Below are 144179 nucleotides of genomic sequence, written 5' to 3' on the forward strand. Positions count from 1 at the left end.
TCAGGGTGATCAAACCATTGTTATGTTTTGTCCATGTCCTTCTCAGAACCAGAGTCTGATAGCTCTCCTTCCGCAGCAGAGGAGGAAGTGTCTTGAGTCAGAGGACGAATACCTTTGGGGCTTTTTTTTAGCCTTTTTTGTTTGGATTTTTTTGCATGTTTTGCAAGCCTGGCTATGCCATGAGATGGGTCTTTTGTGGCTAGTCTTGTGCAAGGTCTGGAGCCTTTTGGAAATTTCTCCCTTGGAGTCCTCTCCCATAGGCTCCCACTCCTCCCAGGATGGAGGATGGGGACTCACTGCCACAGTTTCCTGACTCAAGCTGGAAGGAGGGGTGGGAGGGGCTTTGGGCCAGGACCAGGTGCCCTGCTAGGGACTTACCCTTATGGTCCTGAATTGCCCCAGGACTATCACCATAGGCCGGCTGACTGAGGTCCTCCTCATCCTTAGAGCTTCACCCAGTTTGGCTCTGTTTCATGGTCAGGCTTTCCTGTGGTGGAGTCACAGCTTGTTGGGGGCTAGAGGTCGCAATGTGCCTGTTTGACTAAAATCTCCATGCCCTGGCAGCACGAGGGTCAGCTGGTTGAGAACAGACAGGGCATAATTTGCCTTCTGTGGATCCTGTTAAAAATTTCTTGCAGAGGGAACACTATTCGGGCTTAGCCCCGCTCTGCCATCCCTAAAAGAGGGCCGAGGAGCTCATCAGGGAGGCGCCACAGCACTGCTGAATACCCAGTACAGGAGGAGGAGAAAACGAAGCTACTTGTTTCTACCTGAAAATTAAAAAGGGCAATGGAAAGGTTGGGAGCAGAGAATGGTGACTGAGAGCTGCTGCAGAGGTGGAAGATCTGGCGGCAAGCTGGAGAAAATGGGCAGGGCCAGCATGGGCTGTGCTGCAGCCTTGAATTGCCTCTGGAAGTGCAAACAGGAGGTGAAGGGCACATGTGTAGCAGAATTGTGGGAGATGCTGGGCTGCAGAAAAGGATTGTACATTGGCATAAATGCTAGGGCCAATGCCCAAAATCACTTTACTAAGCCACACGACATCCCCTGCAGAGTACACACTAAGGAGGAGAGAAAAATGGATTTCAATGGTTTAAAATGGTATCCTTTGTATTTCTTCTTTAAACTGAAGACCTCGATTACCTGAGAGTCAGGCCCATCACTAAAACGGGCTTCTCATCATGCACGGTATGGTCATTAATTCTGCATTTAAATACAAAAAGGACAAGCCAGAGGATTAAGTGTGAGAGCACTGGAATTTTTATTTGTTACCTCTAGGTACCGTGAGTTTGACATTACTAGGCAAGACCAGTGAATGAGCAGCAATACATTCCATTCATACCTGTGTTTCCAAAGCACCAAAAATGGAGCTAGATTTACTATTTAATCCTATAATCAATACTCTAGCTTGGACGTGCTGCCTCCTGTTTTGTCCCTAATTTAGCAGTACGTTATTATGCAGTTAGGGGTGTGAGGAAAGAGTCATCATGTAGTACCACTTTTACATCATCATAGGACTACAACATGCACATTCTACTGTGTGGCCCAAGCAACAAGAATACAAGTAGAACATTTATGGGTGCAGACTTGTTTCTGACAGATTTATGTTAACACCACCTATGGATTTTAGAAACCTTATTGGACAGGTACCTACAGCAGTTCATCAATTTGTGTGGGAACATTACATGCATGCACAAGTGATACAGTGGAAAACATAGCAGGAGCGGCAGCAGGACAGAGGACAAAGGTGAAATCCATGATGGGATGCTGTATGGAAACTGGAGACCTTCCTCAGCTTTCTACTGCGAGTCTCTGCTCTGTTAGTGAGGCTTGCTGGGCAACAGTTTTGTTCTCATGGCTGCGGAGTTTTGATACAACTTCTAGAAATGCCAGGTTCTGCACTTCCTTGTGAAGGGGTTCTGGAAAACAGAAGCAAGAAGGTTTCACACTCTGCAGTCTCAGACCATGTCTCTATGCACATACCTAAATTTTCTTGGGCTGCTAATGAGACACTCTTTCCTTACGTTCTACTCTTGTACTCGAAACTAATTGAGGTGATGGAGCTAATGGAGCCCACACATAAAGAGGAGGTACTCTCATGTTACAGAGCACAGAAAAGCCTGGGTGGTGGTCAGAGAGGTAACAGTGCCTATTTAGCAATAACCCAGAAAGGCAGCACCACTTTTGAGTGCAGTGATATCTACAGAAATAACTCTAGGGCCTAATTTTGTAATGTGTTGAGGATCCACAATTCCCATGGAATTCAGCTGGAGCGGTGGGGGCTCAGCCTTTATGAAATTCCACGCCCCAGATGCCTTTCAATATGGTTACCGGTAGACTAATGTATAGCCAGAACCTCTCACCTTGTTCCCTATACTGGTCTTGCAAAGCCAGTGACCTCATCTTCAGGGCTCACCATAAAGCTCATCTATTGAAAAACAGCGTGTGTGTGTGTGCGTCATGGTTCTTTACCTGACACTGCATCACTTGGTTATTGTTAATCGGCTTATTATAAGTGTGTTCATTTTCACTGATGTATTTACAAAACAAGTATCCGATGCATGGCCTGGTCCCTCTAAAATGGTGAGCATTTGTTTTCTTTTGCTTTAAGAAATTAGCATGGATTGCTTTGTACATTATTGGGTACATAACTTAGGGTGGGAAAAAAGTGATGCAAGCCCATAGCACTGACTTGAATTGTTTTTCAAGTACATCATGAGTTCTGTTGAAACAGCTGGAGGCTATATATTGTAGGCACTGCATTTTTGAAAAAATGTGCTTCGGACTTTATTTATATGCAGGGTAGGAAATTCTAGTAGACTCCAAATCAGCAACAAGATCCAAATATATTTCTGCTTCCCCAGGTGCTGCCAATTAAACTGAGCCCTGGGCTGCTCATGAGAAATATGAACCTCTGTTTCAAATTAGCTACATTTCACACAAAGGATATGTGCTCCTTTTCCTTGTAGCAAATTTTCTGTGACATTTGTTTCCTGTTCACCTGCTTTCAATTATCTTGCACGTTTTACCCCCCTACTGTGTGACAGCAGAGCCAGTGCTGTGCATCTGAGAACTTTTGTACACTGTGAACAATTTCAATTAAGCTGTTTTCACTTCTGGGGTTATTCTACGGTGTAAGCACTTTCTATCCTCCTACTTCCAGGATATTGCCATGTTTAAGCAGGTGTTACCAAATCAACTTTCAGCAACTTACTGAGTTACAATGGCAGAAAAGCTCTGTTTAGCCAGACTCTTAGGAGCCTCAGGGCCTTCATACATAGTGACTGTGTTAGGTTTGAATGCCCTGATTTTTTTTCTTATCCTTTAAGTTACACTGTTTACATTTCCTATTGTCATCATTCTCTCCTCTTTTAACACTCTGACTTCATTGCAACACCAGTTCCCAGCTGGCAAGAAATATTTATTTAACTGGTAATATGCAACTGCCAGCACAAAGACGTGAAATGTAATATCACTTCACTGTAACAAAGTATAGTGACAACAGCTTCCATCGTAGAAACCAATTATAATATCAATCCACTACTTCAGTGAGAGACACTTAGCCTCTATGGCCACTGCAGCTAAGAGTGTGCTTCCCAGCCTGGGGCGACAGATGTGCTAGCTCTGCTCAAGCTAAAGCACACTAAGAATAGCAGTGTGGATGTTGAGGCATGGGTAGCCACCCTAATATAAGCCTGTCCATCCCCCTCGGTCTGTATTTGGGTGGCTAGCCTGAGTGCCACCCATGCCATAAAATCCATGCTGCTATTTTTAGCACGCTAGCACATCTGTCTACCCGCGCTGGAGGGCAGTCTTGCAGGTGCAGTGTAGACATACCCTATCAAACCACAGGGCTTAGAAGCTACAGAGTTCTTAGCTGCAGATATTTTCTACGTGGATATTATTTTAAAATAACTTCAACAACCTCTTCACTCACTGGCAGAGAAAACATCAAAACTTACAAGCATAAATATTCAATCTATATAGAGATTGGTGACATAAAAGGGAAGGACTTGGTCGGGTGGAGAAGAAGATACATTTGCAGTTAATAGCAGGCTTGAAGTCCCAAAGTGGGGCACCCCTTTAAGTATAGTTAAGACTAAAACATCACGTTTCCTTATTTTAGAGCAGGCGAGAGCTGCAGAAACATAGTCACCTCTTCCTGGTGTTAAGAACCAGGGGAACGAAAAATGCAAACATGTGGCAAAAACTCTGGGGCATGCTGCATGAAACAACTAGCTCAAGGAATGCACAGACGCTAAAGGGGCAAGTCGAAGATCAACAAACAGGTAAAAGAAGCTCCTGAGAATTGCTCCCAAGACATTCATATTGAGAGGGACTCGGAGAACCACCAACACCAAATGGATTAAAAATGTTTGAGTTCAACACAATAGTGTGGATTTCATCACTAAAGCTGATGATAAGTGGGTCTATTATCGCTTCACTGAGTCTAAATTCTGCACTTTATATCCTGCCTTGTGCATATTGCTCTAAAGATCGCTCACCACCCCTAGAACCTTGCAGTAATATAGCAGGCATCATTAGCAAACACTGCAGTAAAAACTGAAGCCTTGTTTACACACATAAGTTGCACTCATTTAAATCAATTTAGTTAAACTGATGCAAACCCCTGTGTGGACACTTTTAAATCATTTTGCACCTGGCCCATACCAATATAGTTTAATTCAGTGTGCAATTTTGTGTGTAGAGAAGACCTGAGCTCCAGTTTTAATTTTAACCCCATTCTTTTTTATCTTTTTAGCTGCTTGTAAATTTCTCAAATTCTGTTTGGGATGAAGTTTGATCCCACCCTAAAATGCATTAGTTTTGGGAAACCTGAGTAAAATCAATTTTATCATTTTTTAATAGCGTGGGAATGAAATGTTCTCCCCAGATATTCCTACTTAAATTCTGTGTATCCCTTCCTCAAAAGGCTGACGGTTAAAATGCCAAACTTTGGCTCATTGCACAGTCCTCAAAACAATCCAAAGTTTGAAGGAAACTGGCTCAATAATTTTAAAGTTCTGAATGTTTAAAGGTGTCATGTTTACAAGGGATGTTAGAACAGGTTTTGTTCATCTTTACACAGTGCCCTAGAGTAAAGTGGCTCAGAAAGTTGACATGAGCAGTTAAGGCCTATAGAGCACAGCGCTTTCCCCAGGGAGGGAATACCCCCCCCCCCCCGCCCTCCAGCAAAGAGCTGTGACTCAGGCACCATTTTAAGTATTTTAGCAGTGCTTGTTTCTTTTATCAAACCTTTCATTTATTCTTTGTATTTTCTTTTTCCATTTTCTAGCATGTCTTGTTTTTTAATTTTTTCTTCTAATTTTTTTCTTTCCTTTTTTTTAAATTTAGAACAAAAATAAGGAGATTCATTGTGGGGGTGGGGTGGGGGAGAACCAACCCTAACTTTACTGTAGTGTTAAGAAAAACTAAGTGTGCAAATGATAGGAAACATGGAGTTAAAGGCAAATGCTAAGCTCCCTGCTATATACTTGTGTATATGCACAGATATGCCAAAGTGCTGAGTGCCCCTGAGGTCGCACTGAAGTCTGGAAATTAGGGAGAACTCAGCACCACGCAGGAGCTATCGTCTGAGTTATTACTATTACATATTATTTATCATGCAAAAAATATACTTTAATATTATCCAGCACTGAGTTGTGTTATAGCCTTCTGTACACATGGTAGAACTGATTTCCTTCTCTCTCAACACCAGGGCCGGCTCCAGGCACCAGCTTAGCAAGCAGGTGCTTGGGGTGGCCAATTCAAAGGGGAGGCAGTCCATCCGGTATCGGGGCGGGACATGCGGGTCTTCGGCGGAGGGTCCCTCATCCCCTCTTCCTCTTTGAGCTGCCGCCGAATTTCCGCCGAAGAGGAAGAGAGGGAGGACCCGCCGCCGAAGTGCCGCAGAAGAAGCGGCGTGGTTGAGCTGCCGCTGAAGTGCCGCCACTCGTCCTTTTTTTTTTTTTTTTTTTTTTTGCCGCTTGGGGCAGCAGAAAAGCTGGAGCCGGCCCTGCTCAACACTATAAATTAGGAGTGACTTCACCATAGTCGGTGGGGTTATGTCCATATACAATCAGTGTGAGTGGAGAACTGGGCCCAGTGTATGTAGTAGAGGCCCAGCATCCAAGCTGAAAAAAGAGAGTTTAGTTTTTAAAGGTGGGGGTGGGGGGGAGGGGAAAAGCAAGAAGCAGAATAAAGCAGCACCTTGTAAATACTCACCAGATCCCATGAGAGCACAGATCAACACCATGGAGTTGTATTTGATTTCTGGAGCACTCCTCTCATCTGAGAGCAGTCTGTGTAGAATCTGGACTAGTTTAGCATTTTCGAGATCCTTCTCAGCAGTGACTGCAATACAAATAAGTGAAAGTTGTAAATCCAAGAATATCATCTGTCAGTTTTGATGCACAGTGTTTAGCCACGTACTGACATATTTATCTCCTGCACTGTAAAAGTGGTGCTGTGAAGTCTTCAAGAGTTGCCTGATATGAAACGAATATATATATATATAGATATATATATATATAGATATATATATATATAGATATATATATATCTATATATAGATATAGATATATATATAGATATATATATATATGTTACAATGTTAAGTCCTTGTGAAATAGTTTTATATTAAACTAAAATCCTGATGGAAAATCCACTCTGCATTCTGAATACTGAGAAGCCAACCCCTGCTAGCCTTCCTCAGTCAATACTCGTGTTGACTAAATGCTTTCCAGATTTTTGAGGGAATAAAAACGGAGGGTGTGATCTTTGAAATCAAAAGGAACTGAGGGTGCTCAGCACCTATTCAGAATGCTCAATACTTAGTAGGATCAGGCCTTGAGTAAGGAATACACGATTTGGGCAAAGTTTTACAGGGACACTGTCAACTTAGTTTAGGCCCAAAATGTAATTGTTTGAAGACAAATGGGGAGGGAGTAAAAGACCAAAATGAATAAATATATTTAAAAAAAATTTTTTTCAATGTGATGAATTTATTTTTATATCTAATGCTTCTTTGCAGTGTTTTGGAAGCAGAACACAACAGCATTCTGCTAGTGCATGAGAACAAGAGATGAAACTGAACGCAAAAGTAAGTAATGTTGAACCATCTAGTTCTATTGTCCAAGATGAGGGAAGTACAAAGAGCAAGCAAGCAGGATAAATGGTGGAAAGGCAAATTAATTTTTTAAAATTCTTTCAACTTTAGCAAACTTTAAGGTGTTAGCAACACAGGACATGGCATTTAAAAATACATGATTTTTATATTGATATTATCAATCTATTTTTGTTGCTGAGAAATTTAATAAAATCGGTAATAGCCATTATCTGAGCAGCACCCACCATTTTACTAGCTTCCTCATGACTGCACCAGCAGCTAGCCGATGTCCTATCTTGGCAGTTCTCACTAAACTGGCTTAGGATGTCTACATTCAAGTGTAGCCAGAACTAGGTGCTATTAAAAACCTTTCCCTAGATTAGCCTCCTGACTAGGCTAGAACAGTTTTTTTAAATCACATGGTTGATAGTGTCTCCAGTCTGAAATGTAATTATAAATATGACATCCTAGGGTTCCATGTGTATCATCTCTGAGTCCCACAGCATCGTTATCATGTAAAAAGATGATTTTTCTAACTATTAGTCATTGCTAACTCTACCTAGGATCTGAAAGTCATTCTTGGGCCTTTCTAGTTCACACATCATCACCTGTAATAAAGATTCTGCAAGGCAAACTTGATCGGTACAACCCCGTTTTTGCCTGTATATGGATATGTTAACATAGATTCCCATGCTCATGAAAGCAAATATCTTGTCAAACTGGTAGATTTCTGCAGGATCCCATACAGCTCTACCCACAGAACTCACTTATGCTTGGATTTTCCAGCCCTAAGCCTCTCTTGAGCACAGACTAAAGGGAAAATAAGAAGAGCTAACCATCAAGATACTCACCTAATTCTAATGCTGCTATTAGTGCCAGAGCAACAAGAGCTTCGTTTTGCATTATTACATGTTCGCTAGTTGCCATGGTAGCTAAATGCTTGATGCCACCGCTCTGAACAATAGTCCTAATTACATCCTAAAATAAATAAGAATAACAGGACTGAAAAAAGTTTGCATTACACATTAACAGACTTGAATAATTTAGTTGTGATGTATGCTGTAAGTACATGTATTTACATTTACATAATACACGTGTGTTTGTGTGTATAGGCCAGTGGTTCTCAACAAGGGGTACGCGTACCCCTGGGGGTACGCAGAGGTCTTCCAAGGGGTACATCAACTCATCTAGATATTTACCTCGTTTTAAAACAGGCTACATAAAAAACACTAGCGAAGTCAGTACAAACTAAAATTTCATACAGACAACGACTTGTTTATACTGCTCTATATACTATACACTGGAATATTTATATTCCAGTTGATATATGGTCAAAATGAGAAAGTCAGCAATTTTTCAGTAATAGTGTCCTGTGCCACTTTTGTATTTTTATGCCTGATTTTGTAAGCAAGTAGTTTTTAAGTGAGGTATGCAAGACAAATCAGACTCCTGAAAGGAGTACAGTAGTCTGGAAAGGTTGAGAGCCACTGGTATATGTATTTATACATATTATAACACACATTATTGGGTAATTACATAATAATACACACTGATTAACCAAAAATTTGAATTAAGCAATAATTTGGTTAAGTCTGTTCCCCACCCCTCTTCCAGGTTATACTGGATGAGATTGCTATCGTGCTTTGCAGACCAATTCGCTCTAAAAGGGACTGCCCTCCAGCTAACCCTGAGCCCCATTTAAAATCAGCCAATCTGCAAAGACAACTAGCTTTCTTCTCATTATCCTGTGGTGTTGAAACCCAGCCTGTTTGAAGCTGTCCAGCATCCCTTTGCTGTGCTCGGGGTATGGAGATCCAGAAGGACTCTTTTGTAAGCTTGGCTTTCAATCCCCCATCATCCAAAATGCCTCTTGTTCTTGGATTTTGGGATGACCCCCCAGACCTTTAGAAAAGGGAGGTTGTTCTGTATTCCAACTTATTTAATAATGGAAATTGTAGACTAGGAAAATGTGAAAAACAAAGTACATAGTCAGAAAGTGAATAGTATTCTCTCGAAACTGGTAATAAATATGAGACCATAAGGAATAAAAGTTACAGAATACTGCTGTATTTCTTTTTGTTCTAAAGCCAGCATTACAATAATTTTCCTGTTGCCCAAGACCTAGGAAACAAAAATGTTAACTGGATTAAATGCTTTTAGATATTTAAAGGGACTCTGTCAATGTTTTTAGGTCCAAAATTTTACTTGTATTTGTAATAAAATGATGGATGAAGGCCTCTGAGTTCTTTATCTATTTGTTTTTGGTTATTTTTTTAAACAGTCTTTTTCATAGGACCTACAAACCTCACACTGTTAAGTGCTTCTCCTAGAGCGAACACCAATCAATTTACTTTCAAGCTTCTGAGATGTTGTTACAAATGAGAGTAAGGGGAGAAAAGAAACTGTTTAAATGAAATACTACATTGTGTGTCAGTTGTTCTTTCTTCTGAGTGTACATTGCGTCTGCAAAATGTGTCTAAAAATCAGATAACTCTGTAGGCTGCAGGGTAGCTGCACAGGCAAATGCATTTTTGTGCCTGTTTCGCAGGTGCAACTTAAGCACCAAGGTTTGAAAATGTAGCCTGCCTTTTAAATGAAAATTTGATTTGTTACTTCAGTCCTTTTAGTAAGATGATTAAGTGAAATGCAATGACAAGGAGATGCAATAAAATATATCTTTCTATGCTCCCCTTTCTAACTGCAGCCACAAGCCAAAGACCACAAACTGAGCCACATGCTTAGAATGATTTATGTTCTAGTGCTTGCATAGATTATTGCACTTAGATTTTGTGTGCAAGGAAACAAAAAATACAAGCATAAGCCTGGAACCTCAAAATCTCTTCAGATAATCATGTTGAAGCTTCACATTTCTCAACACAACAACTGCATGGAAACACTTGGGACTAGGTTAGTCTCTGAGCTTACTGCCTAAGAAATTCACCACCAAAAAGCTCTTCACTTAATTTTGAATTACCTAATGCACATAAATATATAAAATTATCTTTCTTTTACTTGCAACAAATCCCTTCTAATTAGACTCCTCTCTACTAAGTGCTGAGGATGTCCTGCAAAGCTCTGAGTGCCTTCAGCTTCAGTCACTGGGAATTGAGACAAAGAACCTCTCACCATAATTTTCTACAGAAGGGCCTAAGTGACTTGAAGCCCAAGTCCCATTTTCAAAAGTAACTCAGATACTTAGGGGCCTAAGTCTCTTTGAAAGTCAGTGGGGCCTAAACGTCTAAGTCACTGAGGCACTTTTGAAAATGTCACCTTATCTTTTGTAGGTGCATGAATTTAAAATATTAGTGAAAGTACAGTAAAGAGCCATGCAGCTATGCCAACATCCAAATCTAGAGGGCAGTGCAAGTATAAAATTAAAAAAGAGTAAACTCATTTTTCCACTGTGTTGGACAGTCTTTGAGCTTCTAAAAGCTTCTTCACTCTGTGATTTTTGCTAAATTCTATGTCTAATACAACATTAGCTGTTCCATGCCAGTGTTAGTATCTTTGCTTTAAGTTTTTGAATGCAGTCGCTCTGCCACAGACTCCTAAAAACTCACATCTCTGCTCCCATGGTTTCTTAAAATAGCAGCAGAATTCACCACATGCACATGTGACTTGCAGACAGCAAGAAAGAAAGGTATTCAGAATTCTGGGGAAAATTAATATTGACTAATTTTAGAGGCTGAACACAAACCATAGGATGGGCAGGAGAAATATGAGAATACCCTTTGCATAGGAACTGACCGTGTAAAAGGGTAACTACCCATAGATCCCACTGACTTAAATGGGAGCTGAGTAATCTCAGCATCATGCAGGATCAGGCCCACAATGCACCTCTGTTTCTGCTTTGCAGTGCCATGAATCAGGTCATTCTTAACTTGTGAACATATTTCTCAAGTAGCATTTCCCAATATCAGGCTTGATCCTGCAGTGCATACTTATACAACTCATCACACTGAATCAATGGGTAAAATACAGGCCTGGCATAAGGAGGAACTACTCCCAGTGGTTGCAACAGGAGTCACACCTGCTAATTCCAGAGCTTTGTGTGGTCCAATATGACTACACAGATAAGCAAGGACTGCAGGTTCTGGTCTTTCATGTATTTTGTATAAACTCTGTGTAGTGTAGCTAACATGATGAGGCGTGTGCTAGAAGTGCATTGACAGACAGCTAGTAGTATCTTTATACCTTGAGTATACACAAGTAGACCTTTGTAAGAAAATGTTTATAATTGAACAACCCTTTGAAAGCTTGAAACTGATAAAGAATAGCATTGAAAGTTTTGAAACACTTTTTATAATAATGGGCCAAAATTCTTTCTCTTTTACACAGGTGTAAATCTGGAGTAGAGTCATTGATAGTGAATGGAGTTACTGTGGATCTACACTAGTGTAATTCAGAGCAAAATTTACCCCTCTGGCATTTATAAGTTACAGTATAAATATAGGTAGGTCAAAATTTGGGCCTACTAATCTAGACTGTGTCCCTTTAACAGGCTTCATATTTATGAAACAAAATGTTTTTTTAATCAAATAATTAGCATTTATATTCAACTTGGTGCTAATGTCTGATTGACAGGCCCCCCGGAGCCAGAAGTCCCATGTTGTCACACAGTAGAGGTAAGCACAGGAATTAGCCATGCAGTTTCCTTTTCACTCTGTCCCACCCACTTGGCTCAATCCTAACTAGATGGATCATTTCTAGGAGATGACAGGTAAGTCTCCATGTCCAATTAATCTTTGGCCTTTCTTCTGAGAATACCAACAAAGCTGCTTAATGCCTCTCCAATAGAAACTGGAGACAGGTCACTGGCTTATTTCAAACAGTCATCAGAAGGGGACTTTTAAATCAACATGGGTCCGTATGGGATTCATATAGATGACCTGGAGGTTGTCAATCTCCATTTGTCAATCTTCTGAGACATCCAGTCACATTACAAAATATGGCCATAATTCTGCAAGCTAATCTGCTTGGGTGGACTCTCCTTGATGTAACTGGGGCTCACAACAGGCACAGACTCCATTCATGCCGATCTCATTGCAGGGGGGTCAAGGTCTGTATTTCTAAACTGAAAATAGAGCATGGCATGACTTTCTTTTAAAGACTCTCCTCATGAACTGGATTTTTTCACCAGTAACTTACTTTTGATTTGCTATGTCGTATAAGTGCAGAAAGCAGTCTGTTTGACTCCCCCATCACACCTGCATGATCCTTGGCTTCACACCATTCCACCAACCGTTCAACCAATTTCACATTCTTTCCCAGCTGTTCAGCAGCTTCTGCTACATATGACACAAGCCAAAATAAAACAAGGTTGTCATTTTCCAGCATGTGTCAGAAATGTATGCATGAAAGTTTTTAAGAGGAAGAAAAATCGTAAAGAAGAATCTTGTTACTCTCTGCTAATAGACGGAAAGTCCCAGTTTGCATCGGTGAGCAAAACTGGTAAAAAAATCGGGGTGGGAGGGAATTGCATAAAAAATTTCACAACATATTTTCCTGGTACATTTTTTTTTTTTCCTTTTTCCTGGATGAAATTTTAAAATTTGAAACATTTTGACCATTGAGGTTTGTGGAATATTGAATATGAGAGACAATAAAGGTGACAAAAAAATCACATTCCCAGTAAGCCAATTCATAGATCTATAGATTTTTAAGGCCAGAGTGACCATTGTGATCATTTATCTGACCTCCTGCATAAAACAGGTCCTAGGACTTTCCTGAACTAATTCTTTCTTCAAATCCAATAGCTGTGACTGAACTAGAGCAGCTCTTTTTAGAAAAACATCCAATCTTGATTTAAAAATTTCCTGTGATGGTGAATTCAAGACAATCATCGGTAAGTTGTTCCAATGGCTAATTTCCCTCACTGTTAAAAATGTGCAGCTTTATTTCCAGTCTGAAGTTGCATAGCTTCAAATTCCAGCCATTGGATCTTGTTGTCTACTGGAATGAAGAATCCTCTTTTATCAGATTTCTGTTCCACATGTAGGTACTTATAAGCTGTGATCAAGTCACCCTTTAACCTTCTCACTGCCAAGATAAATAGATTGAGCTCCTTGAATCTTTCTCTCTAAGGCATATTTTCCCATCCCTTAATCATTCTTGTGGCTCTTCTCTGCCCCCACTCCAATTTTTCAACATTCTTCTGGAAATATGGACACTAGAACTGGACGCAGTATTCCATTAGTGGTCACACAAATGCCAAATACAAAGGTAATATAGCCTCTCCTCTCCTACTTGATATTCTCAGTATATAGAGCGCTGCATCACTCCTTTGAGGGGAACAAGTGAAAATAAAGATAGTTACCACTGGCTTTGTTCTGAAGATGATAGGGCCGTGCCCCTCCTTCACTGGAAGGAAAAAAAGGAGCAACAGAACTGGCAACTGTCCTATCTCCCCTCAGCACAGAACACAATAGCCATCTTTACCTTCACAACTGTCACCTCGATGACTGTTCTCATGAAACACAAGTACAGAGGAAGTGGGGCTGCCTCTGAAGGGACGGTGGGATTGGTCTAATGGCTTCCATGTTCTATTCATCTCTGCCATCTAGTTTCTTCACTCCTGCAACATTTAACAAGGTCTGGGGAACAGTGGAGAACCTGGTCCCTCAACAGCATCAGTGGGAGCAGGAGCCAGCTAGAAGAGAGATGGGGAAGCACGTTATGTGCCCTTGTACTGTCTTAGGATGGTACTGAGTACCACGGTTGGGTTCAGAGGTGATGTAGCACTGTCCCATTGACTCACAAAGCAGTTTGATGTCCCTCTTTAATGACCTGATTTCCAGAGCTTGCCAATCTGTGCTGCAGCGAGGAGCAAATCAGTAAGTCTGCACTCAGTGCAGAATTGTACTTTACCATTGTGCAGATTAGTAAGGCTGTCCTATACGTTAGTTATAGATTTGCTGTGGTATATTCATAAATATACCACTATATCATCCATTGCTATTGGGTAAAAGGATGTAAATATTCAAAAATGGAAACCAGACATGTACTGTAATTACAAACCCTAGTGAATTTTACAAGGACTGTAGTATTCACAAACTGTGGCTGAGGGTTGCTGGAAGCTATTTGATATAGCAATTTTAAAAGATGCTTGGAATTTAAAATTATAAAGAAAACACCAAAGAGTCACAGAGACTCTTTATAGCCTTCTGTCGTTTGCCACTTTATTTATGATAGTTCTAGCCACTATGTGATAGCTGCAAATTACATAACATTTATTCAGTTTGAAATAGCAATTTATCAATTATTAAATGGATGAGCCCATTCAAGGGTGCTAGATACAGAGAAGGTACAGAAAAAGTGGGAACTGAGTAGCACAAAATGAGCCTCAGCTTAAGTCAAAACACCTGCAGTTAGATACATATTCATAATATGCCAGTTTAGAAGAATGCTGAAGTAGAAAAGTAAATAAGTGTCTGAAACGTGTTCTGATTGTCCATGGTAGTCAATCCAGAATTTTTAAATCAGCTCATGTTTCTCTCATTGTGCTAAGACTTAAGAAAAAGTAAAAAAACAAACAAACAAACAAACAATTTTTCTTCTAGAAGAGCCTTAACAGATTATACCAACGAGAGAATCATAGAACATAAAGAACTGCTTATTTTACCTTGTGCATCTATTAACATTCTTAACGTTCCCAGCAGCTTGAATTGAACAGGGGGCATCTCCGATCTGAGAAATTTCAGTACCGCTTCTGCAACGCCAGCTGATAGCATCTTAGCCTTATTTACAACTACATGAATAAAGAACAGAAATTATCTCAGAAATCATTTTTGATGATGCATTTAAACTAGATGGAGACTGTGTCATTTCCAAGACAGTGCAAGAGCAGCTTTTCTACACACACTGAAAAACAGCATACTAATGTGTACATTGTGAGCACGCACACACTCTATATAAATAATTTTATGGTTATGTAGACAGTGTGAATTTGAAATGTTTTGTTGTTATTCATAAATCTAATTCCCAGTGCTCAGTCCTGAGTATATCAGCTGAATGCCAGAGTCCTCTACGTGGACAATAGCTATGTGAGCAGGAGAAGAGACCATCTGGAGAGATAATTCCACCCTAAAGGTTTGGAATAGACGCTGTGTACTGAAGGATCAGGTTAGCAGGGAGACCTCTTGCCCTGCCCCAATACACTGTGCAAAGAGCAGTGTGGGGTATCCTGCAGGGAGTGTGCATTCCTTGTGCAGCCTCCTAAATCCTCTCTCATCCCATGTAGTGAGACTACACTGATTCCACCTCCATGAGGCTCTCCACAAGTGGTGAGGAGGGGACAGAGTTTGCCCCGTACTATGCTTAATGAAAGTGATACATTAGTTCATATTCTAAATAGTACTTAACAGGAAGTACCCTTCTGCGGCAGCTATTCCTTGGGTTCCGAAGGTTCTAGATATTGGTTTGAGACCAATCCTGCACATATTCATGGGAGGCTGGCCCACTCAAGTCGGTGGGATGACTCGACTAGATAAGGTGAGCAGGAGATGGCTCTCGAGCATTGTTAAAGGGATATGAATTTAGTAGGTATTAATGTTCAGTCTCAGGAAGTTAGTATTTTTTGAAATTAAATATATGCAGTAAAAGAAGAGTAAACTGATCAAAGAGGATGATTTTTGGCTCAGATCATTGGAAAGTATAGGTTTTACATATACATTATTTATATATTTGCTTTGGCTTTTATGTGAATATTCATGTTTTATGTTCAGGCAATCAAAAATTGATACAAATGATTAAAAATGACAATATTTAGGACTTGAATGGCCCATTACCTTCAAAGATTGTTACAAACATTAACTAATCCTAATGGATCAAATGTCCTGATAGGCCTTCTCTAACGCTAACATCTGTGGGGGGAAAAAAGCTCTGAGCAATTACAGCAAGATATGGTATATCAGAAAAGTGAACAGTTCTCTTTGCGAAGATGGAAATCCTAGGTAGGATCCCTTATTAGCCAGAGAGAGCCCAAAATGATGCAGAACAGTTGCAGTGCCAAGGGAAGTGACACTGAGGTCTCCAGATATTGCAGAGCCAGGCAGCACAGCAGCTCTCTCTGTGGGAGTACAGGGTGGATGTATTGCGGGACGACAGTGGCAGAAACATAAGCAGTGGGTTTGTGACCTACACAGAACTGCTGGCCACCAAACCCTCCCAAAAGATGTAGAAGTGGCCGTGGCCTAGCTGCACAGATGCTCGCTGGCCTGCCTCCAGGTTGGCTGGGGACAATGTCATCCCCCACATTGTTTTCCCCTGGGCTTTGCACTGGGAGCCAGAATTCACCCTGAGAGATCAGCAGTGCGACGTAAGCCTTACCAGGAATAGCCAAGTTTCTGAGTGCACTCAGTGCTGCATGCTGCACCGTTACATTTCCATCTTCCACATGTCTATCTAGTAGATCCATCAGCTTTTGAACTATCCCATTATCCACCATATGGATGCAGTTTCCATCTGCACAAGACAAGATGAGTCACTTGTATGCTCACAATAAATCTTAATATGCATACAAGAGCTTCTCAGTACAAAAGTGTCATTTCCCCCTCTTCCAAATTTTACAATTCAGGTAAAGTGTAGCATCTGACCACCAGGGTCAACTTCAATTACAGGAACAATTATGCATTTACAGTAAAGGAATGGGAAATAGAGCAGAAGGTAAAAATTGAAAACTCCAATAGCATGATACAAATATATATTTGAAAAATGCTGCTTGAGGTAGGAGTTTCTAGAGTTGAGAAATTCCTCAAAAAGGGATAATGATTCTTTAGTAATGTGTCTGAATCTTCAATGTAAAAAAAAACAGAATTCTAAAAGCAGGGTTAACCTCTTTCAGAAACCCAGCAAAGGTGTGCAAAACTACCAATGCTATCATAAACCAAACTAAAAAATCCCACCACAACACAGGCTTGATTCCTAGCTATACAGAAAGAGCACATTAAAAGGGTTCAAACAGGCAAACATAAGCTGTTATAGCATATTCTTACCATTTCTTGCAAAATTTGCAATAGCCAGTGCTCCTGCAAGCTGTAACTGATGGTTATTGGAAGGAATCCATGAAAGCACCCTTTGGAAGACGCTGCCTTTTCCTCCTTCAAATAACTTTTGCATGGATTCATCTGGAGGCAAAAAGTGTAGAAAATCAACATGCAAAAGAAATGTTAGTTCAAATTCTTCCCTCTGTTATATTTGTGTAACTCTATTGACTTCACTAGAATTACTCTAGATTTACAGCAGTGTAAGAGTACAAAATCTGGTCCACTGAATAACTAGCTAGCAAGTCCTTAAAATAATTTTTAAAATGTGTTTTATATATTAAAAGTAAAATTAAGCTGTAAAATGTGACATAGGTATCCTCCGCTGCTTTGCAAAATATACTAAGATACTGTACTCACCTCCGAGTAGTAGTAAAACCATAAGATCAGAGGCTGTTTTAAGTTCAGCTATGTCATCCTCTTTGTCACTGTCTACAGTCTTCTGGACAATCTCAAGTAGACACTCGACCAGGCCCGCTTCAACCAGCTGCAGTTTAATGATATCTAAAAAATATCACAAACACAATAGTCATGATTGTGATAGAAGTATGGTGTCTATCATACACACGCACACACAGTAGCTATATTGCGCAAATAGGGAGTAAGGGGAGCAGACTTTCAATACTTTAGTGTCTGCCTCAGCAACAGTAAAAATAATTTGATCTTGAAAGGACTAAACACTGTAGATTTATTTTCTTGTTTCAAGTTACATTAATTGCCAGAGCAAAATTCTGTTTTTGTTACATCAGAAAGACTCTACTGATGCCAAATTAGTGGAACTCTCATAACTGAGAGTAGAGCTAGGATATCAGTGTCCAAAAGCATTTTCTGCTCTGCCTTATAGGTAGATTATAATGTTGCCTCCCGTATTCTCAATAACTTGATAATTTGTAAGAGAAAAAAATATAAAGTGCTTTAAAAGAGACTGAATTCATCTGGCGATTTGAAAAACACTTGAAAAGCCGTGGCAGATGCCTCTTGCATTTCATACCAGCCACAGACAAATACTGAATGATAAATAAGACAATTAAATCAATGTAATGTAAATAACTTGCGGCCACACATGAAAAGATTTTTTTGGTTTAATGTGGTCCACCAGCTGTATTTTCAAGGGATGCTTGCTCTGCAAGACATCATCATATCTTTCTCTAGCAATCATCTACTATTCTGTTCTATGATTAGTTAATATTTGTGTTATAGTTACACCCAAAGGCCAGGCTGTTGTGCCAGGCACTTTATAACACTGCAGTCTGTCCCTGCCCCCAAGCGTTTACTATGTAAAGGCTAGATGTGTGGCTTTTAGGCACAGTTCTGAGTAAAGGGTGGTGTCTACATTGCACCAGTAGGCTTTGTGACTTGGAGACCCGCCTGCTTTACAGCTGTGCCCCATGTTCCTCCTTGCACTCCAGGGGGCAGTAGTTTGCCACCAGACAATACCACCAGGTCAGCTCAACTCTGGCTAGCTAATATGGGGGAAAGAACCAAGGTTTCACCTGCTTCCTGTGCACCTTCTCCATGGGTGGGGAATAAGTAGGCATGCAGCTCACTCCTATGTGCCCAGACCCAAGGTCTGAGCAGACCATGCAGGAGTGTAAGGGGAGTTCTTACTCCCTTGTTCGGGCGCAGAGTCCAAGGCACAATCTCTCTCTATGAAAAGAGCTTGGAAGATATTTAAAAATTCTGAAGACGTCCTGACTAACAAGGAAGGGAAGAGACTCAGTAAACTGTAGCTTTCTGAATGTCCTCCAGGAAAAGTGAGGAAGCTGGCAGTCCTGCTCATTCCACTCTCCTCAGGTCACGTCTTACACTCACGTATGGTGCACTGCATACAGTGTGAGTAAGCTCTTTGGGGCAGCACCTAGCACGGTCGGATCCTGGTCTATGATTGGGGCTCCTAGATGCTATTGCAATACAAATAATAAATGTTTATTATTAAAATGTACTGTCATCCCTTCCATAGCGAGGCACAACAGAGTGAGCTGTGGTTAAACCTCTTACTTTGGAATTTGCCTGCTTTTGTCTCTGTGTCAGAACCCAGGGCTATGTGCGGGAATGTCTGCAGAAGAAGGAATCCCACCAGGCTACTTCTCCAGATTCAGGGTTGCAGTGCCCCAGCGCTGTGACTGCCTTCACCCCTTAACAGCAGCTATACTTGGCCCAGCAGATCTATGTAGTCACAGATCTACCAGCTCGGCTGTTGCTCTGGCTTGCCCTCAAATCACCTCACCACACTGGCCCTGGAGCCCCCTTGGAACTGCACTCCATGCAATCCCCTGTGGAGGATCCTTGCATGCTGACCTCCCACCTCAGGGGGCAGAATCACAGAATATCAGAGTTGGAAGGGACCTCAGGAGGTCATCTAGTCCAACCCCCTGTTCAAAGCAGGACCAATCCCCATCTAAATCATCCCAGCCAGGCCTTTGTCAAGCCTGACCTTAAAAACCTCTAAGGAAGGAGATTCCATCACCTCCCTAGGTAACCCATTACAGTGCTTCACCACCCTCCTAGTGAAATAGTGTTTCCTAATATCCAACCTAGACCTCCCCCACTGCAACTTGAGACCATTGCTCCTTGTTCTATTATCTGGTACCACTGAAAACAGTCTAGATCAGAGGTCGACAACCTTTCAGAAATGGTGCGCCAAGTCTTCATTTATTCACTCTAATTTAAGGTTTCGCGTGCCAGTAATACATTTTAACGTTTTTAGAAGGTCTCTTTCTATAAGTCTATAATATATAACTAAACTATTGTTGTATGTAAAGTAAATAAGGTTTTTAAAATGTTTAAGAAGCTTCATTTAAAATTAAATTAAAATGCAGACCCCCCCCATCCCCCCCGGACCGGTGGCCAGGACCCAGGCAGTGTGAGTGCCACTGAAAATCAGCTCACGTGCCGCCTTCGGCACGCATGCCATAGGTTGCCTACCCCTTGTCTAGATCCATCCTCTTTGGAACCCCCTTTCAGGTAGTTGAAAGAAGCTATCAAATCCCCCCTCATTCTTCTCTTTTGCAGACTAAACAATCCCAGTTCCCTCAGCCTCTCCTCATAAGTCATGTGCTCCAGCCCCCTAATCATTTTTGTTACCCTCCGCTGAATTCTTTCCAATTTTTCCACATCCTCTTTGTAGTGTGGGGCCCAAAATTGGACACAGTACTCCAGATGAGTACTGTCCAATTCGCTTTTGCGAACAGGGGCTGCTAACAGGGAGTTTCGCAAGGGAGTTCTCCAGGTGAAGGAGGAGCAATACAGCACCCTTTTGGGGTAAGTGACTGTCTGTAGTGTGTGTGTGTTTGTGTTTGGGGGTTATTTGCTGTGTGCTGAGCTTGTGTTTGTCAGTCTGTTTGTTTGTTTGTTTGTTTGTTTGAAGGACTGTGTGCTGTGGCTGGCAGTTGGAAGCTTCAAAGGAAGGTTTGAAACCTAGAAGCCTCTGGTAATTGGCTGAGCCTTAATCAGTGGGCGGGGCATTCATACAGGCCAGGGCTTTATAAAGCAGCGCACAAGCGACCAGGGGCTGCTAACAGGGAGTTTCGCAAGGGAGTTTGGAAGGGGAGTGGGAAGGGGCGAGGGTCCCTTGCCGGTTCTATCTGTTTTCCCTTTATTCCCCTTAAAACTTTAAACTTCTTGCTTAAACAACCCTTTCAGCGGACAGGGGGCTGCAGATGGGAGTTTGACAGAGGGAAGCTTACGATGGTTAGGAAGACCCGCAACACCTGTGCCAGCACTGCTTCTGTCTCCTCCACCTGCGCCTGTAGCCAGACAGAGCGCCTGAGCATGGATGCTTCTACCCAGATCCTGGTGTGGTTTTGCAGAGACTGTAACTTGCAATTTCCACTTACTGATATCCAGGCTGGGGGGACCATCCAATGTGAAAGGTGCCTGCTGGTGGAAACTCTCAGGCAGCAGGTGGGAGAGCTACAGGAGGAGGTGGCTAGGTTGAGAAGCATCCGAATCCACGAGCAATTCCTGGACAGTGTCCATGTGGAGACAGTGTCCACTGGTGGAGGAGGAGATGGCTCAGGGTGGACACTGGCAGCTGGTTTCTTCTGGCAGCAGGCAGTGCTCCACCCCTGCTCCGAACCCTCCCGCTGTGGTAATAGGTAACCGTTATGCTCTTCTTGATACAGGAAAGAAGGCATCACCCCCTACAGTAAAGGAGAAGAAGCCTCGTACCCCTAAGGCTGGGAGGTCTGCTGCCACCACTGCGAATAGGAAACGTAGGGTAGTGGTGGTCGGAGACTCTCTGCTGAGGGGGACGGAGGCGCCCATCTGTCGCCCTGACATTTCATCTCGGGAGGTATGCTGCCTGCCGGGAGCCCGTATCCGAGACGTTACGGAGGCATTGTCGAGGATTATCCAGCCCTCTGACTACTACCCCATGCTACTCATCCATGTGGGCACAAATGATACTGCGCGGTGTGACACTGAGCGGATCAAGAGTGACTACAGGGCTCTGGGAGTACGGGTGAAGGAGTTTGGAGCGCAGGTGGTATTCTCTTCGATTCTTCCTGTCAAAGGTAGGGGCCCGGGCAGAGACAGATGCATCCTGAAGGTGAATGCCTGGCTGCGAAGATGGTGTCGCCAGGAGGGCTTTGGCTTCCTAGACCACGGGATGCTATTTGAGGAAGGACTGCTAGGCAGAGATGGTGTTCACCTTTCGAGGAGGGGAAAGACCCTATTTGGACACAGACTGGCTAACCTAGTGTGGAGGGCTTTAAACTAGGTTCGACGGGGACAGGTGAACAAAGCCCGCAGGTAAGTGGGGAACATGGAGACCTGGGAGATGGGTCGGAAACGAGAGGGAGTGTGGGCTATATTGGCAGAGAGAAAGGAGGGTCAGGACAAAACTGGGAGGAAAGATCAAACCAGAATCTTAGATGCCTATATACAAATGCGAGAAGTATGGGTAATAAGCAGGAAGAACTGCAAGTGCTAATAAATAAATACAACTATGACATTGTTGGCATCACTGAAACTTGGTGGGATAATACACATGATTGGAATGTTGGTGTGGATGGGTACAGCTTGCTCAGGAAGGATAGACAGGGGAAAAAGGGAGGAGGTGTTGCCTTATATATTAAAAATGTACACACTTGGACTGAGGTAGAGATGGACATAGGAGATGGAAGTGTTGAGAGTCTCTGGGTTAGGCTAAAAGGGGTAAAAAACAAGGGTGATGTCATGCTAGGAGTCTACTACAGGCCACCTAACCAGGTGGAAGAGGTGGATGAGGCTTTTTTTAAACAACTAACAAAATCATCCAAAGCCCAAGATTTGGTGGTGATGGGGGACTTCAACTATCCAGATATATGTTGGGAAAATAACACAGCGGGGCACAGACTATCCAACAAATTCTTGGACTGCATTGCAGACAACTTTTTATTTCAGAAGGTTGAAAAAGCTACTAGGGGGGAAGCTGTTCTAGACTTGATTTTAACAAATAGGGAGGAACTCGTTGAGAATTTGAAAGTAGAAGGCAGCTTGGGTGAAAGTGATCATGAAATCATAGAGTTTGCAATTCTAAGGAAGGGTAGAAGGGAGAACAGCAAAATAGAGACAATGGATTTCAGGAAGGCGGATTTTGGTAAGCTCAGAGAGCTGATAGGTAAGGTCCCATGGGAATCAAGACTGAGGGGAAAAACAACTGAGGAGAGTTGGCAGTTTTTCAAAGGGACACTATTAAGGGCCCAAAAGCAAGCTATTCCGCTGGTTAGGAAAGATAGAAAATGTGGCAAAAGACCACCTTGGCTTAACCACGAGATCTTGCATGATCTAAAAAATAAAAAGGAGTCATATAAAAAATGGAAACTAGGACAGATTACAAAGGATGAATATAGGCAAACAACACAGGAATGCAGGGGCAAGATTAGAAAGGCAAAGGCACAAAATGAGCTCAAACTAGCTACGGGAATAAAGGGAAACAAGAAGACTTTTTATCAATACATTAGAAGCAAGAGGAAGACCAAAGACAGGGTAGGCCCACTGCTTAGTGAAGAGGGAGAAACAGTAACAGGAAACTTGGAAATGGCAGAGATGCTTAATGACTTCTTTGTTTCGGTCTTCACCGAGAAGTCTGAAGGAATGCCTAACATAGTGAATGCTAATGGGAAGGGGGTAGGTATAGTAGATAAAATAAAAAAAGAACAAGTTAAAAATCACTTAGAAAAGTTAGATGCCTGCAAGTCACCAGGGCCTGATGAAATGCATCCTAGAATACTCAAGGAGCTAATAGAGGAGGTATCTGAGCCTCTAGCTATTATCTTTGGAAAATCATGGGAGACGGGAGAGATTCCAGAAGACTGGAAAAGAGCAAATATAGTGCCCATCTATAAAAAGGGAAATAAAAACAACCCAGGAAACTACAGACCAGTTAGTTTAACTTCTGTGCCAGGGAAGATAATGGAGCAAGTAATTAAGGAAATCATCTGCAAACACTTGGAAGGTGGTAAGGTGATAGGGAACAGCCAGCATGGATTTGTAAAGAACAAATCATGTCAAACCAATCTGATAGCTTTCTTCGATAGGATAACGAGTCTTGTGGATAAGGGAGAAGCTGTGGATGTGGTATACCTAGACTTTAGTAAGGCATTTGATACGGTCTCGCATGATATTCTTATCGATAAACTAGGCAAATACAATTTAGATGGGGCTACTATAAGGTGGGTGCATAACTGGCTGGATAACAGTACTCAGAGAGTTGTTATTAATGGTTCCCAATCCTGCTGGAAAGGCATAACGAGTGGGGTTCCGCAGGGGTCTGTTTTGGGACTGGCTCTGTTCAATATCTTCATTAACGACTTAGATATTGGCATAGAAAGTACGCTTATTAAGTTTGCAGATGATACCAAACTGGGAGGGATTGCAACTGCTTTGGAGGACAGGGTCATAATTCAAAATGATCTGGACAAATTGGAGAAATGGTCTGAGTTAAACAGGATGAAGTTTAACAAAGACAAATGCAAAGTGCTCCACTTAGGAAGAAAAAATTAGTTTCACACATACAGCATGGGAAGAGACTGTCTAGGAAGGAGTACGGCAGAAAGGGATCTAGGGGTTATAGTGGACCACAAGCTAAATATGAGTCAACAGTGTGATGCTGTTGCAAAAAAAGCAAACATGATTCTGGGATGTATTAACAGGTGTGTTGTGAGCAAGACACAAGAAGTCATTCTTCCGCTCTACTCTGCTCTGGTTAGGCCTCAGCTGGAGTATTGTGTCCAGTTTTGGGCACCGCATTTCAAGAAAGATGTGGAGAAATTGGAAAGGGTCCAGAGAAGAGCAACAAGAATGATTAAAGGTCTTGAGAACATGACCTATGAAGGAAGACTGAAAGAATTGGGTTTGTTTAGTTTGGAAAAGAGAAGACTGAGAGGGGACATGATAGCAGTTTTCAGGTATCTAAAAGGGTGTCATAAGGAGGAGGGAGAAAACTTGTTCACCTTAGCCTCTAAGGATAGAACAAGAAGCAGTGGGCTTAAACTGCAGCAAGGGAGGTCTAGGTTGGACATTAGGAAAAAGTTCCTAACTGTCAGGGTGGTTAAACACTGGAATAAATTGCCTAGGGAGGTTGTGGAATCTCCATCTCTGGAGATATTTAAGAGTAGGTTAGATAAATGTCTATCAGGGATGGTCTAGACAGTATTTGGTCCTGCCATGCGGGCAGGGGACTGGACTCGATGACCTCTCGAAGTCCCTTCCAGTCCTAGAATCTATGAGGCCTCACCAATGCCGAATAGAAGGGAATGATCACGTCCCTCGATTTGCTGGCAATGCTCCTACTTATACAGCCCAAGATGCCGTTAGCCTTCTTGGCAACAAGGGCACACTGTTGACTCATATCCAGCTTCTCATCAACTGTAACCCCTAGGTCCTTTTCTGCAGAACTGCTGCCTAGCCACTCGGTCCCTAGTCTGTAGCAGTGCATGGGATTCTTCCGTCCTAAGTGCAGTACTCTGCACTTGTCCTTGTTGAATCACACAGGTTGTGCTGCATTAGGCTTCCCATGGGCCTTGGACAGCAAGTTTCAGTGCTAAAATAATTTCAGAACAAAATGTGAGGGTCTGTTCTTGTCTTTCACATGCAGAAACCCCACTGACTTCAATGGGAGTTGTGTGTGTATATATAAAAACCCTGGGTGAAATCCTGGCTCCACTGTAGTCAATGGCAAAACTCTCATTGACTTCGGTGGAGCCAGGATTTTGCCTATTACATCTAAGGGTATTTGATTGCAGCAAGAGCAGGGCCAAGGCCAACTTCCGGTTGTTGAAATGGGAGGGAGTTTTGTTCCTTGCTCATGGATAATCAGAAATTACTAGGCTGAATTCAGCTCTCTTATTGAAATCGATGAGGCTCAACAGCGAGGAAGGATGATCTTGTTAAGGCAATCCATTGTTAAGGCATTGAAGTGGGATTTGGGGTCTGCTCCTAGCTCTACAAGTCTTCCTTATGTGACCTTGGGGAAGTCAGTCACTCTCCATTCCCATGGGTAAAACAGGGGTAAAAGTACTTTCCTGTCTCACAAGTGATATGAAGATATTTCAGTTAGTGTTTGTGTGGTGCTCAGCAAATACAGTCATTGATGCCATAGGAAAATCTGAAAATTAATAAATAAATAATTGAGATCACTGGAGTTACACCAAGGATGAGCTTGGCTCATTGTTTTATATCTTTTTTAAAGCTCTGGGAATTTTGGAGGTTGCTTTTCATAAGATTTGGAAATGGACTGTGGCATGGGGTGGTGACAGGAGCTGCCAGCTTCACCTATCTTGAAGAATCAGTGGTCTGACTCTCCCCATGTGGTGCTTCTATTTCAGTCACTAGGTTTTGCTGCATGAATGAAAATTCAATGTTTCTGTCAGAGCTACTGACCTTCGCGTGAACTTTATGTGACAGGCCCAGAAATGTTCAGCTGGGAGAGTTTTAAATAGGTACTTTTGTACTGAGCTACTTTAAAAAGTAGGGCGTTTCCGTGGATACAGAATACTAGGTTGCAGGTGTGTTGTGATTAGAATTGGAAAACGCTGCACAGGGCCTTTCAATAAATGGATTGACTGTGCATGTACTTCATTTAAATGTTTCAACTCACTGACATACTATTCAGCGCCACATTTAGATGTGGCTAAGCAATACAAGGATGGCAGACTCACTGTTGTGACAGACATCAGCGTGTCTTGAATTAGCAGTAAGGGGCATAAATGCTTAGCATACTACCTCCTAACATGCATGAAGGGATGTTATTTTCAACAGCACAGAGCCTGCTCTGTCTTACTGTGACTGCAAAACACTGCCCTCGAACAAACACTAAAGTATCTGAATTACAAATATCAATTATGAAAATAGCAGACCAAATTCTGCTGTCAGACTGAAAAAGGCAAAAACATTTTTTCAACCATACATTGTAACCAAAGGCAGTCTCTGGCATAAATGCACATTTTTTAATGTTTGGAAAATAAAGACCCAAATTTTGCTTTGATTTACACCCTGTTAAACCCACTAGTAAACAGGGTGGCACAGGCTGTAATCTGGGGAAGAAGTTGTCCCCAAACATGGAAAAGAGCATAGGATTCTCTTAAGATTTTTTTCCTTTAAAAAAAAAAAAAGTGTGCGTGGGCATAAATTTGGCACTCATGAATAGTAGCAGTGGCTAGCGGCGTGTACTGAGTGATCCTCCAAGCACAGATCTGCCTCACAGCTCAGTCCTGACCTACTCAACCTGATACTTCATCCCTAGGCTCCACTCAAGCATCGATGTTAAATCATACAAATTTGCTGAATCGTCCTAGGGATGCAGGCATGTTCAGAAGGGAGTAAGCTGATCCTGAACAACCATTTTGCATTTACAACCAAAACAGAATTTGAACTTGAGTCTCCTGAGACTAATGCATTAACATAACGAATGTTAACTACTATGGGGAAGGAACGCAAGCCAAAATAGGAAAACAACAAGTTCAAGAATATTTAGATAAGTCAGATGTATTCAAGTCGGCACAGTCTGATGAAATGCACCCTAGGGAACTTAAGGAACTGGCTGAAGCAATCTCAGAACTGTTTGTTAGCGATTCTCTTTTAGAACTCCCGGAGGATGGATGAGATGCCAGGGAAGGGCAAACACCATACCCATCTTTAAAAAAGGGACAAAAGAAGACCCCAGGAATTATAGACTAGTCAGCTTAATTTTGATACCTGAAAAGATACTGGAACAAGTTACTAAGCAATCAATTTGTAAGCATCTAGAGGATAATAGGTGCTAATAAATAATAGCCAATGTGGATTTATACAGAACAATTTTTGCCAAACCTAATTTTCTTCAACAGGATTACTGGCCTACTGGATGGGGGAGTTGTAGATGTGATATAGCTTGAGTTCAGTAAAGTTTTTGACACAATCCCACGTGCCATTCCCCCAAGCAAACTAGGGAAATGTGGTCTAGATTGAATTATTATAAAGTGGGTTCAAAACTGGTTGAAAGACCATGTTCAAGGAGTAGTTATGGATGGTTTGCTGTCAAATTGGGGGGACATATCTAGTGAGATCCCACAGGGTCTGTTTTGGGTCTGGTACTATTCAATATTTTCATTAATGATGTGGATAATGGAGTAAAAGTATGCTTAGAAAATCTGCAGATGATTTCAAGCTGGGAGGGGTTGTAAGCACTTTGGAGGACAGCATTAGAATTCAAAATGGCTTTGACACATTCAACAAGATGCAGTTCAATAAAGACAAGTGCAAAGTATATGCTTAGGAAGAAAACATCAAATGCACAACTACAAAATGGGGAATAACTGGCTAGGCAGTAGTACTGCTGAAAAGGATATGAGGGTGATAGTGGATCACAAAGTGAATACGAATCAATAATGTGATGCAGTTACTAAAAAGGCTAATATCATTCTGGGGTGTATTAAGGCATGGGAGGTAACTGTTCCATTGTACTCGGCACTGGTGAGGCCTCAGCTGGCATACTGTGTCCAGTTCTGGGTGCCACACTTTAGGAAAGATGTGGACAAGCTGAAGAGATTGCAGAGGAGAGAAACAAAAATGATAAAAAGTTCAAAATCCTGACCTTTGAGGAAAGGTTAAAAAAACTGATAGTCTTGATAAAAGAAGACTGAGGGGGGAACTGATAAGTCTTCAAATGTGTTAATAGCTGTTATAAAGACGATTGTCATTAATTATACTCCATGTTTACTGGAGGTAGGACAAGGAATACTGGGCCTAATCTGCAGCAAGGAAGATTTAGGTTAGATTTTAGGAAAAACTTTTTAACTGTAAGGGTAGTTAAGCACTAGAATAGGCTTCCCAGGGAGGTTGTGGAATCCATAATTGGAGGTTTTAAGCACAGGTTAAACAAACACCTGCCAGGGACAGTCTGGGTACACTTGGTCCTGCCTCAGCGCAGGAGACTGGGCTAGATAATCTCTCAAAGGTCTTTTGCAGCCCTACATTTTTATGCTTTCTATGATTAAACTATTACACCGCCAAACACCCATTTCCTGACTTTATATCTCATGGGCTGCCCTGATCTTTGGCTGTACAATTTAAATATCCCTATACAAGAAAATTTTCATAATAAATTTGACCAAAATGTCAGATTTTTTTTAAAGAAAAAAAAGGAAATCACCTGTTTGTGTTGTAATGATCTACGAGAGCTGGGTTTGGTTATCAGTCCTGTTCTCTCATTCCTCAAGGGTTACACAACTATGAAAGAAGGTCATGTAGCCCTTCAGGGGGAAATGGAAACCCTTATGTTGCTTAGGAAAATCCTTTCAGCTAACTGAAGGCGTGACAATAACAGGCTCCCAAAGGAGTCTCATCCAAACCTCCTCAACCAAAAGATGGTGCTCAAAGCAGAGGGCCAAGAGTAAAGTAAAGAGGGTGACACCCTGAAAAAGTGCCACAAGTTAAATAGTTACTTAACAGTAACTAAAACATGGTATTTATAATTTTATCAAATAATTAAAATAAGTATGACAAACAAAGTATTCTAACAAATGTAATTAGACATTGAAATACTTATAAATCCATTATAGGACATTTTTGATATTCAAATCATTTCACAAACCTAATAATCCTCATCAAGCCCTGTAACATACAAAAGTTGGTATTAATATTCCAGTTTGAAATACAGAGAAACTGAGGCAAGAAAGACACAGAAGGAGTTGATGTTAGAGATGGGACCAGGTCCCAGGAATTGGTGACACCCAGTTGTATGCTTAGGCTGCTAGGCAATATTAACATTACTCTTCATCTCCAATTGCTATCAGATGGCTCAACTAATATGGCTTCTACAGGAAAGGTTAAATTGCTGAGCAAGGTAAAGTATCAAATAATTACTGACAAGTTGGCAGTTCTTGAATAGTCGGTGTACAAATAAGGAAAAAATGAAAATTATTGTATGACAATAAAAGATGATCAACTTCTCACCATTTTCTGCCAGAGGAGCCAAAACTTCAAAAATCATCTCTTTTTTGTCATGTTCTATTTGTTTCTTGAATAGTTTTACAATCTCTTCGGCAATGTTTGTGTAGGCAAACTGCTCTTTGCTTGATTCTGTGAAATAAAAAGGGGAAATTGATTTGGTTTGTTTACACTCGAAGTTTTCTTTCCTCTTTATTACCAGGTTTATTCAGCACGATGATTAATTGGGCTAACTGCTCTTCGCAGACAAGAACAATACACTTCAGTACTTACACTTGTCACTAAACAAAAAGAAAAATGTCTAAGACTTTAAGATAAATGTACTGACCTGAATTATTAATTATGTTCCAGGCTATTAAAACTTTGCACCAGCAGAATATAAAGGTATCCAAAGCAACAGTAAAATTACAAAGATATAAATTAAGACTTTGCCTTAAGACCAAAATGAAAAATTATACATCATGTACTGAATTTTCTATCGCTGAGATAAACGGTCGTATGGAAATCATTAATATTTACATGGTTGCATGCTGGTCGCATTTATTTTGGAACATCTACACAGCTGAAGCCACAAGGCCAGATTCTCTCTTGTGCTGTGGCTGCTTTATGCCACACCCCCTGCACATAGCAGTTCTAAAAGTACCATAGCTGGTCACAGGAGGATCACCCAGTGGTGTAGAGAGTCAACATAGTGACTCCTGCCCTCCACCCGCAGTGTCCAGTAGTAAAGGGGATGTGGCTGGTGTTGACCAGAGTCCTGGCAATCCCCAGCTACTATAATGGGCGCCTGAGGCCATTGGCAGATGGGATAATTTACAGTAGCTTTCAGGCTGCTCTAATTAGCACACTATCGTCCTAGGATTTGGGAAGCGCCCTCTGCCCAACACTGTGCTGTGCACTCTCAGCTGCAGATCTGGGCCTCAGCATGCAGATTATATTCTTTTTTCACTTAAAATGCCTGGGTACAGAATGGCTTCTTCAATGGATTTCGATCTTAGTGTTTTAAAAGGGACAGGCCAGATTTTGACCTTCCAGTGTAAATCTGGAATAACTCCATTGAAGCCAATTACATTATTCTGGATTTATATCCATTTAATTGTGATCAGAACCTGACTCCACAATCTAAAATCTGTTAGTTCTGTCCATTGATCTGTATCTTCATATCTCTAAAGAGTGGCATAAATGGAATCTCTTGAGGCCATTCATGTTCCACTGAAATCAGTGAGAGTTTTGCCATTGACTTCAATGGACGCATGATCAGGACCCTAGAGCAGAAATACTCAAGTGAAGAGCTGCAGGATTGTGTGATCCTTCCAAACCATGCTAAACTCTAGATCCCAAAATCTCCTGTACTGAAATGGCAATTTCTGCCCCCAGACATCTTGTGAGGCTTCCAATGGGGTCACATCTGAGGATAGTTTTTAGAAATCCCAACACTGAAGCAGCAAAATAGTACTGTCTGGGCCAAGGCTATATCTCACATATGCTTGCAAAAATATAAATAAATAAATAAATAACATGTATTCACTTGCCACCATTTAACCCTGGTTTTTAACCCCTAACTTCATTAATTATAACTTAGCATGATTTGTCATTTAAATATCTTTCCCTAATTCTTTAATCAGGCTTCTTCATTTTTAAAACTATCCTAGAGACTAAGACTATTGTATAGCTTTTGTATCTGAGCTGAGTAAAATACTCTCTTGGGGTTACTCTCTGTAAGAATAGAAGGTGTTTCCTGATAGCCATATCTGGGTTCTGCAGTGAAATGTGCCCCAATCTAAAATGCTTCCACTTGGACTACTGTCTCAAGCAGTTTTCGTCCAGTCCATAGCTGTGCAGCTGCGGCTATGTAAGAAGCCCTATGGCTCACTGACTTCAGTGGGCTTTGGATCAGGGCCATGTTGCAGTATTGTAGCAATTCCTCTCAATAGCATTTTCCATTTGCCCAAAGAAAAGGGAGCTACTTCCCAGCTCTTGACACTGTCTCTTTCGCCCTTTGCTTATGTTGAGGAATTTTAAGAGGAAAAACATTTTAGGGCTTATAGCTTCACAATTACTCATTTAGAGCTAAATTTCCATAAAGGCCATAAAGCCAGCCTCGGTTTTTGCCCTGGCAGTTGACTCTAAATGAAAATGATAGTATCTGCACATCTGACAAAAAGAGAGGTTGTTTTAAAAAGTGCGGCACTTTAGAATTCGGGTGTGCTTTCTTACGGCATATCTACACTTACCTCTGGAGCGATCAATCCAGCAGGGGTTGATTTATTGCATCTAGTGAAGACGCGATAAATCGACTCCGGTGCTCCACCAGAGAGGCGCAGGCAGAGTCAACGGGGGAGCGTCAGCAGTCGACTTACCGCAGTGAAGACACCGCGGTAAGTAGATCTAAGTATGTCGACTTCAGCTATGTTATTCACGTAGCTGAAGTTGTGTAACTCAGATCGATCCCCCCAGTGTAGACCAGGCCTTACAGTAGGGCAAGTTTAATGCCTCTCATTCCATGAGGCAATGAGCGAGCTGCCTAGTTCTGAGGCAGCCTAACTTAACTGAGTTCAATGAACCACTGTACCACTCCCACCCCCCGACTTACACCTACAAGTAAATTGGGTAAAAATAGGTGTTACTAATTTACCAATCCCCACCCTTCTTACTAGGCTTGTGCTCTACTTTAACACAGCAGGATGGGAGTTTTACATAATGCTAACCAAGGGAGTTAACTGCATTATGGAGAGTCTCCTTTATATTATTGAGAGGTAAGGACCAAAGAATAAGATCCTATGGTTACGAAACAAAATTGAAGTATTAATGTTATAATAAGACTTTCTAGTGCAATTCTGATATGGGATTAAATTATTAAAAGTTAAGTTAATTTTTTGCCAAACCGAGGGTATGTCTACACTGCGACAGAAAACCTGTGGCACTGAGTCCCAGAGCCTGGGCCAGCTGACTCTGGCTCGCATGGCTTGGGCTGCAAGGCTAAAAATTGCAGCGTAGACATTCAGGCTTGGGCTGGAACCCGGGTTCTGAGATGCTCACCCACCTCACAGGTTCCAACACAAGCCTGAACGTCTACTGCCGTACTATGGGATCTTTTATTGCAGTGTATACATACCTATAAAGACCTGAAGATTGTACTCAACATATTCATTGTGCAGGTACAGCAAGAGCAGGACTCAGGCAAGTTTCCTTTACATGGTTCTGCCACGGTGTCTTAACCCTCATCTGAACAAACCTAGACCACCTCTGGGGATGGGAGAATAGTTCAGTCTCTATGTTCATTCAGCCCTGGGGACATCAGTGGAGAGACTAGCAAAGATTATTAATAATTAATGCTATTATTTATTTATCTGTATTGTGACAGTACTGAAAGTCCTCAGTAAAAATTGGGGCCCATGTGTGCTGTGTAACGTACACTCATATATAAAGACATGATCCCTGCCTGAAGAATTTACAATTTAATATTTGCCATTAGTGTCAATTATGATAGCTCTTTTGTTGTTATACGGAAACTTGTCGACCAGGAGCAGTTCTGAAACTAATACACTGGGCTCGATGCAGGAATTACTGGGTGAAATATTGTGGCCTGTGTTATATACATGGTTAGATTAGATGATCATAATGGTCTCTCTTGCCTTCAACCTTATGAATCTATGAGCTATCTAATAATTTCAGGCCACCAAATGGCTATCAGATGCTAGCAACTTCCAATTACTTTGCCCTGGTCTGGAAATAACAAGCCCCATATAATCTATTGGTAATATCTCAAACCATCCAGCCTTTTCAGCGTTGCAATTTTATAACTGTTTCTTGGAATACTGCTATATCCCTTAGCAAAAACAAATCACAGGGCTACATGTGCAGGTGATTTGTTTGCATCAGGACAGAATTTGGGCCCCAGTTCTTAAAATGCCTGGAACTCAATTGATATTCTACAATATCACCAACAGACAATGAATGAATAATAAAATATAGAGCCAAATGCTGTGTTGGTTTACACTCCATGCAATCCTATTGAAAGCAATGGTATAGTACAGGTGAATCAGAGCAGAATTTGGGCCACAGAGTTGACCAAAATGTGATCTGATCAAATTTTACATGCTTTTTCTAAAATGCAGTTGTGATTTAATCTGCCAAGCTTACATCAACTCTTTCTTATCATTTGTAATTATTTATAAATGCAAGTATGTAGCCTAGAATATTTTTAATGGTATATATTCTTAATGGTGAGAGACAAGTTTATGAATCGAGTCTGTCCCCATTCCCATTTGGTGAATGTTTTCTTGAGCCAAATTCATGCCTCATTTAACTTTAAGTGGAATTAAACAGGGTCTGAATTTGGCCCTTTGCCACAGGTTCACCACTAGGTAACAATATTCAAGGAGAGAAACCTAAATAATTTAAAATACACATAGTTACATTAAATACATTTAACATAAAATGTTAGTTGTATTAAGTACCCAGATGAATTTGTTTGTTTAAAAAGGCAGACAACCAGCTATAAATTCTAAAGAGACAATAAGCAGCACTCCCAGGATTTTTATTTTGCATACATTTAGAGGACTGAAAAATTCAGTTAAAATTAATTTGATTTAATCTTAAAAAAACAAAAAACCTTTGTTAAACAATTTGACAGTAGTTTGGGGTTATGATCCTGGACTTACCAAGTTCTGCTAAATTGCCAAATGCAACAAGGCACATTTCAGTCAGAGCTGCATTTTGGCAATGAATGCCCAACAATTTCACTAACGTAGGGATAACGCCCATATTGATAAGCTGAGATTGCAGGGTATCTATACAAAAAGAAAATACAATGACAAGTTAGCATTTCTGTTTGCAGTACTGATCTCCTTTGAAACGCAAACACATTTTGCAATTAATGCTGGAAAAATCATTAAAATAGCGCACACACGCAACTTCTAAGCTTAGCAAAATTTAAATACCTATCCCATCTACTCTTCTGTTTTAGGGCTGATCCAGCCATGGGATATAGATCCAAAACCTTCTTTATTTAGGCATGGGGTACACTCCCCAAAATTCCCTCTTGATTTGAACAGGGAGTATGCCCACATGTCAAATTATTGAAAGTTTTGTATGCATCTCCCATGGCAGGAATGGGACCATAATAATTTAGTTGAATAAACAAAATAATATGAGTTAACACAATTTGACCCACAGTTCAGGAGACTCTAAATATATACTAGGCTTGATTCTGAGTATATCAGAAGTTTATTCCACTGAAGTCAACAGAGTTACATAGGTGTAAAATTGGTTTATATGAAATCAGAATCAGGCCAATGTTTCTAAATAGCACTTTCTCTTAAAATGTGTGTGTGGGGGGAGAGGAAGGAGGGGGAGAATGAATATACATAGGCATTGAAATATACATGAAAAGCTATATAAATACATGAAGTCACAATGTAGACTACGAGGAGCTTGAGAAAAAAGAAAGTTTAATAAAGACAAAAACATGGAAGTTGGAGAAAAGTCCTTTAAAGCCATTGCAATAAAATCCCTTTCCGAGAATGGAAGTTTACAGTATTTACAGGTAAGGAAGTTATTACTCCTAGATGTCTGCAAACAGAAAGATGCTTTATGATAGTTAGGAAGAAACATGACTTTTTTTTTAAATTAAAAAACTGATTATTTATAACAATTTTTTCTGTTAAATGTTTTATCACACAGCAAAGAAGAGAAAAACATTTGTTTCACAGTTGAATAGAATGAAGTAAACATGGACATACCATATGCTAGTTGGCAATTTCCCTGAATCTTTTGATTTCTAAGACATTTAATTAATTTTAAATATAATGGACTCTTTTAAAGGGCTTGATCCAAAGCCCACTGAAATCAATTAGGTTTCTCTTTAATTAGGACCTCATCTTGCACAACTGAAATCAGTTGGAGATTTTATTTCTAAGAGAGCAGACTGAAGACCATAAAGAATTGCATAGATTTTACAAACAGCTCAAAAATATTAGTCAAATTTTGAGCCTATCAGATGTGGTGCTTTCTCACACATTCTGAGTTAGAATTTGAAACTCGATACAATCTTGAAAAGAAAAGCTATTTATAATTCTCACATAACAAAAGTTATGAATTAATTTCCTGAAATTTGTGTTCATAGTTTCTCTCTTCAGTATAAAATATTAGTTTGTTAATGATAATAATCAATAATCATGTGCACAAAATAAGCAGATGGCAACTTCAACTGTTACAGATTAATGAAGGTGATCAGGAATCATTATAATTGTGGCTCAGCATCTTAAATCAAATAAAATTATGTTACTTACCAGTAACTGAATTTCTTTTATTGGGTTATCTCTTCCAAAGAGCCGGATTCTCTTTAGGCATATATGAGAGCACCACCTCAGACATTATGGAGCTGTTGAAGTTGTCAAATTTCAGGTAAGTACACATATGCACTAGCGCATGCATTGAATGTCATTTTACCTCCAGACTACGAGTGTGTCACTATCACACCCTCCTTCAGTTCCACTGCAAGTTGACTAGTTCTCAATAGAAAGGCAGGTGGGATACAATGGATCTGTGGGGGAAATGAGCCAATAGGAGAACTCCTGTTACTGGTAAATAACCTGTTGTTCTCCTTAATTTGGGATTATCCTCCACAGATTCCTACTCTTTGAAGATTCTGAATCATTGTCCCTGAAGAAAGGAAGGGTTGAAGAGCAGGGGGAAAAAAGACACCAAGTGCAAGCCACATGGAAAATGATGTGAGTTTAGTCAATCTGTGGAAGTCACTTTGCTGTTGTTGTATGGTATTCGACCCTCTGGAATACATTTGCCTCCAGAGAAGTCACAAAGATATACAGGTTATCCATCTACATAGACTCTGGAAACTGATGGGCCCCTTGTTTCGTGTCCACACACAACACGGAATTCTGATATCATAAACTTAAGACTCTTTACTCAAGCAATAACGTGTTCTGATGTCTTTTTTTTTTTTTTTTTTTTTTTATAATGATAATATGTTCTCCTGGTACCCAGTGTCTGAGGAAAAGGACAAAGTGTAAAGGACTGGATAAATCCAAAATCTACCTTTGGGAGGAAATGGGCATCCTGAGGACTAATTTATTCTTATGGAAGACTAAGCCATACATCTTTCAGCAGGTCTTGCAGCTGACTGACATTATAGGCAGTTGAGATGACCAGTAAGGAAACAAAATAATAGGAGCATGGGACCAGAAGACACTACTTACTGTATGGACTGAAAAATTAGACCTTGTATCTGATTCAGTAACAAATTCCACTCCCGTGGAGTAGGAGGATGGCTCAACTAAAAACAGGGATGTCCTTATAATTTATGTGGCCCTAAACTGTCAGTAGGGAGGAAATTCAAGCATAGATGTTGTTCTCCTGAGCTGGAATTTGTGCACAGAGGGTGAATTGTTTTCTCCTTTGCCACAGAGCAATATAGGACTAGCTTGTGAATTGCAGAGCACGGATGGGATTCATGCATCTCCCTTGCCTTGCTTGTAATTAAGGCTGGCCCTGCTGTAGAATCTCTAACTTTCTGAGATACCATTTAGTTCTGTTACTGTTAAGAATATGAAGTTGTTGCTGCTGGCACTAGAAGGCCAGGCTTTAATGTGCCTAAATTTAGGAAAATGCTTTTTCTTGAAGAAAATGAAATTGAAGGTGAGTTGTTGATGCTCATGTCCAGGGGATACCCTTGAGAAGAAGATTCTCTTAACTGAATTTAGCCTCTAGGTGATGCTCTGGGATGATGAGGGAGAGGTGCAATGACTGAAGAAAAGAATGCTCAACTTCTCCTTTGACAAAAGACCTGGATCGCTTCTTAGTTCCAGAGACTTTTGAAACCTAGAAGTGGTTCAGTCTTCAGATCAGTAATTAAGAGCAATAATGCCAAGCAACTAACAGCAACATTGAGGCTCTTCTGCTGATCAACACAGACTGGATAATTCAGGAACATCAACCCAACATTCCACCAGTGTGTGATCCAGAGTAATAGACACTCTGTCAATGTGTGACAGACACAGGGATAAATTCAGCCACAGAGTAAAGCAACCTGACTTCTGCTGAAGTTCCGTTGGCTTACATCAGAGCTGAATTTGAACCATCTGGCTTAATAGGAAGTACAATTTTTAAAGCCTGAATGCTTTTTCTTACTCTTAACACTTATCCACAGCAAATACCAACTAAAGTATGACAGTATTACATGAAGTCACAGTGAGAGCAGGTCCTACATGTTCTATGAGGAGGAAAAGCACAGTCGTGTGCGGTTACTGATGCATATACAAGGAGATATATGGTAATCAATACATGCGCTAGTGTAAACAATTACCTACCTAAAACTTGAATTTCAATGGCTCTGTGTCCTTCACATGACACACATGGTAACTCCAAAGAATGGGATCTGGGGAGAATATCCCAAACTGAAGAACTTTATTTTGTGAATTTGAGATTAAAATATTAATTTAGGTTAGGCCAGGATTCTGGATAGGATTTCCAACAATCTTAAAGATATAATCAATGTTACTGATGGAACACTAAACGGAAAATCTGTCTCATGCAAGATTATGACAAATTAATTTAATCCCCAACAAACAGTTGCTAGTATTCAACATGTCAATATTATTTTTTAGAGAATATACTTAAGTATTAAGTTATTATATAAAATTTAAGTGATACTTATTGTCCCACTATTATAAAAAATATACTTCACCTACTTTTAAATTCACTGAGCTACTTTTCGTTGTGTATAAAAACACAACATCATTGTTTTTCACTATATTTAAATATCTTTATAGCTGCAGGCACAATTAGCATTTTTAGCTGTGATGCAAATGAAACACAAACCACAGCAGACAAGAGAATTAGCAAAGGTAAGTCTTAGAAGCATTACTCGAATATTGATTACTATTAGGCCATAATGATGATACCATCAATCTCCCCTTCATTCCTTGTATAGTTACAGTTTCTAGAGAAGGACAAGACATGTTTTTTAAAAAGCAGAACATAAATCAACCCAAAGAATTGATTCCAATCACATACTAACTGAGAGTTTGCAAGATTAAGAGAGGCTTAGCTGTTGTATAATACAACATCTAGATATTTTACAAAGGCACTGAATGAAAGACAAATTTGACAGATTAAAGTTTAATGTGAAATGAAATGAGAAATTAATCTATAAACAAAAAAGATTATTTTATATATAGATTTATGTGCTCGCACACACACACGTGGTATCCACTTCGTTTCTTACCTATAACTTCATTGCCTAGGAAACAAAGTACAATTGGGGTGGTTTTTTCAACAACTGTACATGCAAATTTTACTAAAAGCGTCTGGAGAGTGCTTAATAAATCTCAGAACCATAATTAAAATTAATTACCCAGTTTGCAGTCTGATCCTGAAAACCCTTACTTACATGAGTAGTCTCAGCTCACAGGAGTGTGAGACTAACAGGACAACTCTCATTAGCAAGAGCTATTCACATGAGTAAGAGTTTGCAGGATCTGGACCGTGTTTTGCCATTTCTCCTCCGCCCCCATACATATACACAGAAAGATATATAGTGCCAGCAGATCTCTGGGATGGGGTGGGGGAACATGCTGCACTCATTGAAAGGTGCCAGAACTGCTGCTGCTGCAGCCCAGCTACTCTGCCCCCCCCCCCCCTCGGAATTTCTATGGTTTGTAAAAGCCAGAATTTAGCCCATTCTTTGACATGTCATGAAGGAAAAGATCTACAAACACATATGGCATGTTCATTTTATTTCTAGTTGTACATAGAACATATCTTGCACTATTAGTCTTAAGATGCAAGGTGAAGAGGGGAGCAGCTTATGTCCGATCAAGTTCAGATAGTAAAATAAGACTGCGGCAGAGGGAGTCAAGATTTTCAAGTGCTGGTAGAAAGCAAAGTCTCCCATCAACAGAAAACTCTGACTTCTAGCACCAAAGGGTTAAAAGCAAAACAGTTTTAGTTTCTATGATACAGTTGAAAGTGCTATGAGAGATGGCAAATACAAGCTTCCTCGCATGTCCTGTGACACATGAAAGAATGAGATACTGAGAAGGATACAAAGAAATATTTGAGAAACAACATGCCTAAACACAAGCAGGCCACATTCCTTTTATAATAAACAAGGACCATACACAAGATTCTTAGCTTGTGAACTTACAGAACAATGTTATGAATGGAGTTACAGCTGCAAGCTAAACCTGTCCATCTGGTCAAATTAGACCGCTCTAAATAAGCACAATGCATAAAAATTGTAGATTATTTTGCCTTTTCTAAAGTAGGACAATGTACTGTATGTAGCTGGTCTCCAGTTACTTGCTTTGAAAAATCCGTATGTGGTAAATACCCTAGTCCAACAACGTGAGATAAACTCCGCTTTAGATAACTTCAGCAATGAGTCTCTCATATACAAAAAATAACGTAGTTTTGTTTTAGAAGCTATTTGAAACTGAGAATATTAGCGAACTGAGAATGTTGCATATTTTAACAAAGGGTTTAAAACAAAATAATTTGCATGGTTTTTACCCATAAAATGCAAATCATTAAGATATTCACAGGTAATCAAATGCAGCTCAGAACCATACATTTTGTAATTGTTCTTAGTTGGACCGACAGTAGAATGTGAAAGAATGTGAGTGATTTAAAAACATGAAGGGAATGTCCCAGTTCCCACCTATAATTTTGTAGCACAGCAAGCTAAGTAGGAAACAGTAAAGGAAAGAATATAACAATAGGCAGAAGTGCTCCTTCCAAGGCTAGGAATGTGCTTCTAATTACATTTCCCATATTCTTTTCGTTTAGCTTTGTCTTTTTTTTTTTTTTTTTTTTTATAGCTACACACAAGCAATGTAGGATCAGACATTTATGAGTAAATGTTAAGAAGGATATCCCTCCATTTGTGGGCACAGTTTGTGCCGGCACAGAATGAAATTGTGTATGCAATCTGAATAAATGCCCTTCGAACTTCCTCATTTTCACCTGCAATTGGGTAGCTAAGAGGTGCAAGTACTCAGATCTGTGCCCAGAGTTCAACTTATGGTGCAAAAATACAGATGAGAGTTTTTTGGGATGAAATTGTGCTCCCACAAAAGGAAGCCCTCAACCTTCTGAAAATAACACTTGATAGTCTGTGGGCCAAATTTTCAAAGTAGGTCACATGGGGCACCTGGAAAAATGCACATGCACCTGTTGTGCCCCTCAAAACAAAATATGTCCACAAGCAAACAGAAATTTTGTGTGAGCAAAACTGGCCAACTACCTATTTATACATGCAATTATCTGTGTGAACGCCAATGACAGCTTATACAGGCCAAACCATTTACTTCTCCTTGGAAAATTTGGTCCTACAAGTCATTTTTTAATGTTAATTTGGCAAATTATTTAGGGCCCAATCCAATACCCACTGAAGTCAATGGACAGACTCCAACTGGTTTCAACTGGTGTTGGATCAGACCCTTAGGCTCATGTCAAGATTAAAGCTCTATTAGTACTGGCTAAAGCCAAGAATGGTGTGGCTAGTGTACACTCATTGTTCTTAAAGGAATACATGTGAAGTTTATTGACAGCATCCAGTTACAAAACCGATTTTCTTTCTGGATAGAAGTAGTTCATTCAATGTTTATAATTGTTTAACTATTTAAAAGCTGTTTATCTTAGATCTTACATTCTTCTTCAGATTCCATTCTTGGTTTGTACATGTCCACGTGCAAAGTTATTGGAAACTTTTGCCTTATTGGTATCTGCGTCAGTATATTAGGCGCGCTGACCATACGCCCTCTCAGTTCCTTCTTACCGCCCGTGGTGGTTGGTCGGAGCGCCTCTCTTCCTTGCCTAGCAAGTGGTCAGCGGTTCTTTCCCTTTTGATTTTGTGCATTACAGGCTTGGCCCACGTCCAGCAGGTCCTACTGGGTAGAAGAAAGCTCTCCACTAGAGCAACCTATCCGGTCAAATGGAAACAATTCATGTGCTGGGCCTTGGCCCAAGGGGTTAGGCCTGAGCAGGCCTTGCTGCAGTCAATCCTGGACTACCTTATGCATTATCAAGCTCCAGAGTTTCTCCCTTTCATCAATTAAGGTCCACTTGGCTGCCATATCAACCTTTCACCGTCCATTCCAGGGCAGGTTGGTCTTCACTGATAAAATGTCCGGTTCTTGAAAGGTCTGGAGCAACCCCCAGGTCCGGGACCCAGTTCCTCCGTGGGACATTTGGTGCTCGCATGGCTCATGAGAGCTCCCTTTGAGCCCTTGGTGTCCTGTTCCCTTCTTCTGCTCTCCTGGAAGGTGTCATTCCTGATGGCGATATCTTCTGCCCGAAGGGTCTCCGAGATTAGGGCACTTACCTTGGAGCCGCCCTATACAGTGTTTTTTCAAGGATAAGGTCCAACTGCGGCTGCATCCGGCTTTCCTACCTAAGGTGGTTTCGCACTTTCACACAAGCCAGGACATATTTTTCCTAGTCTTCTTCCCAAAGCCTCATAAGTCTGAGGAGAAACGTAGGTTGCACTTCCTGGATGTCAGGAGAGCGCTAGCCTTCTACATTGAGAGGACCAAGCCATTTCGCAAGTCGATGCAGTTGTTTGTTGCGGTGGCAGATAGGATGAAAGGTCGTCCAGTGTCCACCCAGAGAATTTAATCTTGGATCACCGCCTGCATCTGATTTTGCTATGATCAGGCGAAGGTGCCTCCAACGGCGATTGTAACTGCCCACTCGACTAGGGCACAAGCTTCGGCGGCAGCCTTTCTGGCCTATGTTCCAATTCCAGATATCGCCAGGGCCATCACCTGGTTGTCCATTCACACCTTACTATGTGCTTACCCAGCAAGCCTGAGATGATGCTGGCTTCAGTAGAGCAGTATTACAAGCCACATGTCTGTGAACTCTGAGACCACCTCCAGGGATACTGCTTGTGAGTCACGTAGAATGGAATCGACATGAGCAAGCACTCAAAGAAGGAAAAAACGGTTACCTCTTTGCAACTGTTATTCTTTGAGATGTGTTGCTCGTGTCCATTCCATTACCCGCCCTCTTACCCCTCTGTTGGAGTTGCCGGCAAGAAAGAACTGAGAGGGGATAGGGCCAGTGGTGCCTGATATACCAACGCCTGAGCGTGGCACTCCAGAGGGTGCCACAGCCAACCCGACGGATACTGCTCAGGCAAAAGTCTCCCAACAACTGTGCACGTGGGCATGAGCAACACATCTCAAAGAACAACAGTTATGTAATTTTTTTGGTAATTAGTTTACCCAGAGAAGAACTCAGTGGAGCTTGGTCACTGAAGCAAAACCAATGAAATACCTCTAGACAGCAAAAAGACCAATCCAAAAGCAGAGCTATCTCCCTAGCTATCAGAAATACTGGATGCCCCATTAGACCCAGTTAATGCAGGGGAATCCAGAAATTCAGTTTATAGGTAGGAAAATCTATTCATCTCAAGACACTTTACAGTGAGAGAGAAAATAATGAGATGATACTTCACAGAACTGGATACAGTATGACTCTCATACAGACAGCAGAGCAAAACACTGCAGAGAAATTGTATGGAGTAGAAAGAGCAAAAGGTGTAATTTAAGAGCAGCAAGGAGGTACTGTAAATAGATATTCTTGCATAATATTAGGCTAAGGGTAGAGATAAAGGTGGCAAGAACAAGCAAAGGGGAGAAGGGGTAGGGAGGTTAGTTACATGGATGACTCTCAAGGGAGAGTGTTCCAGGTAGATGGGACTGCAAAAAGCAAGTAAACTATCCCCAATCAGAAAGAAATTACAGAGAAGATTTTAAGATGAGAGAACAGTGGTCAGAGGAGTAGGTGGATAAAAGATCGAGAGATTAAGTCCAGGGGACATCTGAAAAGTAGGACAATTTTGGCATGAGTTTGGAAAGTGCGAGAGTTATCTAAAGACATAAAGAGCTTCATCTCAGGCACTCTGAGAATGTTACAGTGAGTGGCTAGTAAGGAAGCTAGTTATTCCCATGTGGGAATATTTCAATTTAGGAAAGGTGCTTGACTGAGGGAGCAATTTGATTGGCTAAGTTTCCAATTCATGGCATTATGGGGACATGTGCACATCCTGGAACTACTTAGCTCTACTCATTTTTGGCTTTTCCCCCCCTTAATGGGTACAACTTTCAAAAGCTGGTACAACATGTGAAAATATGCATTAGTAAATTGCCTCACTTGCATGCACAAACAAAATGTGCACTCAAATACCCACTTGCGTGTTAACTCCTCTTCTTAGAAGACTATATTTGTTTAGATTCAGTAGTCAATGTTTTTTCATGTAAAAAAATGTTCAGTAATGTATCATTTTTCCTAAACCTCACCTTTCTACCCCATCTAAGCTCAATTTATTATTATTATTGAATATAAAGAATAGACACTTATTTACTATTTGCAGATATTAATAGAGCGTTATACATGTATCTAAATTACCCCCCAATTATATGAAATAGAATAACAAGTTATTTTATATATACTTTCACTAGAAAAGTAATGTAAGAGAAAGCTGTCTGGCATATACTTATATTTAAGTAATCATGTTTTAAAAAAAAAAGGCAAAGTTAGATGTCGGGGATAATTTTCACATTTAAAATTGTTGTACCCTTTTTTGACTTAATGCAACCTGATTTTTCTCTGGAAAGGTATTTTTCCAGTACAGTATCATATATCCATGTGTACCCCTTTTAAACATATAAGTAAATACATAATTCAAGATGCTTATACAAACTTTATACAGTATGCTGCTATTTTTATGGTATTGTGAATCTGCACAGCAGGAGCAACTAATATTTTGGGAGCATTTACTTTTAATAAAAATAATAAGTTTACATATAGAATTGAGATATTTGGTTGATTTTTAGGTTTGGGGTTCTTCTGGCAGACATAAAGCAAATGTTCAGTGGTGTTTACCATTCTCATTGCTATAGTTCATCAGCATGCCACAAAAGACAGTCAAGAGCTTCTCATTGGCTGGATCTGTTTTACTGCACAGTGACCTTAAATGGTCTACTACAATCTGTGCACCACCTGCATGGTCAACTGCACTCCTGCCCTCATCTGTAAAACAAAGAGTTAAATTTAAAAAAATAAAATAAAAAACCACCTTAGCGTTCCAAACATAACCATAAGCATTCAAAAGGAGACGTTCTTAAACAGAGTTAAGTGTAATCCCTTCAGTGATGTCAAATTTATTTACAAGGCCACTTGTGGGCCAGATTTTACAACAAAAGGATTGATCAACTGGTACTAATACTTTTATAAATAACAAGTTCAGTGTTTGAGTCAGAGCCACAGGAGGTGCTAATTAATAATACTTTGAACATAAGTAGCATTTTTCTATTGAAGGATCTCAAAGCACTTTACAAACACTAATCTGTACACCATTGGGAGGAAAATTGTTCTAGCCACTATTAAGATTGATACATTGAGGCACAGAGAATAAAGTAACTTGCTCAGTTCTGCACAGCAAATGAAGAACAGATCCAGACACAGAATAGGGGAAATAGTGAAGATCTTGTTCCCCAGTCACTAACTCTGTTCACTAAATCCCACTGCCTCCCTCCATATTCTTTTTGCTTTTCCACCCTAAGTTTAAAATCACTATGAAGATTTACTCTGAATTTCTAATAGGCCGAAATGCTCTGAGCCTTCATGTGTAACATGTCAAATTCTTCATATCAATCACTCTCTAACTAATCAGCTTTTAAAGCATTAGTGTAGGAAGCAAAGAAAAAGGGTGCTTTATTAGTTTTCAACCGTACCACGTTTTTTCTCAGGTTAGTAGCCAGTGGCATACAGCATTTGATATTCTAAATAGTTGGTTCCCAAATGCGGACATGTCAAGATGGGTTATAATTAGAGCCCGTTGGAAAATTTTAATGAAAACAAAATCCTGATGAAAAAGCATTTCCCCCCCCCCATATATAAAAAAAATTAATGGTTCAAGTAGCATTTTCCCCTTCAATTGTAATTGATTTCTTGGGCTCTTTCTCCCCATTCTCCCACCCCACTGAGTTCTTGAGAGCCAGGCTGCAAGGTCCTCTCCAGTATCTCCTCCTCCGTACACGCAATATGAAATTAGATTGCTCAGATTCTGAGAATGGATTTCCACTGCTGCAAATGCTCCAATCTACTGTAAAAGAGGTTTTAAATCTTTTAGTTCTTGTTGACACTAATTCTATAAAAGCTCCCTTTGGTCTTTCAACAGTGTGCTCAGTAAAGCACAGGGGAGAATGAACTCTTGGTGGTGGGCAACAGAACAGCTGGTCGTCTCAGGTTTTCATTTTAGCACCACATATATGGCGTTTTGCTGAATAACAAAACAGTCGCACTACATACAGGCACAGTAACAAAAGAAGAAGAAGAGGAACATAATTGTGAACTACTTCTGTGCTGATTAATGCCTTTGGAAGAATGACTCCTACCAACCATGGAAATTCTCTTGGAAAACTGAAAAATTTAATCTGTTTGGGAGTCAAACTAAGTGTGCTTGCAGGGATAAATCCTATGACAAGCAAGGAACACAGCAAAAAGGATATGTAAAACAAACAATCCCAAAACCCTATTGAAGTGATGAATGGAGGACTGAAACTAATGAAATCCCTGTCCAATGTAGTAACACAACACAGGCTTTATTAGGTACCAGATTGGTGGCCACATTTACTGAGCCAGCAGGGAAAACACTTGACTGTAAGATTCAAACATTTTTTCTTTATATACCCAATTCCATAGGCAGTATCTTTCCAACAACAAAACAGTTAAAAGTGCTCATGTAAAATAGGAAAGTCAAAGTGAGTGTATAAAATGTTAGGGTTTCATCTGTGTTCAGATTAAAAGGTCAGAATTCTGATCTCAAACGGGTGTAATACAATTGAAGTGAGTAGGGTTAACCAGTATAAAACTCCCTTTAGATAAGAATTAGGACAAAAATCTGGCACCATACCTTTTGTATCAGTTTACATACAAAGCTTGAAGACACAAACAGGTAAAAAGTAGGATGACTTCATTTATTTTTGGTCCCTGCTAAAATAATTATGGGCCACATCCTCTACTGGTGTAAATTGGCATAGCTCCACTGAAACAATGGAGCTCTGCCAAGTACACCAGATGAGGATCTGACCCCATAAATCCTTCTATTCCATTCTTCCTCTGATTTGTAACAGAAATTAAGAACTGAACACTACCAAAATTTTAAATATTTAGCACTCTTCCACTTGACAACATTAACTAATCCTGTGTGAAAAAACGGGACAGGGGGTGGAAGGTAATAGGCACCTATATAAGAAAAAGTCCCAAAAAATGACTGTCCCTTTAAAAATGGGACATCTGGTCACCCTATCCCAACACCCTAATTAGGTAGTAAATAATTACCCCTATTTTACAGATAGGATCTTGGTTTTACTGCCCCCTGCACACAGCTCAAGTAAATGAGGGGAACTATGCAGGGAGTTTAGGGGTGGAGGTAAATCACAAGGAGAGAATCCTCCTCATCCAGGCGGCAGGATGCAGTGCATCTCTGCAGCCCCTACATGCAGGTTTTGGCTGGTAGACCTGTGTAGTCACAGATCCACTGCCCACATCCCTCCTCCATACCAGTGACCAGCTGTGGAGGCCGCTTCAGAAGTAACCAGGTGCAGCTGCTTCTCCACTCTGCACTGAGCAGTAGAACCATGGTGGAACTGTAATTAGGACCTCCTGCTTCTTGCTCCCTTTCCATGCTCAGGAGGACTGGCCCAAAGTGATTTGCCCAAGGCCACAAAAGAAGCCTGTATCAAAACTGGGAGTGAACTCAGAAGTTCCTCGCTACCAGACCCTACAACACATTACATCTCAAAAAGCAAAGAAAAATGGCACACTCCAAATTCACCATGCTGTTTTGGTGCTCATTACAAATTCCCTTCCCTCCTCCTCGCTCAGTCTCTAAGCCACAGACTTTGCATGTACGCATGCTCACTAAATGCCAAGTCATTTACCGTCAACACAAGATTGCCTCACACTATAATGTCTTGTTCTCGATCTGACTGCTACTTCGTAGTTTAGCACTTCTGAGAACTCCCACACTTGAGGAGCTTCCAGTCCTCCAGTAGCTTGGTGCTGAATTTTTTTCTTACGTGACTTTTTAAAATAAACATTTGCTATTCCTGTGAGCTTAATGAGCGAACAGCATAATGAGTGAATTCACATCTCTGCTGAATATGCATCACTATAGCTCACAGAGGGTTTTATACCTTTTTTTTTTTAAAGTAAGTTTAGTGCTATTTAAGGATGCCAGACTGACAGCTTGGGAGACTGGAGTATTATTTCTCCCAAGAATGTGAATAGCACAGACCTAATACAGTACAAGTAATTGCTTCATCAATGTTCTTCAATCCTAACCCTAAGGGACCATCTGTAAGGGTGAGAGAATAGTTCAGTCTTCTTGCTAAATGCCTGGCCTCACTGCTGAGTTGATCATAGGGCTTTAGTGTGGATTAGGTTTTCATGTGGAACTCAGACATACTATGCATACTTACCTATTTCCCACAAAAGGAGAACCCCTCAAAATCCCCCTTCGGTTCACTCTTGCCTGAGCTCATGGCAGTTCATAATAATGATTCTCCAACCAGGGAGCCCCAGGTACAAAGCGAAATTGTCATAGATCATGGGATTAGCACAACTCTCAAGTTGTATGAGAAGAAAGGGCCAAACAATCCAATTGTATGGAACATGAAACTTGGCGATTGTTTCTGCCAAATTGTTCCACTGAGACGGGGAAGGGGAGGGCGTGGGAATTTCTGTGAAGCTGTCAGAGGGTTTAGGCCATGTACAGCCGTTTTGTGCCTCTGAACAGCTTTCAGGGTACCCCCACCTTTAAAGGACCATGCTTTGCACCCCCTACACTCCTTTAGATGGGGATTCTGTTTAGCGGTGGGGGACTAGTATAAATTAAATTTAAGAGTCAGTATTAACTGATGGCAAAAATCCCTGCCAGGCAGAGGAGGTTGGTGCAGCTGTCCTTCGCCTCTGACCCCGGGCCTCTAAAACCCAATTCTTGCAGAGAGAATGGTACAGAGCTTGCATTTCCCACCTTCTCTCTCTGCCCAGATCAGCTGCTTTCTGCTCCTCTTCATTCATGAAGGTAGAAGGGAGCATTTGACTCAAAGAAATGAAGGGTTTAACCAAGAGAAAAAAACAAGGAGTGACAGTACACTCTCACTGACCTTAAATATGCATAACTAACTATAAGTTATGTATAAAGATTAGAAAAATCTGTCATTCATTTTCTAGGGGGTTTAATATATTTTCAGATATTTGATACATAGCTGGAAATGAAAATCCAGGTACAATTCACCTTTCTAAAATGAATCCCTAAACTCATAATCCCAGAAGGTCAGTGACATGAAGACTTAGAATTAAACTGCTCCACTTTGCGTTCCTCGGAGTCTGACTATATCATTCTCTCCTTAGCTTCCTGCCCCCACTTGCTAAACCTTGCAATCCAACCAGCCATGCCTATGGTTCGTAAGACATGACAGAACAAGATGAAGTTAAAGCTCTGGTTCAAACTATGAAGGCAGGATACTAGTGTTATTCCGTTTGAAATATTTGTGCCAATATTTTGCTTATTGACATCAGGGTGAGTTTACTGCCTGTGAAAACAAGGTTACAACAGAACAGAGGTCCAGCCAATACAGGCAGGTGTTGGGAAAGAGTTCCTAAAGCAGTTGATCCAATGCATCTTAATCCCAGCTTGTTTTAGGCCGTGGCTACACTCGAAACTCCAAAGCGCTGCCGCGGGAGCGCTTTGAAGTGCGAGTGTGGTCGTGCGCTGTGGTCGAGAGCTCTCCCAGCGCTTCAGGTACTCCACCTCCACGAGGGGGTTAGCTGGGGCACTGTTTACACTGGCGCTTTACAGCGCTGTAACTTGCTGCGCTCAGGAGTGTGTTTTCTCACACCCCTGAGCGAGGAAGTTGCAGCGCTGTAAAGCGCCAGTGTAGCCATACCCAAAGTTTTGCTAACACCAGCCCTGGGCCTTTCTTTAACAAGGGGTTTCAGCTATGCAAATATGAATGATGTTTGAAGATGCAGTCATACCCATCTGTCATAGAAAGGGACACTAATAAGAAATGCTTTTGTTCCAATCAGGATATTAAATCTAGGCCTTCAGAGGCTGAAGGATAGCTCAGTTCGAGATAGCTCTGAGAGATCCTCCAGTTTGTGACTTTATTGAGCCATTTGAGTACATTGTTCCAGTTCTTTCATTGCTCTAAGGTTTTACCTTCTTAGTTTTTAATGTTTAAAGGAAAACTCCAGTTACTGGTTATGATATTTTAGGTCCTGATCCTGCAGACTTATATGCATAGTTAACTTCGGGCACAGTCAGTCCCACAGTGTATAAGGTTCAGCACATGTACATCTTTGCAGGATGAGGACCTTAGCTGATTAACTAAATGTTTGCCAAATAAAAATACTGAAAGACATTTTCAAAGCAGATTTTTTTAAAACCCCATAATTGATTCAATATCTTCATTCAGTGAATTGGACTGTTGTCTCTCTCAGTGGGGGTTGACATTTTTATGATGCTTCTCAGCATCGACTCAGTTTGACGATACAGACTAATACATGGAACAGATTTGTCTTTGTAAAAGCACTGGAAAGCAAAACAAACTTATAAAGTTGTTGGTATAAATTCTGTAATTTTAAAAAAATATATTTTTGTGTTGCATTTAAAAGCTGCTTAAAGGGACACAGATAATTTAGGCCCAACATTTTGTATTTGTTTATTAAAAAAATCAACAATACAACCACATTTTACAAAATCTAATATTAGTAGAAATATTTTCAACATTCAACAATAAAGCATTGAAAATGGCATTCTGTTTGGATTCAAACATTCCACTGCAGAATTTGCAATCCAAACTGGGCAGAAATATGGTAGTATACAATTGGATTAAAAACAATAAAACTGACTAATTTCACTTCATCTTCCAAGGCATCAATCCCAGCAAGACATTTGCTTAACTTTAAGCATGTGAGTACTCCCATTTAAGCATGTGCTTAAGAGCTTTACTGGATTACTGCCAAGTGCAAAAGTAAGCACTGTGACCACAGAAAGTATTTTACATTTTAAATATTCTTTTGGTTTAAATATTCTAAAATGTTCTTTGCACAGATAAGACACTTAGTTATAAATAGATAATTTTTAATTTGACAGGATTCCTTAAAATAATATTTTTTTGGTATGAATTCAGACTTTACCTTACGGTTATGAACATTTCTGATTTCCACACCTTCTAATGAAAAATCTCATCTTTTGTGTCCTTGATTCATATCCTACAAAATTTTATTCATCTGAGTAATCGCACTGATTTAAATGGGACTGTTCACATGCTTAAAGCAAATGCTTTGTCCAGTTGCCAAGAAGGCAGCTTCCTTCAGAAATGCAAATTATGATTTTGGTATATTTATTACACTTTTAAATTCATTTACTCTGTCATCAGATGTTAATGAGTAGAAAATATCTTAAATTACACACTGTTGTTTTCCTTTAAGTCTTCAGTTTTTCCTTCCTATGACCCCATTCGTCTTCCCTTATGATTTCACCTCCCATTGAAGGAACATGGAATTAGAACCTATCTATTGTTGGATACTTACCATTGCGTCATGAAAAACTTTTTAAAATGTTCAACATGAACTGCCATTGAGATACTACAGTGATGACCAAATTAGAAATCCCAATAGATTACAGGGAGTAAGAAAGAGAGAGAGACTAAGTTAGATAAGAGAGAATTCTCTTTACGTAGACTATATTTTTTCTTTATTATCTCTTTCCTATCTCTTATTAATAGGGACATATTTACATGATCTTTTTCCTGAGGCATTCATCTGCTCCTGCTGCTTACTCCTCAGCTGAAGTTATAACCCTCTGTGACATCAAAACTGGCTGCTGTGGAGATAATTATGATGTGACATACAGGAGATTATGACTATATATGGGAAACAAACAGCAGGAGCAGAAGAACTCTGAAGGAACAAAGATTCTGTTCATGCAAATACCTCATAATTTTTAAAAAAAAGAAAAGTTCAGAAAATGCTGCTAAATGAATGGGGCAGATTCTCAGCTGCTGTAAATTGTCATAGCTTCACTGACTTTAATGGAATTATTTTAGACCCCCATGTTTCCCATGAGATATAAGAAGATAGACTACTGCAGTTTTGTTTTAACATTTGAGCCCTGTGTTGCAACATTCCATTTCAAATTAAAACTGTGTGTGTGTGTGTGTGTGTAATTTTAAATCTTTGTATTCTGGGCCTCACGTATTCTGTGATTTCAATGCTACAGAATTCAACCCTGCTACAGAACTATGCAGTAGATATAAGCTTCACTTTTTTATAAAGAAGTCAAGCTTCAGAAACTAGCTGTTTTATTATTCTGAATTAATAATAATATAACAATACCTAGTTCTAACATAGTGTTTTTCATCAGATGGTCTCATAACGCTTTACAATGCATGCTGCAGTTCTTTCCTCTCCTTTGTGTAATGCTTTGTTGGGGATGAGAGGTATCATCATGATGTTTGGGCTAGTATTTTTCGAATGACTTGAGAAATGATTTTTGGGATGGCTCTTGTCTGTATGTATTGAATTCCCTTTCTCTTTATTTGATCCCTTTAGGAACTGTGAGGATCTGATTATGGTGGTATAATTTTGTTTGATTTGCCTATTGAGTAAATCAATCAATACAGTCTTTGACACTTTTGGTTTTAAGGAAAAGCTAATATTAAGCTTGATTTGTAATGCTTGTTTTTGGTATAATTCCAACATTCTTGGTATAATTCCAACATCCATATGAGCCCTCAACCTTAAATCTATCAGACAAAAACCTTAAGTTAAACTGATTTCTTTTTTAAAAAAAACATTAAAAATATTAAACATTTCATATATAAACAATAAACAAGTATCCCAAAGAGAATGCTATGCTTGTGACACACTGCCTCTAATAAGTTGAAGTTATGTAGTATCAACATTACATAGCTTTTTAATTTTTACTTTTAAGGCTAAATTCACTGGTACACATTGGCTACTTTATGCCATGGAGCAAATCAAAGCTTACGAAGTGTCCTGGTGAACTGGCCCTTAATTTGCTAGCACACAAGCATGAAACTTTTAAAAACAGTTACAGTTGGAGACAATTCAGTGACAGCTGGTGGCCAGGTAATTTATCAGTGGGAGCTCTTGACATAGACCCAGTCTCTCTTATACCACATTAGAACAAATAGAATCACAACATGCAAATTAGCTGTAAAAGAAGGGTGATGGTTAAATTTCCTCTGATGTCACAACGGCTCCAGTTAAGAGTGCCCTGAGCTACTGACCCAGCCACACCATAAATCTATGTACTTATAACAATTGTTAATACCTTAATTTAATTGCTATGTAACCTTTTCAAATATATGCATGAGATTTCAAGGAGTTTTAACTATAAGGAAAGTTTGAAGAGTCTGCATTATTCTGATAGCAGGATAATTCAGGACAAAAAAGTCTGACAAAGAGTGCTAAATTTCTTGAAAGATCAATTTAAAATTAATTTTAACTCAGACTATACAAATTTACTTGTAAACTCTCAGCAAATTAGTTCTGTACTCAGAGTAAGGGTTGTAATTTTGGAGATGTTACATTGTATTCTTCAGACCAATTCCCTGTTTTAAGTACAAAACACAACTCAAACTTAACTATGACCAGTGCCTCCCTAATACAGGGATCTCTTTACCCACCACTGAAGAGCAACCATCCAGGATGAGATGTGGCAGCTCTTTTTAAAACAAACAAATAAACAAAAATCTCCACACAACAATTTAAGACAGAATTCAAAGAATTCTACATTCAGTTGGAATGTTAGGGGTAATTTTTGGTAGATAGAATGTATTCCCCCAGTTGGACTGTGTCCAGCATATCAGGATTTCCTGTGTCCATTAATAGTCAGGACTTCGATTTTGCATTAGAACTGACAGACAGAAACTCCAACATCTCAGGGCCCTCAACAATAGTCAAGAGCAACTGTCAAGTGTAAACCATATTTTAAAACTTACTGATTTCAGACATACTCCATTTCTGTCAGGGAGAAAGAAGAAAATCCTTTAATTCGATTTAAGACAAAAGAGTGAGGATTATATGGGTTTACTGTCATAGACTTTTTTCAGTACCACACTTCCATTTAGTAAAAGTTTTTTCAGATTCCACTAATAGGTCTAAATTTTGCAGATAAAGCATGAACCAGTGTTTCAACCACTAGACATCATGTGACTGTGTCATGAATTCCCAGAAGACTTTAATTTTCTGTGTATAGTTTCCTAACTTTTTTTTGGTAATGAACTAATTCTATTTAAAACATTTACAAACCTACATTAAGAAAATGTTAAGCTAAGAACTCAGAAGTCAGGAAGTGACACCTTAATTCTGCCTAACAAGCCTTGTGGATTGGAGGTGTGTGGGGGGGAAAGCGGTAGATGTTCTATATCTTGACTTTAGCAAGGCTTTTGGTACTGTCTCACATGACTTTCTCATAAACAACTACAGAAATACAACCTACATGGAGCTACTATAAGGTGGGTGCATAACTGGTTGGGAAACTGTTCCCAGAGAGTAATCATCAGTGGTTAACAGTCAAGCTGGAGGGGCATATCAAGTTGGTTCCCAAAGAGATCAGTTCTGGGTCCAGTTCTGTTCAATATTTTCATCAATGATTTAGACAATGAGAGTACATTTATAAATTTTATGCATGATACCGAGCTGGGAGGGATTGCATGTGCTTTGGAGGATAGGATTAAAATTCAAAAGGATCTGGACAAACTGGAGAAATGATCTGAAGTAAATAGGATGAAATTCAATAAGAACAAATGCACAGTACTCCATTTAGGAAGGAACAATCGGTTGCACACATACAAAATGGGAAATGACTACCTAGGAAAGAGTACTGCAGAAAGGGATCTGGGGGTATAGTGTATCTCGAGCTAAATGAGTCAACAGTGTAAACTATTGCAAAAAAAACCGAACATCATTCTCGGATGTATTAGCAGGAGTGTTGTAAGCAAGACACAAGAAGTAATTCTTCTGCCCTATCCACACTGATTAGGCCTCAACTGAAGTATTGTGTCCAGTTCTGGGCACCACACTTCAGGAAAGATGTGGAAAAATTGAAGAAAGTCTAGAGAAGAGCTACAAAAATGATTAAAGGTCTAGTAAACATGACCTGTGAAGGAAGACTGAAAAAATTGGGTTTGTTTAGTCTGGAAAAGAGAAGACTGAGAAGGGACATGATAACTATTTTCAAGTACATAAAAGGTTGTTACAAGGAGGAGGGAGAAAAATTGTTCTCCTTAACCTCTGAGGATAGGTCAAGAAGCAAGGGGCAGTTTAGGTTGGACATTAGGAAAAAATTCCTAACTGTTAAGGTGTTAAGCACTGGAATAAACTGCCTGTGGAAGTTGTGGAATCTCCATCATTGGAGATTTTTAAGAGCAGGTTACACAAACACTTATCAGGGATGGTCCAGATAATACTTAGTCCTGCCATGAGTGCAGGGATTGGACTAAATGACCTCTCCGAGTCCTTTCCTGTCCTATGATTCTTTTATATATACAATATGATATTTTCCCACAACTTTAGATGCGCGTATAGTATCTTGTAACATTGTAAAAATGGTCCAGTATACCTTTGGGACATTTTGGTCCTTATCCTGGGATGCCATTTGACTGCTTTGTTCCACACTGCCTAGAGGATCGGGGTGTGGAATTGGCGTACTCGGACATGTAAGGGGGTGTGGAATTGGTGTACTCAGACATGTAAGGGGGTGTGGAATTGGCGTACTCGGACATGTAAGGATCATCCGGGGGGAGGGGGGAGGTAGGGAGGGAAAAAACATTGTGAATTGGCATTTAAGAGAGACTATAGGTCAAGCATAACCTGGTCCAAATTTAACACAGAACGTGGAAGTCTGGTGGATGTAGTCTAGAGGAACTGGTGGGAGGCATAGTCCAGTATTATGTGACAGCAGGACTATATAAAGCAAACTCTGCGCTCAGTCTAGGGAGATCAAGACCCAGACAAGATGTGGATAGGGTTCTCCACCAAGAGAGTGGGGGAGGCAACCCAGGAGGAGATGTGGCAAGAGAGGCCTCTCAAGGCTGGGAGGCGATGTAGAGACAGGAAGACAAAGAAGGAACTCCAAGGAGGGGTAAAGAATGGTTTTGGGGCAGTACTGTTTGGTAAGCTCCAGAGAAAACAGTGAGGATTCAGACAAGCAGGGAAGAAAGTAGCAGAGAGTGGCCCTGGCATGTGTGAAGCAGGGCAGTCTTGGGTATAGGGCAGACTGCTCTCAAGGATGTAAGCTCCAGGGCTTGCAGCCTGGAATAGAAAGAGGGCCTGGGCTCCCCTACAGCAATCCCAAGTAGTGGTGGGCGTTTGGGAACTCTACTACAAAGGAGTAGGGACTGGTTAACCATGGGAAAGGGGCAAGGGAAGGAAGCATTCAGCCTGGGGAGGATGAATGGCGAAAGCAGCCCTGCATCAATAGGAGTGAAAGTGGTCAGCTGGGAAAGGTCAGGGATGTGTTTTTTGTTTAGGAACATTTTGGTGGCCCAAGAAGGGGAGGATGGATGGAGTTTGTTGGAGGGCCAAATATCAACTTACCAGAGCCTCAAACCACCCAATCACCAAGACAGAGACTGCTGATATGTGAGGAGTAATACAGGTACCAGGTAAGTGACATCTTTACAGGGAGATGCCATTCTACTGCTGTTGTAAGGGACATGACCAGGTCTCTGACTACTCAGCCTGCTTAAGTTATGCTGGGGAACTAGCCAGACACACAGCGGGGTCAGGATCAGGGGAGCTCAAAGGCCACCTTTGTACATGCACACGATCACAAGCTACATGCGTCTCACCTGTACCTGAGGATCTGGGATTTTATATGATATGACCACTGCGTATTCTGCTAATCATAATGCCCTCACTGTTAGCTTGGGCTCTCCCTATCTATTTGTGCATCCACTTATTATCTTTTGTTATATATGTAGACTGGAAGTTCTTTGAGGCAGGCACTCTCTTTTCGTTATATGTGTGTACAGTGCCTAACACACTAGAGTTTTGATCCCTGGCTGGAGCCTCTACTTGCTCCTGTAATACAAATAAATAATAATAATATATGATACATTTCCCCCCTCAAACGGGATATACTTTAATATAGTCAGCAGCCATGTACTATTCTTTTCTTTTCTAACAGCTGCAATTCAGGTGCAATTCAGCACATGCATTTAACTTAGCTGCAAACTTAGGTGGCCTGTCTGAGAACAAACTCACTGTTACTCCATAGCGTGTCATGTTGTGTAAAACTGGATAATAGTATACCTGTCATATAAATGACTAATGGACTTGGTCGGTCTGGTCTACACATAATACACAGTACTTTAAGATGCTGAATAACTGTATCTAAGTTTGTAGAAAAAGATACTTTGTTGTATTATTTTAAAACCAGAGTATGATCATGTAGTTATACTGTATGATAATGGAAATGTACAAGGGGAAAGATTTAGGGTTGCAAGTTTAACAAGGAGACAAACCTGCCTCCTTAATTAAATGATTCAGGGAAAACTGCAAGGAGAACTTGTATATTCTTCATCCTCCATGTTTTCCTATGGAATGGGCAATCGGGACAGTTTTATTGAAGTGCCTAATAATGCTATGTCAATGGGACCAAAACAAGACCTGAAAAGAGTTATTGCAAATGGAGGGGTGAGAGAAGTTTGTGCCTCTTTTTTTGCTACTTTAAGATTAATTAAGGCCAAATTTTTTTCCTGTTTTTTTTAATTTTATTTTAACCTTTTATAAATAGCAGGAATGTCAAGTTTTGTCTCCCTTTTTTTTTTAGCGGTCTTCTTTAGAGAGTGTAGGTAGACTTTAGTCCTTAACTGAAGGGGTGAAGGTGTTGAATGTGTAACATTCTTTTAGAGAGGCTGCAAGATCTGGTGGATAGAACACCAGGCTGGGAGTCAAGAGATTTGGACTTTATTTCCAACACTGCTACCGACCTGCTGCATGACCTTGAGCAAGTCCTTTAATATCTCTGTGTCTTCATTTCCCTTCTCATCTTCTCTCCATAATGTATATTTAGATTATAAGTTCTTTGGAGACGAAACTGTGTCTTACTACTATATATTTGTACAGCTCCTAGCATAATGGATCCCTGATCTTGGTTGGTGCCTCCATATTAAGAATTTTTAAAAATAAAAAAATTTCCAACTGATTTTACAGCATGAGCGTTAACTGTTGACACACAAAAAAACCCCTTTAAACCTTTCAGAAAAAAATCCCTTCCTATCTCACTTAATCAGATTTTATTTTCTTGGTATCAGGGTTGTCATAAATCTGAGTTTTCCAGTTATCCATATTTCCTGGAAAAACAGGATAGGAAAGACCAGTAGTTCTACCGTAAAAAGCAAGCAGAACCCAGCCCTTGCTTTAAAAATAATAAAAAAAAATCCCCAGAAAACATTTTTGGGCCTTCTACGTGAATTTTAAAGAAGCAAAGGGGTACAAACCTGTGGGAGATTTTTTTTTGTCTGTGTTTTCCTCTTTGCAAGTTACTGTTAAGAGATACCCATTACTAGCAGAAGTTTTGGGCCCACTGAAGTCAACAGGAGTTTTGCAGTAGGGCCAGGATTTCTTCATTAGATTCTGCAAATAATATAGAGGCCCTGACTAGTAGTGTGTACACAGGACTGCAAGCTGGGAACTCCTGAATTCTACCGCTAGCTCCGACACTGACTCCTTCTGTAGCTTTGGAGAATCACTTCATCACTCTGCCTTAGCTTTCTCAATTGTAAAATGAGGATAATATTTACCTTCCCCACAAGAGTGTGTAGGGTTAATGATTGCTAAGTACTACTATATATATGCATTTTGACATGCATAGGGCATGCTCAATCTCTTGCTGATGCAATACTTCTGTTGCAGATGCATGGACAAAATAATGCAGTTATTTCCCTCATAATCATAACAAACCTACAATCTTCTAGCATCTGGTACACGTAAGAAAAATTAGAGCTAACAGTAACATGGTCTTGTACAAAGTGAAACTGCAAGGCAAGCTCTGTGAGCAACTCCCAAACTGTCAATTGTTCACAGAAAGAGTTAAAAGCTCATTAACAGGTCTCAATTTCATAATTTCCTTGAGAAATAGATTAGTGGGTGATATTTGTACTTTATAAGATTCAGTACAAAACTGGAAAGCAAACATTGCCACAGGATGCTCCCTGCTGTTATGTAAGAGGGTGATCTTCATGAAGATGATTTGACAAGTAGCCTAAGACTATCAACACAGGTCATGTTCTAGGATTCTGCTGGTTTTCCATATGGTACTGAGAGAGGTTATGCCATTTTCCACAGTAAATTTAATTTGTACACTGTCTCCAATATGTTATACTTCTTAAGACTGTCTCTCTCTGCTTCAGATCCTGAAATTAATTTAATCTCCTGATCTTTGGAGTATTTTTCCATGTCTATAATTATAAGTGTGAAGAATTTCTTATTTTCTGTACTTTGGCTCTTTCTGGCAATGGAGCTGTGCTATATACCCAAAAGAGAGGCAGATGAACATACAGAATTTGTTGCAAGAAGTGGCATAGTGATGATGGTCACACGCGATGCAAAAGGAAGGGAACTGTGTCCCAGAGCACATATCTAAAATTCAGCCAGGAGTCTTGAATTCTATAGAGTAGGTCTGGGGCGACCAAAAGTGAAAGAATGGATGATTGTGAAATGAGTAATGAGAACCAGTTAATTTCCTGCCCAGGTCAGTAGATGAGCTACCAAACAGCTGTTAGATGAGAGGCTATGTGAAATGAGTTAGTGGTTTGCGGTGATTAATTAGGCAGGGGTCCATGTCCCCAAAACCACCTCTTACAGTTGATAACATTCACCCTAGCACTCTTCATAAAGAAGCCAAGGATTAGATGGCACGGAGAGGGACCCTGAAGAGTACTATTGACACCTATCATGGTGTGGCAGGGTAGGGAATTTTTCATTTTCCGTATCTATCTTCTGGAAAGAATATTTCAAGCTCCATGGCTTTCACTCTGACACCTGCTACAAGGATTAAATTTCTTTTAATTTAAGTTTTAAAAGCTAGAGGACTGAGCAAGTATTTCTGACTTTATATAACCTATCAATACAGCTGGATGTTTCAGACACATTTAAAAATGAAAGCTAAAGGCCTGAGTGGGGAAGACTCAAGACTTCTGGTATGAGTCATGCTAAAGAAAGATGCCTGGCATGATTTTTGCAGCTCTCTCTATTTCACATAAGCCAGTGCTCTCATTTTTATATTTCAAATAGGGCTGTCAAACGATTAAAAAAAATTGCAGTTAATCGTGAGATTAAAAAAACCAGTTGCAATTAATCGCAGTTTTAATTGCACCATTAAACAATAACAGAATATCAATTTAAATGTATTATAAATATTTTTGTACGTTTTTCTACGTTTTCAAATATATTGATTTCAATTACAACACAGAATACAAAGTGTACATTACTCACTTTATATTATTATTTTTATTACAAATTTGACTGTAAAAAAGAAAATAAATAGTACACCTCTACCCCGATATAACACTGCCCTCGGGAGCCAAACAATCTTACCGTGTTATAGGTGAAACCGCGTTATATCGAACTTGCTTTGATCCACCGGAGTGCACAGCCCCCCCCCCCCCCCCCCGGAGTACTGCTTTACCGCGTTATATCCGAATTCATGTTATATCGGGGTAGAGGTGTATTTTTCAACTCACCTCATACAAAAACTGTGGTGCAATCTCTTTATCGTGAAAGTGCAATTTACAAATGTAAATTTTTTTTTACTTAACTGCGCTCAAAAATAAAACGATGTCAAATGTTAGTGCCTACAAGTCCACTCAGTCCTACTTCTTGTTCAGCCACTCGCTAAGACAAACAAGGTTGTTTACATTTGCAGGAGATAATGCTGCCCACTTCTTGTTTACAATGTCATCTGAAAGTGAGAATAGGTGTTCACATGGCACTGCTATAGCCTGAGTTGCAAGGTATTTACGTGCCGGATATGCTAAACGTTTGTATGCCCCATCATGCTTTGACTTGTATGCTCTAAAGTAACAACAACCACCATGAGAATAGTCTGATCCTTTTACAGGCACTTCACCAAGCTGCCTATGCACCCTGCTCTTTCTATCTCCAGTTTCCAACCAGCCTTTGCTGAGGTTAGAGACAAGCAGACAACTGTGGAAGCCAACTTGGTTCATTAGTGCATTTTTTAACAATGTTAATTGATTTTACTTCCCCGCCCCCCTTCTTATCCCAACCCTTCTCATCTCCATGGATCAGGAGGAAGGAGAGACACCCAAGAACTGAGTGCATTATCCTTCTGAAGGCTAGGTTCATGGGAACAACATAAGCCTAACCAAAGGTTGGTGTGAATCCATCTAACATACTGATTCTCATTTCATAACACTGGAGATACTGACACACTGTCTCTGCTAACCCTAGGAGGTTACTCAGGGAAGATAACATAGCCTACTGAACGTTCTACCTTTTCCAAGACCCCGCTTTAAGGAGGGTCTGGAGACAGTTGTGGCAAGGGAATCACTTGTGTTGTGTGATCACTGAGGATGGGGAAGGGGATAAAGAAGGCCCAGAGCTGATGCACAGACACAGGGGCTTTCTCATGGATATCCCTGTGCCTCAGTATCCGCTGGGTTCTAGAGCAGAAACATAGCCCATGCCATGGTGGATGCCAACTGCTCCCCCTCCACATAGTCTCATTTAGAGAAAAAATGTGAGGAGATCGTTAGTTTTCCTTCATTTCCCACAGACCCCCAATCCCTGCCAGTATGCCCTGAACGTGGTGCTAGATATTACTGTGGTATCTCCAGGTGAATTCTCACTTGCACAAGGTCATACAAGAAGTCTAAGGCAAAGCAAAGTGCAGAACCCAGATTTTCTAGCTTCAAGTTCCCTGTACAACCACTATATCATACATGTTCAGGAGTATGTATACTTCTTAATGGATCATTGCCATGGGGAACGTTGATGAGTAACTCTCGTGTTTCTGCAAACTTTCATCTAGCAAAGCAAAACCAATAGTGAAATGATCTAACAGAAACAGACCAGTGACTCCACATTTCTTCTTTTTGTTAGGCATCCTATGCTGCCTGGAATTTTATATATATGATGATTTGTCTATTTTTGACTTCCAAAGCTACTAAAAGAAACTGAAGAAAGTGTGCAGTAGCACAATCTGTAACTTAATACCATTGATTGCTAGAGTTAATGGTGGAAGATCACTTGTAGGTTCTAATCTATTCTTAGGTACCTCTCTGCACTGGCCAGGGAAATCATCTTTGCTCCTTTCTAGCATAAACTATGTTTAAGCATAGTTTGCTAAATAACATGCTTTTCCTGGGCAGTGCAGACAGGTGCATTCAAATCCAGGAGGGCAGCAAAAGAGAGTTTAGGACTTGCTTTGTAGAGAAAGCATTGTGAGGAATGAATTGTCAGGAGGATAGGTTTTGTGGTTTCAATTGATTAGGTGTAGAAATTTAGGGAAGTTAACTATAAGCTAAAAACAATCTGAAAATAGTTACAGGTTAGAAGCATTAAATAACTGGATGAAGGTATGGGTATTAAGTGTTAGTAATATAGATCTGACAAAACGCTAGGTCTGAGTGAGAATATAATTTGGGCTAATTGGCTAGAGGTAAGCAGGTAGGTAGGTAGAGGTGTGTGCGTGAGAGAGAGACACACCACTCATCTCCCCATTTTATCTGTTTAGATTGTAAGCTTTTTGGGGCAGGGACCTGCCTTATAACTGTCTATACCTGTAAAGCATCTAGCACATTTATAGGCACTATAGAAATAAACAATAATGCAATTGTTTTAAAACTGCAGGACAGCACTGAATGGTTTACACACAGTGTATAGTAAACTTTAATTCCTCAAAAGCTCTCTGAAAACAAATAACCCTTTCTTTGATCAAAACTTTTGGCAGTCTCAGTTGTTCTTTCATCTCTGGATGCAAGAGGGAGACTGGAACTATTAAAAAAAAAAAAAAAAAAACCTCATCAGAACTGGCAAAGCTTCCTTCCACTCCACTTTGTAGTTATCCCTGCTTGCTGCCCTGATGTTAGGAGAATTACATAAAGCAGATCTCCTCAGAGCCAATAACAATAACTTAAAAGGGACACTGTCCAGGCTGCTCGCTCCAAAACTTGACCTACTTTTCCCCCTTCTCTGTATTTGCAAAATGCATTTAATTCTCTCTCTGTGTTTTTTCTCAAACAAATGTTTCAATGTTCTTTTAAAGACTCAGCACTGACAAGCAACCCCATAGGAACAGTATGTGCCCATCTAAGGGAGAGAAAGGAATATCAGAAAGGAAACAAGTTTCAGTTTCACGCTTTCAATAAAGAGGCCAGATTGCCCCCCAAGATCTATTTACAGAAGTTACTCCTCCATCCCTTTAAGCACAGCTCTCACTCTTTGGTTTTAGAGAGGCACTAAACCTCTTCATCCACCAAGAACAAATGGTACATTAACTTTTCCGCAGCATCTCTCCATAGCTTGTCCAACCAGGACTTCTGTGGAAATGGTTCTGCCTTCATACAGATCCCCTGGGATCTACACATTCTGGAAAGTTGTAGCACCTCCTTTCCTCTGGAGGGGTAGGGGGGAAATGGGACCTTTCCTATGCCAATGGAAAGATGTGGGGAACTCTTCTCCTCAGGGCCCCTTTCTCTGGGCTTTTCCCACAGGAGTGAGCAACAAATTTTATTTTTTTAATGATGAAAATCCCTTGACAATTTCCTTCTAGAGCACCATGACTGCTTCCCCTCTAAAACACAGGGGACCTGAATCACTTTGTGCCATGCAAGCTGCAACTAAAGAGAACCTCTGAGCATAAATTGCAAACTCACCAGGGTGCACAGGGTTCACTGGTTTCAATTCAGTTCAATTCAACAGATGTATGTAGTGCCATGAATCTGTAGGAAGGGGCTTGATTTTGTATAATGGGCCTGTACAGTCCTCATTTGGGATGACTTGCAGATCTTACCCATAGCTTCACTCCTCGTGAATGATGAGGGAACCCTGTAATCACAGTGTCTGGAGTTCACTTGCCATTACATGGAATTAGCTAGGAAAGTCACCAAAATTCAATTTGAAGATTAATACATGTAATACTCCTTTAGATTATTAAGTAGAGTTAAAGAGGTGCTACAACTTTCTAATACTGATTCCTTTTACCAAATGGGTAACAGCTATCTTTGTTTCAAATAAAAGGAAAAAGAACCACTTTGTCTGTGCACGATATACTTACAAATATTTGACAGCATATTCTGTCTTCATTACACCTTAGAACTCACTGTGAGAGAAAATAGTTTCCCAATATGAACCATTATGGTCATAAGGGAAAATATTTGTATCAAATGTTTATTGTGATGAACACAAAGTATTTGTCCTTAACTTAATATTCTACTGGTATATATAAACACAGAGCCCTTAAAGGCTATGATAACACATATAAAATAAGTCGTGGCAGGATGGATGTGATAAATAAGCCCTGTAGTAGTCTAGTCTAATTTAATCAAAGATACTAATCTTGATTTACATGACATTTTATTACACTTTATTCATTGCTCTTCCCTGAGTACATAGGCAAGACTGTTACTATCTATGGGAAAATAGCTATACTTGGTATACAGAACACATCACTGCCTACTGTAGATTTTACCAGTGCCAATTTTGCTCAACAAAAGAGCAACACAAAACTGTTAATAAAGACTCTCTATACTGAACAAATCCTGCAGACAATGCAAAATGTAGGGGCAGTTATACAGTACTTGACAGCATGGAACCATTTTGGTGTCCTAATTATTTTTCAAGCAGTAATGTACGGGGAACAAAGGTGACATGAATAGTCACATAGAGTCTATTCATATGAAATAAATCATCCATGGAGTGAGCTTTCTGATCACATTTGAGCCTGAAATGCAATTTGATAAATAAGTAAGATAATAGAAAGCTCAACAGTTTCTTGCTGAAGTTTCCACTGGGAAGCAGGTGTTCAGTTGATCAGTCAGCCTATAGAAAAGTCTAAACAAGGGAATGAAATATTATCATCTTCAAGCAGCAGATGTCTGTAAATGCAACTGCCAGATTGGCAAATCTGATTAACTTCATGGAGTTCACATATAAAGCAATGTACAGCAACATAAAATGTAAAATTCCAAACTAGCGTGAGAAACAAATGTAATGAAGAAGCTACTAATACAATCTAACTGAACAAACATTAGTCAGAATACCAGAGAGTTTAGTGAAGGTGACAAAAACCACAAAGAAAACTACATGATTGATACAAGCAATAAGGTACAATAACTCAAGCTAGTAAAATGCTTTCACGTTTTCATTTCACTTGCCATCTGCAGACATCCATAGCTTTCTAGTTATTCTGTATGAATAATTTCTATAATATAAACACATTCCCAAGGACTCTGCTTCTTCACTGTACTCTTCATGCAATAATAGTTTAAGTAGCTTATTCTCTCTTGATATATACTCATAGGATCTACAAACACTAGCAGGAGCCATTGCATTATCAAAGGGGAGCCCAGCTAAATATATCTAATCTCATGAAAAAAATGTTATTAAACTAGTAGAATTTAATTTTCCATAATGATCAAAATATTTACATTTAAGAAAGATGGAACTACATTTTCAAAACATTGCATCTGATTCGGTTGTGCAAATCCTGTAACCATGTACATAATTTGCAAATGAACTCACAATTACATTTCAGCCCAATAACATTTGGGAATGCAAAACCTATTGTGCCCACAAAAAAATGAAAAAGATACGTGCATGGTCCTGGTACCATGGCCATCTATTTAAGAATGCAATAGCATTTGCAACATAATTAGGGCATACCTTTCATCCACATATGTAGTCTCTTCTTTAACTCACATCTTTTGTTGTTTGAGGCTTGGAGAGAAGTACATGTTGCCTTCCTACTCCTCCAATGTGGTCCAAAGGTGAGTACAATTTAAAATAATCCTAGTTTTGTGGTTATTCAAGTCTCAAATTGCATGCTTAGCATATGCTCTTAGAAAATCTCACCCATTATGTTAAAGAGAAAAAAAACTTCCTTTAGTCTCATGTCCGGAAATATTATGATATTGAAATGGTGTCTTTTTTTTAACCAGTCTGTCACACAAGCAGAGTACAGTTGTCACACCTATGATACATTTCAACTGTCCCATAAAATCAGAACAATTGGTGCAATAAACATAAAGCAAGAAAGGGGGGGAAATGACTCAGAGTTTATAACTGTATGACACAGTAAAAAACAAAACAAAAAAACCCCAAACCACCATCAACAACAAAAAATGTTACATTTCCACACTTACGGCTATCATAGCATATATTGCCGAGGGCACGACCTGTCTGAAGCAACACTTCCTGGTCTTTGCAGTTTAAGAGCTGCACCAGTGGAGGGATCAACCCAGCATCCACACATGAGTTCCGCATAAATTCTGCAAACAACAGAGAGATATTTAATTAAAGTCGAGTTATATTGGTTTGATCTTTTCTAGTTAACATAAAAATCCGTCTTTGGCAAAAGGCTTTTCTTTCCAGATTATGCAGGCACTGCAGCTGCCTCACTCAATGAGAATAAATGTATGTCTGGAAAAACAATCCAGTTATCAAAAAAGATTCTAGACAAGATGGTCAACTTCAGAATTCTGGCTACGGTTTTTCCATTGCTCATTGATTCATCAGAAATCAAGTGTTTTAATTGACTTTCATGGAAACTACTTTAACATCCTCCAAATAATCACTGAGCATGTTTTGAGAGTAATAAATACAAGGAAAAAAGAACAGAATATTGGCAACATTTGTTCTCCACATTTGCAAATTAAACAAAATGTAAACTCCCTCTATTAAGCAGATTTAAGACTGCAGCATTCCTACTCCAAAATGAACAGCCGTATCTGTTTTACTAGATTATCTAAATTAAATATAAGCAGAAATGGAAGCTAAATTTCCAAGCACCTGAAAAGCGGTTGCTACAAAAGATAAACGCAGGGAACTAACACTGAGTAGCAAGCTGGGTACTGGATATCTCTACAGTAGGTCTAGGAAAGGGGGGGATTAGAGAAGCTTAAGAGGCCAAACTTTTCACAGTCCAAATGGCCCCACAATGGGGGGAAAACCAGATGATCCAACCAGTTACAGATTCTCTTACCCCGGTACCCCTTCTCCTGCCATGTCCCCTGCTCACAGGAGGCCAGACTTTAATCTCATTTACACCAGTGTAAATCAGGAGTAATTCCATTGGAGTCAATGGAATTACACTGATGTCAGTGAGATAAGAATTGGTCCTAGGAGTTGGGTTGCATAGAATACACACCCCATTTGCAGGGCTCCTGCAAATTCAGTTCCTTTCCTTGTACAACAGAACTACAATGGTTCTGCTTTCATGCAGGAGTCCCTGGCTAGACTGGGGTCTGGATTTACCTATAAACAACTGAGAAATGTATGCACCAGCTATCTATGTTTACTAATCTTGCAATATCTTTTTTTCCTACGAAAATGACATTAGTGCAGATTTAACCTGTCCTTATGTCCTTACAGACTTTGAGTGTCATGTATAGATAAACAGACTTGTATATGTCAGGTGGAAGACCAATGGCCAGCACAAAAATACCCTAAAACACAATTTGTTAAAGCTGTAAATAAATGCTATGCTAAGCTGACAGTGGTGCTAGGAGTCTAACGTCAGCACAGTGCACTGTCATGTACAGGATCCGAGATCACATCCGTCAGTCCCTTACAGTTATCTATCTTTTCTTGCTTTTGCTATTTCTCATGCCATTTTTATTCATTTCTCTTTTTTCCTCCTTCAGTCTCCCACTTTCATTTTCATCCCAGTTTTTCTTTATTGGGCCTATTATTTTCTTTCCCCTTCCTCTGCTTCTCCCTTGGGTAGATCCTCCCTCTCTCTTCTCCTTTCTATTATATACCCCCATCCTCTCTCCTCCTCAACTTCCCTTCCCCCACATCTGTTTTACCTCCACAAAACCAGTCACCATCTCCTCTCCACTGAAGGGCAGGTTTTCTCTCTTAGTTCCACACATTGTGTTTGGGGGTGGGAGGAATAGTATCTCATTCTTCACCCTTTCCTACAGAAGAGGAGTAGATTTTATTGTCACGCCCCACTCACGTGAGAAGGGAAGACAAGCAGAATTCAGGGCCCCCTAGCTGTAGTGAGGAATAGACTTCACTTCAACTGAACAGATGTAGTGAGGAGTGGGGTGGAAGGAGCTGCTGGGCAGGAATCAGTACTGCTGGTGTGCAACCCCACTAGAAGATGAAGCAGGTCCCCTGGAGGCCTTCAATCACATTAAAATACCTAACAGCACAGGGCTGATGTGTTACATAGTTGACCAGAGACTGAGGCCTCTTACATCGACCTAATTATGTCGGCATACACGTTACAGTCTTGTTCCTCCTGACGTTGGCTGTCTTGTCAATTTCACGGCTCCATGCTGGCTGCCCCGGCTCCCAGCCAGGCTGCTGCCCGGAGGCTCCCCACGCACAGAGGCAAGAAGCCCCAGGTGGCAAGAAGCCCCAGGTGGCTACACCCCATTCCTGGCTGGGAGTGAGGAGGTGAGAGCCCATGGGGGCAGCTGGGGTCCTGGCGGGGAGCTGAGAGCCCCCACACCACCTCTCTTCAGTTAATGGAAGTGCTCCTGGTGAGGATGCACACCGCCAACAGAAGGAGGGTAGTATGGACATCGGCGGTGGCTGTAAGTTGACCTAACATAGGTCAACTTAGGTTTGTAGTGTAGACGGCCCCTGAGTATGAAGATCCCGGCAGTTGAAACCAAGCAGGTCAGCTTTATAGTTAGTATCTTCTAGGGAGGTAAGTGAGTACGGTTATTGTGCAATGCCCAATTCCACAAACCTTTCTGAAAAAATATTTTCAGTAAATTCCATCTTGAGGTAAAGCATAGCAGTTGTGAAATCCATGAGGAGTGCATACATGTGCCCCTTTGAAACACTGATTTTATGATTGCAGAGGAGGAGATCAAAAGCTCATTCTGGAGCTCTCATACCACAGTTGACTTTACTGCTGAACAGGAAGAAAGAGCTCCCCTGGGAGCTCTAGTCATTGACCAGGACTCCACTGTGCTGGGCGCTGCATAAAAACACAAGACAAAAAGATGGTTCCTGCCCCTCAGAACTTAGAATCTAATGTAAGACAAGAGACCACAGATGGATACAGACAGGTAGATGGAGAAGTACAAGGAAACAATGAGACAATATTGGTCAGCATGATATGAAGTGGTATCAGCACACCAGCATCTGAACTGCTGTCAAGTTTTTTGTAGGCATCACAGCAAAGGAGTTTTAAGGAGGGATTTGAAGGAGGATAATGAGGTAGCTTTGTAGATGTTTACGGGGACCTTCTCCCCAGTGTGAGCGGTAGAATAAGAGAGGGTATGAAAGTTCTTGATTGAAAATTTAATAAATGTCTGGCATCATAGGCTGATCAAAGGTGAGCTTTGACTGCTCAATAGCAAATGAGGGACAATACGTAGGAGGGAGGCTGAGTCTGAAGGTCCTTAAAAGTGAAGACAAGCAGCTTATGTTTGATAGGAAAGGGGTGACGTGGTCAAAGTGAGGGTCTAAGAGAATAGTTTTTGCAGCAGCATTCTGACTGGATATGAGTGGGGAAAGACTGTGATATGATGACAGCCTGGATAAGAGTTTTAGCTGTGTGGAAGGACAGGAGAGGCCATATCTTCGAGACATTATGCAGAAAGAAACAGCAAGACTTGGATACAGCCTGGATGTGAGGACCTAGAGAGAGGTACAAGTCAGAGATGACACCTGGGTTATGGGCCTGGGTCTGAGGCAGGATAGTGGTGTTGGAGAAAGCAGGTGATAGCCGGGGCTTGGTGGGAAAGATTAAGAGCTCTATTTTATCCAAGTTGATCTTGAGCTCATGGCAAGACATCCACAACAAGATGTCAGACGACAGGCTGAGATTTTAGCTTGGACAGGAGACCGGTCAGTCGCAGAGAGGCCGATCTGTGAGACATCAGCATAGAGCTGGTAGCTGAATTTGTGTTCGCAGATGAGACCACCCAGGGACAAGGTGCAGAGGGAGAAGAGTAGAGGGCCAAAGGCCGAGTCTTGTGGAACCCTCATAGAAAGCTGGAGGGGGGGGTTGAGGAGGATCCTCCAAAGGACACAATGAAGGAAAAATTAGAGAGATAAGAGAGTCCTGGAAACCAAGGAAGGACAAGAGCTCAAGAAGAGCATGGCTGATGGCATCAAGGGTAGCTGACAGGTCAAGGAAGGTGAAGACGGAGTTCTGGGCTTTGGCTAGAAAGAGGTCATTGGAGACTTTAGTGAGAGAGGTTTCAGTTGAACGCATGGGATGTAAGCAAACTGGAGAGGGTCTAGGACTGGGGGAGAGGACTCCAGACAGTGAATGTAAACTGTGAGTTCAATGAGCTTAGAGAAGAAAGGGAGGAAGGAGATGGAGCTGTAATTGTAGAGGCAAGTGAGGTTGAGAGTAGATGGGAGAACTAAAGCATGCTTGCATTGTGAGGGAAAAGAGCCAGAGGAGAATGAGAGAGTAAGGGATGGGATGTGAGTGGGATGAGGAAGATCAGGAGATGGGATGGGGTCAGTGGGCTCAATGGAGTATTTAGAGGAGAAAAGCAGATAAGAAACTTGTGTGTCTGTGACAGAGGAGAAAGAGGAGAGAGTTGTAGGATGGAAAGAGGGAAAGGAAGGAAAATTGAGGGAGGGGGGAACTCATACTGTATTTTGTCAACTATTACACCACTATAAATTTTTCAGTTAACATATTAAAGGCAGAAAAGGTATGCAATAGGGTTTGTTGGACTTATCTATATGGTTTGGAACATTTTTATTTTGGGAAATAATTTTGCAATATAGTTAGATTGCTATATGCAGATTTTTGGAGGCTTAAACTATTTACAGATTAGGTAATATTTAGATAATTTTTCAATCTCTCAAGGTACAAAATAGGGTATATATTTGCCCTTTTTTAATGCGGTCTCTGAACCTTCAATGTCATATTAACTCAAAGCAGCAGAAATTACAGGAATTACTGTTGTGGAGTTTAAAAGGATGGTATATACAGATTGTGACAAACTGGGGAAATGTTTGTATTATTTGAGTATTATGTATGACTCAGTTTCCTTGTTCAATTTTGTATTGATGCCTACCTGAATACATAGCGTTAACTCAAAGGAGGCTGTAAAGGGGTTGTTAGAGAACCCAGGAAAGGTAAAACAATGACAGGTAAAACAGCTTGACAGGTAAAACAGCTTCAACGGAGTTAAGATAACAATGACTGGGCCATCAGTTGGGGAAAGAAATTACTTTCCTGACTCCAGCCAAGCTAGAATATTCTACTACTCCCAAGGCTAAGCCTAGGATCATTGGGCACCACACAGCTCAAAGACCCTAGAAAAGGGGAGGGTTTTTTTGTGTGAGCTGAGAGACCAGGATGCATCAGTGAAAAGACTGACAGTCAGACAGACACAGAGATAGGAAGCCCAATGCTTCAGTACAGGTTGTTTCTGCATGCCAGAGAGGTAAGTTAGCCAAGATGAGTGGAAACTTATCAAGGTGTAAGTAGTATGCATGTGAGTAGGCCTTTCATTGTGTTTGGGGGGTTGTTTGTTTTGCTCTACCTGTTTGGCAGGTTTGGGTGATGAGTAAATCATGTTTTGTTTTGAAGAGGCTGTATCACTGCAAACACACCTGTCACGGGCTCTAGGAGAAAAAGGGCTTGCAGGTTCCAAATGCAAATAGTCATGGTTTCCTGGTCTAAGTGTGGGCGAATTGCAGAATTCAATCCCAGGAGAGATAGCGGCCCAAGGCCTGACATCTGTCGAGGTGCATTCAGTGAGACCCTGAGAAGGGGCAGCAGTAACTGTGATACAGATTGTAACTGGTATATGTCCAGATAACAACAGCATGCTTAGAATATATTAGATCTAATTGACAGCTTTAATAAAATAAATTGGGAAAATTTGATTGTATACAGCACATTTTTTTTCTAAATGGAATTTTAACTGAGCTGAAAATAACTTAAATGTTTGGGATTACATATACCACAGAAAATGTAACAATTTGGTTAAACTTGCTATGGATCCTGACATTAATCAAATACAATAAAGAGTGACTTGGACAGATGACAGCTTCATCTTTCCATATGGAGAAAAGCAAACTCTGAGCCAGATTTATTGTATTTCTCTTCCAAAGTATAAACATTAAAAGAATGCTAACCATTACAATGCAACTTGGGCAAAACAAGCAAATCAACAACCTGTCTCCACACAAGAAACCAGTTCATCAAATTGTTAATTTCCCACTGAGCTCCAGAAAAAGCTGGATCTGAAAGAGCCTATCATCTACTAGAAGTCTTCTTCTAGCCTCACACATCAGATCCGGTCACGGGGAAGCTATGCAGGGACTGGGACTGCTGACTCCTTCAGTACCTGGATTAAATGTATCCAGATAGGGCCACTGCCAATCTTTACCTATTCCCCGGGTCCCACCACCATCCATGATCCAACTCAGAGGGTAGAGAATGGACTGTGTTGAGTCAGCTCCCTGCAGCAACTTCCCTTCCAAAGGAAAAATAGAAGAGGGAGATGGACTCACAATCCAGTGTTTTCCCTAAAGAGGAATCTGTGTGAGAGATCTGCAGAAGGAAAATCAGCTGCCAGGACCCCATGTGGGCAGCAAATGAGAAACATCCTTCCCTCCTCTACTCAGCCCCCTCCGAAGGATGGGATGATTTGCAGTCTATAGCTTCTCACCAGTGAACCTCCTTGGATGGGAGTAGAGCAATTCAGGGGCTGAGAGAGGTCAATTGCATCTCCTTTTCTATTCCTTCTAGAGAGTCCTGGCAGTGGCTCCTGCCTGCAGATCTCCAGCACTCACTCCACTTCCTCCCCAGCTGAGGGAGTCCACAGGGTTATACAGAGCAAGGTGCCTTGTCCATCCAGATGCATATATTTGTATTTAAATAACAATATAAAATTCTATAATGGCCTGGCTAAATAATGTGCTTGTTCGTAGATCTGTCACTTCTTGCACCATCTTCGATACAAAAAATCATTATAAAAAGTTTCCCATTCGTACAGTACAAATCGAACAGCACTGAGTTTAAGTGGGGCTGAAAGAATGTGGGGGGGCTTGCATGGGCCTTCTGCTCCGGATCAATTTCACCCATGTTGGAATGTTTAGAGCCCATGAACTATTCTTTTTAAAGAAAAAATAATTTTAGAAGAATTTCTAGATTATTTTTCAAATATATATATGTTGTATGGCACCTACCACAAAGATCCCTGATCCTGAGTAAGGGCCTTTGGCTGCTACTGTAACACAAATAATTATCTCTATTTTCAGACTGATCGTACTATTTTGTCACAGGGCCTGACGGGGTAATAATGTTGTCGCTGGTCCCAGCCCTAAGAGGTAATTCGGTTGTCCATTTACCACACTTGTACAATCTATTGTGGTAACTGTGTACACAAACATTTCTGTACATGCATTCCTGAAAATCTTTAAAAGCCTTAATATTTTTTTTTGCTTAACAAAAATACACAATAGATTTTTAAAAATTACATATAGCACAAAAGTAAAGACTGAAAACAAATGCTATTCTGATGTATTATCAAGGGGATAAATGCACTCTAAACAAATCTAGTGGCAACAAAATATTGACAAGACAAAAACAGAAAGGGTGAAAGAGAGACAGATGAAAAATCTCTAATCTACAAAATGAAAACATAAATGAAATAAAACATACTGACAAGTGAGGTGCAAAACTGAAGATGTTCCAGCAGAAAAGTTCTTGTGGAAAACCTCACCATTTTTGGCTACTTCTGCTATGATGTTAGCTACTTTTGCCGTGCAGGAAGACTGTGGAGTCAACAGACTTGCAAACACCTGAAGAATCCCACTTTTTTGGATTTTTTCGCTTGTCTCGGTATCTGAAAAACACATCAAAACAAAAAAATCACTTGCATAATAATTTACAGCCTCTTTTTTTTAAAAAGAGGGGAGAGTAAATTTTGAAAATGTGCAAGCATAAAAATTTAACTTAAATCTAGACCTTGCTTAAAGGTAAGTCTCATGGCAACTACTGTGCTATATACAAGGCAGAGGTTGATGTTTCAGTATTCATCTAACAGTGTTTATCTAATACAACGTTTCAAAGCACTTAATATCAGTTAATCCTTACAAGGCAACTATGTGGTAACTAAAAATGTAGGATTATCCTCATTTTACAAACAGCTGGGGAAACTAATGCAGAGAGCGATAAGAAAATCCTGATGAAAGTTTAGGGGACCAAAAGGTCTGTAGTAGTCCAACATCAACAGGCAGGTCTACACTACCAGTTAAGTCGATCTAGCTTATGTCGCTATAGGGTGTGAAAAAGACACCCCCCGGAGCAACACAAGTTACAGCGACCCAAGCGCTGTCCACACCAGCACTATGTCAACAGCAGATGCTCTCCCGCTGACATAGCTTCCGCCTCCTGCAGAGGTGGAGTATTATGCCGACGGAAGAGCACTCTCCCATTGTCACAGAGCATCTTCACCAGCCGCACTACAGCTGCATCAGCGCAGCTGTGCTGATGTAGCGCTTCTATTATAGACTGCTCTATGTGACAGTAAACAGGTGGTACACTGAACTGACCAATCATGGGGCAGGTCCACTTAGTACAGAAATAGAGGTGGAGGAGATGCATTCCTCTTGGGCCAGCAGAGAGCTATGTAGTCAGTGCACAAGTCTGAGAGTGTGGGGAAAGGAGACAGAGAGTTATGCAGTCCTTGGTTTCCCACTCTCCATACACACTGGTGTGCTGGGAATTACTGTGCTAAGGCAGCAGTAACACCTCTTCAGCTCCAGTGGCAGGGACAGAAGAAGTGAAACTGGGTTCTCTATGCTGAGTTGGGGATAAAGTGTTTCAAGGGGAACTCCCTACCCCTTCCTTCCAGTTGTCGAGGGACATCTGTATACTGACACGGCCCACCCTCCATCCTTGGATTATAACCTATTTATAGAACTGAAAAACAACAGTAATTCTCATAGGGATTAAAGCAAGAGGTACTACATACTAAGTATGTGTATTTTTTCTACTGTCAAATGTTTTTACATTTCAGATTAACATGAGTGCAATATACATATGATTAGATGGCAATTGTTATTTTGTCATTTTATAAATGCAATGGGACTTCTGTTGTATTTGATCATTCATGCTAAAAGTTACTGCATTCTCTAAGAATGTCAGATCAGATACAGTAATTGATGTTCTTGTGCAAAGCAGAACAAATCCATCTGAACTCAATCTGCTGTTTTAAATCTCTCCCTCTCTCATGGGTGTCTTGCAAATACTACAAGATATGCAACCACAGGTGCAGCTTCTAGCTTTCCCCAAGGGTGCTCAACCCCTGCTCAGCCCCAGGCCCTGCCCCCACTTCACCCCTTCCTCCGCCCCGCCTCTTCCCAGCCAGTTCCACCCCTCCCCCAAGCACCCACCAGCAGCCAAGCTCCCCACAGTGCCTCCCGCCCACTGGCAGCCCCGCCGATCAACTCCTCCCCTTCCTCCCAGCACCTCCTGCACACTGCAAAACAGCTGATCTGTGGTGGGCGGGATGCGCTGGGAGGGAGTGGGAGGACTTGATCGGCGGGGCTGCCAGTGGGCGGGAGGCACTGGGGGGAGCTTGGCTGCTGGTGGGTGCTAAGCACCCACTAATTTTTTTCCCTGGGTGCTCCAGGGCTGGAGTACCCATGGAGTCAGCGCCTATGTATGCAACATTCTCACATTGCTTCAAAATAGACCCCTGAACTTGTCAGTAACAGGGGAAACTGGAAGTTGGATATGAGGTATAAACCACTCTTGTTACTAAGGGCACGTCTACACTGTAATTGAAGGTGTGACTACAGCACATGTAGACATACCCAAGCTAGCTTTAATCTAACTAGCATGACTAAAATTAGCAGTGAAGCTGTGGTATCACAAGTAGCTACCTGAGTAAATAGCAGGGCACCAGGTAGGCTTGCACAGTCCGTGCTGAAACCTGTGGTGCCACATCTTCACTGCTATTGGTACCTGAGCTAACTAAATTAAAGCTAGCTCAGGTATGCCTACACAGGCTGCAATCACACACCCTGAATGCAGTGTAAACATACTTTGAGTATAGGACACTTAGTTGAGGAGAGAATTAACTAAACACCATCAGTTGCAATTCTCACCCCACCCCCCCATCACCCTCCACAGTGGCTGCTGCAAGTAAAGCCATGGAAGAGATCCTAAATAAGTGAGGCAGGATAGCAATAATAATAATAACTGTACTTTGCTTTTATATAGTGCCTTCCAAATCAGGACCTCAGATTGATGGGTGGTATTATCCTTAGATAGGGAAAGTGAGGGCCATGAATCTTAAGTAGAGTTGGTCAGAAAACAAGTCAAATTTTTCATGAAAACTTTGGGCTTTTCCCCCCCAAACCAAAAGGTGCTCCACAGACCATAAATTGGTAACCTCTTGGTTACAGAACGTGGCTGGGAAAGAAAAACCTTGGGTTTGAATTTTGTCTCTGTCACTGACATGCTATGTATGACATTGGAGAATGTGAGGCAAAGAGCGACTTCTCATCTATAAAATGGTGATAACATCTGATTATTACTGAACAGGGATTAATTAACTAATATGTATACAGCACTTTCAGCAGCAACACATGACATAAGTGCTAATTATTATTAATCTATTTACAGGCTTACACGTTAGTTGTGAGTTTTCAGATATGCTGAGGAACCTTATGTCATCACAAGGGAATGTTAATGATCCATTTGGAAGATGTTACAAACAGACCAATTCTGCACACACTTTGCAGGTAAGTTCTTGAACGGATGCACGGATGCAAGAGATCACACACACACACACACACACACACACACACACACACACACACACACACACACACACACACACACACACACACACACACGTTCCAGATAGTAGTTTCATTTGTATCCACGGGATAACAGACCCCTTTGATTTCAGCTGCTAAAGTACAGTAAAACATATCTGGAAATGTGGAGTTCTACTGATCTGTACAATGTGAGCCACAATTAGTAGGCAGGAGGCATTAATGTGGTTTCACCTGACACATTGCTGAGATCTACAGTATCCAGTCTTATTTTTATGGCCTTCCGTTTGATGGACTCGTTACTGTGCAATGCATAAATTACATAAATAGAATAAAATACGTCCCGCGACCTGCAAGAAGTGGGGGAAATAAAATTAAATGGTGCTCCAGGCAAGTTGTGTGCAGCAAATACGCTCTGATTTTTTTGATTGAGATAAGCAAGTGAGTGCCAATAAAAATACACTCCTCAGCTTACTAGACTTCTGCTGGAAATCTGAATATCAGCTGCAGAGAATGCAAACAGAAATAGCACATTGGTCCTTCTCTTGCTATGGAGCATTATTGAAGCCACCACTGCATCTCCTCCCCCTTTCAAAAACAAAAAACACCAAACAAAATGCCTTCATCCCCCCCTCCCCCCCCCCCCCCCCCCGACATGCACTGGCTCCCATGACCCAGGTAGAGTACTGACACTAGGATTTCTCAAGCACAAAGGCAACAGTAGGAGCTAGTTACCATGCCCAGAAGCACTTCCAAGCTATCAGGAGGCATAGCCATGCCTACCATTCCACCCCAACTTGCTAGTACCTGACAGCAAGCGCTGTGAAAAATGCATGCTCTACTTTCACCACCAAGCGGAAGGAAGGCTATACAACACACACGACTTACAGCACTCCCTGTGGCACTCGGCCTGCAGCTGCCCTGTGCATATAGAAAGCCACAGAGCATCTCCACTCATCCACTGCAGCTCTGAGCAGACCCCACCCTCAGTGCTCCTCATAATTTAGCCCATTGTGCAGAGTATATCAACTCATCTGAAGACAAGTAGAGTTCACTGTATTGGGACAGTATACTTTAAGCAGAAAACATATTGATCTAGAAAAAAGGCAGACATGTTTATTGTGCACCCCCTGTATAAGGAGTCCCCAAATGGTAGGTACTAGTCAAATGCACATCACTACAGCATCACGCACATACCTCTAGAGTAAAGAGTCCTTTTTGCACCTTCATAATAAGCTCAGTTTTTCAGAGGTTTAGAGTTCATCAGGTTCACGTTCTAATATAAACATTTAGGGGAAACTATCAATGGACTGTGGCAAGGGACTAATTTTTAAATTGCTTTCTTAAAACATTTGGAATTGGATAGATACTTCAGCTGTTAAAAAAATAACAACTTTTGGTAGGGCTTTGAAATACTATCGGAGATAGTCTGACCTCACGTAAAAAGATGGTTTATTTATAACCCTGAAAATGGCTGGTTATTTCTAGTACTCCTACTCCAGGCTTTACTATTCCTTTTGTTATTAAGAAAGAAGGATTTAGCCACATGCAAGTTACAACATGGTCCTGACAGAGAGAAGCCAGGAGGTGCCAATGGAGAAGGTCTCCAATCAGCCCTTACTTGTCTGCTGGGCAAGCTGCCCCACCTCAGAAGAGGCAGCAGCTGGGGGGGGAACGGGCTGTAAATGGCTGTGGGAGAAAGAGACAAGAAGGGCTTTTTTGAGGGGTGGCTTTAGATCGGGGTGGGCAAACTTTTTGGCCCGAGGGCCACATCTGGGTATGGAAATTTTATGGCGGGCCATGAATGCTCACAGTTCCTGGCCAATGGGAGTTGCGGGGGCGGCGCTTGGGGCAGGGACAGCGTGCGGAGCCCCCTGGCTGCCCCTACACATAGGAGCCGGAGGGGGGACATGCTACTGCTTCCAGGAGCCGTGCAGAGCCATGGCACTTGCAGAGCAGGGCAAGCCCCGGACCCTGCTCCCCGTCGGGAGCTCGAGGGCCAGATTAAGATGTCTGACGGGCCGGATGAGGCCCCCAGGCCGTAGTTTGCCCACCCCTGCTTTAGATGCAAGTGTTGGACAGGAGGAGCTGTCAGGGAGGGGAGGAAATATTTGTGAGGCAGTGCTTCAAGGAGGCAAGTAGCTCATGGCTTAACTTTCAAAGAGTGTGTTAAGATTCTTATTATTGGTTGTGTTGTAGGCCCTGCCTAGCCTGTGGGCTGCACTGTAACTTTGGTGTGAGCTGTGGAGGACTGCAGATGCAGGCAGAATTAAAAAAAAATCAACATATATAATTTTCCTTTTCTCTTGGGTTTCCCTCTAATAACCAGAGGCTGATGTGGTGAGGGCTAGGGACCTCAAGAATCATGGACTAGACGATGAGTCTCACCAACCGAATCGATGCCCTATGGCCTCCCAAGATTGATATGGCAGCAGACTTCTTCAGAAGAGGGGAAGAGAGTCAGAGGTGATGAATGACATCTGAGAGCCCTGGAAGGATAAATTGGATTATTTTATTTGTTTTGGGGTCATATAGCATATTACATGCATTTATGTAGTGGTACTGCCAGGGTGATTTTAAACACTGCTACTGGTGTGGGGTTTTTTCTCTTGCAGAGTCTCAGCCTTTGGGAAATGATGCCCCCGCAGCTAGCGGAGGCTGATATCCCCACAGGGCCATGCAGAGTAAGGGCTTGTCTTCACTACCGGGGTAAGTCAACCTAAGTTACTCTACTCCAGCTACGTTATTCATGTAGCTGGAGTCAACGTAGCTTGGGTTGACTTACCACGGTGTCTTCATTGCGCTGCGTCGATGGGAGACGCTCTCCGTTCGAATTCCTTTACTCTTCTCGGAGAGGTGGAGTACCGGGGTCAACCGGAGTGCACTCTGCCGTTGATTTAGCGGGTCTTCACTAGACCCGCTAAATCGACCCTTGCTGCACCTATTCCAGCAGCATCGATCTCTCCAAGTGAAGACCAGCCCTAAGAAGAAGATTTCATATTATTTGAGAACTGTAAAAATGTTAACAGTTTAAACATGTAAAACTGTGTAATAACCTCACACTTTCCTATTTGTTCCTTTGGCAGGCATTGGAGAAGACAAGCCTGGTTTTCTGTGTTGAAGCAATGGTGGGGGTATTATTATTTGGTTACGGTGAAAGAGTGTATGGAGAAAAAGGGTACTATCCCTTTAAGGGACAGGCTATTGCTTGCCACCTGAGAATAATCCAGGAGGCCCTGTCCTGCCCTGGGGGATGAGTTATATAAACAGAAACAGAAAACAGAGCAAGGGAAAGAGAGAAGCAGAAGTCTGGCTGGCTGCAGTTGCTCTCTCAGACACCAGGAGACAAGCCTAAATTGTCTTAGAGACTTGGGTGTGGACTGTAAGTTTGGAAGGCTTGAACCTGGGTGTGATGAACTATCGTAATGATTCTTGGCCTGAAACCTTATTAAAAGGGGACATGGCATCTGGTTATTCTGCGTTGTCTTCTCCTTGCCTTGGGCTGTTAAAATGGAATCTACTGCTGCTCCACTTAGAGAAATTAAGGTGGGGTGGACGTGCAGTGCCACATTGGGCCACAAGGGGGTGCTCAGAAACTGCCTGCACCTTTACAAATATGTGCTAGGCACTTTCCAAACTTGTTATTTAATGTTTTTGGTGTAAAATTTTATTAAGGCTCTATTGCGTTACAATGTACTATCTCTGGCAGAGCCAAAACCCAGCTGGATCACATTCCTGCTGCCCTTAGGTCTGCTGGGGAAAGGAGAACTGGGCAGAGCCAACACCAGGCTCTTCCTAGTCTCAGGCAAATCTGAGGAAGAGGGAGATCCTGCAGGGCCAGTGCTAGACATTTTTAACCATCTTGCCTAAACCACATAGATAATTCCCTTCACACTATTTAACCATGGCTTTAAAAATCTGACATGGTGGCCAGCCTGGCATTCCAAAGCCACTCTGCAAAATCCCTTTGCTGTAAAGGGACTTGAGAAGCTTTCTTTGAAGGCCTAATTTTCAGCCTGCATGCATGCACTGTATGCATAGTGCTTCTGAAGACTGACACCAATCGCTGAGTGCAGAAAAATGCATATCTATTGTTACTACTGTGTACATGCAACAGTTTCTTTGAAAATCGGGCCCATTGCAGGCAACATAGTGTTATGAGCTGGGTGAAATGTTGTTATGGGTTGAGTTAAAACCTCATGGAGATTGAAAGGTGTGAGCTCACCCTTGAATTAACATAACTGTAACCATAAACTCCAACCTAGGATGTGAACCCATGCTGGGGGTTTTGGCTAAGTATTGGGTTTTTGGGGGGGGGGGGGGGGAGGGGAGTTGTCTGTGAAGAGAGATTACACTGAAACTCTAGACAGACAAGAACAGAGAGACGAGGAGAGGCAAGAAAGCCAAGAGGCTTGGGAGCTGTAAGCTAAGAGACTGCCCCATTTATTCTTGGTTCCTTCTGCAATCAAAGACACAGAACTTTATACATTCCTTGTAAATAAACAAGATTGCTCAAAGAAAATACCAGCCTCCATCAATTTCTACTTCCAACTGCAACATCCCCCAGAGCCCCAAACTCTGACTAGGCACTTGGGTTGAAAAGAGGCAACAATAGTATATTAAAAAACCGAAGTGGCAAATATGGAGAAATAGAATTAAGGCTAAGCCTTCTGCCATAGACTTCCCTGTAGTTGCTATGTATCAGCACAAAGAATATGTTAGATCACACAGGACCAAAACCCTCTTACTGACATAGCAGGATGATTAAAATGTGAATTTCCTTGCTTTTCATGCTTCATGCAGTGCCTGCAGTGGGAAGAATGAAGGATGTGGGTGAGTAGCAACCTCTTTAAGGCTGCAGATCTAAATTGCAGAGTAGAACACCAGGGCTATGTGACTGGTTAATTAAATAGTAGAAATCACCACAGAAAAGAACCAGAGACCCTCAAATGAAGCTGTTCACTCTCTCTCAGCTGTATTTTCTGTTAACTTTGTGTTTCATTCTTTACATCTCTGCATCCTTTCTTCCATCCTCAAGTGTAAAAAGAGGGGTGGGAGAAGGGATAATTCAGAAGAAATGCTGCTACTTGGCATTTGCTAGTAGGTGAAAAGTACTGAAATTCAGTTCCTGCCCCCTTGAACAATTAGTTTGTTACACCATTATTTTGGTGTAAGGTGTTTTGTATTTTAATAGAAAGAGTTTAGAATAAGCTTCAATACAGATGGCTAGAGATGGAATAATTTCCACAGTACAGAACTTTACAGGGAGGAGGGAGTGCACCACAGAATTATAAATAAGCAACTCAAGCAACTTCACTATTGCCTTCTTTATTAAACCAACCATGTTTGTGATTTATTGTTTTGAAAAACACACATATTGTTTCTGCAAGGACATTTTATAAACCTCCTGCAACCACTGTAGAAAATTACCTTGACTTCATAATGTCACTCCCACATGAACTCCTAGGAGGGAGAGGAGGATGAATGGCTAAACAAGTTACAATGAGCCACATGCAACACGACAGAAAGCATTCCATTGGCTCTTTTAGCAAGCTGGGTGAGGGAAGGGGACAAGGAAAATTTTATTGCCTGGCATATCCTCATAAAACTACAGACACAGATGCACGCAACCAAGAACATGTATTTACAGTACATTGCCTACCACAAGGAGCATTATGCATGTCTGTCTTTCATTAGCCTCCTGACTTATTCTCGGCATATCCAAATCTAGCGCCTAGTCTCACTAAAGAAACATTAAAAGTGGCTCAATAAAGAACATCAATAAAACAAATTATGGGATCTCATCTGGAAAGGCATATTGCTAGTAAGGGAAGATTTAGCCTAGCCATGACTGAACCTAAAAGATCATGCTACTTATGGAGATCCATTTTTACAGAATACTGCCACTAATAAAATAAACATCCCTCTTTATATACAGAGATAAATATAAATATCTGAGTTCCCACTGGCATGTCCTCCCCCACTAGCTACTGTGCTCCCCACAAACACACATTTGTTGGGAATTTGTTTCTCCATCTGCCCTACAAACTGGATCCTTAAAAGGGAGGGGGAGGGAGAGGGGATTCTCTGTTAGCTGTGTGTTTCCAGCATGACTGTTGCTAAGACAGTCGGCTTTCTGTTCTGCCTCCTTCAGCAGCAGCCGAGAGAGACCACCCCTATTTCTAACAGAGAAGTAGAGTCACAGTGCATGGAGATTTCTATGGCCATGCCTACGCGTACAGTGCTGCAGCGGCACAGCTGGTGAAGAGACTCTATGCCGACGGGAGAGCTCTCTCCCGTTGTTATAATAAAACCACCTCCATGAACGGCAGAAGTTATGCCAGCAGGAGATCGCTGTGCACACGGGCGCTTATGCCGGCATAATTTACGTCACTCAGCGGAGTGGTTTAAGCTATAGTGTAGACATAGCCTAAATAAAATATCAGATTCAAGATTTTTAAAAAATGAAAGACAAACCAACCCAGATCGGGCTAATACTCTAAAACCTCTACCCAAAGCTTAAAAGTGAATTGGGGATGAGAACCACCCTTTAAATAGTCTATCGCATGCATAAACTGTCCATTAATTTCACACTTTTGTTTGGTTCTCTATGGGGAAACATATGCACATGAGTATTTGTCATACTTCACAAGGAATGAAAGCTAATATCCAATTGGGCCAGTTATCCATCTATATCCCTCTGAAAATACAACTTATTGGATCAAACTGTTGGCAATTTTACTTTATATACTAAACTTGGATGAAAGTCTAAATCTGCCCCCTCCCTTGTTTCTACCAATCTAACTTGTGTGACCTTGGCGAAGACACTCAATCTCCCTGCATATCAGTTTCCCCCTCTGTAAAATGGGAATATGATGTCCATTTTGTAAACTGCTTTCTTCAGATCTGGTTTAGAATAAAAATCAAACCAAGTCTGAAGGCTGTTAAAACGTACTGTAATTTACTAAATTTCTATTAAGCAACCTGCTATCTTGAGTCTGCTTCAAAATATCCCAAAATTAAGAGTACAATTTTGCTATACCTTTATTGGGAGAATATCTTTATAAACCAAACAATTTTTGTCAGTCCCTTGTGCGATTACTTAAGACAGGTTTCACTACCTGCATTGATTAAATACAAGTCTAATGATACAAAGAGATCATATTTTAAGTCGTAAGCACATCAGGCAGTGTTACGGATGAGCTTTCAAACAACTCTGCATTGCTTGATTTCTGAATACTAGTTTTGGCAAAGAAGTTTTTGCTTTGCTTTTGTATTGTATGTTAAAAATAATAATTTAAGAAAAAAGTTTTGCCAGTGGAACTTGTAACTTTCATTATCTGGAATACTAATGACCTATACCTTTTGAGGCGAATATATAACACAAACTTTATTTGGCAAATTGTGTATTCAAGGACTTGCATTGGAATTTAACACTTGGATAAACACCATTTAATTACTTGGCACTAGTTAAATTCATTACCATTAAGTGGAATTTGTTAAATACTAACCTCACTAAGCAGCAGTGATTACCACTCAGTATCATTAGGTTAAGCCAGTTTCCTGGGAGACATTCCAATAAAGCAGTCATCCTGATTTAAGCCTGGTCTATACTAGAAAATTTAGGTCTGTTTCACTATGTCAGTCAAGGGTGTCAAAAATCCACGACCCTGAGCAGCGTTGTTAAGTTGATCTTAGAGCATGGCTACACTTGCAGATGTAGAGCGCTTTGAGTTAAACCAGCCTTTGTAGAGCGCAGTAGGGAAAGCGCTGCAATCTGTCCACACTGACAGCTGCCAGCGCACTGGCGTGGCCACACTAGCAGCTCTTGCAACGGCCACAGAGAGCAGTGCACTGTGGTAGCTATCCCAGCATGCAAGTGGCTACAACGTGCTTTTCAAATGGGGGTTGGGGTGGGGTGGAGTGTGACAGGGAGTGTGTTGTGTGTATGTGGGGGGAGAGAGAGTGGGTTTTGGGGGGCTGAGAGCATGTCAGCATGCTGTCTTGTAAGTTCAGACAGCAGCAGACCCCCTTTCCCCCCGGCCTCTCTCTCTCACACAGCATTCCACAGTAATGGTTGCTTTGTCTCGGAGCAGATAAAATAAAATATATGGAGATATACCTATTTCATAGAACTGGAAGGGACTGTGAAAGGTCACCAAGTCCAGCCCCCTGCCTTCACTAGCAGGACCAAGCACAGATTTTGCCCCAGATCCCTAAGTGGCCCCCTCAAGGATTGAACTCACAACCCTGGGTTTAGCAGGCCAATGCTCAAACCACTGAGCTATCCCTCCCACCCAGCTGCCAGAAACGGAGCTTTCAAAGGGCATATCCGCAACAATACAAGAGTGGCCACTTGACTTAAGGGGATTATGGGACGTTTCCGGAGGCTGATCAGAGTGCAGTAATGGAACAGCTCATTCACACGGACATCTGGGCGTTTCAGCCAAGGTGCACCAAGCGTTAATCTTCTCGCCGAGGTGGAGTACCAGGAGCCTCTAGCCCTGGAGTCAGAGCGCTCTAGGTGCCTTGCCAGTGTGGATGGGTAGCGAGCTAGGGCGCCCGGGGCTACTTTAATGTGCTCTAACTCACAAGTGTAGCCAAGCCCTCAGTCCCTGTGTAGACAGCAATAGGTCGATGGAAGAATTCTTCTGTTGATCTAGCTACCGCCTCTCAGGGAGGTGGATTAACTACACCAACAGGAGAACATCTTCCATCGGCAAAAGTAGTGTCTACACTGAAGAACTAGAGATGCAGCTCCAACTGTGCCACTGTAGTGTTTTAAGTGTAGACAAGCCCACAGTGTGATCAAATTAAGTAGAATGTACTGTGACAATATTTTACATTTGTTGGGTTCTATCCATCTAGCTTCCGCACTAGTCCGGGTGGTAGTAATCCCCTTGGGTTCCGTCTGCTGCCCTCCTGGTTTGGCCGGGTACTGTCTACTTAGAACTCAGGTAAGTGTTTAACAAATTCTTTAATAAAGATGCGAGGCTACAGCCACCAGAGCTCTGCGAATCAGGCAGCGTCACGGTGACGTAACCTGACCAGCAGATAGCTCCAAAGAACTGGTCACAACATACACTATATATATTAATAAAGTAACCGGTCAATACAGAGCCAGGCAAATTGATGTTAGGTAAATAAAGTAACCAATTAATACAGACCATGAGCCGTTGTTCGGTAAACTGATTAACCAGTCAAGAACTGTTGTTAGGTAAACGGGTACCTTTCACATGAATGATAACCCTAAGCAAGCTTCTGAGGCCTGTGTACCTCAGGCCAGGAGTCCCATCTACACATATGAAGACTCACAAAGGTCACATAAGACACCTTGATTTGACAGCCCCAGGCTGCACTTACTCTGCTGGCCATATCCTGGTAGCACACCCTACAATCTTTATATAGCACTTTCATCCCAAAGTACACCTCTACCCCAATATAACGTGACCCGATATAACACGAATTTGGATATAACGCGGTAAAGCAGTGCTCCAGGGGGGTGGGGCTGTGCACTCCGGTGGATCAAAGCAAGTTCGATATAACGCAGTTTCACCTATAACGCGGTAAGATTTTTTGGCTCCCGAGGACAGCGTTATATCGGGGTAGAGGTGTACTTTCCAAATTATACATCTATAATACCACTGAAATAAAGTAGCCTGAGGGGCTTATGGTGCAATAAGCATATTAAACTCAATGGAACTCTACCTTGCTGAATCAAGCTGTTTGATTTTAACCTGTAGCTCCAGGAAGCATAGGTTACTAAGGCCAGGTGTATACTAGAAACTTTTGCTGGTATAGTAGGATCGATTAAGGTTGTGAATTTTTACTATATTTTTATCCTGGCAGTTATACCAACAAAAAAAGTGCTTTTACTAGTATGGCTTATTTTGCTTGAGAAACTGGTATAAGCTATACCATCAAAATAGTATTTTTGCCAGAAAAAAGTGGGTCCTACACTAGGAAGGTTTGCCAGTACAGCTATATTGTTTGGTGGAGATCAACTTTTCCACTTTTTGCAGGCTTAATTTTTTTAGTGACCAAAGCTGCATTTTGGAACCAGGCCGCCTTGTTACCAGGTATCAGGAATATTTCCAAGAACAAAAGTTAAGCGGGCGGGCTCTAACTTAGCATCCAATATCAAACTGGTCCTTTGACCCAGCTCGTATCAGAAATTCTTGATACAGGGGCACTCCCAAAACATACCAACAGCCAATGTAGCACCAAGGGAGTTACATTTCCAACAGCAGTCAGCATTTATGAGGCCCACTACCATTAGCCTATGTGGGAATCAGTATGTTCAAAAAAGTGTCTGTTGGTGAATAAACCATAGTCTCAGGTCTATAGCTGCTTTTTTATCATTAGATACAATTGTATTGCAGTCGGTCAGAGATAACAGTGATTACTTGATTTTTTTAAAATCAAATCTCTATTCCAATCAACTCTCAAATTATCAATCTTTGGCAGAGTTTTTTGGGGTAGAAACTCATGCTGGCTGAGTAAATCCAGGAAGTTTCCTCCAAAATGAAAAATATATATATATTTTTTACATTCAAAATGTTCTTCTGTTACTAATCCTGTCTTTCTTAAATGGTTAAAAATGATCATTTAAAATTACATACATTTTCCCCCTCTGTAAGGTGTTTATTGTTTGCATTGCCTTCATATGGACAATGAATACACAGTAATTTTAACTTTTATATTTAGACAGTTTCACTATGTAGTTCTCACATGCTAGCAAAAGGCTGCAATGCTTGGGTTGCAAGGAATGGGATGGGCAGGTTGAATAGTTATGTCCAAATCAAAAACTGTTTCCATTACATTTAAAAAATATACTGCTAGTATAAATATTTTTATCTATATAGATTTTGTAAAACTATTTTGATTACAAAATCTAAATATTCATATTAGGTTATTATATACTGTCCTTTTAACTTTCTCACTCATTTCACTCTCCATCAGGAAGCCCAGGTTTAGATGACCCTCAGCAGAGACATTGCACTCAGGAACAAAATGAAAATATAACCACTAAAGACGTACATGCTCTCTGTATCTTTCTTCAGCTCACTGTGACTCATTGTTACATAAGAACTGGTCCCGATGGTGATCCACTGAGACTACAAAACAGGCTGTATGCCTTTTGGCCCTTAACCTGAAAATGCTTCACCATGTGCACAGTATATACACAGGTGCGTAAACCCTACTTGTATCCTCCTTAAAGTGAAGAAAAATGTTTGCAGGATCAAGGCCTTTGTTTATATTCATTTTCCTTTCTGTACTATAGAACACACAGTATGTAACAGTTTACAAAATATGTAACTGTATTGTACATGCTGAGCCAAATCATCAGTACCAGCAATTTCTGCTGAAACCAACAGGAATTAGAGGCTCAGCACCCCCATCAATTCAGATAATTATTTTTTGTGTATTAGTTTTCATTCAAAAAATTTTTTATATCAATCCGCTGCTCTCTCATTTCTTCTGCAGCTTTATTCTTCTTACTCATTCTTTTTCTCCTTTACTAGCTCTCCTGTCCCTTTCCACTTCCATCTCCTCCTTCTTCCTCTCACTCCCTCTCCTCCTTGTTTTGAATAGACTCATTTAAGGGCATTGTCCTGCACCACTGAGGTCCATAGGGCTTAATCCTGCTTTTAAATACCCACTATCTAGACTTTAAAGTTAACTTTAAGCATATCAGTGTTTGGAGGATCAGAGCCTGCCTAACTCTGGAAAGTTAAAATGACTTATCACAGAGAATTGTCAAAAATATACAAAGGAAACAAACAAACAGAAAAGTGCTCTCCTCTCTGATATCTTTCAGTAATAACTGTAGGTGTCACTTGCAATAATAGTAAGTAAAACATTTCAGAGAGAACTGATTTTTTAACACGAGGTTGAGTGTTTTTTTTAGTCGACTTCACTAATCTGATTTGAACTTTTTTAAAGGTATGTACATTTACTATGAGACAATAGGATGGGTACATTTAAAAAAAAACTAGGGGCAGATTATGCCCGTAAATCCATCACTGAAGGGATCCTCCAAATGCATATCTCACCCAACCCATGCAACAGGGACCATTACCCACCTCTATGGCACCATCCTTAATTCCTAGGACCATGACGAAGGTTCTCCATGGGGTGAGAACCTACACAGGTAGTGGGGGCTGGGTATGCTCGCTTAGCTGGCTCACATGCTCAGGGTCTAATTGATCATCATATGTGAGGTTGGGAAGGAATTTTGCCCAGGTCAGATAGCCTTTCTCTGCAGCATGGTTTGCTGTGAAGGTCTCTTGCTTGGATTATCTGGGTATATCTTAATCACTTTCCTGCCATTGCAGGGGCCTCAGTCATTGATGCACTTGGTCCTTCCGATTCTCTACCTGTGACACATTATAGTTCAGTCTCCTGTGGGCTGCAATACTTTGGTCTAATTTTGGTTGTTGGGTTTTGTGTGCAGGTGCTGGGTGGTGCTGGCAGCCTGGGATACACAGGAGGTCAGACTAGACGATTTGGGGTTCCCTTCTGGCCTTAAACTCTGTGACAAAAAGGGAAGGGCATAGGCATGGGCATGAGGGGTGCATGCTGTCTCCCCAACCAGCCTCATTGAGCTTCCCTGTAGTTGTATTATGTGTTCCAAAGAGCCCCCTTCATGGTGGGAATTTCCCTTTAAGTGGTTCCCAGGAACAGCTGAGCCCAGAGGCAGTCCCTTTTTGCACAGTTCCAGTTGAGCTACACTGCCAGGAAGTGAGCTGAGGGTCTGCTGAGGGCACAGAGCTGGCCTAGAGGCACGGGGCTTTTGTGCAGATCGCTCTGGCTTCTTGCATTTCTCTTGGGATATGCAGGGCTTCGTGTTGGGCTCTGTAGCTCAATCCTTGGGGAGGCAAATCCTTCCCTTCCCGCACGGAAAGAACAAAGAGGGAGGGACTCTGCAATAAGGTCCCCATAGAAAATTCCTTTCCCTTTGTCTCACCCACCCTCCCTCCCCCCAATCAGATTTTACCATGGAAGGAGGCGATCTGGCCCCAATAATAAAATAAACAAGTATGCATTGAAGTGTGATACAGTGAACTGTGTCCAGTTTCTCCCTAACACAGTTATACTGAGATGGAAAGAATGCCGCCTTTCTCTTCTAAAGAAAATTTGTGCTCCGTTTTTGCTTAATTCTGGGAGTATACTCCCACTTTACCCACTATATGGAATTGAAAATGCTACTTTTTGTAATGTGGAGTCAGGCTCCTGGCGGGGAGCTGCATGTGGAGCTGAGAGCCTGAGCTCTCAGCCCCCCTGCCCAGTGGCGGATTAATGATTTTGCCACCCTCGGCCACATATGAACTTATTAAACATCAATATTTTCAATATCAACACCAATATTTTCACTTTTTACTTCACTACTACTTTCCACTATTTTTTCTGTCTCGCTGTCGGCACTAACTGATACAACAAAGGAATCTATTTTGAGCATTTTTGCTATCATTTCATTTTCCCTTTCTTTCTTTTGTATAGCTTTTTTTTTAACTGAGAACCGCTTAATTTCTTCATTATTAACATTTAGGATTCTCGCGAGTATGTTTACTAAATGGCGTCGTGCCGTCATTGGTGGTTTCAATATGCGCTATGATTGGTAGAATCGCAGCGTCACTGATGCAGTGATTACAAAAATGCTGCTATTATAAATTTGCCACCCGTGGCCTAGGCCTTGTCATCCTAGGCGATAATACGCCGCTGCTCTCTCTCTCACTCTCACTCACACTCACACACACACACCCTCTCTTAAGTCGGTGGAAGCACTCCCAGTGAGGACAAGCATCACTGACAAGAAGGTACTGTGGACATGAACCACCACAGTAATTCCTGCAGTGGCTGTAAGTCGACCTAACATAGGTCAACTTACATGTGTAGTGTAGACATGCTCAAAGTAACTGATGAGCACTTAGAAAAATGCCACTATTAAATGTTAAAGGAGTGTCCATCTGCTCTCTACATTTCCTTCTGCCATTTTGAGCACAAAGGGTAACCTTTTCAAAAGTGACACAAGAGAATTAGGAGCTTAAGTCCTATTTTCAAAAGTGACTAATGAGCTTTCAATGACTAAGTGCCTAAGTGACTTTTGAAAATGGGACTTAGGTGCTTATGAAAATTTAACCCAAAATCATTTGTGGATGCAAACAGCATTTGTGTGCACACAACTGATAGCATCAGCATGTGCAATTTCAAAGTTTTAGGCCATCCAAAAATTTACATCTGCAAAATTATTTTCTTTTTTTTATTCTCCCACACACTCAGGTGTTTAGGGCATCAGTGTTTGCCATTTATTTTGGTCTTATGCTGGTCTGTTCAGGCTTCTGAGTGTCATGTTGATGGATTTGGCTTTTCTCTATTGTTCTGCAGTGTTTCTCTAGGTTGTCCTCTTTTTTTCTTTCCAGGTTCATCCACATTATCACTTGCCATGGAATTTGTGTTGGTGGCAATCTTAAAGTGTGTTCTAAATATGTCCATCATTATCATCCTCTTGCCATATTTGATGCTTTAGATTGATTTACTCTATTTAGAATTTCTGATGTTGCAAGAAATTTTTTCCAGTGGACTCAGAAGATATTTCACAGGCATTTAGTTTGGAATGACTTGATCTTCTGATCAATTTCTGTTGTAGATTTCCATGACTTTGCTCCAGAAAGGAGGACAGACATGATACTGATGTTAAAAATTTATATTTTTGTGTCAGTCCCAATCATGCTACTTCTCCAAATCTTTTCAGGTTTATAAAAGTTGTTTGCTGCTTTTGATACTTGTTGCTTGATATCTAGCATAGTGTCAACATCATTGCACATCCCTACATAGCATCACCATGCAAAATTGCAGGCTTAAATTTAGATGCCACTTTTGAAAATTTAACCACACAGATATTCACCATTTTTCAATTCCACCATTCACCAAATTTAGCCCCATATGCCATTCGCTATTTTCTCCACCTTTTTTATTTAAAAAATAAAAATAATTTAAAAATTCCATAATCACAACCAAAAAGGTGAGTTGCACTGTTTCTACTTAATCCTAATTAACATTTCTTTTGCAAACCAGTTATCCAAACTAGAGGTCTGAGTCCAAATTGAGGTAATTAGGAGCACCAGAGTGAACAATCACTTCTAGGCCCTCTATGGCAGTGGTTCTCAACCAGGAGTACGTGTATCCCTGGGAGTACGCAGAGGTCTTCCAAGGGGTACATCTACTCATCTAGATATTTACCTAGTTTTAAAACATACATAAAAAGCACTAGCAAAATCAGCCCAGACTTCAGAGAAGCCCCCAGCCCAGAGCCCTTCAAAAAGTTCTGGAAAGTCAAAACATATGTGATTTTATATGTTTATTTGAATGCTGTTTACCAAATAAATACATTGATGTTGCTATATTAGTCATCTATAATTCATTTAGTACAAAAATCTGGGTTACTGTGGTGAAAATAGTGTATCAAGCCTTGGTTCAGGAACTATTCCCCCCTCCACCCCCTTCATACCACTGATTCCTGTGGGAAAAGCGGTTTCAACTTACAACGCAATTCTGAGGAACAAATTGTGTCGTAAGTCCGAGGACTCCCTGTACACTGAAATGTAAGTACAATATTTATATTCCAATTGATTTATTTTATAATTATGTGGTAAAAATGAGAAGGTAAGCAATTTTTCAGTAATAGGGTTGTGCTGTGACACTTTTGTATTTTTTATGTCTGATTTTGTGAGCAAGTAGTTTTTTTAAGTGAGGTGAAACTTGGGGGTACGCAAGACAAATCAGCTTCCTGAAAGGGGTAGAGTAGGCTGGAAAGGTGGAGAGCCACTGCTCTATGGAGTTACATGCTGATTCCTATTCACTGGCAGGACTAAAGCCCGTTCTGATGCACAGCTGAGGAGTGAAGGCATTTCTAGAATCTTACTCTGACTATTTCACAGCCAAAAATAACCAACATTCTCAACAGATTTTCAAAAGTTCTGATTTGTCAATCTGGGTTATTTATTTCTGTTATAACCTCTTGTGTCTGAAATACCCCTGACTGTCTGGACTAGCAATAATCTTTTTGATTACTGTATATTCCAGAAGGCTTCTAATATAGTAGAAAACCTATATTCTGTGTTCTGTGTTCCCTTCTTGTTTATAGTTTCTCCAGCAGTCTTTTTTTATGGACCTCTTCACGACCCTTTGTTTTTAGACAGGCAGAATAAAATTTATGGGGCTGATCTTCAACTGGTGCAAATTGGCATAGCTCAACTGAATTCATATGATGATTTACAACAGCTGCGATACTGGCCCATATATCTTATAGTGTACCTCTTCCATGTAGTTACAAGTAATAGAATTACTCCTAGTGCACCCAAACTCAGACAGATCAAAATGTTCCAAAATAACATATAAAACTACCCCCATTTGGTCATTAAATACTCTGAGTTAGATTAAAAATCTACTGTTTTGTATGTTTTACCTGTAAATATATTTGGACACAATTTGAAATAACGTAGTTTCTTAGACCACTGACATTCCAGAGTATAAATGTTTTATTCCTTCTTTCTGTTGAAAAACGTTTATTCAGGAAGCATGAGTGCAAAGGAATGTTTTTAAGTCTAGACATGCCTCTTATCAAAGCAAGGATGCATTCCACATTACAAACTAATTGTTTATGCGTTATCCTATTTTCCTCCATTTGTTTAATCATCCATTGATTAAGGCAGGGGTGGGCAAACTACGGCCCACAGGCCGGATCCGGCCCACAAGCCGTTTTAAACTGGCCCGCGAGCCACACCATGCAGCTCGGCCCCGCTCCGGCCGGGGCGCTGGGTCGGAGGCTGCACCACGCACGCAGCTCCCGGAAGCCACGGCATGGCCCTGCTCCGGCTCCTATGCGCTCCAATGGGAGCTGCAGGGGCAGTGCCTGTGGATGGGGCAATGTGCAGAGCCGCCTGGCCAAGCCTCCGCATAGGAGCCGGAGAAGGGACATGTCGCTGCTTTCTGGAGCCGCTTGAGGTAAGCGCCGCTTGGAACCTGCACCCGAGCCTCACCCCACGCCCCAACCCTGATCCCCCTCCCACTCTCCAAACCCCTCGATCCTAGCCCGGAGCACCCTCCTGCACCCCAACCCTCTCATCCCCAGCCCCACCCCAGAGCCCGCATCCCCAGCCGGAACCTGCACCCCTTCCCACACCCCTGCCCCAGCCCTGATCCCCCTGCCGCCCTCCGAACCCCTCGGTCCCAGCCCAGAGCACTCTCCTAAACCCCAAACTCCTCATCCCCAGCCCCACCCCAGAGCCCACACCCCAACCCCAATTTTGTGAGCATTCATGGCCTGCCATACAATTTCTATTCCCCGCTGTGGCCCTCAGGCCAAAAAGTTTTCCTACCCCTGGATTACGGTCTTCTGGGTTGAAAACATCTGAGCCAAAGCCATAAACAGATATAAAGTCTTATCCATCTTCATTATCTTGTTGATCTTATTCTATGTGTGAAATGTTTGGCTCTAATCAGGCTGTCCTCTGGGTTAATTTAGGATAATAATCCCAGGGATCTGGTGTTTATCAAAGATTTGTCCAACCTAATCCAATAACATTCTTCTTTACTTCCCCTAAGTACACTAGGGATCTAAGGTTGGCCACCCAACAGTTTTGGGTTAGATTATATAAACACAACCCTGAAGCTTCAAATGGTATTTGTAACCCATCCTTTTAAATGTTAGGCCACTTCAAAACCCAAAGAAATTTCATTATGGCTATATGAATTCTTATTATGTAAAATGTCTGACACCTGAATAGAAAACATCAAAACATAATACAAGGCTGACATTTCATTTGTCTTGTGCTGCTTCTCTCCAACCACTTTACAATGTATTTGAAGTTTGGAGCTTCTGAAGGAGGTCCAGGAAATCCGTTTTATGAACATCTACAAAGTTATTGGTAATCTGGGTTTCTAATTACCATGAAGATACAGAAATATTAGAAGTACAGTCACCATTTGATTGTCCTATTGGGAGTACGTCTGTATTTTGTAGATTAAACATGTATTTTAGCATGGAATGAATCTTTCTAATCCCAGAATAACCTTGGAACCAATGTTAGGGGCTTAGTAAATAATGATAGCAAATCTAGATTTATTACAATCTGATACATATTATGTTCTTTAGTAAAAGCTTTGTGGGTAAAATTCAAGCCAGATTAAAGTCAATGGGAGTTTTGCCATTGACTTCACCATAACCAAGATTTCACCCTGTAATTTCAATACAATATTTACTCTAACCAGCCTTATTAGTTGCTCAATGGCTAAAGCAAAGAAGATATACCTGCCTTTTTTTTTTTTTTTTTTTTTAATTTACAGCCAAATTCTGCTGTCAGATGCACTGGGTTAAATCTTGAGTAAATGAGAGCAGAATAAGACCCTTAGAGAGAAGTTCCCATTAACCAAAGCCTCTGGCTACAAGGCTATTGTATAGTGCAGAAATCCAGTTAAAATGTGGGGCCAAACCTCGTGTATTTTTCTAAACATACAAATAAAAACAGACATGTAACCTACTCAAAATTCTGTGTATCCTGATTGGGCTGAACAGATGAGGTTTGCAGTTCATCTGAAATTTGTCTGTCTATGGTTACAGATTATTTCAGACACATGTATATCTAAGGCTGTAGAAAATAACATTAAATCATACTATATTTGGGAAATTAGTACATTACCATTTAACTAAAGACTATATCATAGTGCATTTGAGCATGGGGGAAGTGTTATGGTTGGGCATTCAACCTTATCTTTTGTGTTTCCTGATTTCTCAGCACCTAATCATTCAGCCATAACTTTGCGTTAACATATTTTTTGGCATATACATTTGTATTTTGTTGGCCAGCCACAGGGAGTTATGAGACAAAAGCACACCAATCAGGGTATTACAGCCTAAACTAGGGTGCTTCTCTTGTTTGTAAAATGACTTGCAGAAGGCTATTGCTTTGCTTGTTTTCTGTATTTTTTTTTCATTCTCTCATATTTTTTTTTACTGAAATGTCCAACATGATATATTAAAAAAAAAAATGCAAAACCCCCTCACAACTGTAATTCTGATAACTTGTCAGAAATGTTCTACATGTAGCATTCCTCCCACCATAGGAATCCACTCAAAAGCTAGTACAGTCTCAGGTTCTATTATCTATACCAGTGGTAGGCAACCTGTGGCCCGTCAGGGTAATCCACTGGCGGGCCGCCAGTTTGTTTACATTGACCGTCCGCAGGCATGGCTGCCCGCAGCTCCCAGTGGTCGCGGTTCACCGTTCCTGGCCAATGGGAGTTGCGGGAAGCGGCGCGGGCATGTGCTGGCTGCCGCTTCCCGCAGCTCCCATTGGCCAGGAACAGTGAACCGCGACCACTGGGAGCTGCGGGTGGCTGTGCCTGTGGATGGTCAATGTAAACAAACTGTCTCGCAGCCCACCAGCGGATTACCCTGACAGGCCGCAGGTTACCCACCACTGATCTATACACTGAGACCCTCTATCATGCTGTCTGGCTTGGCTCACAACTGAGAGTGCCAATCTCAGGTCAGACTGTCAAAAAGTAAGGCAGACACCCCAAACTGGTGGTATAGTCTATACCAGTGGCTCTCAACCTTTTCAGATTACTCTGCCCCTTTAAGGAGTCTGATTTGTCTTGCGTACCCCCAAGTTACACCTTACTTAAAAACTATTTGCTTACAAAATCAGACAAAAAATATAAAAGTATCATAGCACAACACTATTGCTGAAAAATGGCTTACTTTCTCATTTTTACCATATAATTATAAAATAAATCAATTGGAATATAAATATTGTACTTACATTTCAGTGCACAGTATACAGAGCAGTTTAAATAAGTCATTGTCTGTATGAAATTTTAGTTTGTACTGACTTTGCTAGTGCTTTTTATGTAGCCTGTTGTAAAACTAGGCAAATACCTAGATGAGTTGATGTACCCCCGGTGTACTCATACTCCCGGTTGCGAACCACTGTTTTATAATTAGATTTCACTATACCAGTATTACCATGGAGTCACAGACAGTCGCCTTACACTCTCCAGCCTATCTTGCCACCCAGACAAACTGGACTTTGTGATAAAAGGTTATATAAACCAAAAGTTGCATCACATTAGGTTACTCCCAATCCCAAAGGATCAGTCACTTACTGCAAATCAGTTGGTACTCTGGATCTTACACCAAAAACAATGCTGGTAGCCAATTCTCTTGTAAACTAACTAAAGATTTGTTGGCTAAGAAAAAGAAACAAGAGAGCTATTGAGAGGTTAAAGCAGGTAAAATACATTAACATGTGAGTCAAAGTTTGTAAATCCAAATGATAGCAGAGATATTAAACTGATAAGAACAGATAGTAATCTGCTATTTTTCCAAAAGTCTCTCAGGGCTACCCAGAATAACTCTGGGGATCTCTGTCTTGCATCTGGAATGCTTCCCTGTAAGTGCCCAAACAGTTCAGAGATGAGGATCTTTCCTTGAATCCATCTTTTATATCTTCTTCATACAGACAGCAAACTGACAGTTTCTGTACTCACATGGACCTTCCCCTGTTGGCTGTGCATGAGGAATGCAGATTAAGTCTGCATCTGAAGAAGTGAGGCTTTTTAACCCACGAAAGCTTATGCCCAAATATATCTATTAGTCTTTAAGGTGCCACTGAACTCCTTGTTGTTTTTGTGAATTCCCAGAGTGAACTCAATGGTCTTTGCTTTGAAGTTAGCACTAGTCTTTGATGAGTAATTTAGCTATAAAGATATACATAATGCAAATGCCTGCCATTACCTAGGAATAGATAAGTGAGAACAATACTGGTAACATCCCATTAGTTTTCATGAAGTTCTAATATCTGAATACACTCTTTATTAACACACCTTTGATCTAGGGTTATTTAACCACAGGGTGTACATAATGTAGAAAGAACGAGGAGTACTTGTGGCACCTTAGAGACTAACAAATGTATCTGACGTTCTTTTTGCTGATACAGACTAACACGGCGACCACTCTGATAATGTAGAAGTAATGTAACAGCAAACCACAGGATATAGACAGCTGAAATCAATACAATCAACACCTCCTTCAATCTCTATTAGCATAGGAGTGAATTAGTTTGAACACATACTAACACTTAATACTTCTTTGATATTCACATACAAGTGAATTGTCCTGTGGCTTTGACTTGAGCTGGTCTGTCAGCATCACACCCTCCATGCTGTGAAAACACATTTAAAGATGGATTCCAGAGCTAAATGTGCAGTTAGGAAAGTTCTATCATCATGGTGTTACTGGACCCTCATGGATGTTGTGAGGATATATCAACTGAAGTTTGTGAGGTGCTCAAATACTACAATGATGGAGGTCACATGAACAAGTGAGTACACGGGTAGATAAATAGACCCATGATAGAGAGATACATGCAGTAGGTAGACAGCACAGGACTTCCGCAGAGATGACTCTGGGCCTCAGACAGGTTTGCTAACATCTGAGTGGTCTTGAGTGATCTGCAAATTGTAGGGAATGAACTCGCTGCCCATTCTTCAGGCAGTAAGGAGGAGGGACAAAACCATCCTGCCCTGAAAATCTACAAAATGGGTTTTCTTTTCACCCAGGTTTCCTCCCATGGATTTTTCTTCAGGAGAGGACAATTTAGTTTCTTTCTTTTACCAAATTATATAAAGTAGCCACCAGATAAGCTGCTTGTTTCCCTAGCTCATTATGCAGAAAAGCGGCTTCATGTTAGTAAACCAGCCGCAAATTAAATGTAGTAATAGTAAACACAAAATCAACTAGAGCTTAGAAGTGAAGTTAAGCTTACTGGCAGCTTTTCTTTGTAGAGCCACAGTAATTCTGTAGCACATCGGAGTAAACTTCTGTGGCACAGCAATTCCTCATCCATTTTTTTATTGCTATGACAAAGCTACAATGCATATAACTTACAGCTGCCTTTTTCTACATCAATAAAATTCACTCTTGATTACAACATACTAGTCTCTGCGTACACCAAATTAATCCAAAAATTGACAGCGAAGTCATATATCAAACATGGAAAAACATGTAAATGTTTATATATATAAAATTTAATTCCTGTGGCTGGTTCTGTAGAATCCCAACATTTTATATGGAGCATGACAATTCTATTTCTCTGCAGCTGACGTCACCTACGACTCATGCACCACAGTCATCCTATAAAAATCTAAACTAGGAAAAGCTTAGCAATTTATAGACCGTTCTTGATGGAGGTTGGGGAAAATGCAAGCATTCATATTCTCCTTCTAGAAACAATAGGCCAGATTCTCAGCTTGTGTGAATGCATGTGGCTCCACTGAGATCAATGGTGCTATGCCCATTTATGCCAGCTGAGGAGAACTTGACCCAGTACTGCTATTTCTTAATTATACTGGGATAATCTCTGAAGGTTGTACTCAGGCAAAACTCCAACTGATGTCAGTTGGCTTCGTTGAGGGTGTGGCACAAGTACCACTGAATACAGAGTTGAGCCTGAGTAAGACATGTAGCATGTGCCTGTTATTTTAAATCATTTCTAATAAGTGTTTTCTCTTCTGCTCCTTCCGTTAGTACAGGTTGAACCTCTCTAATCTGGCACTCCCTGGGGTCCAGCAACATCCGTGGTCCGGCATAGGCGCCAATTCCGTGGGTGCTCCGGGACTGGAGCACCCACGGGGAAAAATTAGTGGGTGCGGAGCATCCACTGGGGCCAAGCTCCACCTCTGCCCCCTTCGCCTCTCGCACGCCGGTGGCCCCACGCTTACCAACTACTCCTCCTCCCTCCCAGCGCTTCCGGAGCACCGCGAATCAGCTGATTCGTGGCATTTAAGCTCCGGAGGGAGGGGGAGGACCAGGGGCTGGCGGCTGGGACCCCGGGTGAGGGGCCGGCGGCTGGGATCCCAGGTGGTAGTGGGGCCCCCGGGCGGGGGGCCACGCTGGGTGCAAAGCCTGGGGGTGCTGCAGCAACCCCCCACACCCCTACTTCTCGCGCCTATGGAGAGCCTCTGGCATTTTGCATTGACCTCCCATGGTTTGGCAAATTCTCTGGTTTGGCACCAGTCAGGTCCCGAGGGTGCCAGACTAGAGAGGTTCAACCTGTAGTCTCCTGGCATCTAAGCTCTTAAGTTTTATTTTGTGCCTCTAGCCAAGCCAAGTGACCAGGAGTGACTGGCATTAGTATCTGGTGACAGATACTAACTAAAATATATGCATAAAAATGAATAAACACCCCTTCAGACAAACTTCTCTTTCTGTGTGAATATATTTTATAAATGGTAGGGAGAGGGTGGATAATAGGTTCCCTAAAGATACCATCGGTGGAGGCTTTTCACTCCTGGGCCTCAGATGGGATTGGCTAGATAAATATCCCCCTAGCCAAATACCAACTAAAAATATTTGGTTAAATTTGGCTTGCCAAATGTTTGCCAGTATTTATTAGGTTTAGCAAACTATTTGGTTCACCCATGTCTGGTATTGTAAGTGGGTGTATATGTTTTAGTTAGTTTGTATAACAAATGGTAGGATAAATCATAAGGCTAGATAAAAGACATAGCAACTCCAGCCAGGCTGTGAGTATCAAAAGACCAGTAGAGAAGGACTGAAAGACATAGAAGAAAAAGCTGCATGTTGAGTAAAAAACTTAAGAGCTCTGACATCCATCACAACTTGCCAACCCATTAAATATGAGACACATTGTGGGTAATATAAGAAAAGCAATTGTAATATGTTTTAACACACTTAAAGATTAAACATTGCATGCAAAGTAAATGAAATAGAAATTGTCAGACACTAAACAGTTAAACACCAGAAAGTAAGGAAATTAATTTGTTTCCACAGCAACCCATAACTCAATCACATTGCACATATGCAGAGAGCAGTTAAAGAGAGCACCGTATTCTGTAAGATAATCATACGTACATGCAATATGGCCAAGTTACAGCTGCTGTGGGAATGACAAATTTGTATTTCTTTTGTTTAAAATGTTAACCCTAACGTTACATTCACATGGCGGCAGGGGATGGGGTTGCATCTATTATTTAAAAATATACCCCCAAAGTGTATATAAAGTAATACTTCCATCTTTGAGTTATGATGATGTGAACAACCAATTAAAAGTATCAAGTCTTGTGGTTTATGATGTCACTAGAAACTTCCAATGGAATTACTGACTTATTAAAGGATATTGTAGTGAGGCACAGTGGCCTTCCTCTGAACCTGAGACGGAGGGACCACTACAGATAAGGTTTTCCTCTATTACATACTTGTCCAGGTCATTTTATTATGACAGCTGTGATGCACAGACCTTAATATTAATGCAAAATGATATTATTAAAGTTATTATAATTTTTGTTACGACATTAAGCTTGCCTGCGTCTTTACTGATGCTTAGGATATATATTTATCATTCCTTTCATACATATGGTGCTTGGAGAAAAGTACTTCCTTCCCATGCATATATTTTTTGTTTATTTAATTATATTAAATATTCAGGCTAACCAAAGGAATTCTGCATTGTCACCCTGGAGACAAACAAATGTCAGGAAAATAGTCCTCCTTAGCCATAAAACCATGTTTATTACCCATAAGAATGTCTCATCTAAACTAAAACACCTCCGTTTACATAAAATATCAGTTTGGTACAAACTTAATCCTCACTCACGAAACAAATTCATGATTTAGGAAAAGACTTAATTGTGACAAGAATGTAGGGTTGTGTTATTAGAGCAATATGTCTTGATGCAAAGTGAACTTTTTTCATTCTCCCAAGAAAAACTTATAAATAAAGAATTTTAGATATATCCTTGTTGAAATTAATTTTATGATTACTCTAAATGCTTCATTCAGAAATATCCCTAGGAAAAACATATGTAGCTGGAAATGTTTTAAACCTTTGTTTATTTCTTAAATGTTGAAATGCCAAAGCATTTAGAATGGCACATTTGCAAATATTTTAACTAAATACAAGTGTCTAATGTAATTTCCTAATATCATTGCTGTGTAAATAGTAAAATGCTTTATGTACCAGCCTGGAGCCTAATGATCTTGCTAAAATAATTACTAATGTAAGAAGCCATTTAAGTTCAGAACAGTTATATTAATGGGGAATTAATTATTACTAGCAGTACTCAAGTTACTCCCCCTCTCAACTCAGGAAGACAAGAACAATCATCTCTCTAAAAATTGTTTTAAAGAATCAGCAACTTCTTTAATAACTATTTAAGCTAAGGACTGTTGAAGAAATCATTAATTTTAAAAAGATTGTTTTTGAGAACTAAAAAACTTTTTATAAAGAACAGAAGTGCTAACAGTATTTTCATTTCCTGTTGAACTCTAATCAAACTAAAGAAATTTCTCAGAAATTGAGTAAATAAAGAGATAAAACTCTAACTTTAAAGATATTCTTGAGAATCTCCCATGACAAAGACAAAGGAAATACATCTGTCAATAAATAATTATAACTCTAATGCACATATACATGAACAAACTACATATTCATAAGATGAAGAGGCTCCTAAGGGCAACCCATGGAGGTACTAAGCCAATCTGAACCTAAACAAGCCCGAAATCTGTGTGTTTTCTAATCATTTCATGGAAATAGGAAAGAGAAGAATATAAAAAAACTCAGAAGTGAGCATCCCTCCCACTCACACACCCTCTGCTACTCTGCTTAACAGCAAGCACTCATCAACTTATCCTGTCAAACTTTTCAAGCAGGCTGCCACGACAAATAAGAAAAACAGAGAAGACTCAAGAAAGAAACAGCCATAGGAAACCACCCCAAGACTTCAACATGGATTGGTGAGAGAAGTTAACTAAGGCACTGCCAACGATTAGATTTAAACTCTAGTAATGATTTTACTTGGATATGGAAATCCTGTTGTTTTTAAGATGACAACAGTTTCTCCTGTTAATCACCAATGGTTGGACCATGTATTCTTGAAAAGGAGATGGGACTAAACACTGGTAAACAGCAAAATAGTGGGATTTAATTGGATTTAAGATTCTTAATATTTGTAATTGGCCTGACTTAAGAAAGCTCCTTAAGTGGCTTCTTCTATTTCAATATTTTCTTCCATTTCATAGGATTTAGTTAGATTGTTTACTTTGCCCTGTTATAAACTGCTTGATTATTAATAATAACCGACAGGAGCCATCTGCCCTTTAACAAGTTCTGTTGCCCAATTATAAACAGCTTAAGTATCTATGAGATACTAAATTGGGCTCACAATAAATTTCAGAAGCAATATACTTAGGCTTAGAAGGATTAGATTTATCCGTAAACACTGGTAAATATCAATTTCATGGTACACATAACCCAATGAAAAAATATTTCTATCTACAATGATCAAAATTTACAGAGAGGCAAAGAGAGAAAAATGCTACTTGAGAACTTATTAGAGCTTGATTTAAGGATACTTACACTATAGATTTTGACATGTGCAGCTGACAATTTGTGTTTTAAGTTCTAATGCTTTAACTTTTTGAATTTCAATGTCTACTGCCCTTACATAATTGTTGTCTGACTCCCCGCTATTGCCTGACCACTCCATAATTTCTCACAACTGTGAAAATTTAAATTGATAAAAATAAAAAACTTAAAAATAAACATTGATCTCATCCATCAAAATGATAAAAAAAAATAAAAATTGAATTCTGTCAAGCCTAAATATACGTTGGTCTTCACTTACTAAAGAAAAGTCCTCAGAGGCAGCCCACTCTCAAAGGTATCATCTCTGCTAAAAGCTCTCCACAGAGAGGCATACAGAAGAGATTGTAACAGACATAACCAGTTTATCATTTGTGCCGTATTGTTTTGTTTGATGTTTTCTTTTCCTTTCTTTAATAATAAAATAGCCAATGTTAATAACTATGATTATTTTGCTTGGCTGTAATCATGGTTTCCCTTAAGGTACACCTCTACCCCGATATAACGCGCCCCGATATAACACGAATTCAGATATAACGCGGTAAAGCAGTGCTCCGGGGGGGGGAGTGCGCACTCCGGTGGATCAAAGCAAGTTCGATATAACGCGGTTTCACCTATAACGCGGTAAGATTTTTTGGCTCCTGAGGACAGCATTATATCGGGGTAGAGGTGTATGTAGAAGAACCTCTGTGGCTAAACTAATGGGAGTCACACCTCTGAGTTGGCAGTACGAGGAACAATTAATAAGAGTTGCCCTCCCATTTTCTATTTCTCAAAACTAAATATTTTTAGTCATTTTAAAAATAAAGTTACTCGGCGCCCAACAATTAAAATGACCCTTTCTATGCCATATAGTATTAATGAACTATAATAACAGTTTCATTTTCATTTGTATAAGCCTGTTATAGGCTTCTATGTATTATACAACTACTAAATTGAGGAACAAATCTAATCTTTTACATTCAGGGGCTCCTTTGGCACAAACACTGATATTTTTGTTTAAACATCTGACCTTGCTAGATGGAAATGAGACAGGACTTTCCCTATATAAGTCATATTCTGAACCACCTACCTAGACATTATTTAATTCCACCTTCAAAAGAACAGACTAGCTGTAAAATTGTCATTATGGCCTTATTCCATGTACACTGGGGACAGTCTGTACAGCATGAGCAGACTTTGGAGCAGTACTGGAAAATTTTCCTCTAAACTTAAAAAAAAAATTATGATATGGTCTGGAAAGGTTTAATCCTTTCAAATGGATTTTAACCAGGATATAGTCTCAAGTCTATGGCTTCCAAACGTGACAAATCTGAGAGCTATTTAAGCATAGTATATTGTTGCAGTACAGCACACTAGTTCTCCAATTACACCTCCTGCTTCAGGCAAGGACCTGGTATCATGATTTTAAAGTATAAGTAAATATCTAGATAAAAAGAAAAATAACCTAAAATGAAGATGTAGTATCAAAACCTTTCCTTCACAAAACAGAGGATCACATTTTTAGATCTCAGATGAGATGTTTGACTTGAACCTGTTTCAATTCTGCTCTGTGAGGAGTATGGAACTTTCCTCTTCTCTCATCCTACTAGGCCATTGTCTCTTGTTTTATCAGTGACCTTATGTGAGGACACTAATGCATTCCAGTTATTGTCTATTAAGGTAAAATATTCCTTCTGCTATGCCTGTGAGAGAAGCACTAATGAAACAATGAAACTTATTACTTATGTTAATGGTACACAAAATTTACTATTATTCCATCCTTAATTTTGTTTGAAGTGTAAGTTTTAGTATTTAAAGAGACACTGCCTACTTGTTTTAGCTTAAGATATACAGTATTCCTTTGGTTCCTGTGACGGGTTGGATCACAGAAACCCCCTTGGGAGCTGCCACCCAATGTGCCAAGACTACCCCTGCTTCTGTTTTCCCTGCCAGCTCAGGATTCCAGCACCCTGTCTTGCTGAGCCAGACTCTCCAGTCTGCTCTAACAAAGACTCAGGGTCTGAATCACTTGTCCCAAAGCTGCAAGTTTACCCAAAAACAGCGTACAGTAGTGTGCTTGTCTTTAGCACTTAGATGCCCAACTTCCAATGGGGTCTAAACCCAGATAAATCCGTTTTACCCTGCATAAAGTTTATGCAGGGCAAACTCATAAATTGTTCGCCCTCTATAACACTGATAGAGAGATATGCACAGTTGTTTGCTCCCCCAGGTATTAATACACACTCTGAGTAAATTACTAAATAAAAAGTGATTTTATTAAATACAGACAGTAGGATTTAAGTGGTTCAAAGTAGTAACAGACAGAACAAAGTAAGTCACAAGCAAAATAAAATAAAATGCGCAAATCTATGCCTAATCAAACTAAATACAGATAATCTCACCCTCAGAGATGCTTCAGTAAGTTTTTCTCAGACTGGACACCTTCCAGGCCTGGGCACAATTCTTTTCCCTGGTACAGCTCTTGTTGCAGCTTACGTGATAGCTAGGGGTTTCTTCATGATGGCTCCTCTCCTTCTCTGTTCTCTTCCACCCCTTTATATATCTTTTGCATAAGGCGGGAACCCTTTGTTCCTCTGGGTTTCCACCACCCCCCCTCACTGGAAAAGCACCAGGTTAAAGATGGATTCCAGTTCAGGTGACATGATCACATGTCACTGCAAGACTTCATTACTCACTTGCCAGCACACACATATACAGGGAGACTCACAGGTAAACAGCCATCTGCAGACAATGGGAGTCATCAAGATTCCAAACCATCATTAATGGCCCACACTTTACATAATTACAATAGGCCCTCAGAGTTACATTTTATATTTCTAGTTTTAGATACAAGAGTGGTACATTTCTACAAATAGGATGATCACACTCAGTAGATTATGAGCTTTGTAATGATACCTTACAAGAGACCTTTTGCACAAAGCATATCCCATTTGCATTATAGTCACTTATCAATTTTTTTCTAAAACTATCCCAGTTACATTATATTCACTTATTATTATGTTTTTATAAAACCATGTAGACTGCACAACGTCACACCCTCCTCCTGAACTTACTGCCAGAGACTTGGACACTGACCATGGCAGAGGCAGTATACCTAAAATTCGTTTTTGGGCTCCCCTATGGGGCAGACACTCCTGTGTCCCCCAAAAGGGAAAGAGACCCTGATCCAGCTGTAGGCTCACAGCTACCAGCTATGAGGGACCTTTCGCTGGCCAGCAAAATCCCCCCCCTTTCACTCAGGTTGGGTTTGCTTCCAGCTAGAGTCCTTGGGGTTTGTTCCCACCGCAGCAGTCACCAGGACCCCAATTTCCAGCTCCAGGATACATGTCTCTGTGCACCTCTTCCACTCCATTACAGCCAGGTCATGCTTCTGGGTCTTAATTGCTTTGTCTCTTAAGTCCAGGTTGGTGGGCAGCCTTTTCTTTTTCCAGGTCAGCCTTTTCCCAGGCAAATTGTATATCAATTTCCATTTGTCTTCCCTTGAGACCATCACTCGATGAGCTGGGATACCACAGAGAACACCCTCCTGCCAGAACAGGCACCCCTCCCCTCCTGTCTTGCTAGGTTAGACACTCCAGTCAGCTTCAGCACAGACAGAGGTTGGGCCACACCCATCTGCAGTTCACTGAAACTGAGTTAACAGAGACATTCCCAGCGCCCATTGTTCAGTCTTTCTGGGCAATTTGCAACTTGTGTAGTTTTAGCTTCTTTTCATCTTCATTCTTACTTATTTTGCTTCCTTTTCTGTCCCTACTTCCCTTTCCCGAAATAAGCAAACAGAAAATAACAAACCAGTAACCACTTTGTCTGTTCTCCAGCCACCACACTTAAAACTCACTTAAAATCACTACCAGTATCTCAAAGCAATCCGCTGTGCACAGATCCTGCCGACTACGCCACTGTGACGGGTTGGATCACAGAAACCCCCTTGGGAGCTGCCACCCAATGTGCCAAGACTACCCCTGCTTCTGTTTTCCCTGCCAGCTCAGGATTCCAGCACCCTGTCTTACTGAGCCAGACTCTCCAGTCTGCTCTAACAAAGACTCAGGGTCTGAATCACTTGTCCCAAAGCTGCAAGTTTACCCAAAAACAGCGTACAGAAGTGTGCTTGTCTTTAACACTTAGATGCCCAACTCCCAATGGGGTCTAAACCCAGATAAATCCGTTGTACCCTGCATAAAGTTTATGCAGGGCAAACTCATAAATTGTTCGCCCTCTATAACACTGATAGAGAGATATGCACAGTTGTTTGCTCCCCCAGGTATTAATACACACTCTGAGTAAATTACTAAATAAAAAGTGATTTTATTAAATACAGACAGTAGGATTTAAGTGGTTCAAAGTAGTAACAGACAGAACAAAGTAAGTCACAAGCAAAATAAAATAAAATGCGCAAATCTATGCCTAATCAAACTAAATACAGATAATCTCACCCTCAGAGATGCTTCAGTAAGTTTTTCTCAGACTGGACACCTTCCAGGCCTGGGCACAATTCTTTTCCCTGGTACAGCTCTTGTTGCAGCTTACGTGATAGCTAGGGGTTTCTTCATGATGGCTCCTCTCCTTCTCTGTTCTCTTCCACCCCTTTATATATCTTTTGCATAAGGCGGGAACCCTTTGTTCCTCTGGGTTTCCACCCCCCCCCTCACTGGAAAAGCACCAGGTTAAAGATGGATTCCAGTTCAGGTGACATGATCACATGTCACTGCAAGACTTCATTACTCACTTGCCAGCACACACATATACAGGGAGACTCACAGGTAAGCAGCCATCTGCAGACAATGGGAGTCATCAAGATTCCAAACCATCATTAATGGCCCACACTTTACATAATTACAATAGGCCCTCAGAGTTACATTTTATATTTCTAGTTTTAGATACAAGAGTGGTACATTTCTACAAATAGGATGATCACACTCAGTAGATTATGAGCTTTGTAATGATACCTTACAAGAGACCTTTTGCACAAAGCATATCCCATTTGCATTATAGTCACTTATCAAATTTTTTCTAAAACTATCCCAGTTACATTATATTCACTTATTATTATGTTTTTATAAAACCATGTAGACTGCACAACGTCACAGTTCCTTTCCACAGTTTTATTCTGGAGCTTTATTTTAATTTACCTTTAATAGTTTTTAAGACATACCTTACTTGCTTCAGTCTCTCCTTCTCCCCTTCCCCACCAGCAGGACAATTGAGATTGTGTTCATGTGTCTGTGTGTGGGACACATCCACGTAGCTGTCAAATCCCTAAAGCACTGAGCACAACAATGCACTGGTACTCCTGCTGGGTCTGCCATTATTGTATGCAGTGTTGTTGTAGCCGTGTCAGCCCCAGGATATTAAAGAAACAAGGTGGGTGAGGTAAGATCTTTTATTGGACCAACTTCTGTTGCTGAGAGAAACAAGCTTTGGAGCTTACACAGAAACTCTTCTCTCTTATGAACAGAAGTAGTCCAATAAAAGATATTGCCTCACCCACCTTGTCCCTCTGTTTAATTTTATACTTTTTGCGTGTTAAGATTTTATTAAACAATATTTTTGGCATTTCTCTTCTGTCTCTACTAGCAGCACCCCCTTCTTTGCTGGTCCCTGGAAGATTCCTAGAGGTGAGGGAAGAGTGAGACTTCCTCATGAAGATTTTTTAGGTACAGACGGCATTATAAGGAGACAGGAGGTAATGAGCTGGGTACTGGGATTTATTTACGGACCCTCACAGGTAATGGTACATAATTCATTTAACTCCAAGCCCTGGGATGTTTTCACATCACAAACACTTCTTCCTATCCCATACTCTTTAAACATGAAGGTGTTCAATGGTGGTAAATGTTGCAGATACCTTACAAAGGACTCTAAAAAAGCATGGATTCCCTTCCTTGAAGAGAAGTTTGATCAAAAACAAACAACAACAACAAAAACCCCAGGCGTGACACTTTCCTGGCTAAGGTCTCCCTGTGAATTACTCAGGATGAAAAAAATGCACCAACATTACCTCCTGACCTGCAGACACTGTTGTATAATCCGTAAAGCATCTCTAACAGTGTTTAGCTTCTAGCGTTAACATTTCACAAAATATCTTACAGTTACACAGCCATGAAATTATGACTTGTAGAATGGCATCTTGGAAGAGAAATCAGATCAGCTGATTAATATGGGCTTTCGAGGAGAGTATTGATATGTTACAGAGATCAGGTATAGCAGAGTTTTATTTTGTTTAAAAATGAAAAAAAGAAAAATTCTAATCAGAAACTTCATTTTACCTAATACATGTAATCAGATTATTTATATTGGCCCTAACAAAGTATGTGAAGTTGAAACCTTACATGGATCTTTCTTTCACATCTTCTGCCAGCGTCCCATGATCAGAAAGTTAGAGATGGACAAGTTCTATAGACTGCTGTCTCCATTTTCCCTAAAATTTTTCTGTTTGTGGAACAGGACCCTGTAGAGCTTAGGGAACAAAAGCCATCTCATTTTCTTCTTCACAATGTTAGTTCTGTCATCATCCAATGTGCTTAAGATTGTAGTGTACTTAGAAATCCAATCTTTCCCTTCTAATGGAAACATCATGGAAATTAATGTGTGATCAAACATGTAAGGAAAATAATGTGCTATATGGTTGGATTGGCAACCTGTGCCATCTTTACTCAGAGTAAGTGAAAGTGCTGAATGCCATGCTCATGCTACCCAAGCACAATAGTGCACAAGTTTTTGATCTGAAAGAGAAATACCTTGCCCTTTGCTTTCTAAATTTAGACTACAATTGGAAAAGTAACTTACTCCATATGCCAGGGACTAGCTCTGTGCTATACCTGTTGTGAATGTCCATGGCTTTCACTATCTTTTTTTTTTATCTTTGTCACTATCTGATTCGCACACAAGTTATATGGGACTTTTTTAAATAAAACAGCCAATCCAGCAATTCTATTGATTGTGTTACTTGCATTGCTTCACATTACAGTACTACCTCCATCATTTATTGATGTGATCATATGATGCAAAATTTGAAGGGACAATAAAACTTACTGTTTTGAGCCAGGGCTTGAAGCAGGCAATCCAAGCATCCTTCCAAGCTATCTGCTGTGCTGTCAATGGCTGTTATCTTCAGCTTCTTCAAGGCATCACTTAGATTATCTGCTTGGTTAACATGAAGAAGAGAAAAATCAGTGCCCTCATCAATCTGATAGCTAACATGCTTAGAGCACAAGTAGTTACCCTAAGGTAAAGGGCTCCTATTTCAACAAGGAAGGAAGCTGTCTGTGTGCTGAGGATTTAAAGAAGCCTAGAGTCAAAGGTTTTGGATAAAATCAAGCTTTTCTTAATTTAAATATACACTTCCCCTTCTGTGTCTGAGAATGAGATGCCACATTTATAAAATGTCACTGAACAACTTTTTTAACATCAGTATTCCCTCAGTTTAGCTGGTTTGGAAAACCAGCAGCAGTATGTCTGCTTCCATTTTACTTCTTAGAAAAAGAAAATGATGAAAGTGAACTCCTCTTGAATGTTTTCATTCACAGGAAGGGGGGTGGAGGGAGAAGAGAGAAAAAGTAATTGCAAATGCCATTTTCTGCTTAGCTGTAGATTTTTCTGCATACACCAGAGGGTTCCATCTTGGTTATGCACACACAAAGCCCCAGTTAAAAACTAGGGCCAGGCTAAAAGCCTTTTAAATAAGGACATCAAATATAATAGCATAAGCACGGTGTGTGTTGATTACACAAACTGTTACTATTTGCATTCAACTGATCCATAAAGAAGCTTCTGGAAATGAGAGTCCTATTGTATATATCAGATTATGAAATAACACTTTTCCCCCAAAACACGCAGTGTTGTTTTCTGTGGAGGAACACTTATTCTCATAGAAGTGATTGAGAATACCAGTGCTAGCATCTCAAGTATTCTGTTTATTCAGAGGCAAGGTATAAGTGTTAACAGCTGCAATATCAGTCTTTTCACTTTGCCAGATGATGACTAACCTCAGTCTGAATGGACTATCCTTTTAAAAAACGAATGGTAATTCAGTTTCCATGCCAACTCAATCAGCAATCAGAGATAGTTACTCAAAATAAGTAACATTAAAAACTGTGTAGTTCTCTACAGTTCTACACTGAGTAATCTAACGGCCCTGACCTGAATCCTGAGGTACAGTGTGGTACAGCTGCTTTGCCCTGCCCTCCCCCGCCCATGCTGGAAAAACAGACTAGCAAGGGACAACAGAAGAAATAAACATTGTAGAACTTGCCCAGGGGCCAAGCAAGGTTTCAAGGCAGGAAAGGTGTGTAGTGAGGTGACCTATCTCTTTAAGAGGCAGAGGCCTAGACCTAGCCAGGCCTGTCCAATTAGCCCTGCTTACAACATCTGGGATGGGGTGTGGGGTTATATTAGTAGAACCAGCTGGGGATGGAGGAGCTGATTCCCCTATGAAGAGCAGCAGAAAGTTGCAGAGAGAGAGAGGGGGCATGCTCAGGAAGAGTAAGAGAGAGTGAGATACTTTTGGGGAAAGTAGGCACCACAGGGAACCCTGAGTTTTTGGGGAAAAGACTTCAGTCAGGGAAGGCTTGGGAGCCCACCAGTGTGAAAGACTGGAAGTATGGACTTGAGGGGGATTCTGAAAACTTTATTTTGGGAATGGTTTGATGTTAATAAACTAACCCCCAAGGTGAGGTGTTGATGGACCAGGGAAGAGCTCATCTGATAGTTTGATTTAAGGATAGTTTAAGGAACCCTGAGCTGAAGAAGAGGGAAACTGAAGTGCCTGAAGAATGATGTCAGGCCATGGGTGGCAGGAGGTGCTTGTAGGCAGCTGGCTTGTTCACAACCACAAAACATGTATTTGTTAGATAAACTGTTCAGTGACCAGTGAAATTTGTCAAAAGATACATTCACAGAGTAATATTTGATCTGCTGTTCTTACTACATCCTAACATTGTGTTCTCTACCTCTTCCTATCCATTTTCTCTTTCTTTTCCCACCTCCCTGCAAATTTCTCCCTATACTGTGGTTCTGTTTTTTAATGTATCTCCTCTCTTGTCTCTCTTCTACCTATCTGCAGGCACCTACTCTCAGCTCATCCAGATACTGACACAGAGCTTGGAAACTTCAGCAAACACTTAGAGTGGGAGGACTAAATCTACTAGACATAGATACAAAAACTGGGAGCCCCACTGTCTGGAGGCAACACCTAAGTCAAAAGCCTGCCTCCACCCCAGTTTCTGCACAGCTGGGAAAAGAGGAGACTGCTACCCGGGTGCCATTCCTAGACTCCACTCAGGGGCTTCATATTTTATAGAGGTCTCCCTCTAGAAGGTGCTTGATAAATTTGAAGCTTTACACTTAAACCTCTCCATGCTGCTTGAAGATAGGAGTGTTCTCTCTCTCACTGGTTCCCTCCCACCCCAGAACCTGCAATGGGAATTGGGGATCTCTCTGCTATTGTACCCATCCCCAAGCTTTCTACTTGTTGCAAATGGGGTGTGTATGTGGTGGTGGTGTTTTATTAATGATTATTATTATATACTAGTTTCTGCTACTCTAACCCTCCCTTAAGTTTCCATTTTGGGGGGGTCCTTCTTACCACTGATCAATTCCACTGTCTACCTCTGCTGTTGGTTATAGCTTCCCTATGCTGCAATGAAGTGAAATTGACCTGATGCTTGCCATTTTCAATGCTGCCCACAGAGATCTGAAGAGCAGCAGCTAAAACTGGTCATTACTCTGATACAGTATGTAAAAGTGTGAGCAGCAACTGTGGCACTAGAGTTTTCTACTTGTAGACTTAGGAAGAGGGTAGTGCATCAGCTATACTTCGTTCATGTTTGGAAAGTTATCTTCATGTCTCTAAGGGTTAAATATCTATAAATGAAAACTTCGATTCTGCAGAAATTGATGGCTCTCACCTGGGAAAACCTCCTGCTTGCCATGAGCAAGTAGAGTTTAAAGCTCTGATTAAGTAGACTGTAAAATGATCAATTAACCAACCAAAAAATCCCTAAACAAACCAACAAAACACACACACAAACCACACACTGCACTTTCACTGCTGACAACACCCTCCAGAATAAATTTTGATCTCAGTTCCACTAGTCTCAAGTAACAATCAAATTGCACACACAGCTGAGATAAGAATCTATCCCTTCTCTAACTGTACCCAACAACTGGCTACACTGGAGAGAAAAAGAGCATGAACTATGCACAAACTTGTGAAAGAAGCTAGCTGGAAAACCAACTTCCCATAGCAGTAGTGCCCCAATAGTATTTAATGAATTGCACATATTTTGCTCTTTATTGGATACAAATGTCCACAGTCTCTTCTTGAAAATTTACTTTAAGCAACCAATCAACTTCACTTTGCCATGAGAGTCACCTTTTCATCATTGATATAGAGAGGGAACAAATACAATCTGCAATCCTCTCCATTCAAAGGATAATCAATTGCAAAACACTTTATCTTCCCTTGACAGTATATTTGAGGCTGCTTCTAATAATAATCTTGAGTCCCTGCTACATGGTCCTCAAACATAATGAAGCAAGTAGGAGGGATTCTGCCTTGTCAAAATTCTGGTCCAGATACTGCGCATCTCAAGGAATCTTCAATTATAAAGATCAGTCAGATTTTTGGGTGGGGAAGGGGAATCTGGTGTTTTGCAGGTGTTTTTGTAGTTTGTGGCAAGGACACCTAGAGCATTAACTAGGCAACTCTTTTTATTCTTTGTATAAATATAAAGACATTATAAATAAATGTCAGTCATCTCATAATTTGCAAGTCAAATAAGTAGAAAACTGTGGAGGGAAAAATATTTGTATTCTAGGTAGAGATGGTCAAAAAATGTGAAAATATTTCACAGAAAAAGTGTCTTTTATTCCTCTCAATTGATCAGAATTTGACATGTTTAACTAGTTCTAGATGTTCTTGTAAGTAGAAAAGACACTGGAGTTGGTAGAGTCTGTGGGGGGAAATAAATAAATAAACTAACCACTATGCAATTAAACATGAAAAACAACCCTGTCTTTATACAAATATGCTCTAAGATACCTCAGGGAGCATTAAAAAGGGATTCCAAGCACATCTGAAAGCAATGAAATATCCCCCACACCTCAAAAGTGCTTCGTTTGAGAGACATTTTTATCCTTCCTGCACTAGGCACTACAATGCATTGAAGAAGAACTGGAGCATTGGACCTTGTGGGACTGGGGAAATGTTGCTGCTTGTTCCTGTTATACCCAGCTAAATGAAAAAGTAAAATTGGAAAGAGAAGGAAGGATTCTGCCTCAGTTCATTTCTGATGTAATTTAAAGACACAGAGGAGTAAGAGACAAAGTAAGTAGATTTTAATGTCGTTTGCTGTTTCATATACTTCATTAACAAGACAATTATATATAGAAATTATGCATTTTGGCCAAAATTTTCGAATGCGGGTACCCAAAGTTAGAATCTGAATCCGTATTTAGGGACTTAAAGACAAGCAGCCTAATTTTCAGCAATGCTGAGCCCCTGCAGCTCTCTCTGGCTTCAGTGGAAGTTAAGGGTGCTCAGCACCACTGAAAATTAGCTTATGGGTCCTTTGGTGTCTGACTTTAGACACATACTTCTGAAAATGTTGGCTTTTCTCTTTAAAGTGTGGATTGGTAAATGTGACATAGTGGCAAATTGTTGCCAACTGGTGAAGGGTTCACTATTCTTTACAAGTAACTCCTATCATATAACTGACAAACTTACTACACCTAATTCACCCTTTTCATGGTATTTATCCATAAAGATTAGTATGTGAGGTCTCTACTAAAAGCTTGTAACTTATCAATTCTCATAATCATTGATGTGTGTACAGATAATATTTAAGGAATAATATAAATATATTGACAATTATGCCCTTCTGGTCTTGGAGTGAAAATGAGTCACCAGAGAATCATGTCTCTGTAATGGCCCATTCAGGTGGGAGAGAGTTGTCACTTCTCCCTAGCTAGCCAATTACCTAATTGCTCAATTGTTCATTGTTGCAACAACCCACAAAAGTCAATAGAAAACCATCAAAAATAAACTATAAACATCAAAACCCCCTGGAAGTGAAAAGGAATGATAGGACAGCAAGGGGATAGCCTTGTCTGTGAATAAAGACAAAACACCAATTCAGTATGTCATAGGGTGGAGAAAGACTCTGCACCCATTCATTGAGGAGGCACCTGGATGAGCAGGGATGCTTCAGTCCTGACTCCTTGTGGCCAGCATCTGCTGCAAAAGACTGAACTTTGGGGTGAGAATCTCCCTAATTGGATAGGAAAAGTAACTATTAGTAAGTGTATGCCCCAGTTCATATCTTATGATTTTGTTTTACATGTAACATTTTGTTTCCATCACTCTCACCTGATTCTGTTTGAATCTCTTCTCTTTCTTAAGTAAATTTCCTTTTCTTTTACTATCATTGAACTCAAGTGCTGGGTGGGCTAAGATAACACTGGTAAACCGGGGTACACTTTTCCTTTGGGAAGAGGATCTGGGATTTCTGTGGATATCTAGTGATCAGGGGTTGGATGGATTCTGGGGCTGGGGTGCATTTACTGTAAATGTGCAGGGCAAAGGCAGGGCTGTTATAGTCCAGAGGAGAGTGCTTAAGTGACTGACTGACAGGCTGGTTGTGTTAGGAAGCTATCACCCAGCCGGCACAGGCAAGACTCCCTCAACCCTGAGGCAGGTAGCAACAAGGTGACTCAGCCCTGGGTGCTGCGGGATGCATCACAGTACATCACATGGATTTATTTTAAAAGTGTGTATGTGGCTACAATGCAATATGTGATTAAAGTGCTTTCTACTGGATAGGCTCAGATACCACAATGATAGGTATTGTGTAAATAACACATCAAAATTAGATTAGATTACCACTAAGAAACTGTATGTACAATGTAAGAGTGTCTAAAATACTGGAAACAATCATCTGATTTCCTGTAAAAAGTCCACCAGTCTAAAATGAAGGCTTTTTCATAGCAGTCCTTCCCCCACCCCCACTCCACAAACATATACAAAAGAGAAAGTGGGAATTAGGAAGGAACCACAGGTCTCAGGACACAATGTCAGAAGGCCATATTTACAGAGAAAAGGGTTCCCTACATGAAATGCTTAGAAAAAAACAATGCAAAGATGACCAAAGTATAGATCTGAAAATCTCTTTCTTCCAAAGACAGAATCATGCCTCTTATCAAATAGATTTAAATTCTTAAGACAGAATCAGCTTCCCTTCTGCAAGTCTCAGAAGTACATAAATATGTCTAAAATTGTATTAGAGATTTTATCCCTCTTTTTGGTCCTTCCTAGGAGGACAAAAACTGTGTTCAGAGAACTGAAAATCCTTACAATGATCTAGGACAATTGATTTCCTGGTTTCAAATGACAATGAAGGAGACATTTTAGTGAGGAAAAGATGGTTCTATCCAAAGGGCCACCACGTTACCTTTATGCAGGGACTTGAATTCTGCAATTCTACAGCGACTGTACTGGCTTTGGAATCTGCCATTTAGAGAAGCAGCTGCAGATATTCTCCTGCAAAAACCCTGTTATTTTGCATTAATCACTGTCCTTATGTTTTCCTGCCTGCATCTCTGGTATTCTGTTTGTCACAAGGAGGAGTTCTATCTGTTTGCAGTGGGCTTGCCCTGAGTACAATGAACAGATCCTCACAGTAAAAAAACAAGGACAGCTATCCCCAGGAAAAGGGCAGCGTAGGCAGTGGTAAGATGTCAGAGAAATGTGCACAGGACAGTTCTGGCAATTGATGGGGCAGGCAAGCTTATATTGGCTGGGAGGACTTGTGGGGCCAAATAGGGCAGGGCAAGAGGGCAATATGCGATAAGCCTAGTGAGGGATTGGTACGTATGTGCTCAGTTTCATCGACTGAGCTGGCCTGCAGGTGCATCAGGCACCCAGTTTACAAAAGAACAACGCCAACCACTTTTTCGTTTTATTTTGTTTTTAAAAAAACCTACCTAGGACAGGTCCTGAAAACAGAGGCACACTGTTCTCAGGGATACATAATCACCCTGAGCCCCAGTACCGCTGCCTGTGCAATTAGAACTGTCATCCAGATCTTGAGCCCTGAATCTCACAGGCTGTCACGCCTCATGTCCTCAAGATAAAAGGCTGGAAGTTGAACATGCCAAGAGCTGTCTTTATGGCAAACCCAACTTCCGGGTCCACATTCCTGACTCCACCTACAGCTACTTGCTCCCAGAGTCTGTATCCTGTTCTGCTTTCCACTCACACCCACTACTGCTCCACCCCATCCCCCAGCAATCAGTAGGAGGGGCTGCCCTAAATTCTGCAGCGAGCCCAATTAATTTTAGCAGCTTGGTGTTAATGGTTCCTGTTGCAAACTGGAAATTAGGCAATTATGGAGAAAATATTCAAAAACTGAAAAACACAAATCAACACTATTATATCCCATTCCATTTCAGTACCCCTTGCTTTTTGACCTACTCCCATTACCAGTCAATAATTTGTTCTATGCTGAATTTCCCTTTTGTCCTTTAAACTTTGCTAGCTGATGACCATCTCTGATATATGGTCAAGGGCCATAAAAATACACTGGGTTGCTACCTATGTGCTCAGGAAGCAGCCATTAGCACATCATTGTATGAAGCTGCAGATTCTGTTTATAAAGAAGGTTCTTGTCATTGATCTCACAAGTGCCCCACAGAAACCAGAAAGAAATTAATTAATTCCTAATATTATTTTAGGGTATGACAGTTTGTTTTTATACATGTCATGCCTTCTTTCCAGAAACTAACTTGCCTCAAAAACATGGTCTACCTCTTTTAAAAAAAGTTTATCTCCCTTTGAAACTAATTGCTAGGAGTAAAGTATCAAGGCAGCATTTTCTGTTATTACAAGTGAGCTTTCCGAGTTATTTCTCCCTTATATGTTAAGTCCACAGTTATTTGTAATTGTGGTGACTGTTGTACATTAAATATTAAAATAATCAAAGAAATACTCTGTTTGAACATCTCTAATGTATTTCATGTATTTCCTGGTTGTTACCCTGTGTTGCTGAAGTTCATGGGTCTATTACAGTCTGCTTAAGTGTAACCTAACTGTGATAAGAAATTCATAAATTAATCAGTGAGACTTCAGTAGTCTCACATGTACCGAAGCCAAATCAGATGGAAATGAGACTCAAGCCAGTTTTTCTCTTTTCGCAGGCTTGGTGCTTAGACTTTCCTATCAACATGCAGTGATTCATGTTTCAGGAAACAGTAGGACATCAAAGGCAGTGGGGCTGTTTTTCCTTTAAGTTATGTCATAAAAGACAGCTTTAAATATGTTTGTCTGTTGGTACAAACTAAACCAGTAAGTAGTAAACCATATATTCAGTGTATGTTAAACAGCTGTACTGCCAGCTAGGAAATGAAGAAATAGATGTTTAAGGGATTAGCCCTTGGCAATAATGTTTGCAGTGTTGTAGCCGTGCTGGTACCAGGATATTGGAGAGACAAGGTGGGTGAGGTAATATCTTTTATTGGACCAACTTCTGTTGGTGAAACAGACAAGCTTTTGAGCTTCCACAGAGCTCTTCTTCAGGTCCAGTGAACGTACCAGGGCTTGTCTTCACGTACAGCGCTTTAGGCTATGGCTACACTGGCGCTTTACACCGCTGAACTTTCTCGCTCAGGGGTGTGAAAAAACACCCCCCTGAGCACAGCAAGTTACAGCGCTTTAAAGCGCCAGTGTAAACAGTGCCCCAGCGCTCCCAGCCATGCTCCCAGCGCTGTAAGCTAATTCCCTCGTGGAGGTGGAGTACTTGCAGTGTTGGGAGAGCTCTCTCCCAGCGCTGGCACGCGACCACACTCGCACTTCAAAGCGCTGCCGCGGGAGCGCTCCCGCGGCAGCGCTTTGAAGTTTCGAGTGTAGCCACGGCCTTAGTAAAGACGCTACTAGGATGAGACAGCTTCTCCAGTCGGCATAGTTAATCCACCTCCCGGAGAAGCAGTAGCTATGCTGACTGGAGAGGCTCTCCCACTCTGTTTACAGCTGGCACTAGGTTGGTAATACTATGTCCCTGAAGGAGTTTGGATTTTTCAAACCCCTGAACAACGTAGTTATACTGAAATAAGCCTGGGGGGCTTGTCTACACTACACAGCTTTTAGCAACAAGGTTGTGTCAACACAGCCTTGTCGCTAAACGTCAGCGTGTGTAAACGCTCTTTGTCGGCACTTTTGCCGACAAAATACTTCCAGCCCCGCAAGTGGCGTTAGCTTTGTCGGCAGGAGCCGCATTCACAGGGCCGGCTCTGGCTTTTTTGCCGCCCCAGGCGAAAAAGCCTCCGGCCGCCCCCCCCCCCCCCCCCAGCGCAGGCAGGGGCAGGGAGGGCGGCCGGAGCCCTGGGAGGAGGGCGGAGTGCCCGGCCAGGGCTCCGCTCTCCCCGGCAGCCAGAGCGCCGGGGGGAGGGCGGAGTGCCCGGCCGGGGCTCCGCTCTCCCTGGCGGCCAGAGCGCCGGGGGGAGGGCGGCGAGCCCCAGCCGGGGCTCCGCTCTCCCCGGCGGCCGGGGGGAGGGTGCCGGGGGAGGAGGGCGGCCGGAGCCCTGGGAGGAGGGCGGAGAGCCCGGCCGGGGCCCCGCTCTCCCCGGCAGCCGGAGCCAGAGCACCGCGCCGCCCCCCTCCAGGTGCCGCCCCAAGCACAAGCTTGGTGGGCTGGTGCCTGGAGCCGGCCCTGCTCATTCATACTGCAATTTGCATCGGCAAAACTTTTGTCTTTCACCGGGGGGCTTTTTAAAGTACTGTCGCAGTGTAGACAAGCCCTAAGAGTGTCACAGCTACATGCAAGGGTGGAACAGATAAGGAGTTAACATGTTGCAAGAGACCATTTAAAGCAGGGGTTCTGAAACTGGGGGTCGGGACCCTGGTCGCGAGGTTATTACATGGGGGTCGCAAGCTGTCAGCCTCCACCCCACTCTGCCTCCAGCATTTACAATGGTGTTAAATATATAAAAAAGTATTTTTAATTTATTAGGGGGGTTGCAGTGAGAGGTTTGCTATGTGAAAGGGGTCACCAATACAAAAGGTTGAGAACCACTGATTTAAAATGAAGTGGGCAGTTAACACCTCTACAGTCATAGGACAAAAGAGGGTTGGTGGATTGCAGATTGTTGTAATGAGCCATAAATCCAATATCCTTATAAGTCCATGATTTGTAGTGTCTAACAGAATTATGAATGTAAATTCACTGGCTCGTTTTTTGAAGATGATGTGCAGATTTCCTTTGAGAATGAGGAATGAGAGGTCAGAAATAGTGATCGTTTCTGAAAAATATTCACCCATGGGTGATGTGGTATTTATTTTCTTTCACCATTTTGCTGTGCAAGTTCATTTGAGAGTATAGTGGCAATCTGGTTTCATATACATATTGGGACATTGAGTGCACTGGGTGAGGTGCACCACATGTTCTGGTAAGCATGTGTAGAATCCAAAAATCCTGAAAGGTGTGTTATGGGGCATATTGATCATTGTAGCAGTGGAGATATGTCTGCAGGGTTCGCATTTGTTATGGCAAGGGCTGGTGCCACTTTGAGTTGATGTGTCTTCATGGGCTGCCTCGAGGAAGAACCTCTGGACAAATGCACCACAGATCCAATGATACACTTAATACATCTATAATATTTTCATCTTCTGGACAAACGACCTAAACTCCCTCACAGATTTCCACCACAACTTCAACCACCACCATCACCCATCAATCAAACTCTAGAACATCTCACACCAGCATGAACTTCCTGGACACCATGATCAGCTTCAACAGTGCAACCCTACAGATAACTATATACAAGAAAACCACAGATCACCACACTTACCTTCACAGGTCTAGCAGCCACCTCAAACACACCAAGAAATGTTGCATGGTGACAGGTTTCAGAGCGGTAGCCGTGTTAGTCTGTATCAGGAAAAACAATGAGGAGTCCTTGTGGCACCTTAGATACCACAGAATAAGCGACAAGGAGAAAGTCCAGGATATACACCTTAATGCACCTTCACCAAACGCCGTCACCAAAACAAGGACACTCCACCAGTGAAACAGATCACATCATGGAGCAGGACCCCCAAATACTTCGAGAGAACCTACTTCAGTACAGGGGAAAAAAGCCCTCCGACCATATACCCCTAGTTGTCACCTACCACCCCACACTGGAGCCCACACAGGGAATCATTAAGCAATTACAACCCACACTTGATGGGAACCACATCCTGGAATAAGTTTTTCCTGAACTGCCTCTTCTAGCCTCCAAACAATCCTCTAACCTCGACAGCTCAACAGAAGCAAGCTCCCCACAAACCAGGACACACCAACTCAAAGCAACACTAACCCCTGCCATAATAACAGGTGCAAAATCTGCAGATATATGTCCCACTGCTATGATGATCAATATGCCCCACAACACACCTTTCAAGATCCAGTGTCTTTATTAAGTCCATGATTTTTAGTGTCTAACAGAATTATGAATGCAAGTTCTCAGGCTTGTTTTTTGAACGGGAAAGCAATCACTACACTCTCCAATGAACTCACACAGAAACATGATAACAGACAAAAACTATTTTCACAGAACGATCACTCCGTATGTGTCCTCTCAGTCCTCCTCCTCAAAGGAAACCTGCACAACACCTTCAAAAGACGAGCCTGGGAACTTACATTCATAATTCTGCTAGATGCTAAAAATTATGGGCTAAATAAAGACACTGGATTTACGGCTCATTACAACAAACTGTATCCTATTAACCCTTCTTTCTTCTATGATTGTAAATTGCCCACTTCACTTTAAATGGTATCTTGTGATAACTCCTTATCCGTTCCTCCCTTGTATTTAGCTCTGACATTCTGAATACCTATCCCAGAAATGAAGAAGAGCTCTGTGTGTGCTCGAAAGCTTGTCTCTTTCACCAACAGAAGTTGGTCCAATAAAAGATATTACCCTCACCCACCTTCTCTCTCTTGGGAATTATGTAATTCTGTGCATGGACTCTGTTTTATTTTTATTTGCAAGTAACTCAATACAAATCAAGTTATATAGAAAATTCAGGATTGATTCACCACTGTTATTTTTAAGAAAAAGTATATAATTGTGGTCAGACTACTCAAGAACATTAGAACTGATATAATGGATCAGAAACGTGATCCATCTAAGCCAGTATTCTGTCTCTTACTAACAGCACCAGATACTTCAGAGTAAGATAAATAAAACGGTATCTGGTACCTTGGCAGCAATGACTTCCACAGGTTAATTAGGCACTGTGTAAAAACTTTTCTTTTATCAATTTTAAATTTGTTGTTTTTCAATTTAATTGGAAGTTCCAGATGGCAAATAAAAATGCCCAATTTACCTTCACGGTACCATTTGGTATACTTGCATGTCCCTCTCATTCATCACTTCTCTAAAGGGCTCGACCCTGCGAGTGGCTCCGCGTGGCTCTCACCCGCAGGCACCACTCCCCACCCCCAAGCTCCCGTTGGCCGGGTGCAGAGCCAGTGCTCGGGGCGGGGGCAGCACGTGGAGCCCCGTGGCCCCCCCGCCTAGAAGCTGGACCCGCTGCTGGCTGCTTCTAGGGTACAGCACTGTGTCGGAACAGGTAGGCACTAGCCTGCATTAGCTGGGCAGCACTGCTGACGGGACTTTTAACATCCCTGTTGGCAGTGCTGACTAGAGCGACCCAGTGCCTTACATGCCACGACCCAGTACTGGGTCGTGACCCGAACTTTTAAAAACACTGTATTAGAAGAGTCAGACACAAATCAAGGAGTATTTAAGTGGAACTGACTTGGTAGTGCCTTGATGACTGGAGAGAGAGTAGTAGTGAAAATGATGGACGACTTTTGTGGGTGGAAATGGAGATACTTGACTATGAGGAATTGCGGAAGGCCTTTTCCTCTCACTCTTTTTGTTAATTTTACTTTTATTGTGGACAAAATAAGCAATAAAACTAAGATAGTATTTGGGGTTTCTATTTTTATTATCAACAGGTCCCTTTGATCCGTGGTTCACATAATGTAATTATTTCAAATTTTAGCAGCCTTTTTCTTTCCACTTGTTCCTGGATTGGAAAGGCCAAATAATTAGAATATGCCACAGTTGCCACAGTGTCGGTCCCAGGATATTACAGATACTCACATACCTTGTCTCTCAGCCAATCAGAATGAACTGCTGAAAGATTTGCAGAACCTTGAAGCATTTACTTCTTCCATAGAAGTCATGAAAGACCTGATACTTATTCTCTTTACATTTTAAAGTGAAGCAATGTATATCTGGAATTGTCCTAAGGAAACTGTCTAGAAACTTTGACCAAAGCTCAGTGAAATCAATGGAACAACTTTTATTGATTTCCCAAAACTTTGCAGCAGGCCTTAGAAGAATTGTCGTATGATTTTTTTATTTAAATGAAAAAGGAGGCAGAGGCTCTGCAAACTGCTTTAAGACTTGACCAAGAGAGTCTACAAAGAACCAATCTGACTTAAAAGGTACAGAATAACAGAAAAAATATCCTAATTTCAATTGAGAAGTGATCAACAGATACAGCTCTCCTTACTGGTGTGTGGAAAGACATCTCGCTCTTTCATATTTAGCTGCCCCAAGTCCTAGATTAAATTTCATGAACAGACCTAGTACAGAATATTTATTTTTATTATTTTTTTAGCTGCCTGATTTTCATCGAGCCATACTAATATAGCCCTGAAGGAGCAGAGTGCATAAACAGAAAATTACTAATTGGGGCTTCTGATAGATGAAAAGGCTTTTTAATTGCCCATTGGGAATAACATTGTCTTCAGTGGATAAGGAAGATCTAATGTTTTCTGAAATCACAACTACATCCATTGCAGGAGAAATGCCACATAAGAAAACAGCATCACTGGTAGTTTCTATGCTTTATCCACGATATGTGGAACAGAACACGTTGTAACAGGACTAGTCAACATTTCAGAGAAGAAGGATTCAGCGCTGAGCGGAGGGCGAATACATAGTCACTTTTTACTGAAAATAAGGGGGACAATCTCTGATACCTCCTTAAGACAATTCTGAGACTTAAGCCTAAGGTGCTTCTTACAACTGCAATAATTTCTTATTATTAAGGTCACCCTACCTTTTTTCTTGTCCTCTGCAGAAAACACTTGATCTTTAGATCTTCTGTTACGTTTTCCTTTTTTTAAAGAAGCTCTTGAAATTATCAGCTCCCTTACACTTCTCAGTGTCCTTCCATTTCTGGGAAACATCTCCAGAATTTTGAACAGTCAGCAAAACAGAAGCTCCTTAGAGCAATTTTCTTCCCTCCTGGGAAAAGACAAAGTCTGGGCAGGGAACCCACACTGTCTTGCCATAATAAAGATGTCCTTTAACACTTCAGGCACTAACATAAAATGCCTAGCTACTATGCAGTCTGCTGCAGACAAAAGAGACTTTTCTGATATGTTTGGAGTCTGAGGGTATGTCTCAGGGTGGATTTGATTTAAATCACTAGTCAGGAAGACTCGATTTAATCATGGATTTCTACATAAAAGTGCATTCTTCTTGGTTGTTATAACCTTAATACATATTCTTCACAACTCAGAGATAGATGTAGGTTTCATTTTTAGAAGGTACACACTATACATTTTTTAAGTGATTTATTTTGAAAACTTTTCAGATTAGTTTTACAGCTATATCAGAAAATGAATGATTGGTTATTTCATTTACCATAGGTAACTGAAGCAGATATTTATGAAGTCATTGGGAGGTGAACTTTCTCCAGTTCAACAGGTTAATCATTATATTTGGAGGATTTTCTTGCCATGCTGTATTAGGAGGAGAACATCACCAGACAGACATTTAAACTGTTTTATTTAACTAAAACAACGTTATGTATTCTGGATTTTTTTCTTCAACAGCAAACATATAATATTTTAACAAAACAAGCATATGGATTTTTGAATTTAGCTAAACATTCAAGTTTTTTAAAATCAGGATTGTTTTTGTTAAAATTGTTTTTAACTAAAAGAGTTAAATGAAATATTAAAAAAAAAAATTAAATAGACTTATGTCAGCCAGGTCAACATGAGAAACTTAAACTATTGGCTTCTGCAGCTAACTCAGTCATCTTCACCTTCATTTTCCTGTTTGTTCATAATCTGGAAAAGAAAAACAAGCTTTCCTGCCTTTTCAGGTCCCAAACGATTTCTCAGTTTGGAATGAATTAGTCCAAAGGAAGAAAATATTCTTTCTACACTGGCAAAAGAAGCTGCTGCTGTTAAAAGTGAGATTATCACTTCAACAGTCTCTGAATCCAAGTGCTTAAGTGACTTCCACCAGTTCACTGGTGTGATTTTCTTTAAAACATCATCAGCAAACATATATTTCTTGAATTGTTCTTATTCCCAAACTGGTCACTTTTACGGCTGGCTGCCATTAAAGGTTTTAGTGAAAGAATGATATGGTAGATCTCAAATCAATGAAGGCTACACTCAGAAAGACTCAGAAAGACCTCAAGACTTCTGGAATATGCTGCTCAAACAGTTTCACTTTTGTTTCTACTGCCTGTCCCTCCCTTTTCACATTTATCTCCAGACTTCTCCTTGTCCAGATCTATTCTGCCCCCAACAATCTTCTGTTCACTGGACTTTTTGAAACTTTGCACTTTTAGAGAAAGGTAAGGGATTGACTCTGTGTACACAAATTTGCAGAGGAACAATAAGGTTGAGGTCTGTTATTTCTCACTTCTCTATATTATTTATTTAAAAACAGTTGAGAACTGCAAAACTAAGCATCTCTGATGATATCTTCTAGACTTAGCACTGAGTCCCATTGAGTAGATAGAAAGATTAACCTAAATAATGTATACAGAAGTCCTTGGAATCCCATAAGATTGGGTCCCTAATCCATGAACTATTGGAACTCATTTACAAAACTTTTCTTAAACATTACATGAATATATTGTCTCATACTGTAGAATTAGAATTTATAATCCCTATTCCATGATGAGATATCTTTGAGCTATAATGTATCTTAATTAAAACTATCTTTAGATAGATTTTTTCCTCAAAAAGCATTTTATCAAAAAAATCCGATTTAAATAAAAAAAAATCTGTTTTTTTTTCTTTTTTAAATAATTGATTTTTATCCACCCTGGTATGTCTACACTATGGACTCTGCCAGTATAGCTATGTCAGTGAAGGATGTGTGAGGTGTGATTCTGACCAAAACAGCTGTGCTAGTAGAAGCCCTTACTGTAGACATAGTTATACTGGCAAAATTGCACTTTTAAAAGTAGGAATTCTTCCAGGATTTAAATTGCTGTAGGCCTCAGAATCGATGCTGCTACATCTGTCCAGTGGAAGTATGTAACTCACTGATCAATACATGCTGTGTGTTCCCCATCTGTGACCAATCTACAGAGGATATAAATCTGTTACAGCTCCAGCTACAAGTTCTTTAGCTCAAGCTGGAGAAATTCATCCTTTCACCTCTGCAGGCCCCCTCCATTCACCCCTAGCAGGTGTCGAACAAGATGGTAGCCTTCATACTGGCTTCCAATGGTTTGAACTGCTATAGTCAAACCAGTGTTGCCAATTATCACAATTCCATCGTGAGTCTCTGTTGCTTTTTATAATATTTAGTGTTACTTTTCAAGACCCAACTGATAGTCATGTGAATATCTGTCAATCTCTTGTTAATTTTTTTAAAAGTAAGTTTCTAGCCTTCATGGATGCAGAGAAGAGCTTGAAAACACAAATCAATGTACAAAACCAGAGGGGAAACAGAGAGCCACAAATGTATTTTTTTAAAATCATGATGTTTAAGCCAATCTTATGATTTTTGAACCCATGAGGCTCAAACCCCCTAACATAAATCCAATTATACCAGTATAAAGGTATATATGTTGGTATTGCTTATTCCTATAAATGTAGGGGAATAAGTTATATTGATGTAACTATGTCCACATTAGGGATTGTATCAATTTAACTATTCTGGTAAAAATCACACCCCTAACTAAAAAATGTTACATCGGTACAAAATCCATATGTAGACCAGGACATAGCTATTATATGATCCATTGATACTACATACACTATTACACACACACGCGCGCGTGCACACACACACCCCTACCTAAATTAAAAGAACATTATTAAAGCTTCAAAGTCCTTGTTCAATATGCGGCCCCAAGCCTTATTTACTGCACACTAATCACTGCACCCTGCTCTGAAGTTAGAATTATTAGTTTCCTGATGGGCTTTTTATGGCATTCATCACTATAGTATTTAAATACTTCACAAACATTAATCAATTAATTTTCACAACACCCCTGTGAGATGAGGGGGTAGTATTCTCCCCATTTCACACATAAGGAACTGTAGTACAGAGGTATTAAGGTCAAAATTTTCCATTAATTTTGATTGCCCAATTTGAGATGTCTAGGACCTGATTTCTTTTCTTCTTCTTCTTTTTTTTTTTAAAGAGTACTTAGCATTATATAGCACCTGGTTCGTTCAAAGCCCAGCTCCCATTGACTTCAGTTGCAGCTGTGAGTGCTCAGCACTTCTGCAAATCAGAATTCAGGGTCTCAAACTGCACACTCAGAAAATGAGTAATACACAATCAGTTACTACCTGTCAAAAGTGTGGTTTAAGTGACCTGACTAGCATCACAGGAACTCTGTGGCAGAGACAGGAATAGAATCAAATTCTCCAGGACAGCTTTCAACTATATTAACCATGAGATCATCCTTTCTCTTCCTGCAATCCCCTGCCTCATTCACCAGACACCTTCCATCTTCTGCAAAAGATGAAATGGGGTCCTACAGACCAATGCTTCTCAAAGTCGGGCCGCCGCTTGTTAGGGGAAAGCCCCTGGCAGTCCGGGCTGGTTTGTTTACCTGTCGCGTCCGCAGGTTCGGCCGATCGCAGCTCCCACTGGCCACGGTTCGCGGCTCCCACTGGCCACGGTTCGCTGCTCCAGGCCAATGGGGGCTGCGGGAAGGGGGGCCAGCACATCCCTCGGCCCGCGCTGCTTCCCGCAGCCCCCATTGGCCTGGGATGGCAAACCACAGCCAGTGGGAGCCGCGATCGGCCGAACCTGCGGATGCGGCAGGTAAACAAACCGGCCCGGACCGCCAGGGGCTTTCCCTGAACGAGCGGCGGACCAGCTTTGAGAAGCACTGCTACAGATAACCATCCCCTTTACTACACAACTCTGATTCATCCCTAGAGTGGTCCATTCTATGCACTGAATGAGGCAGGAGTCCTATGGGAAAAAATAGTCTGTGATCATATAATTAAGGACTGTATTGTCTGAACTGAATTTTGCTGAAATTTCCAAACAACAACAATCTGCCTGAGGCGCACACTTGGCATGGATAATTTCATTAAAGTTTGGCAAAGTTATAAGCAACTGAAAACAGGGTCTTAAAATGGGAAGTGTCGGGCAGCTTGAAAAATATGTGGTTCTACCAGCCTCGCATATACTACCAATTGGTATATTACAAATATTTAAAGATAGATTGACATTGGCTAAGTTTATCCAATATCACATTGAGGAACAGAACACCCTATGGAGCAGAAAAGAAAATACAGCATTTCTAAGTAGGACTACTGTCTCTCTGGGCTGAGTCTTCTCTTCATTCTTTTGTTTCTTTCCTTCCACCTCTTCCCTCCCTCTCCAACCCTCTCTCTGCCTCAAGCATTTTAATCTAGGAAGCAGGAAGAGATTTTATCATGTCAAGGGGGGTGAGAGAAGCAGGGAACAGGTTTGAGGAAAGAAAGTAACAAGAAAAGGAGTATTTCAATAAAAAAATAGTACTGCTTAAATACAAAATATTTAAGAGTTAGATTTTCTCTTCAGGCTGGATCTGTTTTCTTCTATTTCTCTTCTCTGGAACCACCTCTACTTCTGTTCCATATGGTCTCTGTCTGGCTTTGTCTAGACTAAGGCTTGGTCTACTACACCAGTGGTTCTCAAACTTGGAAGCAGCGGCCAGTACGTCCCTCGGCCCGCATCGCTTCCAGCAGCTCCCATCGGCCTGGAGCAGCGAACCGCAGCCAGTGGGAGCCGCGATCGGCCGGACCTGCGGACGCGGCAGGTAAACAAACCGGCCCGGCCCGCCAGGGGCTTTCCCTACACAAGCGGTGGCCCCAGTTTGAGAACCACTGTACTACACTACATTCTTACTTTGGTATAACTACGTCGCTCAGGGGTCTGACTCACCCCTGAGTGACGTAGTTATACTGACCTTATCCCACCATGTAGACAGCACTATATCAGTGGAAGAGCTCTCCCGCCAACACAGCTACCCTCTCCCGTGGGAGGTAGGTTTATTAAGCTAATGGGAGAGCTCTCTCCCGTTGGCTTAGAGTGTCTTCACCAGTTGCGCTACACCAATGCAGCTGCACTAAGGTAAATTTGTAGTGTAGACCTCCCCTAAGTGTTTTGCACCTGGTGTAACTTGGGTTAATTCACTGCCAATTAACTGGGGTTACCTAACAGGGCTGCAAATGCTAATCTAAGCACTACATTTTTGACCTTATATAAACAAAAATCGTTGTCTAAAAAGCATTTATATCTGTGTTAGTATGGATGGAAAAATAGTAATACAGTTTTGCATATTAGGAAAAAAGTATTAGCTTTCTGACACATTTATAAAAGCTTTTTCAGATATACAATGTTAAGAAACAAGCTCTCAGGCCCCTGTCCTGTTAAGTGTTAATAAAATTCCATCTGGTCATTTAGGAACTGTGCCAACATTACCACACAAAGAGCCTTTGAACTGTTTTAGTGTTCAAGACCATTTGACAGATTTTTTTTTTGTCAAATATGCATCTAATATTGTGCAGATGGCAGGGTTCTAGCAAGTTTACATGTAGGTGAACTTGAAACCACCCTTGAAACATAGCTACTGAGTTTTTAAAACAAAAACCAAAACTTGTTTCAGACTGTGCAGTCTATTGCTGCTCTAATGTCCTTATTAGGCAAATAAAAAGTAAAAGTGAAAAAATTAGCATATAGAGTAAGAATCTGTACATTTGTTTTCGAGGCCAATGAAAACAGACTTGCAACAGTCAATTAATGTCACACTAGACAGCAAATCAAAGAACTTTTAAATGACACAAAAAAATCATCTCACAATTGTTTTGAGTGATAAGGTATCTCGCCCAATACAGACACTACAATAAATTAGCTGTATAGAAGGCCAAAAATTGCATGCACAGCTCTCACTTTTAACAGTAGTTACATATCTGTTCTTTACGTATTGTGCTAATAAAGTAAAATAAATACTACATTGTAATTTATACCCAGATTTACCATGAAAATACAATCTATGACCTGCCAAAAAACAACATCTGTGATGGTGATGGTGAACTGTATGTTTCATTTACGTAGCACTGAAAAGTTTGGCTCCATCCTCAGCCCCCCCAGTGCAAGGCAGCCAGTAAAGTGCTCAAAAGAGGCAGAGGAGGATTCCCCCTGACATCCTTAAGTGGTGCAAACTGTCTCTCTGCCACTCACACCAGCCCTGAGTAGGGTGTGGGTTGGGCAAGCAGCAGAGAGTGGGCTTACCGGGGGCCAGGGAAGAGCAGCCAGTGTTCTGCCAGATCCTCAGCTGGTGCAGTATCTGGCTGGTGCTGGAGTAATGTAGAGCAGCACGCTCAGAGCCGTTTCAGATGTGGATAAGGGGAATCTAAAGTTTGCTTAGATCTGCCTTTCCCTTCAATGGGATTACGCACATACTTAAATCTTTGCAGGATCAGAGCCTAAAAGACAGATTTAGGGCCTGATTCTCCAAGTACTTTAGCAGTCCTAATGGATTGTGCTTGTGAGTAAAGGTACTCGTGTGCGTAAGTGTTTGCAAGTTCTGGCTTGTAAAAAGGACACAAAAGAAAATAACTTTAAAAATATATACATTCAGTGGTTATGAATTCACAACCTGTGGCCATTACAAAAGAATTGAGTTTTTAGGAGAGATCTGAATAAAAAGAGGGGCTTAGTTTTGTTACCCACTGTTTGACGATCTTTTCAAATAAACCTACAGATCCTTTCTACGGTCTTAATTAAAATAAACTATTATAATCTTTTTTTAAAGCCATAACATATATGATTAGGACCCAAAGAGCAATCTAACACAGAACACAAAAGAGACAGAGCAATGGAACAACATCATCTAAGCTACGAAAAGCTCCTGAACTTTTAAAATAGTCTAGAAAAGACTTACTTAATGCCAGAGCATGATGATGATTCAGTGCAGGCTCTATAATTATGCACTTATGGCCAGATTTTTAAAGGTACTTAGGCACCTATTGGGATTTTCAAAAGCACTTAGGCTGTTAAACCTTTAGTTTCTTTTTGAACTCTGACTCTTCTAAATATCTTACAACACATGGCACTTATTTGCCAGACAGGAGGACAAGATTCCTCCAAGGCTAACATCAGTTTTGTTCCATGGCTATCCAAGATCGATCAACTCTCTCTAACAAGCAATCCCCCATACCCCTACGTCCAGTTTATCTAGGTTCTTATACGGCAGATATCAACATGGTGTCAGAGTTAGCATAGTTGCCTTGGCCTGTTACCTCCATGAAAAAAACCTATCCTCCACTTGGCCAAGGAAGTGAGAAACATGTAGACATTCACAAGCCGGGCAGGGCCGGCTCCAGGCACCAGCTTGCCAAGCAGGTGCTTGGGGCGGCCACTCCGGAGAGGGGCGGCACGTCCAGCTGTTCGGCGGCAATTCGGCGGACGGTCCCTCATTCCCGCTTGGAGTGAAGGACCTCCTGCCGAATTGCCGCCACAGATCGCGATTGCGGCTTTTTTTTTTTTTTTTTTTTTTTTGCGCCGCTTGGGGCGGCAAAAACCCTGGAGCCAGCCCTGAAGCCGGGGGCTCCTGCTCGTACCCCCGCACCTCTGGCAAACCTCAAGAGGGAAAGAGAATAAAATGTACACAGGAGTTGTATACGCTCCGTTGTTTTCCACTCTTCAGCACACAAAGAAAATATACAATGGAGCAATGAAAAGCAAAATGAACACTTTAAAGAAGAAACTCACAAATATCTCATTAAAATTTAGATAACTTTCATTATCTAGATGGCAGGTAGTAGTTTAATTGACTTGGTGAACACCACAGAAACCTGGTACTAAGCACCTTGTGGCCTCTCCCTTCTGTGATTCAGGATTGTTAGAAAATTCTGCTTCAACCATGAGTGAGGTTCATGGTATCAGTTGACTGTCTAGTGGACATTTCTCCAGATCACAAAATCACTAACATTTAGACTTTACTTAAAAAAAAGAAGAAAGGTGCAATTCCATTCTCCCACCCACCAACAAAATTACCACCCTAAAATCAGCTCATCCACTATTTTTTTCCCATTGCAGTCTCTTAGTCCTTGATAATAAGGCAGGTTTTTGGGAAGATTTTCACTGAAACATGCAGAGAGACTGCAGTGATGTCACAAAGGCGACAGGTTTTCATCAGACTGTTAAAATCCTAGCAGCTGCTCATGCAGATTTCTCTGATGTGATTTTTCATTTGTATTTAATTTCTTATTTTTTAACTTCCCCCATCAAACCTGGCACAAGCACTAGTCCTAATTGCAGATTATTTGTGTGCATGCAAAGTTTCATCTGTCAAAATTTTGTGGTTCTGCTATTTTCCTGTCTAAAAAATTAATGGAAAAATATTTTTCTGATAAGCAAAAAGCTTACCCAGGTATCTCAAATTTTCAATAAGAAAAATGTACCTGTGGGCTGAGACTAAGCATGGAAAGTTTCAGCCCAAAAGAAATATCTTTTTAGAAATCCATGAGTGCCTGAAAACAGAAGATCATAATGGAAATCATTTGCAACTTGTACTAATGCTTTTGCTTCTAGAGGAAAAAGTGTTATAAAAAGACAATTAGAAATGTGTATTGGAATCACAAAGATCCTTTAGTTCCCATATTCATGTGATCTATGGTAATGATGATTAAATTTGTGTATATTTGTTTACAAACGTACTTTGAGTGAAATATTTCTATCCAAGGAACAGAGGGAATGCAAAGACAACGGAATATCAGAATTGCTTTTCCATCTACTGAAACACATTTTTTACAATCTGCAATTCAACAGTTTCCTTTACTCAAGGAAGGGCTGATGGAAAAGTGACAATCTCCTAATGCCTGGAGAAAAGGGAGATAAAGTTCTCCGGCAGCAATGAAGGGTATGAAGGAATATAAGTCAACCCTGTATGATACGAGTTCTTAGCTAGTAAGACCACACCTGTTCATCTGATGCCATCAGTCCTTCAGTTTAGCAGTGACAGTACTGAATACTGTCGCCCCAGTCCAACAAGTTGTACTGTGTGGGCAGTGTCTGAGTCATTTACCACTGGCTTGGGATGTTTAAAATTCCTGTCAAGTCTCAGTATCACAAATCTAGAAGCTTTTAGGGCAAAAAAAACAAACTCTAGAATTATTACAAATACCTTTTAAATCTGGTGTTACAGAGATTAATTGTCCATCTTTGGCAAATATTGATCACTAAAAAGATTTATCTATTAATCCAGTTATTTGTTCTCACTTAGGAATGCATAGGACATACAGCATCAGCATGAATATACTGTATTGTTATGATCAACTTAGATGCTCTCCTGAGGATAAGAATTCTACCAAGCTTACATACAAAACTGACTCAAAGCTGCAGTCTAATCAGATGATGGAATTAAAATGGTCCTCTAAACGTTCCATAGTAATCATACTTTTAAACCAAAAAAGTCTCTGGTATCCTGTATAATTACTGAAATTCTAAGTGATCATTAACCTTTAGGATGCATTTAGAATTTTATTTACTTAGAATTATATGACAGTGCAATAAACGGGACACTGATGTTTTCAGACAACACATTTCAGTCCACATGAACAGCTGGGTAAATCATAATCCCAACGCTGCAGGACTCGAGTATTACTGAAGACCACTTTGGATGAATGTTTGAATGAATAAGATGATGAAGTATATAACCATTGCAAATGTATTTTATGGTATTATTTTGGAGGAGGAAAATCTGGCAAATCAAACAGGAAAAAAAATACAACCCCATAAAAGAAAACTATACATTTATGTCTTTAAAAAACAAAAACTTGAAAACCTCACCCTCAAGAACAAACCTCAATAAGGACAAATGCAAAGTGCTCCACTCAGGAAGAAACAATCAAGTCCACAAATAAAAAATGGGAAATGACTGCCTAGGAATCAGTATTGCAGTAAAAGGATCTGGAGGTTATAGTGGATCACCAACTAAATTAGTCAACAATAAAATTTTGTTGCAAAAAAAGCAAACATCATTCTGGGATGTATTAGCAGGAGTGTTGTAAGTCAAAATGAGAAGTCATTCTTCGACTCTAGTCAGCACTGATAAGGCTTCAGCTGGAATATTGTGTCCAGTTCTGGGCACCATATTTCGGGAAACATGGACAGGGGTGAAAGTAACTCAGGATACTTACCGGTACGGGGCCAGGGGGCAAGGCCTCGGGCGGAAGGGGCGGGCCTAGGGGGTCAGCTACCACAGCAGCGGCGTCCTGAGCCCCAGGCCCTTTTAAATCGCCGGCCTCGGGGTAGCTGCTCCCTTTGCCCCCCCCCCCCCCCCGCCCGTCGGCGGCCAAGGTGGGGGGCAAAAGGGGCAGGCAGCGCTTTAATGTCCCTGCCCCTTTTGCCTCCTCTGTCGGCAGCCCTGCCAGTACAGACCCTACCAGCAGGGCCGCCAACGGGGGAGGCAAAAGGGGCAGAGACATTAAAGCGCTGCCACAGCCCACTTTCACCTCTGTATGTGGACAAATTGGAGAAAGTCCAGAGGAGAGCAGCAAAAGTGATTAAAGTCTAGAAAACATGACCTGTGAGGAAAGATTGAAAAAATTGGGTTTGTTTAGTTTGGAGAAGAGAAGACTGATAGGGGACATGATAACCCCAAATCCTTCATCTCCCCCCTCTTCCCCCCGAGCCTGCAACCCCAGCCGGAGCCCTCACCCCCACCCCACCCCACCCCTCTGCCCCAGCCCTGAGCCCCTCTCACACTCTGAACCCCTTGGCCCCACCATATTGTTGCACATAAAAAATTCACTCCGCACACGTGTGGGGAAAATTAGAGGGAACATTGATGGTGACCCAGCTGGAAGGCCGAGTCATGAAGAGGAGGCTGAAGTTCCCAGATTGAGTGGCGTCCACAAGGCGGGAGGACGATGGGAGAGGCACTGTCAAGAGAGGGCGCAATGCCTGGCTGGAGCGAATCCCCAGGACGGCCAGCAGGAGATGCCACCAACAGTAAGTGAACTCAGACACGTGGATATGGAAAACAATTGATCACTGTCCTCTTTATAACAGCCCTTAATCTATTTGAAGACTTAACTGGTCCCCCATCCCTTTTCTTTCTCAAGATTATGCATATTGAGGGGTTTTCTTTAACCTTTCCTCGTAGGTCAGGTTTTCTAAACCTTTTAACATTTTTGTTGCTTTCCTCTAGACCCTCTCCAATTTCTCTACATCTTTCTTAAGGTGTGGCATCCAAAACTGAACATAGTACACCTCTACCTCGATATAACGCGACCCGATATAATACGAATTTGGATATAGCGCAGTAAAGCAGTGCTCCGGGGGGGCGGGGCTGGGCTGCGCACTCCGGTGGATCAAAGCAAGTTCGATATAACGCGGTTTCACCTATAACGCGGTAAGATTTTGTGGCTCCCGAGGACAGCGTTATATCGAGGTAGAGGTGTAGTACAGCTGAGGACTCTCCAGTGCCGAGCAGAGCAGAATTTCTTCCTGTCTTACATATGACACTCCTGTTAATACACTCCAGAATACCAGCCTTTTTTGCAACTGCATCACATTATTGGCTCATTCAATTTGTGATCCACTACAACACCCAGATCCTTTTCAGCAGTACTACAGTCTATCCAGTTATTCCCCGTTTCATATTTATGCATTTGATTTCTCCTTCTTAAGCATAGTACTCTGCATGTCTTTTGTTGCGTTTCATCTTGTTGATTTCAGACCAATTCTGCAATTTGTCCAGGTTGTTTTGAATTCTAATCCTGTCCTCCAAAGTGCTAGTAACACCACCCATCTTGGTGTCATCTGCAAATGTTATTAAGCATACTCTTCACTCCATTACCCAAGTCATTAATGAAAATATTGAATGATACATAAGTGTTTGCAGGATCAGGGCATGTGTCTGGGAGCAACAGATTTTTGATGGTTCGAAGTCCTGGTATTAGCTGTTTACTCAAGGCTTGTCTACGCAAGGAAATTTACTGACATAATTGTGTATGTATATGGGTTAGCTTATATTGCTTCCAAAGCAATACAAAGTAAACTGGAAAAAGGCACTCTAATTCATGAATACGAATAGTTATATTGATATAAGTAGGACAATATAGTTATACAGGTATAATCACGCCAGTACATTTCTCTGTAGACTACCCCAAAAAGGGATGTTACTAATCTATTCACAATCCTTTGTATAGTTAGGGCTGAGCTTCTGTGCTGATCATAGAATGCACAGTCCAGAAGGGGGAGGACAAAAGGTGACTGTAAGCCCAATTCTGGACTGTCACAGGGGCTGTTGCAGCCCATACCATAAATTAGGCTCTCTCTACACTGCAGTTAGCCCAAGTGATTGGCACCTGGATTAGCCTAGGTTGGGTGCAAGTGTTCCACAGCAAACCCCTATCTGTGTTGGACTAGATTGGTAACTGGTATATTTCTGATATGGGAAATGTAAGAAATGATTGTGTCCTTACTGTTTCTGTACTGGCCCATGTGTGTCTGGTCGCCTGTCTCATGGCTCTTTGTGCTAAGACACTCTACATGTCTTTCCCATGTCAGTTGTGCAAGAACTTGCTGTCTTTCAGGAAGAATTGTGGGAAGGGCATTGGAGGACTATCGGCACTTGAGGACGTAGGCAAAAATCACTCACTGCAAAATGGGCAGGTTCCAGCCAGAGTAAAATCAGAGCTTGGGTTCTAATTTATACCCCCAGCTGGGTAAACTATCCAAGGATTAAAGAACTTCCGTCAGATGATTTTCTGTGTGGATGGGAATGAGGGTTGGGCTAAAACCTAGGTAAGAACCGAGGGACTACTTTAATTTACATCAGACTCCTAGGAACTGCCTATGTGCTACTCCACCACCCAGAGCAGCACAGAAATCTTTGTAGCAATTAGTACTTTGAAGACTACCCCAACAGGTCTCCAGCCCCACCCCTCATATGCCCTCTGCACCAGGGCTTGAGAGAGATTTATACGGCTCTTTACCGCAGCCCTACCCAGTGCCGCTGTGGGGCTTTCACAACCCCTATATGCTGCTGGAGTGGCATAAAGGAGCCACAGTTGGGGAAGAATCCCTCCTACAAACTTTAATTTTCTCAAAACTTCTGTTCTCAGTTATAACTGGTGCACTGAAAATGGAAGGAAGGGAGAACCTTAGAAGTTGTCACATATTACAATAGTGAGCTTATAAGACACGATTTGAATAAAAAGATGGACTCTTGTATAGTATGGGGCAGACGCTGATGTCAATTATAACTACTCTTGACATGTTAGAGGTCTGATGAATCTATGGGAAAAGACCAGGATGCTTCTGTTTCAGCAGGCATAAGTCAATGCAGCGTTGTTGCATGCTGTGATCCATTTACTTCCAGCAGCTGCATATAAGAAGGAAAAAATTGCATTGGTGAGATCTTAATATTCCTCTCAATTGTATTAATTCATAAAAGCATCTCACTGAAGATGGTTGAGGTAATGCTAATTAATGCAGTCAGATATTGATCCTTAAAGTAAAATGTATCAGAAAATATTAAAAATCCATTAATATTGGACTACAAGCACAAGTAGTCTAGAATCTTCCCTCTCCCCAGATATGCATCATTTAAAATATGTATGTATGGCCACAATGATGAATAATTTGGTATTAACAGCTGATGATTTAAAGTTCCCTTTAACTGCAGTTGAGGATAGATCATCCATAGCTCCATTATTAAGCAACTTCTCAAGAAGCACTAATAATGATGTCAGATTTGAGGCTGGGCACTTCATATATCCAGACTGATAATTCTCCTATTCTTTTTCAGTGCACAAATTCCTCACTTGTGACTAGAGAGTTACAGTAATTCAAAAAATGTACACAGAGAAAGAAAGAAACTTGGTTATACTGGCCCAGATTCCCAAAAGTATTCAGGTGCCTACATATCTTTGGTGATATGGGCCAGTGAAACGCCATTGATAGTGCATAATGAAAAATCTCAAAATGCTTGCATTTCAATGGACTTTCAGTCCCCTTATATTCAAAGTAACTCTTCAGGATCCACTGTGCTAATCCTGTTGGGGTACTGCAGTTTTCTTTCACCGGTAGTGCTAAATGCTGTATTCAAAGGCAATTGTTATTTTCTGTTATCCTCTCTAGTTGAGCAGAAATTTCTATTTCCCTGTGAGGGAATGGGATAAGGGGAAATCTTGCCTCTCAGGCCTTGAATACATGGGATTTCAACCACCTTGCAGCTATCCAGAAGTAAACTGCTAGAGTGTGTCTAAACTGGAGATTGGCAATCATTTAACCCAAGTGAAAACAGGACACAATTAACTCATGTTTGCTAGCACAATTATAAATGCTAGCCTAGATACTCAACAAACATTTGTTCAGGACACAAAATTTTGTGAGTTACCCTAAAGCTCAGCCTAGAGTCCCAGAGAAAACTTTGTGGAATGTTCACACTAGTGTTTACAATTCTGTTAATGTAAGTTAATTGGCAATCAGTTTACACTTTAAAATAAAGACCACAAACTCTAGTCTCCCCTCAGTATAGATAAGGCAAAACTGTTCTAAACAGTGATACAGCTTACTTTTGGAATTGACAAACTGTACCTGTTCCAATTGCAGTCTATAGGTTTGCCTATTCCTACAAGCATCAGTGGCTCTAACTGGGGTAAATCCCCACTGTAGACAAGGTCAGACTTGCTGAATGTGCTCTTAGGAGGGAAGGAATAGGAGCTTATCTGCTCTGGTTTTCATAAAAGTGATCTTGGCACAGGATGAAGAGGAGACGAGCTGGTCTTGCTATTGCTTCTATTATTGGGAGTTGAAGATTTAGGGCTTGATTTTCCATTACCTTGTACAGTCACCTGTGCAAAGTGAGTGCAAATTCTACCACTCTGGAAAGATAGTGCTTGACATCCCACTTTGCATAGAGCCAAATGAGTATACAAGGTGCATAATAGTGGATAATCAAACATATACACTTCCACAAGCCCCACACCTGTAGTTGCATGTGTTCTGCTACCACTCCTGGGGTGATGAGTAGGAGCAAGGGCTATTTTACGAAGTAGACATTATTCTGTTCCAGTTAAATTTGTAGTATGTTTAGGGTTGAGAGAGAAAAATCCCCAGTGCTTTACTATAAGAAGATTCCATTGTGCATCTAAAAATCAAGAATTTTATCCCCTGGTTACTTTAAATATATTTATTTTTATTATTATGAGATTCTTGTCCTGCATTTGCTCAAGGTCATTCTCCACTGCTACTGGAATTCATGTACAGGAAAGGACAATCAGATTAAAAAAACCATGGAAGCTAATACTTTGCCATTGGGGAATAGCAAATTCTGTTGAGTGTGATGGAAGATTCTTAACATTAACAAGTCCTCTGGCTCAAACCCTATGATCCCGTGGGAAGCGATGATGAGCAGAACAGGAGCGCAGAGAGCATTCTCTACATTACAGTCATCAGATGAAAAATAAACACAGAAAGTTACAATGAAGTTCACACTTTCAAATATCAGCATGATGCATTAATATCTCCATACATACACCTGCCTGAGAAGACATTTCTTAGCCAAAGGAAGCATCTCAGACAGACTGGTAACTTGGAATATGTCACTTATCCTACTAGACAGAGCTAAAAAAAGCTTTAGCACAACTTAAAATTTGGAAGAAGAGGTTACAACAGATTTTTAACTGTAGGCTTTATGGTAAGAATCTACAGTCAAAATATCATATGAGACAATGAGGTACATGACACAGATGGCATGGAATGTTTGTATCACACAGAGGTGATGGCTGTAAACTGTTTATAGACAAAGCTGATTAACCTTTAGCAAGTCCCCAAATTCCTATGAAAACAGGTTAAAAACATCCCAGGTGTTAGGTAATATGCATATAATGAAATAACTATAAAAATCAGCAGATACCTTCACATTTTTAGGCAATTAGAGAGTTGTCGTCTGAACATAGGAATGGGAGCCAAACTCCTATTTTCGATTCTGGCTCAGACTTGGACTTCCCCAGCATGTTCAGCAAGCCACTTAACGAGGCAGTTTCAGGTTAAAAACTGAAATCTTAAAAGCGAATTTCCTTAACTATGGAACTGATAACATCTTAGAGTAGGTTATTAAAACATTAAGAGTGTACACTTCCCTAGTTATGCTGTTTGTTTTTGTGCACGTCAAAGTTTAAGACAATAAAAAATAGTCAACTTACACTTTTGTTTCTGTCAATTTCTTTTTATGGTTCTCCTGTGCTAACAGGAGGCTGCAGTCCTTTAAATTGCAAATACTGCAGGGGGTGATTTCAGTTTTTTGCATTTACAAAAATCTCCTGTTTATTATTTTTAATTGTCTGTATTGTTCTGATATTTTGTAAAAACTTTGTCTTTACAAAACCTAAATTTTGGGTTAAATTTGGCTTGGTCTCTTTAACCCCTCTCCCTCAGTTACCCCATATGTAAAATGGGGATAATATTTTGTTCACTTGCCTCAGAAGGTGTTTTGAGAACTGATTTAATGTTTATAAAGCACTGTAAAGAGGAAAGTGCTATGTATGGTAGAGATCAGTACTATATCATCTATATAATAGTGCCCTGTTTGTGTGTCTGTCACCCACAGTAAGTATGTGTACCCTTTCTCCCTAATGCATGGAGTGTCAGCCCTACTCACCTATGTGTTTGATGCACTGCAGAGACCACAGCTTTTAAGAATACAAGGCCTGATTCCATGGTGATACTGATTCCTTGACATTCAGAGCACTTGCAACTGTCAATTACTTCAGTGGGAAATGAGGGTCTTTGGTAGCACTCAAGATGGTGCCCATAAATCCTAATACTACTAAACAGTAGTGAATATCTGGAAACCAGACTTTTCCAAACTGGTTCAATCCATCTCAAATATCATGAAAACATTGTGGGCTTTATTCCGCTACCTTGCACTTTGAGCAGTCAGTTACACCACGGCAATGTGATTGTAAAACACTACCATTCTGACTTGGTTAGTGTTTTACATCAACTATGCACTCACTTTACATGAACCGAAACGATTAAGTGTGATCCAGGGCAACAGAGAATTGGGGTCTGATTCTAATCACTCTTATACTGGTGTAAATCAGAAGTAACAAAAGTGAAGTGAGACTGGAATCAGGCCCATTGTTTTTGCGTAAGTTAGAAGCAGCAAATAGGCTTTGAACCAAATCTGAGCTAACAGTTATTTGTCTTTCATTTCATAAATGCTGAAATATTCTTCAAATAATCTATGTGGGGTTTTTGGGGGGGTGGGTGTTTTTTTTATGACAGTTTAATGAACAGAAAGCAATTTTAGTTGAGGGCTGTCTGCTCTTTCAAATATGACAAAATAAACTTTTTAAAACTGATCTGGTTTCAGAGCATTAAAGTGCTGCAATATGTAAAAGTTTTAAATTATGAAGCACAAGCATTTGATATACCGGTATATTTTTATTCCAAAAAAGAGAGGTAAGTAAAGATAAACGTCTCTGTGTCAAAAGAAGCTTGGCTTTTATTTATTAGCTGTGTTGAGTACTAGAGATCTTCCATGACAAATCAATCGGACCTCCTCCTGTTTGACACTTTTACATTACCCTCAGATTGTTCTAGATCACGCAGCAAGAATGTCTCTGATGGAAGCATACAAAGGCTAAATTATTTCCACTAGCATAAAGGTAGGGTAGCTTTACTGGGTTTAGTGGAGTTGTACTGCTGTAAGTAACCAAGCAGAATTTGGCGCACAAACCACAATCCTGATCTAGCAAAGGGTTAGTATAGGCATAAAAGGCCACCCACCTGGAACCCTTTACAGGATCAGGGTCATAGAAGTGTGGCACCCCTTTGCTGTAATATGAACATATAACTTTGACCATCAAAAACCTACGCTGTGTATTGTCTGTGCCAAATAAATAAGGTTGGATAAAATTCTATCTGCTTCTTGAACTGGGAAACTAGTTGAAGAGAACTTTAATTCTGTGTGAAGACAACATGCAGCCAATTAATTGACAGCTAGGTTAATGGATCCCTTTGTATGTGGTCAATATTATATGCCAAGAACAGGCAAGTGTGACTTTTTTTGCATGTTTAATTTGTGCATCAGTTAATGCAGATTAAATTGTACACTTTACCATTAAAGTAATACTTTAATGTCTGCACTGTTTATATATAGATTAAATTATACAACACATATGAAGTAATACCAGCATTATCTTGTGCTTCTGGCAACTAGCTTCAGTTAGAACCTATTGCAGCTTGCAGCAAAGAGAAAATGAAAAATTTTAAACAGGAACTATTGTACTGTTTCCAGTAAACAGCCATTGGGAAGAAACTGATTCTTATCCAGTATTAAAGATGAACTGATATTTCTAAATTAAACTAATTTAATTGCTAAATTTAATCAATTTAAATTAATGTTTAAAGAAAAAACTGATATCCTCCTTCACTTACAGAAGATCACCATAGATTTAAATATTATAAATAATATTTTAGGCAAAATGGTTTAAAATTCAGTTGATCGTATATTTGTCACTTTTAAATTTTAAAGCAATTGCTTCGAGTCAGTTTCTCCTTCACATAACTGCCAAGACAGGAGTTCAGGCCTTCAAAGAGGAAATACAGGATACCAAAGGCTTAAACACAGGTCTTGGTCATGGATCCAGCAAAGCACCTGAGCACATCCTTAATTTTAAGCACATGAGTAATTACACTGAAGTCACTATTAATATATTTAAAGTTAAATAAGTGCTTAGATGCCATTGAGATCCCACTCAGATTTTATTTTTAAGCACTTCTATTATTTACCTAAAAACAATATAAAATTCTGAGAAAGACAAAAGCCAGAACCTCTCATAATCTGAATACCTTTGAATTTCTAGGACAGGGGTTCAAAAACAAGACCTACCTCACATTTTGTTTCCAGGTTATGGCCAAAACCAGAGGAGGCCTGGTTGGTTTTTTGTTTTGTTTGTTTGTTTATTTTTCTAGTTCCGCTTCAGATGTGGCCAAAATCTTAAGAGATTGGCTGCTTTTTCAATATTTCTGGCATTAATGCAAAAATCTCATAAGAACAGCTTACAAGATTTCCAGTTGTCAAATCTGATACCAAACTTTTCACCTAGTCATTAAATCTGTAACTCCAAGCCCAGCCTAAACCTAATCTGAACAAAGACTCATCAACATACCTCTGATTTCAAGATACATTTGCTAAAGGTCCTTTTAAAGAGAATAAATTTTGAGAAACAGTATTAAAAAATAATATAGGTCAAACAGCAGTGTGTTTCAGAGAAGCTGCCAAAAAATGATTAATTTATGAAACATACAGCCCATAACCGTCTTCAAGAAATTAACTAGTTCTCTTTGTGCAGCCAATTTTTTTTTTTTTTAATTATGTAGGTTTCCATTTCTGTCCTTGGAAAGGTTGGCAATTTTAGCTTACATGGTTCCTAAAATATGTTGTCTTTGAATTACTGCAAGCTGTCTAGCATTTGAAGTACCAGAACATGCTAGAACAATAGTACAACTCACATCCATAGATGTATATCAATAGGCCTATTTAATTACAATTATATTAAAAAAACAACAACAGACCCACCCCTTGTTAACATAAAGTGCTTTGTTATCTAATATCTAGGGCATTTGTCTATCCAACCATCTGTTTCATATTGGACATGTGTGCTGAACTCAAATTTATGACCAAAATGTAAAATCAAAGAAGAACTCTTTCAATGCTTCTGAGCATGCTTCCCCCCCCCCCCCCCCACCTGCACGCAATTGCCAAGAAGTGAACTGGGATTCTTACTCTTCCATTGCAAAGGGGACTTCTGTTGTCTTGGGAAA

General features: G+C 40.8%; 1 protein-coding gene across 1 annotated transcript; it reads right to left on the bottom strand.

Moving 5' to 3' along the window:
- Window positions 1-1278: 1278 nt before the first annotated feature.
- On the bottom strand, window positions 1279-66149 carry RAP1GDS1 (Rap1 GTPase-GDP dissociation stimulator 1). Its single transcript, XM_065404760.1, has 11 exons — window positions 66024-66149; window positions 34224-34352; window positions 29566-29691; window positions 17509-17652; window positions 17101-17232; window positions 16436-16570; window positions 14730-14855; window positions 12257-12396; window positions 7960-8086; window positions 6226-6354; window positions 1279-1919 (listed from the first exon to the last, which is right to left on the bottom strand). Exons 1-11 carry the CDS (start codon window positions 66142-66144, stop codon window positions 1792-1794), a joined length of 1437 nt encoding a protein of 478 aa, XP_065260832.1. The 5' UTR covers window positions 66145-66149; the 3' UTR covers window positions 1279-1791.
- Between the last annotated feature and the right edge of the window lie 78030 nt (window positions 66150-144179).

The sequence above is a fragment of the Emys orbicularis genome, chromosome 5 (assembly GCF_028017835.1).
Source record: "Emys orbicularis isolate rEmyOrb1 chromosome 5, rEmyOrb1.hap1, whole genome shotgun sequence".
NCBI lineage: Eukaryota > Metazoa > Chordata > Testudines > Emydidae > Emys > Emys orbicularis.

Coding starts and splice junctions, on each gene's coding strand:
- RAP1GDS1 (XM_065404760.1), bottom strand. CDS start 66,144: ATGCGGAACTCATGTGTGGATGCTGGGTTGATCCCTCCACTGGTGCAG. Junction 14,856..16,435: donor CAGAAACTTGGCTATTCCTG/GTAAGGCTTACG, acceptor TTATTCATGTAG/TTGTAAATAAGGCTAAGATG. Junction 6,355..7,959: donor AATAGCAGCATTAGAATTAG/GTGAGTATCTTG, acceptor TTTGTATTGCAG/TCACTGCTGAGAAGGATCTC.